At 44.3% G+C, this 121896-nt stretch overlaps 1 protein-coding gene across 3 annotated transcripts; it reads right to left on the reverse strand.

The window, feature by feature from the left end:
* Positions 1-39443: 39443 nt before the first annotated feature.
* On the reverse strand, positions 39444-121679 carry SF3B1 (splicing factor 3b subunit 1). 3 transcript variants are annotated; one of them, XM_073633153.1, is made up of 25 exons: positions 121521-121679; positions 107592-107758; positions 86562-86660; positions 84747-84861; positions 82298-82377; positions 82032-82214; positions 81109-81349; positions 80626-80838; positions 78889-79010; positions 74317-74514; positions 72883-72984; positions 71705-71884; positions 67812-67898; positions 65303-65573; positions 58490-58635; positions 55749-55895; positions 55155-55280; positions 54817-55038; positions 52644-52826; positions 52443-52554; positions 52229-52349; positions 50483-50614; positions 48415-48687; positions 45743-45959; positions 39444-41025 (listed from the first exon to the last, which is right to left on the reverse strand). In XM_073633153.1, the coding sequence occupies exons 1-25, from the start codon at positions 121546-121548 to the stop codon at positions 40867-40869; spliced, it is 3924 nt and encodes a 1307-aa protein (XP_073489254.1). In that variant the 5' UTR covers positions 121549-121679; the 3' UTR covers positions 39444-40866. The 3 variants fall into 3 exon arrangements, with proteins under 3 accessions (XP_073489254.1, XP_073489255.1, XP_073489256.1); XM_073633154.1 differs by lacking the exons at positions 86562-86660; positions 107592-107758; positions 121521-121679 and adding an exon at positions 82667-82722 and having other exon boundaries at positions 84747-84761; XM_073633155.1 differs by lacking the exons at positions 39444-41025; positions 45743-45959; positions 48415-48687; ... (15 more) ...; positions 81109-81349; positions 82032-82214 and adding an exon at positions 82667-82722.
* Between the last annotated feature and the right edge of the window lie 217 nt (positions 121680-121896).

Genomic DNA, 121896 nt, shown 5'->3' on the forward strand with positions numbered 1-121896 from the left:
TAAGGGCGTACATTTTTGATTTTACTCCTCACTACCTATCACAGTTTCGGAGGCCATGGAATGCCCAGGTGGCACAAACCCCCCCCAAATGACCCCATTTTGGAAAGTAGACACCCCAAGCTATTTGCTGAGAGGCATGGTGAGTATTTTGCAGCTCTCATTTGTTTTTGAAAATAAAGAAAGACGAGAAAAAAAATTTTTTTTTTCTTTTTTCAATTTTCAAAACTTTGTGACAAAAAGTGAGGTCTGCAAAATACTCACTATACCTCTCATCAAATAGCTTGGGGTGTCTACTTTCCAAAATGGGGTCATTTGGGGGGGTTTTTTGCCACCTGGGCATTCCATGGCCTCCGAGACTGTGATAGGCAGTGAAGAGTGAAATCAAAAATTTACGGCCTTAGAAAGCCTGAAGGCGGTGCTTGGTTTTCGGGGTCCCGTACGCGGCTAGGCTCCCAAAAAGTCTCACACATGTGGTATCCCCGTACTCAGGAGAAGCAACAGAATGTATTTTGGGGTGTAATTTCACATATTCCCATGGCATGTTTGAGCAATATATCATTTAGTGACAACTTTGCGCAAAAAAAAATAAAAAAAATAAAAAATTGTCTCTTTCCCGCAACTTGTGTCACAATATAAAATATTCCATGGACTCGACATGCCTCTCAGCAAATAGCTTGGGGTGTCTACTTTCCAAAATGGGGTCATTTGGGGGGGTTTTGAACTGTCCTGGCATTTTATGCACAACATCTAGAAGCTTATGTCACACATCACACACTCTTCTAACCACTTGAAGACAAAGCCCTTTCTGACACTTTTTGATTACATAAAAAAATAATTTTTTTTTGCAAGAAAATTACTTTGAACCCCCAAACATTATATATTTTTTTTAAAGCAAATGCCCTACAGATTAAAATGGTGGGTGTTTCATTTTTTTTTTTCACACAGTATTTGCGCAGCGATTTTTCAAACGCATTTTTTGGGGAAAAAACACACTTTTTTAAATTTTAATGCACTAAAACACACTATATTGCCCAAATGTTTGATGAAATAAAAAAGATGATCTTAGGCCGAGTACATGGATACCAAACATGACATGCTTTAAAATTGCGCACAAACGTGCAGTGGCGACAAACTAAATACATTTTTAAAAGCCTTTAAAAGCCTTTACAGGTTACCACTTTAGATTTACAGAGGAGGTCTACTGCTAAAATTATTGCCCTCGATCTGACGTTCGCGGTGATACCTCACATGCATGGTGCAATTGCTGTTTACATTCGACGCCAGACCGACGCTTGCGTTCGCCTTAGCGCGAGAGCAGGGGGGACAGGGGTGCTTTTTTTTTTTTTTTTTTTTTTTCTTTATTATTATTATTTTTTTATCTTATTTTTAAACTGTTCCTTTCATTTTTTTTTTTTTTAAATCATTTTTATTGTTATCTCAGGGAATGTAAATATCCCCTATCATAGCAATAGGTAGTGACAGGTACTCTTTTTTGCAAAAATTGGGGTCTATTAGACCCTAGATTTCTCCTCTGCCCTCAAAGCATCTGACCACACCAAGATCGGTGTGATAAAATGCTTTCCCAATTTCCCAATGGCGCTGTTTACATCCGGCGAAATCTAAGTCATAAAATGCTCGTAGCTTCCGGTTTCTTAGGCCATAGAGATGTTTGGAGCCACTCTGGTCTCTGATCAGCTCTATGGTCAGCTGGCTGAATCACCGGCTGCATTCTCAGGTTCCCTGTTGAGACAGGAGAGCCAGAGAAAAACACGGAAGACGTTGGGGGGGGGGGCATTCCTTCCCACTGCTTGTAAAAGCAGTCTAGAGGCTAATTAGCTGCTAGGATTGCTTTTACATGAAAGCCAATCGCTGGCTGAAAAGAATGATACCAAGATGATACCTAAACCTGCAGGCATCATTCTGGTATAACCACTCAAAGTCGTGAATGGCGTACCTGAAGACAAAAAAATGGTTAACAATAAAGCACAGTAAACGGTAAGGTATAAAAAATTGCATATCTGAAAAGCAAACATGATAAAACATAACAACAATAAAACATTGCAGAATAGAATACAGTAAAAAAGAGCAGAACAATAGAGAGAGAAAACAATAAAACAACAACTATTTTTTTTTTATTTTATATTTTTGTTTGTGTTTTTTTTTTTTTACACTTTTTTTTGTAACTAACTTTTATAACTGTAACCGGTTCCAGGTTCGGGTCTCTCAAAATGCGATGGCATCTTGGGAGACCCTGTGAAAGTGTGCCTAGTCTGTGCAATGCTGTACCCTACGCTAATACTCAACTAGTGAATGGTAGTGTTCAAAACATTCACCAATGCAAAGACCAGGATTGTCAGGACAGGAGGGACAATAATAGAGGGTGTCACGCCTATATCCGCGCTTGCTGCAGACACGACATCTTTTTTGGGGGGGTTCGTTGGGTAGGGGTACTCGGGAGGACATAAAGAAAATGCCTCTCATGCAGCCGACTGCATTTGGTTGGGGATGTGAATGGGGGAAGTACGGGCGCTGCAGAAGTGGTGGGTTCCCAATTAGGATTGGCGAATGCAGCAGGAAGGGCACTATGGGCACGACGGGCCTGTGTTTGTCTTCTTGGTGGCAGCGGGACACTACTTGTGCTTGCCACCTCACCAGCTTGAACTGCATTTATGGGACTCGCCATGTCACCAAGTGTTACTGCAGTGCTGGTTTGACTACGACCGGGGTGTACTAGGCTGCTGGTGCTTGCCAGTTCACCAAAACGCTACCAAAAAAACTGTTAGCGATCGCAGGGATCAGGCCTGACTCTGCGAACGCTGCAGTTATGCGTTTAGTGTTTTGTAAGTGACAGTGATCGATCGATACTGCACTTGGGTGGGCTGGGCTGGGCTGGGCCGGGCGGAGGGGCAAAACGCAGGTGCTAGCAGGTATCTGGGCTGATCCCGCTAACACTGCGTTTGTGGGAACCCTAAACTGCTGGGGACGCTAGTATAGATCTGATCAGATCAGATATTGATCCGATCAGATACTATACCACTAAGGGAGGTGTACGGTGTGTGCGTGGGTGTTAGCGGTACTGGCGCTAACCTGATGCTGCCTGGGGCTGGTGCTTGCCAGTTCACCAAAACGCTACCAAAAAAACTGTTAGCGATCGCAGGGATCAGGCCTGACTCTGCGAACGCTGCAGTTATGCGTTTAGTGTTTTGTAAGTGTCAGTGATCGATCGATACTGCACTTGGGTGGGCTGGGCCGGGCGGAGGGGCAAAACGCAGGTGCTAGCAGGTATCTGGGCTGATCCCGCTAACACTGCGTTTGTGGGAACCCTAAACTGCTGGGGACGCTAGTATAGATCTGATCGGATCAGATATTGATGCGTTCAGATACTATACCACTAAGGGAGGTGTACGGTGCGTGCGTGGGTGTTAGCGGTACTGGCGCTAACCTGACGCTGCCTGGGGCTGGTGCTTGCCAGTTCACCAAAACGCTACCAAGAAAACTGTTAGCGATCGCAGGGATCAGGCCTGACTCTGTGAACGCTGCAGTTATGCGTTTAGTGTTTTGTAAGTGACAGTGATCGATCGATACTGCACTTGGGCTGGGCCGGGCGGAGGGGAAGAACGCAGGTGCTAGCGGGTATCTAGGCTGATCCCGCTAACACTGCGTTTTTGGGAACCCTAAACTGCTGGGGACACTAGTATAGATCTGATCGGATCAGATATTGATCCGTACAGATACTATACCACTAAGGGAGGCGTATGCTGCGTGCGTGGGTGTTAGCGGTACTGGCGCTAATCTGATGCTGCCTGGGGCGACGCATATCACCGCCGGGCGATCAGGGGGCTAAACCTTTATTAGGTAATAAACGGCGGGTCCCCTGACACTATAAAAAATAAACGAACTAACCAGCGTCACCCGTAACGGTTATACGGTGATCAGTGGTGAAAGGGTTAACTAGGGGGCAATCAAGGGGTTAAAACATTTATTAGGTAGTATATGGGGGTCCCTGTCACTATAAAACGCTGACGGCGAACCTAAATATTTACGTTCCTAACTAGCGTCACCAGCGACACTAATACAGCGATCAGAAAAATGATCGCTTAGTGACACTGGTGACAGGGGGTGATCAAGGGGTTAAAACTTTATTAGGGGGGGTTAGGGGGGTATCCTAGACCTAAAGGGGGGTAATATTCACTGCCCTAACACTGTAACTGTCACAAACTGACACCATGCAGTAATCAGAAAAAAAAAAAAAAAATACTGCTTGCTGTCAGTTTGTGACGGGGGGGGGGGTGATTGGGGGGGGATCGGGGGGCGATCGGGGGGGGATCGGGGGTGTAAAGTATGCCTGGCATGTTCTACTGTGTGTGTTTGTGTGTGTTGTGCACTTACATGTCTTCTCTCCTCGGCGCTGGACGGAAACTGCCAAGCCGAGGAGAGATGACATCACATCCTCTGCCTGTGTGAAACTACACACAGGCAGGGGAGGATTCCGATTGGCTGGGAGCGATCGCGAGGGGGGGGCCACGATCGGATGGTCTCCCCCTCGCCTCCCGACGCTCCCAGTCAAATGCCGACCGCCGCTGGCACCGGGGGGGTCCGATCGGACCCCCCGCCCGCGGGAGGCAGATCACGTACAGGTACGTGATTCTGCCTGCCCGTGCCATTCTGCCGACGTATATATACGTTAGGCGGTCGGCAAGTGGTTAAGAAACAAAAATGGCCCGATTATCCCTCAAACCTTGATCCCAGTCAGATTCGAGCTCTTCGATCCTTGCAGCAACGTTCTGATGTTGTGATTAAACAATCAGACAAGGGCGGTAATATTGTCCTGATGACCAATCACCAATATGAATCCATGTGCCTTGCTATCCTCAATAACAAACATTGGTATAGACCCATCCCTCTCACATATATATCTTCCTTTGTACAGGAACTCCGGGCTCTTTGCACTGAGGCCTATATCATAGGCCTCATTGACAAAGACACCTTGGAGTTCCTGGTCCCCAAATTTCCCTGCACCCCCACCTTTTATTCCCTACCCAAGACCCACAAAGCGGCGCATTTCCCACCGGGAAGACCCATAGTGTCTGGGATAGGCTCTCTAACGGATAACGCGAGCAAATTTGTTGACGCTTTCCTAATGCCTCATGTTCGCAGCCTCCCGTCCTATATTAGGGACACTACCGACCTATTGCAGCGCCTTGAGGGAATCCAGATCCCTCCGGACGCCCTGCTCGTGGCTGTTGATATTGAGGCGTTGTACTCCAGTATCCCCCACGAGCAGGGTGTACGGATGGCTGGTTCCTTCTTGGCTGAACAAGACACTACTACTTGGCCTTTGAACCAGTTTATACTGACACTCTTGTATTTCATATTGACCAAAAACTATTTTACTTTCAATGATCAGTTATTTTTACAAATACAAGGTGTCGCAATGGGGACGTCATGTGCCCCAGCCTATGCAAACCTATATCTAGGCGGCTGGGAGCGACATATTCATGCCCATGATCAATACACAGAATTCCTGGACAATATTCTTCTATGGTACCGTTTTATTGATGATCTGTTTATGGTATGGACTGGTTCCAGAGTCAAACTCTTACAATTTTTACATCTTTTGGATAATAATGACCTGAATCTTAAATTCACTTTTAAAATCGAGCCAGAACAAATCTCCTTCCTTGACCTACTTATCATTAAACAACCCGATGGAACGTTGGGCACCGACCTTTATAGGAAACCCACAGCTGGAAACACCCTGTTGTTTGCCACTAGTGCTCACCCAAACTCCTTGGTACGGAGCATTCCTTATGCCCAATACTTGTGGTTACGCAGGAATTGCACACACCATAGCGACTTTATTCGTCAAGCCAAAGCACTACGCGAACGCCTTTTACAACGAGGCTATTCCTCTACCCACCTGCGCAAAGCATTTAACAAGTCCCTATCACGCCCACGGACTTCTTTACTATTTAAAAACAATAAACCTTCTCCCCCCTTAGAAACTGTAAAACTTATTACGACCTATTCTGCACACCACAGTATACTCCGTAACATCCTAACGAAACATTGGCACCTATTAACTGACCACCATGTATTAACCAAATACGTTAGACATACACCGGAAGTGGTCTTCCGTAGAGCACGGTCACTACGTGACCAATTAACCGCCAGCCATTACAGCCCTACTAGACCTACTAGGAGTGGTCCTAATGGCACCTTCCAATGTGGAGAATGTCCCAGGTGCCCCTGGATCCTTGAAAGCAGAACTGTGGTTTTACCCAACGGCGAGACTCTGGTCCCACGGACCTTTGCCGATTGCAGTACAAAAGGGGTAGTCTATCTTATGAACTGTGTATGCCAAGCCTTCTACGTGGGCAAAACAATTAGGGAACTTAGGCAGAGAATTGGGGACCACTTGTATGACTCAGAAAATGGCAAACTAACAACTATTGGCCGACATATCGGCCTACATCATAGATTCGACAACTCCGTGGTTAAATTCCTAGTATTGGAGGTCGTTAAACCCAACCCCAGGGGTGGCGATTGGGATCGCTTAATACTCCAGAGAGAATCCCTGTGGATTGAGCGACTCAACGCCACTATTCCCCCTGGTCTAAATGAATCAGTGTCCTATAGGGCCTTCTTATGAGGTCCCCATGTGGTCTTGATGTGCACACTCTTTCTTTTTTTTTTTTTTTTTTTCCCCCCCTTCCCCTTTCCTCCTTCCTTCCCCCCCCCTCCCCCTCCCCTATTCCTTCCCTCCCCCCTTTCTCCTCCCCTCCCCCCCCGTCCCCGCATTATTGGGTCTTAACATTCTATGATACCTTTCCACTTTAGACTAATTCCTCTAGAGTGTTGTTACTGACTGTTTGTCGCTTGAATATAATGTTACAGACTTTTTCTTTTGTATATATTCATTTCTTTGTATATTATCTTTTTTTATTTCTTTGCTGTACAAGGATGACCTTCCCCGTTGGTTCCCTGTGGTTTTGCTCTGCCTTGAGTCTTCTCTGGGCGGCGGACACATGCTCGCCCTGGCAGCCTTACAGCTGCTTGCGTCTCCTTGTCCGGGAACTTGATTCCCGTGGACTGGAGCTCGCGCTTGCGCAGTAGCATGTTGCATTGCACCTGCGCAGTGCGGACGAGCAGACCCGGTGACGTCAGGGACCGCCTCTCGTGCCGTCCCTGACTTCCGGGTTGGGGTGCTCTTATAGCGGCCATTCATGGCCGCTATGTGAGCCTACAGCCCCTGGACGCTGGTGAACATAGGACCACTGTTGCTGGTAAGTGCTGCCGCCCTCCACCTTTCTTGCTCTCAGGCAGATTTCTTCTCCTGTGGGCACTGTTCGCTGATGTCTTTATCCTGCATACCCCGTTTGTAACCTCATGACTACTATTGTTACAGCTGGCATTGTAATCGCTTCCAGTGTATACTAATATCGTAGCCAACCTGGGGGCTCCCTTACTATCATCCAACAGCAGCTGGCCTCATTACGTTCACCTTACAATCTGCATCTGGTTTTCATTCAGCTCAACCTATGTGGTTTAACACATCAGTACCCTAGGGGTGAGTGCCAGTCCTTCACCTTGTGTGCAATCTTTCTCAATCTTTTCTCTCTAGCATATTCATCTGCAGGGATCCTTTAACTTACCCCACTGTTTCTCCCCCCCCCTTCCCTTATTCCTTCCCCCCCCCTTTTTCCCCCCTCCCCCCCCTCCCCCCTTTTACCAATAGGCATGTCCTTCATTTTTTTTTGTAATCCCCATGTTTAGGGCAAGGCCCATAAACATTTTGAACTCCTCCAAATTCAGATCTCTCCACTCAAAAGGACGGGCATAGGATGATTGGGGGTTGTTGGCAATATATTGCTGGGCATACAAATTTGTCTGGTCCACAATAAATTGCAGCATAGTGTCTGGCAAAAACATATGAAAGAAATCAATCTCTGAGAAATTTTGGGTGTTGGTCTGCACACCTGGCAGTGCTGTGAACGGGGGGAATAATTGGCGATGCCGAGTTGGAAGGCAGCCATATTGGGTTGGCAAGACCATCTGGCATGTATGTAGAGGCCCTGGCTCTTGGGGGGTGTGACACTCCAGTAGTTGGATTGGGATTTCCTGTGCTGGTCCTCAGGCGTGATGTGGCAGGACTGGTACTGGGTCTGGGCATTTGTTCCTGGGGCCTATCGCCGGCGGCAGCGCTGGTACTGGGCAATTGTTCCTGGGGCCTAATGCTGGCGGCAGCGCTGGTACTGGGCCTGGGAATTTGTTCCTGGGGCCTATTGGTGGTGGCAGCGCTGGTACTGGGCATTTGTTCCCGGGGCCTAACGCTGGCGGCAGCGCTGGTACTGGGCCTGGGAATTTGTTCCTGGGGCCTATTGGTGGTGGCAGAGCTGGTACTGGGCCTGGGAATATAATCCTGGTTTCCAGAGTGCCGTGCCCTTTTGGGAGGGACCCATTCTTCCTCCAAATCATTTGTCGATTCACTATTTGGTTCAAATGCCGAACTTGAATCAGAATCCAAATTGGAATCTGATGAGAACTCCCCGTTGCTCTCATAGGTCATGGAGAGGATCTGGAACGCCTCCTCACTGCTGAATACTCTTTTGGACATGACGCGGTGTGACAGGTGGCAGGTGACGGTCACTGATGGGCTGTGCGATAGGTGGCAGCTGACGTTCACTGATCGGTGATGACGGTGTGACAGGCGATGGTCACTGATGGGTGACAGGCCACGGACAGTTACTGGTGATGGGTGACGGTCACTAAAAGGTGACAGGTGATCGTGATGGCTGATGGTCACTGATGGGTGACAGGTGATGGGTAACGGGTGATGGCTGGCGGTCACTGATGGGTGACGGGTGGCGGTCACTGATGGGTGACGGGTAATGGGTGGCAGTCACTGATGGGTGACGGGTGATGGCTGACGGGTGACAGGTGCACCGCTGATGGTCACTGATTTGTGACGGGTGATAGGTGCACCGCTGATGGTCACTGATTTGTGACGGGTGACAGGTGCACCGCTGATGGTCACTGATTTGTGACGGGTGACAGGAGCACCACTGGCGGTCACTGATGGGTGACGGGTGACGGCTGGCGGTCACTGATGGGTGACGGCTGGCGGTCACTGATGGGTGACGGGTGACGGCTGGCGGTCACTGATAGGTGACAGGTGACGGCTGGCGGTCACTGATGGGTGACGGGTGATGGCTGGCGGTCACTGATGGGTGACGGGTGACAGGTGCACCGCTGATGGTCACTGATTTGTGACTGGTGACAGGTGCACCGCTGATGGCCACTGATTTGTGACGGGTGACAGGTGCACCGCTGACGGTCACTGATGGCAGTCCCTTATGTGACAGGTGCACTTTATTGGGTGACACTGGTGACTGTTGGGTGACAGATGACAATTGGGGGGGGCGATGGGACAGGTGTGGTGTTGGTGCAGACACTACAGAACACAGATCGGTAACTCACTACTTCTGGCTCTTCTCTCCTCACACTGGAAACGGTGTGTGAGGAGAGAAGAGCTGGTAACAGCTAGTTACCGCTCTCTGTTTACATTTATGATCGGCTGTGAATGGATCACAGCCGATCACGTGGGTAAACAGCCAGCCAATGGCTGTTTACCGGCGTCGGTGACGAGTAGTGTTCCCGGGAACACTCCGTCACCGACGTGATCGCGCGCATGCGCCGTGCACAATGGGGTGGACCTATCTGTGATCGGCCGTGACTTCATCACGGCCGATCACGTGGTAAACAGCCATGTCCAATGGCTGTTCACCCCCCTCGGTGGCGAGCGGTGTGTCCGTGACACGCCGCCACCGAAGGAACAGGGATGCGCGCGCACGATCGTGCGCATTCCCTGTTTAAATGGGAGGACGTCATATGACGCCCTCCCGCAACGAGAGCCGCGCCGCCTGGCCGTCAATTGACGGCCGGCGGTCGGCAAGCGGTTAATCAGACTTGATACATGGGACATAACATTACACAATAGTGGTTGGTCATAGAGATATTGTCAGTTTTTGGCTTGAGTAGATTTCTCAAACAAATTCTGTTTTATACAATGGGGGTAGATATCATTGTTGTATTCAATTGAGTGTTCAATTAACAGGCTATTGACTCTATATCTACAGTAAACAAGTAAGACATTACTTGTTTGGGATTCTTTCAGCTTTCAAACTGAAAGAATGGCTGTTAAATTACTGTCTTGGTTTGAGTAGACAATGGTACGTAGATACCATTTTTGTACGTAGATACAGTTTTAAACAGTCCATTGTTTCTACAGCTACAGTAAACAGGCATGTTTTCTGTTGTTTGATAACTATGGCAAACAGCCTGACACATAAAAGGGGTGAGTAGGGACACACACACACCATCATCATGCTGTAACATCTGACGCCACTCATGATAGAAGAAGCTTGCCTGATGCTCCAGGAGAATCGTTGCCAATGGAGATCACGAACATACAGTCAGAGAAGATAAGTAACCTTTAAGTGTATTTGTACTATTATAGACCATAGGCTGTTCAGTTTGCTAGGCATTTTGCTTGTTATAGATATCTGTCAGTCTTGTATTGTATTCCTAAGATTGTAATAGTTTTGTATGTACAGCATCTTTGTATAGTAAAAGCACATTTACACACTGCAGAAATCTCAGCTTTCTTGCTTATACCACAGCGTAACCTTGCTAGACGCAAGCAAAAGAGGGGGTCTTGCAGGGACCCTGTGCGCCCTCTCCAAAGCAAACATAGGCGAAAAAGCATCACGGCCGAAGGTGTCTGTAAGCCATGCTTCAATAAAGGCCACTGTGTTTTCGCCCTCTGCCCTCTCTGGGATGCCTACTACGCGGATGTTATTTCTTTTTTTTTTTTTTTTCAAAAGATTTTATTGAAATTTTTACAGAATAACAGGTAGAGATTGACATACAGTTCAGTGAAGCAGGTCACATTCTTTCAATAGGCATTGATAGGTAAAAACAGGGAATACAAGAGCAGTTGACAGAGAGTGAATACGGGCGTATGGCCCTGGTAGTTAATAAAGTAAATATTGATATATGTACGAACTATGGGTGTTGGCTCGATGAGATCGGATGTAGTGTGCGGGGGGAGGTTCAGACCGTTTTGTGAACACCTCCGATTACGTTCACCCCTAAATGGGACCTTCGCTGTGAACGAAAAGGGAGGAACAGGGAGAGACATGAGATATGTTTAATTATAACGGTCTGGTGAGTGACGGATGGATATGCAGAAAGAGGTTAAATACATCCGAAGCTCAAGCCAAGCCTAAGGAGTGTCAGTTGTGTGGGGGAGATCTGTTAGTGACGAAAAAGGAAGGGTAGTGAGTGTGTAAGAAAATGTTATGATCAGATCTGGTGCGCCTGAGTATGTCAGGTCAATGTCGTTCGAGGGGGGGAGAACGGGGTAATAGGGGATAGAGGGGGTGTTGGGGGGGGGTCGGTAGGAGACAGGCCGCAGAGAGCTCTCAGGGGTGAGGAGGGGATGAAGATGATGAGGTCGAGCGTGTTTGGGGCTGTCTGTAGTGGAGCCAACATGCCCAGGTGGTCTGGAATTTAGTGGGTGTGTCTTTGGCTTGGGCAATGAGTTGTTCCATATTTGCTATCCTGTCCACCCTGCGGATCCATTCCTCTAACGTGGGAGGGGCGGGATGTCTCCAATGTGCAGGGATACACAGGTTGGCTGCGTTGATCAGATGTAAAGTTAGAGATTTTTTGTAGGAGCCGGGGGATCCTGGGGTGTGGTGCAATAAGTAGCGGGCAGGGGAGAAGTCTGGGGTGTAAGTAGTGATTTGAGAGATTAGCTGATGGATTTCTGACCAGAATGGTTGTATGAGGGGGCATTCCCACCATATGTGGAGCAGGGTACCACGAGAGGCATTACACCTCCAGCATGTCGGAGGGACTGAAGGGTGGAAGTGGTGTATCTTGTCGGGGGTCCGATACCATTTTGAGAACAATTTGTATCTATTTTCCTGTGTCGTGACGTTGATGGAGCCTTTATGCATGAGGGTGAATATGTGCTCCCATTCCGTGGGGGTGAGGTCTAGTGTCAGTTCTTTTTCCCACTGTTGTATAATTTTGTCCTCTTTGACCTTATGACCTGAGAATAGAAGGGAGTAGTTTACAGAAATTAGGTGACCCTGAGGTTCTGTAGAGGTGCAGAGAGATTCAAACTGGGTGAGATCCCTGTGCCAGAGGGAGGATTGCCTGGATGATTGAAGGAAATGTCTCACTTGTAAATATTTGTAGAAGGGTATGTCATGGTTGGGCATTTTGGCAGAAAGGGTGTGGAAAGGGAAAGGGATAGAAATTCTGCGCCCTAGCTTGCGAGATGAGAGAGTCCAATGTTGGGTCTTTTAAGGTGAGTCCAGGGGGGAAGTCTGGGTTATTGTCCAAAGGGGTCATGGGGCCTGGCGAGGTCGAAAGGGCGAGCAATTTGCAAGTTCTTTTGAAAAGAGAGAGTGTGGTACCGATGAGAGGGTGTGAGGTGAGTTCTCTGGGAACATTTGTGTGGTTTATCCAAGGTGCGTTGGCGATGGGGAGGTCTGCGAACGAAGCTTTCAGGGTGATCCAGTCCTTTGAGGGACGGTGGACATGCCAATCCACCAGTCTGGTCAGGTGGCAGGCCCAATAGTATTTTTGGAGATCTGGGAGACCTAGACCCCCCCTTTGTTTGGGAAGAATTAACCTATCCCAGCTAAGGCGTGGATGTTTGAAGGCCCACACAAAGGTCCTGCAGAGAAGTCTGTAGGAGGCAAAGAAGGAAGGTGGTAGTGCGATCGGGATGGCTTGGAGGAGATATAGAAGTCTGGGAAGAATATTCATCTTTAATATTGCGATTCTGCCCATCCAAGAAAATGAGCCTAGATTCCATTTCTTTAGGTCATCTTGGATGGATCTAATCAGCGGAGGGAAATTTTTGGTGTACAGGTCTGCTAGATGGGTGGTAATTTTTATCCCCAGGTATGTGATTTCAGATCTTTCCCAGATGAAAGGAAAGTTACTCCGGCAAAGGTCTAGCGTTTCCTTCGGTAAGGTGATATTTAAGGCTTTGGATTTTTCAAAATTTATTTGAAGATTGGATAAGTTTTTGAAAAGAGCAAAGTCCGCCAGGAGGTTAGGGATAGTCGTTATAGGGTCCGTCAGAAAGAGTAAGATATCATCGGCGTAAGCCGCTAGTTTATATTGCTTTTGTCGGATGTCAATTCCTCTGATAGCAGGGTTATTTCTCAGTTTGCGGAGTAAGGGTTCCATCGTCATGATGAAAATTAGGGGTGATAGGGGGCATCCCTGGCGGGTCCCATTGGATACAGAGAAGGCGTCCGACAAGCCACCATTAATCCGTATTCTAGCGGTCGGCGAGGCGTATAGTGCTAGGATCATTTGTAACATACGTGGGGGAAGGCCAGCTGCCCGTAGGGTGGCTTCCATGTAGTCCCAAGCGACCCGGTCGAACGCCTTCTCTGCATCCAGGGAGAGAAAGAATCCTTTTGTAGTTGTTTTAGTAAGCCAATGGTGAATGTTGAGTGCCTTTGTGGTGTTGTCTCTGGCCTCTCGGCCAGGGACAAAACCTACTTGGTCAAGAGAGATAAGGGATGGAATAAAGGGGAGAATGCGGTTGGCAAGAACTTTAGCGTATAGCTTTAAATCCACGTTGAGAAGGGATATGGAGCGGTAACTGGGGACTAATGTGGGGTCTTTGCCCAGTTTTGGAATAAGTGTGATATGGGCTTCCAGTAAATCTTTGTGAGCGGTGGAAGGTGTTGTAAGGTCATTAAGTGCTTTTGTTAAATGTGGTACAAGAATAGTCGGGAATGTTCTGTAGTAGGCTGTCGTGAGGCCATCCGGTCCTGGGCTTTTGCCTGTCTTCATTTGTTTTAAGGCCTCGAGGATTTCGTTTGTTGATATTGGGAGATCCAGTGTATGTGAGTCCTCAGGGGAGAGCGGGGTAGGGCCAAATTGTGTTAAGAAGTCAGTAAGTGTTTTCGTGCGATCTTCCGCTGTGCCTGTCATCTGAGTAGGAGAAAGGTTATACAATTTCGTGAAATATTGGACGAATTGCGCCGAAATACCTTCATTAGTGACCACTGCCTCTCCATTGGGGTTGATGAGCTTGTGGACTGTACGAGAGGCTTTCTTGGTTTGAAGAGCCCTCGCCAGAAGTTTACCGGCTTTATTGCCGAATTCGTAGTAAAGTTTTTGAGACAGTGCGAACTTGCGTTTAACCGTTGCCGTCAGTGTTTCTAAGAGTTCTTCTCTAGCCTGGGAGAGGTCATCCATTGACGCGATAGATAGGGAGGCCTTATGTGTCTGTTCTAGGGCGCGGATACGGGCCGTTAGCTCCTCAATGCGGGTGTTTGTAAGTTTGTTTCGGTGCGCAGCTATGGCCATCAGTTCTCCGCGGATGACACATTTGTGAGCCGCCCATGTGATTGTAGGTGTTATGGCAGGAGTAGCGTTTTCTTGAAAGAAGTTGGAGAGGCAGGTGGTCAGTCTTTGAATGTACATCTCGTCCGTCAGTAAAGAGCTGTCTAGTCGCCAAATGCGTGTCTTTATGTTGGGTGAGCCCCAACGCAAGGTCATGGAGATGGGGTTGTGGTCTGAGAGTATGGCCGGGTCTATGGTGGCTGTAGAGAGGTATGAGAGGTCAGTTTGTGAGAGAAAGAAGTGGTCAAGTCTAGAGTACTTATTGTGTGGAATGGAGAAGAAGGTAAAGTCTTTTTCTTTGGGATGTAATGTACGCCAGGTGTCATGAAGAAGTAGATTATGTAACTGTTGCTTGATCGACTTTAGTGCCCGGCAGGATAGAGAGGAGGCCCCATTGGACGTGTCTAGGGAGGGGGTTAAGGGTATGTTGAAGTCGCCGCCCAAAATGAGGGTCCCCGATTGGAAGCTAGAAAGTTGTTGGAGGGTGTTTCGGAAGAAGGTGACTTGGCCAGTGTTGGGAGCATAGATGTTGGCGATTGTGATACGTAATTGGTGTAAGGTGCCTTTGATGAAGAGAAATCGACCTAGCGGGTCAGTTTGTACGTCAGAAATTTGGATTGGACAATGTTTAGAAATGGGTATGGAAACGCCTTTTGATTTTGCCTCCGGGTTGGAGGAGTGAAAGGCTGTGGGGAAGAAGTGGTTTTTCAGTTTGGGGATAGAATCTGTCCTGAAATGGGTCTCCTGTATAAGAGCAATATGTGTTTTGGCTCGTTGTAGAGAGTAAAGGAGTTGGGACCGTTTTTCGGGCACGTTGAGTCCTCGTATGTTTATGGAAAGCAGTTTGAGGGAGTGTAGCTGTGTCTGGGACAAATCCATGGGGACACTGGAATTCTGCGGGCCTGTCATTGGCATATGGGGGGAAAGGCCAAGGGGGGACACGGGGCAGAGGGGAGGTGGGGTCCGGTAAGCCGGAGAAGGGTGAGGTTTAAGGGTGTATGTATCTGGGGAAAGGCCGACGAGGTGTGGGACTATGTGTCTGACGACCTCGGGTGTCTTTAGTCGGCGTGGGACGGGACGCGAGCAGTGAGGGAGCCCCAATAGGGGTGACTACACCACTGCTCGATCCCGCGTGGGGGTTAACCAAAAGCCCTGGCTGAGAGGGAAGAACTAGGGGTGATGAGCAGCGGACGGGAAGTGAGCCGCGACCACAGGGAGGCGCGTCGAGGTTAAGTAGGAGGTGTTAGTTATGTATTGTCCGGAGGGGACCAAAAACTGTCCTAACAGGGGAACATCTTGGTGGAGCAATGAGTTAGGATTAGGGCGGGGCATGCGGAAGCCTATGGTCATGAGAGCTGCATGGGCCTGTAGAGAAGAAAATCAAGTAAAGAGTATCCATCTAAGCCTGTGGGAGGAGGCACTCTAGAGATTCAGGCCCCTGTCCCGGGACATTCGTCATTCGTTATTCCCGGGGGAGGGTAGATGTGGACAGAGGAGGTAAAGACCTGTTGCACTCGAAACATATAGCAGGGTACGCTATCATGTCTAGGAGGTGTGTAAACAATTGTCTTAACAAAACAGGTCTAACTGCTCGGACTAAGCAATAAGAGATTGGTAATCAAGAAGAAACAATGAACACTTGAGATAAACAATTAATTCGTATATAGATGTTCAGAGTACATAAAACATAGGTGCAATAATGCCCTCGTGCTGGTATATTCAATTATGGAGCTGGGACTGACACTCCATCCTCTAGCTAAGTCAATATGATGACGGCCAGCTTAACCGGTCCCAACTATGCATGGAGAGGCGGCCGATCAGCAGAGTAGAGTGGGAGTCCCAGGTCAAAAGGGTACGTAACAACAAAAAAAAAGGGTACGTAAAAAAAAAAAAAACCCCCCCCAACAAAAACAGACTTTAGTTAAGAGATAAGGTTGTGTCATTGGATGCAGCCCCCTAGGGTAAGAGTTGCAGTACAAAAATACTTGCGGATTGCGAAGGTTGTAGGCGTAAGAGTGAAGGGTCCAGGATCCTTCTCTGCTGATCTGCGGTAAGAGGAAAGAGGGAGTGGCGACCTTCGGATCACAGTGAGGATGGATGGTTGCGTCCGTTCAGAGATCAGTGACAGGTGAGTAATGGTCTTGCCTGGAACCAGATTCAGGGATCGAAGCAGACTGGCGGAGATGTGCTGCAATCGGGGAGCCTGTCTGTGTCAGTCCTGATTCAAGACTCTTGATGGTTCCATCTCATCTGGCGGTGGGAGCGGAGAAAGCGATCCGCGGGCGGAAGTCCGTGTCACTTGCAGGCTGAGACACCCGGAAGTCCGCGGTGTGCGAGTCGCACTGGAGTGTATCCGTTGTATGGGGTGCGACAGGGAGGAGCTGGTAGTGCGTCCCGAAGAGGGCGGTCATCCTGTCGAGGTGCGTTGTGGGAGTTGTAGTATCTGATGTAGATGTTGCTGGGCAGAGGAGGGAGTGGGCGGTAAGGCGGGCTGCCATAAACGGTGGATATGACTCGTGTCCGAAATAACACAGGCTAGACGGCCAAAACAATGAAAATAAAGTAAAAACAGATTCAGAAACAAAATCCAGTAACTGGCAGGCAAAAAGACTGATCAATGTCAGAAAACGTCAACGAAAACCAGTATAACAAGTTCTGAAAGGCCCTGGAGCTGATTAACGGTCCCTGTGAGCCCTCCTAGACCGCGGTGACTCAGTGGGACTGCCAGCAGGGTACCCCGAACGAGGGCCGGTAGGATGCCTGATGGCGGAAGGGGATCGCCTCCTGCGGTACCTCGTTCCTTGTGCCTCCATCGGTTCCTCCAAAGGGGCAGCCTTTCTAGCAACCTTGTGGCGGAATTCGGCGTACCAGTTCGGTACATCTATGAGCGGTATTCCCATGGCACCGCAGAAGTGCGGCAGATCTTCAGGCACTTTCAAGAGGGCTGTGCGGCCCATCGTGGTGGCTGATAGGCAGAATGGATATTTCCATTTGTACGGGATGCCTTTTGAGCGGAGGGTATCCAGGAGAGGTTTCAGGTCCCGACGGTGTTGCAGGGTGATTCCTGACAGATCTTGAAATATCTGTATTGTATGCCCTTCATGAAGAATCTGCGTTCTACCCCTTGCCTGTCGGAGAATCTCTTCCTTGATTGCATAATTGACAATACAGCATACGATGTCGCGCGGCGGGTCTGTATCTCTCCCCTTGGGTCTCAAGGCCCTATGGATTCTCTCCATAGCGACCGCTGTTTGCGGCGGTCTGCCTAGCAGATTGTTGAAGAGGCTGGTCACTGCAGCGGGCATGTTGTCTCCCTCGAACGATTCTGGCAGACCCCGTATCCGGAGATTGTGTCTTCGGCCTCTGTTATCGAGGTCTTCTAAATGACGCTGCATGTCCCTCATCTGTAGTGTATGAGAGTCAATCCGAGTGGCAGCTTTGCATAGTATTGTCTCGTGGCGATCTACTGTTTTTTCAGTGATGTGGACTCGGTCATTCAGAGCGTATGTCCAGTCTGAGTTCTGAGATGGCGGCAGAAAGGGTGTTGTCTGCAATCGCCTGTAAATCTTGCATATTGAGAGGAGGGTGTGGGGTGAGCTCGATGTCTGCTCCGGTTGTTCGGGACTGTGACTGAGGGGACCTCGTTTGCTCCGTAGGTGATGAAGGCAGAGGCTGTGTGTGGGTCGGTCCGTGGCGGGAAGCCGCCATGTTCCCTCTCTGGGAGCGGAACATCTCCGGGATATTGCGGTTTAACCACCCGTGTAGTTCCCGGGGAGAGCGGGATCTGGAGGCAGAGGAGTTTCGGGAGGCAGTCCCCATCGTTTGTGAGAGGAACGGGGTTAGCAATCCTCCAAAGTTAGTCAGGATATCCCTGTGGTGGCAGGAGCACGGGGATTAGGCTTCCATCTCCATGCCAGGTCAGGCCACGCCCCCCCGTTTTTTCTATATAAACTGTTCTCCATGTCCTCTAAACGGGCCGCACTAGCCATGGATTGTATGTGGCCAACATCTCTTTGCAGGGGCTGACATTCATCCTCTAATGTGCCAATGCGGCTGTCACGTACCTGAAGGGAGACTGAAATGACGAGGTCGGCCTCTTGTATCTCCATTCCAGGTCCCACTGAGAGTGGAACAGAAGGAGCCAAGGAACAGGAGGCACACGAGCGCCTGCAAATGGTGACCTGGAATCCTGTAGCAGGAAGTCGCAGTGGATCGCAGGACTGTGGTTGCAGAGCAAGAAGTCGCAGCTGGTCGCAGGACTGTGGTTGCAGAGCAGGAAGTCGCAGCTGGTCGCAGGACTGTGGTTGCAGAGCAGGAAGTCGCAGCTGGTCGCAGGACTGTGGTTGCAAGCACTCGGTTAGTTGTGCTGGGCCGAGCTGGGCACCAGGGCAGGGTCACAGGAATAGCCAGGCTCATCAACAGGCGGGCAGCAGGGTACAGGAACATCAGGCAGAGGCAGGTCAGATGGGGAGCCGGGTTTGTTAACAGGCGGGCAGCAAGGCACCGGAACATCAGGCAGAGATGGGAAGCCGGGATCAAGAACCAGAGATCAGGTTAAGCGGAGTTCAGAGCCGGGTAAACAGGAGCCAAGGTCAGCAACGGGAATCAGGCAGAATAACAGGTTTCAGAGTAACAGGACACAGCTGAAGACCAGTCAGCACCGATCAGTTGCTGAGGCCTCCTTTAAATAGGCTGACTGGCGCCAACTGGCGCTAAGGCGCGCTCCTGCGCGTGCACACTGGGCGCCGCGCACGGGCATCTGTGGTCTCCCGTGTGCGCATGCGCACCAGGCGATTTCTGCTGGTTTCCTTACATTGCCCCCCCTTAAGGGCAGCCTCCGTATGCCCACCAAGGATCTTTTCTCAGGATGGAGGCAAAGGTAAGCTTGAACCAATCGTGGGGCATGCACATCAGAGCAGGGTTCCCACGAATTGTCTTAAGGGCCATAGCCCTTCCACTTAATAAGGAACTGGGTTTGGCCCCTTCTCTTCCTGCAATCCAGGACAGCCTCCACTTCGAACTCCTCATTCCTTTCCACCAACAGAGGAGCAGGAGTCTCGGATTCTCGGTCAGGAAAGGGATTAGCCACGGATCGTTTCAAGAGGGACACGTGGAACACTGGATGAACCTTTAGATTTTCTGGTAGGCTTAACTCGAAAACAACAGCGTTAATCCTTTTTATAGGAAATGGGCCAATGTATCTTGGTCCTAGCTTCCTTGAAGGGCAGGCCAGCTTAAGATTTGTGGTAGATAGCCATACCTTATCTCTAGGTTTCAGATCCAGGTTACCTCTTCTACTTCTGTCATAGAATCTCTTGTCATCTACTTGGGACTTTGAGATAACAACCTATTCCTGAAAGAAGCTAACTTTCCAGAACTCCAGATGATCCTGTACTGCCGGTACTGAGGATTCCTGGGGGACATCTGGCAAGAAAGATAGATGAAACCCATAATTAGCAAAAAACAGGGTTTTCTTGATAGAGGAGTGTATTGAATTATTGTAGGCGAACTCTGCTAACGGCAAAAGAGACGTCCAGTCGTCCTGTGCAAAAGAAGAGAAACATCGGAGATATTGCTCCAGAGTCTGGTTCGTTCTCTCCGTTTGGCCGTTCGTCTGGGGATGGTAAGCAGATGATAAGCAGAGTTTAATACCTAAGACTTCACACAGGGATTTCCAAAATCTACAAGTAAACTGTACGCCACGATCCGACGTGATGTTAATAGGGATACCATGTAGGCGTACCACTTCTTTGACAAAGGATGAGGCAGTCTCTGCAGCGGAAGGAGTACCTTTTAGGGGCACAAAGTGGGCCATCTTGGATAGGCGATCCACTATGACAAAGATGATGGTAAATCCCTCGGATGGGGGTAACTCGACAATGAAGTCCATGGAGAGCATGCTCCATAATTTATCTGGTACAGGGAGAGGTTCCAGCAGGCCCCAATTCCTGGATCTGTCCGTCTTGTTCCGTAAGCACGTAGTGCAAGATCTCACATAGTCTTTACAGAATTGTATTAAGTCTGGCCACCAGAAGGAGCGAAGGACCAGTTTCAAAGTTTTGTGTACCCCGAAATGTCCTGCCAGAGGATGATCATGGCACATGTAGAGGACTGCTGTTCGTAGCTGTTCTGGAACAAAGATCTGTGTGCCATGGAAGTAGAGACCCTCTGTAAGCTGGAGATAAAGTTCTTGGGAGGGAGGATGATTCAGGACTGTGGTCTTGATTTGAGAAATGAGATCAGTTTGTAGTAACAGGAAGTTTTTCGCGGGTAGGATGGTATCAGGTTCGGGAGATACTTCAGTATCTTGAAACATACGTGAAAGAGCGTTGGGCTTCCTGTTCTTGGATCCGGGCCGGTAAGTGATGTGAAAACAGAATCTTGTAAAAAAAAAAGAGCCCACCTGGCCTGGCGAGGTCTTAATCTTTTCGCCGTTCTTAAGTATTCCAGGTTTTTATGATCCATGAATACAAGAATAGGGTGTGCAGCTCCCTCTAGCAAATAATGGCATTATTCAAGGGCAGATTTAATAGCGAGTAATTCCCGATCACCGACATCGTAGTTCCTTTCCGGATTACTCAGTTTTCTGGAGAAGAAAGCGACAGGATGAAGTAGGGATTTTGTCCCTTGTCGTTGGGACAATATGGTTCCCATGGCTATTTCAGAGGGATCCACTTCAAGGACATAGGGCAGAGCAGGATCTGGCTGTTTCTGGATGGGTGCGGATGTAAAAAGGGCCTTTCAGTTTTTCGAATGCTGTCTGAGCTTCTGAGGTCCATGTGAAGGTCATACGTAGCTTGGTTAACTGAGTGATAGGGGATACGATACTGGAAAAGTCTTTAATAAATTTTCTGTAAAAATTAGCGAACCCCACAAACCGTAGTACAGATTTCTTATCAGTAGGGGCAGGTCAGTCGAGCACTGCAGATACCTTCTGTGGGTCAATGGCAATTCCGTCTGCGGAGATAATAAGCCCCAGAAACTAGATGGTAAGCTTTTCGAACTCACATTTCTCCACCTTGGCATAGAGATGATGTTCCCTTAGTCTGTTTAACACTTTTTTCACGTTAATTCGATGGGACTCCAAAGAGGTGGAAAAAATTAAAACATCTTCCAAGTAAACAATAGTAAATAAATCAAGAAAGTCCCGAAACACGTTTACAAAATGTTGGAAGGTGGCTGGAGCATTACAGAGTCCAAAGGGCATCACCAGGTACTCAAAATGTCCGAAACGAGACCTGAAGGCCGTCTTCCATTCATCCCCTTCTCTTATTCTAGTCAGGTTGTATGCTCGCCTCAAGTCTAATTTTGTAAATATACAAGCCTCTCGTAACCTCTGAAATAGTTCCGGAATAAGAGGTAAGGGGTATCGATTCTTGATGGTTACTTTAAGTCCCGGTAGTCAATACAGGGCCGGAGGGAGTGATCCTTTTTTTCCACAACTCCTGCAGGGGAAGAGGATGGCCGGATAAACCCCTTGTCGAGGTTCTCATCTATGTACTTCCGCAATTCCTCCAGTTCTGGTTCTGAGAGTGGGTAGATCCTGCCAAAGGGAATTTCTGCACCAGGTAAGAGATCGATAGGGCAGTCATATGGTCTATGAGGGAGAGTGTCAGCGTTTTTTTTATTGAAAACGTCCAGAAAATCATAGTAAACAGAAGGCACAAGTTTAGTAGTTTCAGGGTCCATGTTAATGCAGAAGAGCGGTTCTACAGACTTGGATGGAGGCGGAATGCAGAATTCATTACAGTACTTAGAAGGAAAAGTCACTTCCCCTGTGATCCAGTTGATGAGGGGGTTATGTGCCTTCAACCAGGGCTGCCCAAGGATGACAGAAAAAAAAACAGGACACAGCTGAAGACCAGTCAGCACCGATCAGTTGCTGGGGCCTCCTTTAAATAGGCTGACTGGCTCCAACTGGCTCTAAGGCCCCGACCAGGCGATTTCTGCTGGTTTCTTTACATGGTCTCTCGTGCGCACACGCATGGGCACCAGGCGATTTCTGCTGGTTTCCTTACAGCGGCCCTCCAGAGCAGATGTGCGCTCCCTTAATTTCTGCATGTCATGCCTGACCAGGGATATCTACTTTCATTCCTTTTACTTCTCCTGTCAGATCAGCTATAGATGCGTTACATGTAGTCACAGCAGTGAAAATGTCTTAATGTGGGCTCTGGGTCAGCTTCACCCTGTGGAGATGCTGCCGCCATTTTAGAGGCCTGTTACTCACATGTGCTGAGGCCCGGTTTTCGTCCAAGAGCTTGGGGACGCCATCCATGGATCCCATCTCCGGTTCGCTATGCTCATCCCCGGAGTCCAGCTGCTGAGATGCCAGGTCTTTTAGGGACAGGTTCTTTCCGAACAGCTGCTGTGCTGCCTCCTTTGCCGATCGGGGCGAGAGGCCACCATCATGGCCGGGAGTGTCATGCATGGCTTTGGCTCCAGCTCCTCTCCTGGACATAGTCGCTTCAAAATATACCCAGCCAAGTACTGCAGATCCACCTCTGTATCTAATACAAGTGATCCCTGACTTGTACGGTGAAGTATGGCGGTGCTTAGAGCAGGATTACACAGAATCCACAGCGGATCTGGCTCAGACACGTCCTACTGCATGCCGTGCGTAGCCACGCCCCTGGGTAATAAATTTAAAAGAACGAACAAAAGTCCTGGATGGCTTAACTCCAATGTAAAAATGCATATAAAAGCAAAGGAGAAGGCCTTCAAAAAATACAAGGTTGAGGGATCATCATCAGCATTCAGACTTTATAAAGAATGCAACAAGAAATGTAAGGGTGCAATAAGGACGGCTAAGATAGAACATGAAAGACACATAGCGTACTGGTGACCCCACAATAGGAATAAAACTTTTTTTTGCAGAAGAGTTTAACAAGACTTGTGGCCACTCGTTAAAATTAGAAGAAAAGAGGTTTAACCTTAAACTACAGAGAGGGTTCTTTACTGTAAGAGCGGCAAGGATGTGGAATTCTCTTCCACAGGTGGTGGTCTCAGCGGTGGTCATTGATAGTTTCAAGATACTATTAGATAAGCACCTGAATGACCGCAACATACAGGGATATACAATGTAATACTGACATATAATCACACACATAGGTTGGACTTGATGGACTTGTCTCTTTTTTCAACCTCACCTACTATGTAATAAGGCTGCAAACTGTTGGCTGAAGTGGTTTACGAGGGGCCAAAATTTGTGGCGCCGATCATATTCAGTGTCACCCCGCGGACAACAGAGTTCATTGTTATTAAAATGCATGAACCGCAAGATCTGCTCGTATCTAGACATGGTCATGGGTGCAGAGAACACGGCATATGGTGAATTGGGTCAGTCGACCAATATGACTGCAACTCACTTTTTTTTAGTTATGCCCATGAGGAGAGTTAGGCCCAGAAAGGTTGTAGCCTCCCTGGCAGTATGATTATGTCAGATTTTTGCATCTCAAAGCGGTACAATTATTTTGCATAGAAATTTGGCATTTTATATTGTAGGCCTGTAATTCTTAGCAATAACACACTTAAATCTGTCCAAACAAAAGACTAGTAGATATCCCGGGTATGATGAAGTTTGAAACACAAAATCATAAATTATATAATATAAAAAGTAATAATAATAAAATGAATTTCCCCACGATTCACTATCGCTCAATTCTGCCAGTGTTCTAATTTACTATCGCTGTTTTCTAGCTGGTCTAAAGCCACTTTTGACGTAAAAGGGACACTTTTTGATTGCTATGGACAATCTCCAGTTTCCAGGCAGAAAGAACAGTATATAATATCATAAAACTGCATGCAGGGCACTGGACAAACCACTAGAGACAAAAGGGATGTGATATAATTTCATACAGTAATCTGTAAGATTACAGTGTACTGTGTGTATTATGATTTTTCACTTTTGAATTTGGCGCCGGGATCCGTCCCCCTGCTTCGCGACACTCGCAGGGAACGGACCCCGGCACACAGAGGCTTCGGGCAGAGGACAGAGCCCGCAGACACAGTGGGGGGACATCGCAGGATCCTGGGGACAAGGTAAGTACACTGCACCAGAATCCTGCAATGCAATCCTGAGTGTGGCTCGGGGTTACCGCTAATGGTGCTGAAATTTAACCCCGAGCCACACTTGGGAAAACCGCCAGGGAGGTTAAATTCGGAAACCGTAATAGGTTTCCAATCTCTGGCAAGGGTCAACTGGGGATTAGCGGAGATGAATTGACCATCATACAAATTGCTTTGGTCCACAATAGATCTATAGAGATCTTCCATGAAAAACAGTGAATAAAAATCAAGTGACGTAAAATCGTCTGTTTCCACCTGAATTCCGGGTTGGCCAGTGAATGGGGGAAATACGGGTGCTGCAGAAGTGGTGGGCTCTCAATTAGAAGTGGCATATTCTGCAGGAAGGGCACTATGGACTCGATGGGCCGGTGTTTGTCTTCTTGGTGGCTGCGGGACACTACTTGTGATAGCCACCGCACCAGCTTGAACTGCACTTACGGGACTCGCCACCTCACCACGCGATACTGCAGTGCTGGATGTATGACCAGGGTGTCCTAGGCCGCTGGTGCTTGCCAGTTCACCAGAAGGATGAGCGGCAATAGTACTGGCTCTCTGCCCCATACGAGAGCCCTGCGGTTCTTGCACCTCAACAGTACAGGGTTGGGTACTCCTGGTCTTAGCAGGGACCACTACACTACTCCATCATCATAGTTGTCAGGGTGCCACTGCTGTCTACTGGTTCATATTCTGAGCCTGAATCTGACAGATGGGTGACTTCCTCTTCAGCTGTCATGCTCAGAAACGTGTAGGCCTCTTTACTAGTGTACCTCTGCTTGGACATTTTGGCCTCTAAATTTACAGGTACAACTAGTGTGACTCACAGGCAAAAAGTGCAACTGGTTGTCAGCGACTGCTTCAATCGCTACCAAAAAACCCCCAAAAACTTAGCGTTCGCAGGGATCAGGCCTGACTCTGCGGACACTGCAGTTATGTGTTGTGTTTTTGTAAGTGACAGTGATCAATACTGCACTCGGGTGGGCTGGGCAGAGGAGCTAAACACAGGTGCTAGCAGGTATCTGGGCTGATCCCGCTAACGCTGCGTTTTTGGGAACGCTAGTATAGATCTGACCAGATCAAAGATATTGATCCGTTCATACACTATACTACTGAGGGAGGTATATGGTGCATGCGTGGGTGTTAGCACTACTGGCACTTATCTGACGCTGCCTGAGGCTGATGCTACCTGCCGGGTGATCAGGTGGTTAAACCAGCATCATCCGTGACACCAATGCGGTGATCACTGGTAACAGGGTTAACTGGGGGGCGATCAAGGGAGTAAACCTTTATTAGAGGGGTACCCTAGACCTACCTCTAGCTACTACCAATGCTGACTAGTGTCACAAGTGACACCAATGCAGTGATTAGTGAAAAATCTGAAAACTGCAATTGGTGACAGTGACAGGGAGTGAAGGGGTTAACGGGGGGGGAGGGGGCCAAATGTGTGCCTATGTGTACTGTGTCAGTGAAATGTTGGTGCAACTCACTTTTAGATGTCCTCCACGCTCTGGAACCAAAAAGAATTCCAGGATGGGAGGTGACATCACTTCCTCTGCCTGTGTTTACATTACACAGGCAGGAGGCATTTCATTGGACAACGATCAGCAGGCCAGCATTTCTGGCCTGGACCTATCGGTTCTGCAACATTTCCGATCGCCGGTCATGCAAGCGATGTACCGGTACATGGTTTTGCGCACTGGTGCCATTCTGCCGAATTATATCGGTGTGAGCCGGTCAGGAACCGGTTAATCAGAGGCACTTTAAAATGATGGCAGGTGTGTACTGACTCCTATTTAGGCCACTTTCACACTTGTACGACTTGTCCTACGACTTGGGACTGCAAAGTCTTATGACAAGTCGTTCCCCATGATTTCCAATGACTACCATTCATATTAGTACGACTTCAAAAGTAGTCCCTGCACTACTTTGATGCGAGTTGCAAAGGCATTCCCTGAAATCGTGGCAAAAATCGCACGAATTTGCAGTTGCGGTAGTGTGAAAGGGGCCTTAACATGAGTTGAACACAGCTACATCCCCAGTTATAAGAAGGTGTGCACACTTGTGCAACAAAATTATTTTAGTTGTTTGTTTTTCAATTGCATTGTACAGTTTATAGGTCACATTAAAAGGTGGAACAACGTTTTGAAATTATGTTTCACTTTTTTTTTTTTTTTTTTTTTTTTTTTTACATCACAGAAAACTGACATTTTAAAACAGGGGTGTTTAGACTTTTTATATCCACTGCATACATACACATAAGGTGAGGGGAAAAAAAAAAGTATTTGATCGCCTGCTGATTTTGTACATTTGCCCACTGACAAAGAAATAATCAGTCTATAAGTTTAATGGTAGGTTTATTTTAACAGTGAGACAGAAGAACAAAAAATTCCAGAAAATTGCATTTCAAAAAGGTTATAAAATGATTTGCATTTTAACCACTTGACGACCGCCTCACGCCGATTTACGTCGGCAAGGTGGCACGGACAGGCAAAATCACGTACATATACGTGATTTGCCTTCCGCGGGTGGGGGGTCCGATCGGACCCCCCCCCGGTGCCCGAGGCGGTCGTCTTTTGTCCAGCGGCGATCAGAGGTGAGGGGGAGGCCATCCGTTCGTGGCCCCCCCCCTCGCGATCGCCGCCGGCCAATCACATCATTCCTTTGCTGCTGTATGCTAAACAGCAGCAAAGGAAATGATGTCATCTCTCCTCGGCTCGGTAATTTCCGTTCCGGCCCGAGGAGAGAAGACAGGTATGTGAGTGCACAACACTACACACACACACACACACACAGTAGAACATGCCAGGCACACTAAACACCCCGATCCCCCCCCAATCACCCCCCCCCCCCCCGTCACAAACTGACACCAGCAGTTTTTTTTTTTTTTTCTGATTACTGCTTTGGTGTCAGTTTGTGACAGTTACAGTGTTGGGACAGTTAGTATTACCCCCCTGTAGGTCTAGGATACCCCCCTAACCAAGTTTTAACCCCTTGATCACCCCCTGTCACCAGTGTCGCTAAGCGATCATTTTTCTGATCGCTGTATTAGTGTCGCTGGTGACGCTAGTTAGGGACCTAAATATTTAGGTTCGCCGTCAGCGTTTTATAGTGACAGGGACCCCCATATACTACCGAATAAATGTTTTAACCCCTTGATTGCCCCCTAGTTAACCCTTTCACCACTGATCACGTATAACTGTTATGGGTGACGCTGGTTAGTTTGTTTATTTTTTATATAGTGTCAGGGCACCCGCCGTTTATTACCGAATAAAGGTTTAGCCCCCTGATCGCCCGGCGGTGATATGCGTCGCCCCAGGCAGCGTCAGATTAGCGCCAGTACCGCTAACACCCACGCACGCAGCATACACCTCCCTTAGTGGTATAGTATCTGTACGGATCAATATCTGATCCGATCAGATCTATACTAGCGTCCCCAGCAGTTTAGGGTTCCCAAAAACGCAGTGTTAGCGGGATCAGCCCAGATACCTGCTAGCATCTGCGTTTTGCCCCTCCGCCCAGCCCACCCAAGTGCAGTATCGATCGATCACGGTCACTTACAAAACACTAAACGCATAACTGCAGCGTTCGCAGAGTCAGGCCTGATCCCTGCGATCGCTAACAGTTTTTTTGGTAGCTTTTTATTGAACTGGCAAGCGCCAGCGGCCTAGTACACCCCGGTCGTATTCAAACCAGCACTGCAGTAACACTTGGTGACGTGGCGAGTCCCATAAGTGCAGTTCAAGCTGGTGAGGTGGCAAGCACAAGTAGTGTCCCGCTGCCACCAAGAAGACAAACACAGGCCCGTTGTGCCCATAGTGCCCTTCCTGCTGCATTCGCCAATCCTAATTGGGAACCCACCGCTTCTGCAGCGCCCGTACTTCCCCCATTCACATCCCCAACCAAATGCAGTCGGCTGCATGAGAGGCATTTTCTTTATGTCCTCCCGAGTACCCCTACCCAACGAACCCCCAAAAAAGATGTTGTGTCTGCAGCAAGCGCGGATATAGGCGTGACACCCGCTATTATTGTCCCTCCTGTCCTGACAATCCTGGTGTTTGCATTGGTGAATGTTTTGAACGCTACCATTCATTAGTTGAGTATTAGCGTAGGGTACAGCATTGCACAGACTAGGCACACTTTCACAGGGTCTCCCAAGATGCCATCGCATTTTGAGAGACCCGAACCTGGAACCAGTTACAGTTATAAAAGTTAGTTACAAAAAAAGTGTAAAAAAAAAAAAAAAATATATATAAAATAAAAAAAAATAGTTGTCGTTTTATTGTTCTCTCTCTCTATTCTCTCTCTCTTGTTCTGCTCTTTTTTACTGTATTCTATTCTGTAATGTTTTATTGTTATTATGTTTTATCATGTTTGCTTTTCAGGTATGCAATTTTTTATACTTTACCGTTTACTGTGCTTTATTGTTAACCATTTTTTTGTCTTCAGGTACGCCATTCACGACTTTGAATGGTTATACCAGAATGATGCCTGCAGGTTTAGGTATCATCTTGGTATCATTCTTTTCAGCCAGCGGTCCGCTTTCATGTAAAAGCAATCCTAGTGGCTAATTAGCCTCTAGACTGCTTTTACAAGCCGTGGGAGGGAAAGCCCCCCCCACCGTCTTCCGTGTTTTTCTCTGGCTCTCCTGTCTCAACAGGGAACCTGAGAATGCAGCCGGTGATTCAGCCAGCTGACCATAGAGCTGATCAGAGACCAGAGTGGCTCCAAACATCTCTATGGCCTAAGAAACCGGAAGCTACGAGCATTTTATGACTTTTTATGATTTCGCCGGATGTAAATAGCGCCATTGGGAAATTGGGGAAGCATTTTATCACACCGATCTTGGTGTCATCAGATGCTTTGAGGGCAGAGGAGAGATCTAGGGTCTAATAGACACCAATTTTTTCAAAAAAGAGTACCTGTCACTACCTATTGCTATCATAGGGGATATTTACATTCCCCGAGATAACAATAAAAATGATTTAAAAAAAAAAAAAAAAAAAAATGAAAGGAACAGTTTAAAAATAAGATAAAAAAACCAAAAAAAATAATAAAGAAAAAAAAAAAAAAAGCACCCCTGTCGCCCCCTGCTCTCGCGCTAAGGCGAACGCAAGCGGCGGTCTGTCGTCAAACGTAAACAGCAATTGCACCATGCATGTGAGGTATCGCCGCGAAGGTCAGATCGAGGGCAGTAATTTTTGCAGTAGACCTCCTCTGTAAATCTAAAGTGGTAACCTGTAAAGGCTTTTAAAGGCTTTTAAAAATGTATTTATTTTGTTGCCACTGCACGTTTGTGCGCAATTTTAAAGCATGTCATGTTTGGTATCCATGTACTCGGCCTAAGATCATCTTTTTTATTTCATCAAACATTTGGGCTATATAGTGTGTTTTAGTGCATTAAAATTTAAAAAAAGTGTGTTTTTTCCCCAAAAAATGCGTTTGAAAAATCGCTGCGCAAATACTGTGTGAAAAAAAAAATGAAACACCCACCATTTTAATCTGTAGGGCATTTGCTTTAAAAAAATATATAATGTTTGGGGGTTCAAAGTAATTTTTTTGCAAAAAAAAATAACTTTTTCATGTAAACAATGAGTGTCAGAAAGGGCTTTGTCTTCAAGTGGTTAGAAGAGTGGGTGATGTGTGACATAAGCTTCTAAATGTTGTGCATAAAATGCCAGGACAGTTCAAACCCCCCCCAAATGACCCCATTTTGGAAAGTAGACACCCCAAGCTATTTGCTGAGAGGCATGTCGAGTCCATGGAATATTTTATATTGCGACACAAGTTGCGGGAAAGAGACAAATTTTTTTTTTTTTTGCACAAAGTTGTCACTAAATGATATATTGCTCAAACATGCCATGGGAATATGTGAAATTACACCCCAAAATACATTCTGCTGCTTCTCCTGAGTACGGGGATACCACATGTGTGAGACTTTTTGGGAGCCTAGCCGCGTACGGGACCCCGAAAACCAAGCACCGCCTTCAGGCTTTCTAAGGGCGTGAATTTTTGATTTCACTCTTCACTGCCTATCACAGTTTCGGAGGCCATGGAATGCCCAGGTGGCACAAAACCCCCCCAAATGACCCCATTTTGGAAAGTAGACACCCAAAGCTATTTGCTGAGAGGTATAGTGAGTATTTTGCAGACCTCACTTTTTGTCACAAAGTTTTGAAAATTGAAAAAAGAAAAAAAAAAAAATGTTTTTTCTGGTCTTTCTTCATTTTCAAAAACAAATGAGAGCTGCAAAATACTCACCATGCCTCTCAGCAAATAGCTTGAGGTGTCTACTTTCCAAAATGGGGTCATTTGGGGGGGTTTTGTGCCACCTGGGCATTCCATGGCCTCCGAAACTGTGATAGGCAGTGAAGAGTGAAATCAAAAATGTACACCCTTAGAAATCCTGAAGGCGGTGCTTGGTTTTCGGGGCCCCGTACGCGGCTAAGCTCCCAAAAAGTCCCACACGTGTGGTATCCCCATACTCAGGAGAAGCAGCTGAATGTATTTTGGGGTGCAATTCCACATAGGCCCATGGCCTGTGTGAGCAATATATCATTTAGTGACAACTTTTTGTAAATATTTTTTTTTTTTTTTTTTTTGTCATTATTCAATCACTTGGGACAAAAAAATAAATATTCAATGGGTTCAACATGCCTCTCAGCAATTTCCTTGGGGTGTCTACTTTCCAAAATGGGGTCATTTGGGGGGGTTTTTTACTGCCCTGCCATTTTAGCACCTCAAGAAATGACATAGGCAGTCATAAACTAAAAGCTGTGTAAATTACAGAAAATGTACCCTAGTTTGTAGACGCTATAACTTTTGCGCAAACCAATAAGTATACGCTTATTGACATTTTTTTTACCAAAGACATGTGGCCGAATACATTTTGGCCTAAATGTATGACTAAAATTTAGTTTATTGGATTTTATTTATAACAAAAAGTAGAAAATATCATTTTTTTTCAAAATTTTCGGTCTTTTTCCGTTTATAGTGCAAAAAATAAAAACTGCAGAGGTGATCAAATACCATCAAAAGAAAGCTCTATTTGTGGGAAGAAAAGGACGCAAATTTCGTTTGGGTACAGCATTGCATGACCGCGCAATTAGCAGTTAAAGCGACGCAGTGCCAAATTGGAAAAAGACCTCTGGTCCTTAGGCAGCATAATGGTCCGGGGCTCAAGTGGTTAATGAGTGAAATAAGTATTTGACCTCTTCACAAAACATGACTTTGTGATTACCAACAAGGGTCAGACATTTATTGTAGTTGGCCACCAGCTTTGCACACATCTCAGGAGCGATTGTCCCACTCCTTTCCAAGTTTTTAAAAAGTGGATGTAAACCCCCATTTTTTTTTTTTTTAAATTTAGGCTTGTAACTTGTACAGTATAGGATTTCTTATCATCTGTGCCCAGTCTTGCCACGAAGAGTTAATCCAGCTCTGAGCAGTCCTCTTCTCTTTTTTCAGGGAGATAAAAATGGACAGAGAAATACCAGTCAGTTCCCCCACCCTGCTGTGAGTGACAGGTGATTCACATTTCTCATGGATATTCCAGAGGGTAGTATTGGGGGCATTAGTGGTAGGTTAACCAAAGCACAAAAACATAAGGTGAGTATAGTAGCAAGTCCTAGTTGCAATCTCGAAACACCCGATACGAGGACAATATGCGACCGGTCTAAACTATGTGGCATGTTCACCAATGCCAGGAGCATGGCGGACAAGATGGGTGAACTAGAGATACTGTTGTACAAGGAGGATTTGGATTTTGTGGGAATTTCAGAGACCTGGTTCAACAGCTCTCAAGATTGGCTGGCAAACATTCAAGGGTATACCCTATACCGCAAGGATAGAGAGGGTAAAAAAAGGGGAGGGGTATGCCTATATATCAAGAATAATGTACAAGCGAATGTGAGAGATGACATCACTGAGGGAGCTAGAGAGGAGGTGGAATCCTTATGGGTAGAGCTCCAAAGGGATGAAGCTAAGGGGAAAATAATACTGGGAGTATGCTATAGGCCCCCTAACCTGAGGGAGGAAGTGGAGACGGATCTCCTATCACAAATTGGATTAGCAGCAAGGATGGGAAGTGTTATCATAATGGGGGATTTTAATTATCCAGACATAGACTGGGCGGAGGGAACCGCGCATTCGTTTAAGGCTCGCCAGTTCCTTAATGTCTTGCAGGACAATTTTATGGGTCAGATGGTAGACGCACCAACTAGAAATAAAACATTACTGGATCTACTGAATACCAACAATACAGACCTGATCACGGATGTGGATATACGGGGCAATTTAGGTAACAGCGATCACAGGTCAATTAGTTTCAGTATAAATCACACAAATAGGAAACATGAAGGGAACACAAAGACACTGAATTTCAAAAGAGCCAACGTCCCTAAACTACAAACCTTGCTAAAAGGCATAAATTGGGATAAAATATTAGGAACAAAGAATACGGAGGAGAGATGGGTTTGCTTTAAGAGCATATTAAATAAGGGCATTAGCCAATGTATCCCATTGGGTAATAAATTTAAAAGAGCGAACAAAAATCCTGGATGGCTTAACTCCAATGTAAAAATGCATATAAAAGCAAAGGAGAAGGCCTTCAAAAAATACGAGGTTAAGGGATCATCCTCAGCATTCAGACTTTATAAAGAATGCAACAAGAAATGTAAGGGTGCAATTAGGACGGCTAAGATAGAACATGAAAGACACAACGGAGGAGAGCAAAAAAAATCCCAAGAAATTCTTTAAGTATGTAAACAGTAAAAAAGGAGGACAGACCATATTGGCCCCATAAAGAATGAGGAAGGACATCTGGTTACAAAGGATGGGGAGATGCCGAAGGTATTGAATTTATTCTTCTCCTCAGTCTTCACGAGTGAATCGGGGGGCATCAGTAACCAAAACTGCAGCGTTTATCCTCATGACACAACACAGGAAGCACCTCCATGGTTAACAGAGGACAGAATTAAAATTAGACTTGAGAAACTTAACATTAATAAATCACCGGGACCAGATGGCTTGCATCCGAGGGTACTTAGGGAACTCAGTCAAGTGATTGCCAGACCGTTGTTCCCAATTTTTACAGACAGTCTACTGACTGGAATGGTACCAGCTGATTGGAGAAAGGCAATGTAGCACCAATATTTAAAAAGGGCCCAAAATACATCTCTGGGAATTACAGACCAGTTAGCCTAACATCAATAGTATGTAAACTCTTCGAGGGGATGATAAGGGACTATATACAAGATTTTAGTAATAAGAACGATATCGTTAGCAGTAATCAGCATGGATTCATGAAGAATCGTTCTTGCCAAACCAATCTATTAACCTTCTATGAGGAGGTGAGTTGCCATCTAGATAAAGGAAGGCCCGTAGACGTGGTGTATCTGGATTTTGCAAAAGCATTTGACACAGTTCCCCATAAACGTTTACTGTACAAAATAAGGTCCGTTGGCATGGACCATAGGGTGAGTACATGGATTGAAAACTGGCTACAAGGGCGAGTTCAGAGGGTGGTGATAAATGGGGAGTACTCAGAATGGTCAGGGGTGAGTAGTGGGGTTCCCCAGGGTTCTGTGCTGGGACCAATCCTATTTAATTTGTTTGTAAACGACCTGGAGGATGGGATAAACAGTTCAATCTCTGTATTTGCAGACGATGCTAAGCAGGGCAATAACTTCTCCGCAGGATGGGGAAACCTTGCAAAAAGACCTGAACAAATTAATGGGGTAGGCGACTACATGGCAAATGAGGTTCAATGTAGAAAAATGTAAAATAATGCATTTGGGTGGCAAAAATATGAATGCAATCTATACACTGGGGGGAGAACCTCTGGGGGGAATCTAGGATGGAAAAGGACCTGGGGGTCCTAGTAGATAGGCTCAGCAATGGCATGCAAGCTGCTGCTAATAAAGCAAACAGAATATTGGCATGCATTAAAAGAGGGATCAACGCAAGAGATAAAACGATAATTCTCCCACTCTACAAGGCTCTGGTCTGGCCGCACCTGGAGTATGCTGTCCAGTTCTGGGCACCAGTCCTCAGGAAGGATGTACTGGAAATGGAGCGAGTACAAAGAAGGGCAACAAAGCCAATAAAGGGTCTGGAGGATCTTAGTTATGAGGAAAGGTTGCAAGCACTGAACTTATTCTCTCCGGAGAAGAGACACTTGAGAGGGGATATGATTTCAATTTACAAATACTGTACTGGTGACCCCACAATAGGGATAAAACTTTTTCGCAGAAGAGAGTTTAATGAGACTCGTGGCCACTCATTACAATTAGAAGAAAAGAGGTTTAACCTTAAACTACATAGAGGGTTCTTTACTGTAAGAACAGCAAGGATGTGGAATTCCCTTCCACAGGCGGTGGTCTCAGCGGGGGGCATTGATAGCTTCAAGAAACTATTAGATAATCACCTGAATGACCGCAACATACAGGGATATATAATGTAATAATCACACACATAGGTTGGACTTGATGGACTTGTGTCTTTTTTCAACCTCACCTACTACGTAAAAAAAAAAAAAAAATATATATATATATATATATATATATATATATATATATATATATATACACACATATACACACACACACACACACATACATACACAAGCCTTTAAGAGGCATTATGTGCAATTCTCATCCCCCTCCTTTCTTCTCTAGCTCTCCCAGGATTGGCTGCTCCACACCTCAGCATGATTGGGCATGCTGAAGTCATGTGACGACTTTTCTGGGTTTTGACTCGATGTAAGTGATCATAGCAGAAGTCCAGTGTAAGAAATACACAGGAGAAAATTCATGTTGACTAGGGAGTCTACTGACATGACTCCACCCAAGCTCCAGCCAACAGACCTACCCACAGAATCTGCAGTTTGTCGGTTCTCATAACAGAGGAGAGACATTTGACAGGTAAGGATACATGCAGGAGGCATGTATATCCTTATAGATAACCACAATGGTAGTAGTTTAGACAGGATGAGAGTGGGTTTACATTCACTTAGGTTTCAGCTCCCCCCACATTTTCTATGGAATGGACTTTTCTATGGACCGGCTAGGCCACTCCAGGACCTTAATGTGCTTCTTCTTGAGCCACTGCTTTGTTGACTTGGCCGTATGTTATGGGTCATTGTCGTGCTGGATTACCCATCCATGACCCATTTTCAATGCCCTGGCTGAGGGAGAGAAGTTCTCAGCCAAGATTTGATGGTACATGGCCCCAACCATCATTCCTTTGATGCGCTGAAGTTGTCCTGACCCCTTAGCAGAACCACCCCCCCCCCCCTCCAAAGCATAATCTTTCCACCTCCATGTCTGACAGTGGGGATGGTGTTTTTGGGGTCATAGGCAGCATTCCTCCTCCAAACACAGCGAGTTGAGTTGATTCCAAAGAGCTTGATTTTGGTCTCATCTGACCACAACACTTTCACCCAGTTCTCCTCTCAATCATTCAGATGTTCATTAGCAAACTTCAGACTGGCCTGTACATGTGCTTTGAGCAGGGGGACCTTGCGGTCACTGCGGGATTTCAGTTCTTCATGGCGTAGTGTGTTACCAATTGTTTTCTTTGTGACTATGGTCCCAGCTGCCTTGAGAACATTGATCAGATTCTCCCGTGTAGTTCTGGGCTGATTCCTCACTGTTCTCATGATCATTGAAACTCCAAAAGGTGAGATCTTGCATGAAGCCCCAGATCGAGGGAGATTGACAGTAATTTTGTGTTTCTTCCATTTGGGAATAATTGCACCAACTGTTGTCACCCTCTCACGAAGCTGCTTGGCGATGGTCTTGTAGTCTATTACAGCCTTGTGTAGGTCTACAATCTTGTCCCTGACATCCTTGGACAATTCTTGGCCATGGTGGAGAGATTGGAATCTGATTAATTGCTTCTATGGACAGGTGTCTTTTACACAGGTAACAAACAGATTAGGAGCACTCCCTTTGGCTGGGTTCACACTGGTACAACACAACAGTCGCACGACTGTAGTTCTGACTTTGCCCTGCGACTTGAAGTCTGAAAACCATCCAACTTCAAAGAACTGGGATGTGACTTTGATCCCGACAATGCTAGGCACTGTGTCTGGTATGAATCTTTAGGGGTTAACTCCACGCCAAATAAAAATAAAAAGGCATGGATCCCCCCTCCAAGACCATACCAGGCCCAGGACTAGGTCTGGTATGAATTTTAAGGGGAACCCCCACGCCAAAAAAACAAGCATGGGGTCCCCCCAAAAATCCATATGAGACTTATCCGAGCACACGTCCCGGCAGGTCAGGAAAGGGGGTGGGGACAAGTGAGCGCGCCCCCCCCTTGAACCGTACCAGGCCGTATGCCCTCAAAATGGGAACAAGGGCCTCTTCCCGACAACCCTGGCCATTGGTTGTCGGGGTCTGCGGTTGTCTACCCCTACGCATTCACCAAAAAAAAAAAAAAAAAAAAAGTGTCAAAAATAACAGTACACAGGTTTTTAAAGTAAATTTATTAAAGGCAGCACCGGCGTCTCTTCAGATTTCTTCTCCCCTCTTTGGCTCTTCTGCCTCTGCTGGCTCTTCTCCCATCTCCACTGATGTCTTCTACCCTTCTCCGGTTCCTCTCGCTCTTTTGCCAGGTCTTCTCCGCTGTTTTCTCCCTCTGTTCTTCCGATGTTGACTGGACGCTCTCTCGTTTTAATGTTAGGTGCGCGGTGAGCAACTACTTATATTGGCATGGGGCTGGGGTCACCAGGTGACATCATCCGGAGGCCTCCGACACCGGCCAGGGCATGATGAGGAGGTGGCAAAAGGGATGTGGCATAAGGGATGGGGCCTCCAGATGACGCGTTCCGCCCCATTTTATTTTTAGATGAATGAGTAGGGGTACAATGTACCTGACACTCATTTACATAGGGTGGGGGCCCCCTTGCTAAAGGGGCTTTCCAGATTCCAATAAGCCCTGCAGACCCCGACAACCAATGGCCAGGGTTGTTGGGAAGAGGTCCTTGTCCCCAATAAAGTATCCCATGTTGAGGGCATGCAGCCTGGTACAATTTGGGGGGGGGGGGGGTGCTCGCTCGTCCCCATACCCTTTCCTGACCTGCGTGCTCGGATAACGGTCTGGTGTGGATTTTGGGGGACCCCATAAAATCCAAGCCAGACTAAAGGGTCTGGTATGGCCTTGGAGGGGGAACCCAAGCAGTTTTTTGTTTTTTTTATTTTGGCGTGGGGCTTCCCTTCAAGATCAGAGCACAAGTCGCTTGCCAAAGTCGGATCAGTTAAGACAGCGATCAGACTTCAATGACATTCAATGGGCTGAAGTAGGATCAAAGTCGGACCAAAGTAGTGCAGGGAGCATTTTCATAGTCGGACAGACTTGTGTCGGACCAGTTAAGCAAGCTCTCATAGGGAAACGTTGATTTCCACACATGCGACATGAGCTCCCAATGTCAGAGCGCTTGTCGTACAAGTGTGAACCCGGCCTTTAAGAGTGCTCTCAGCTCGTTACCTGTATAGAATACACCTGAGAGCTATAAATCTTACTGATTAATAGGGGATCAAATACTTATTTCACTCATTAAAATGTGAATCAATTTATAACTTTTATGAAATGCGGTTTTCTGTATTTTTGTTGTTATTCTGACTCTCACAGTTAATATAAACCCACCATTAAAATTATAGACTGATTATTTGCCAGTGGGCAAACGTACAAAATCAGCAGGGGATCAAGTACCCACCCCCGATAGATAGTATTACTTTATTTACAATTCTATTTTCACTTTTTTTTTTTTTTTTTAACATAAGTGCATAACCATAGTGACACTGTACTACTCTGGGGAGAGGATTGCATACTTGTTTCAGGTCAGTGAAATTAGAAATTTTAATCAGCATGACAGCCAGGCAACTAGTAAAAGTGATAAGTTAGCAAATTGAAGTCTGTTTTTCAAGATACAAATTTCACTTAGCTACCGTCTTTCCCTCAGCACCTTGCTTTAACTTTTTTTTGCAGTTTTGCAGAATAAACAAATCCTTATACATAAGGTGTACTATTTATCTGCAGCCATATCTTTCCTGTACAGCCTTCTACAACAGGCAGAATTTATACATCAGTCAACACCTCTCAGTAGCACAAAGCAGGGGTGTGGATCTGAATTCAGTGTGCAGAAAAGGGAGAAGAGCTCTGAGAATGATTGAAGGAAAGCCACCCCCCCCCCAAAAAAAAAAACTACAGAACAAGCACAGCTGTGGCTGACAATCACAGGCTGTGTGCTGGAGCTCTCCTCCTCGCCACCTTTTTTTCTCTTGGTGTTGGGGAAAAGTGGTCAGAAGGGGCTCAGACAAATAACAGAGGAAAGAGGCAGCAAAGCAAAATCACACTCCGTGTTTTGCATAGGAATAGGTACACAGTATAGAAGAGCATCAAAGAGGTTCTACAAGTGTATGCAAAAATCTACAGATGTTGAAATTTGCATAAAAATGTTTTTGCACAGGGACTTGCTAGTTATAGGCACTATTCTTCTCAAAAGGTTTAGACTAGCCAGTTCAACTTTACCCTTTACACAGTTGACCCCCACACACAGAAAAAAAAAAAAAAAAAAACCTTCACTAGAAGAAAAAAAAAACCTTTGTCACCAGTGCAAACATTTCTATATTTTCCTACCACTGCATAGTAATATTTATTGCCAACTTCTTTCTGAACTACTCTCTATACCAGGGGTCTCAAATTGGTGGCCCTCCAGCTGTTGCAACACTACAATTCCCATGAGGCATTGCAAGGCTGAGGGTTACAAGCATGACTCCCATAGACAGAGGCATGATGGGACTTGTAGTTCCGCAACAGCTGGAGGGCTGCCAGTTTGAGACCCCTGCTCTATACCAATACCTTATATTTATTAGGTACTCTCCCCTCCTGTAACACTCCTAATAATTCCAGACTGTAAAGACATCAAAATGTTTGGTTCTTGTGGTTTTATTATTTAATTTGCATTTTATTCTTCTGCAACCTACAATATCAAAACGCATACAGAAAAGACATTTTATATTCACAATTGTATGTTATGTGTTGCAACCTTGCGTTTAACTTGCAAATTCTCTAAACCGTCAAAGCAACGATTACAAACGCGCCATTTCATTTAGATCGCTACTGATTGATAAAGAATATTTATGGAACAATTTTGCCACACACTTTTTTTTTCTTAAATAAAAAAGTTCTTCTGCTCTGTTAGAATCAACAATGGATATTTAAAATGATAAATCAAAGCTATAAAAGAGAAGACTGGAAAACCCTGCTTTGGGGTTGGACACAAAAATGCTTAAGCTCAGTACCCAAAAATTACAGGAAAAAAAAGTGCAAAAAAAAAAAAAAAAAAATCTTGTGTGGTACACCATGGAACAGAAATAAAACCTGGCTTGTCATAGCTGGAATACCATCTATACAAAATGTGTAACTGTCCTTCATCTGATGTGCTATGGAGCAGTCACTAAAAGTAGTTTGGCAAAGATCCATACCAAGAAATGTATATGCATTTATGACATCTCAATTATTGGGGCTGGGCATTTTTGAACAAGCTGTCTTATAAATATAAACGTGTTTCAGGCATCGCAATTGACATCCAGTAACGCTTTTACCCTAAACAGATTTGTTTCAGTTCCAGATTAATGCAAGTGCCTACTAGGAATTTTAGTTAACAAAATATATTACTTATCCTGATTCTGTTGCAGAAACTGAAAACCTTAAATATCAAGGAAATCCTTACAACACTTCCAAGTTAATATACTTTATTGTTGGCACATCCCAGCAGCTCTGATATATGTGATGTAAATTCAGCCCTAGCTGCTTTTCATTCCCTCCTGAGTTTTGTAATGATAAAAATGGGTTTATTTTACACCTGGGTGACTAAACATTCTGTCAGTGCAAATGGGCCAATTACTAAATAGCTCGACATATGGTCATGTACTCCAAAGGCATCAGAATGCTTTCATCTTTAATATTTCTCCAACTCTGAGCCTTCCAGGACCCAAAATGGTGTCAGAATAAGCAAACTGACCACTTTGCAGCTTAAAATGCACTACAGAAATATATAGGTCATTTAAAGTGTAAATAAAAAGGAGTAGCAGGTAATTTACACATAAAATGTTTATTTCCTCAGGTTCGCATCGTAAAACTAGGAATGATGTCTAAAACAGACCTGGCTTATATAAAGAAATTTCAGATTTTGTTGGCCACATCTACTTGCGATAGCCTTAAGCAGACTTGCATAAATACATGCTATAGAACATTTTCATAGGTGAGCACTAACACCAGCCAGCAAGAATGACACAAAAGACAACAGAAATAAAACAAAACAAAAAACAAAAAAAAAAATTAAGGAGCATTTTACAAGATGTAGTCAAGCTCGTAACGAATATAAGTGTTCTTCTCATCATTGTAGATACGGGGATAATGGGCAATCAAAGCATCTTGTGACCCAATGTATATGGAGTTGTAGATTTTCCAGTAAACATCCCTGACTTTTCTTGCAGGATGGAAAAGGCCCTTAAAAGAAATAGAAAATACGTTAACTTAAGGCCTATGTAAAACCACCAGCCCCAACCAAAATATATAATGGCAATTCAACTACTTAACTCCAACCTGTAAGCAAAGTTAACAGTTTAGGCCCAATGATGGGTTTACCAAGATGACGGTAGATTTGTCAGTAATTTCTAATGGATCATTCATTTATATGGGTTCAAGCCCTAGTGACCAGTGCTTACTCTAAATTGGTAATTGTCGAGGCCAATTGCCTCAGCATTTCACAAAGGTAAGCTTGAGCACAGAGTGTTAAAAATCATGCTCACTAGTTAAAGTCGACCGTGGAAAACAATCACACAATTTTATTACATAGCATTAACACAAATATCAAAATTTGATAGGGTCACAAGCAACTATGCTTATATGTACATTTTACCTAAACAAAAGATGATATCCATCAAAAACCATTAAGACATATGAGCAGAATTTATATACATAACTGTAAGCGGTTTCATCACATATTATTCTTTAGTTAAATATAAACAACCCCCCCCCCCTTTTTTTTAATACTTACTTGCTATGTGTAATGGTTTTGCACAGAGCAGTCCTGAGCTTCTTCTTCTAGGATACCCCGTCGGCCCTCAAGGTCCCCTTCCTCTTTTGGCAAATACCCCCAGAGGAAGATGCTTTCCATGGGAGGGGGGATGGGAAGAGACAACCAGTGTGTGCTCGCTCCCCAGTCGCTCAGTCTGAATCTATTGATCCTGGTAATTTCTTTTGACTAAAGGATGTACTTTTTGGTAGCAATTACCTCTGCTCACAGGGTTTTAGAATTGGCTGTGCTTTCCTGCTTCAACACTCCCTTTCACCCAAGGTGGTTCCTTTGCTCTGCCTAAATCAGGACATTTGTCCTAACACAAAACATCCTAAGAAGGTGCTTCATTCTATAAATGTTGTCTGAGCTGTTCAAGTTTATGTGAAGTGCAAAGCTTCATTTAGATGGCGATTCCCACTTTGTTCCACTTACAGGTGTCCGCAAGTGTCGGGCTGCTTGCTGATACACTTTCTAGGTAAATTTGTACTATCAAGAGCAAGTTTCTACTTTGTATGTTCCTCAACAACCTCGGAACCAGAGCCAACATCTTAGTACACACCCTGGGGACTGTGGACAGGCTGAAAGGCAGTGCCATAAACTGATCGTGGCGATCCTCCATTGTGAAAATTATGAAGTGTAGGTAGACATCCTTGATAATCACCAATGCCTGGAAGTCCCCTTGATGGACTGAAGCAATCACTGACCAGGTTGGACTCCATCTTGAATTTTTGCATACACAGGGACTTGAGACCTTTGAGGCTTGGTAACTATAAGTGGGTTGGAATAGAAGCTGTGAGACTTCTCATTTGGTATAAGTGCGTTAACCTCCTAGGACAGCAGTCCAATTTATGGCAGAGGAACTAATTTTTGGATTTTGAAGGTGTCACTGGTTTGAGTGGTCACCTTCACCTTAAGGGGGTAAGAGTGTGCTTTCCCCCCAGCCACCTTCTGGGATGTGGGCATTCAAGGTTTGTTCAAACAATTGTTTGTCCTCATAGGGCAGCCTCTTAATATTTCTTGCAGAGAAGATCTGCCACCTTTCACTTGAGCAACAGGATCCTTCTCACGTGGACAGACATGGTTCCCATGCTTGAAATCTGCCTTATGTAATCTTCCAAGGCATCCACTGTGAAACTCTGGGCTCTCAGAAAATTTTCTAGGAGCTTCCAAATAGCAGGATCTTCTGGATCGGAATCTCTGGAATGGACTATGGATAGCTTGAAGAGGGCCTCAAATCTCTGATGCATGTTGCTTAAGACCAGGACCTCATCCACAGAGACCCTCAGGGTCTTATTTAAATAGTACATAGCCTGGTCAACAGCCAGAGAGTCCTATTTCTTGAAGAACACCTCCTCCATGGGGTACTGGTGAGCAAAATTCTTTAGTGGTGAAAGCAGGTTCTCTAGGTGAGCCCAATTTGCATACAATAACTTCTTGTAAGTGAGGGTGTACTGGAAAAATACTTGGGAACAATTGGCAGCCACCATGACTCAAAGCCAGTAACTTTAGAAAAAGGAATGCCAGTAACTTAAGGTTGGTGTGTACCACATCAACCAAGTCTACCTTGGTTTTTTGCCTTTGAAAGACCCAGACCTGGATATTGGGTCCCTGGAGGATTTATACAGAAGATTTGTGATCCTTGACAGCTTCTACCTCCTCCAGAAGAATTCCCGCCAATGTTTCACCCGCCCAGATATGGCTGCAGAAATTCCACCCTTGACACAAAAGTAGTAAAAAAGATGGTGACCCTGAAGCAGTGGAAGCATCAGAGAAGGGCAGGGATTCAGAAATAATCTGACCCTAAGAGGGAGCCATTGCAAAGTGAACTTTGCAGGTGTTCCTCCCTACCTGTTCAGGTGCTTCAAGGATAGGTACTGTGTTCAGGGGATGGGTTAAAGTGCCAAACATGCAATGATGTCATTGCACACACATGCCAGTCCCCCCTTTGTACTGGGGCATCAAAAGCAGTGGCGGTGTGCCAAACTCCCCAAAAACAGATCCACTATACAGGGAAATACTGTCAGGAGGAACTGCCACTTGCTCCACTATATCGGAGAAGGCCCAATCTTGACCAATCACATTGGTCACGCCCCACAGAGCCTATAGGGACTACATTCCCTTCTATGGGGGAGAGATCACTGTCCTGGACCTGTAATGCTCCTAGCCAGCAAGGTTACCAATTACACTAGAGACCGCTGCCTGCAATATTCCACACAGACCATTAGACATTACAGACTGTGCCTGGTATTAAGTTCAGATACTATTAGCTGTAGCGACCAATCTGGATAAATCTACCTCTGCCCTGACAAGGGTGTAAAGAACAGGCTAGGAGTAATGTGCCCATTAGTAATGTCCCCATGAGTCCAGCAAAATTATCTTCAGAGACCCAAGGACGCACATCAAACAACTTCAGACACTAGCACAAAACTGAGGTTTAGCTAAGCTTGGAAGGACTATATACCCGAGCAAGGATTCTTGGCCAGTGTACATTAATTTGCCCAGACAAGTGATCCCCAGTGCATGTGCAGGAGCACCATTGACTCGGCCCAGCCAAATCAAAACCGCAAAAGATTGTGAACCTGAAGACAGCCAGCTGAAGAGGTCAGCGGCCGGTGAGGGGAGCTCTGAGACACAGCATCGCTGTAGTGAAGGCAAGAAAAAGTTCTGCTTTAACAAATATAAATTTTAAAATCACATCTTCCCCCTTGAGTCAGCCTAAACTGCTCAAAGCTCTTAAGCTACAAACCTTCCTCTATATGCGAAAGACTGTCGGTCTTAAAATATCCTTTTCCCTATAGGCAAAAAGGTTTATATAAGCCACAACACAATCAGCAAACACTCTGCAGCAATTAACAAAACAATTGGATGCAGCGCTAATACCACAGGCACCTCATCCCTACTTATCCAGTAATCACACATTTCCCAAACATCAAATGCAGACTGCTGAAAGAACTGTTCCGTTCATCTACCCATGTATATCTGGCAAGAAAGGGTTACTTGAAGTCCATGTGCCCAAGCTTTACTCATACATCAATGATACCCTTTGCTTCCTGTCAGAATACAATACTTTAGTGGGGAAGATTCCCCCCATCCACATAAACAGTGCGTGTATGAATGGGAGGGGGGGCGGGGAGATAGTAGTTTTTTTACGTTCAACCTTCAGGTTTTGAAGCACTAGTACTTTCATACCACTAAGGCCCCTTTCACACTGGGGCGGTGGGGGCGTCGGCGGTACAACAGCGCTATTTTTAGCGCTGCTGTACCGTCGTTCTTGCAGCGGTAATCGGCCGCTAGCGGGGCGGTTTTAACCCCCGCTGGCGGCCGAAAAAGGGTTAAAATCCCTCGTACAGCGCGGCTATAGCCGCGGTATTGCCGCGGTATAGCCACGCTGTCCCATTGATTTCAATGGGCAGGAGCGGTGAAGGAGCGGTGAATACACCGCTCCTTCACCGCTCCAAAAAAAAGCAGTTTGCAGGACTTTTTTCACCGCCCTGCCTGCGAGGGCTTTCACACTGAACAAACAATGGAGGCTGTTTAGGGGAGGTTTTTAGGCGGTATTTTTAGCGCAATACCGCCTGAAAACCGCTCCAGTGTGAAAGGGGCCTAAGAGTGGAGACCTGCACATTTGCACACTTTATCACGTGAACACTTAATGGACTTATAATTGTGGTGTATTGATTTATATGAAATTGCATTATACTTTTAATTCATTTCACTATATGATCTTATAACATTTTTTTTATATTAACTTGTTTAATAATAATAATAATTCGCACTGAGGGGTTTATGTAATTTATTTCAATGATCCAGGCAAGAGCTGTATTCTTGCGATATAGCCATTAATGTACAGTTAGGATATTTAAACAGCTGCTATTGGGAAGGGGGATTACAAAAATGAGCCAAGAGTTTTCATCTGTGTTAATATTACTATTAACACTGGCTTTGAAAAGGGGACTACCACAACAGTTATCTTACAGGTTCAAGAGATATAATATATATATTTTTTTTCAAATATGCATCTTTTTCTCTATCCTTGTGAACAAGTGGGGTTGTAAGTCCCATGGAATTTGCATTTCGTGCATCAGTAAAGTTATTTTATTTTACCCCCAAAATCCAAAGAACAGAAAAAAAATACTCTGGACATACCTGTAGGCAATACTGCAGCATTCGGCACGGCCCAATAGCAACCCTAAGGCCTTCAAGCGCTCCCATGACAGCCTGGATTACATGAGGAGATGTCTCAAACACATTGGGCCATACATAATTTAACAGATGATTTAAAGAATCTTCACAACCAAAACCATAAACTCCAAGGGACATGTGCTGAACAACGGCACTGGCTGTTTGCCTGTGAACAAGATCCCTAAAGGAAAAAAATAAAAAAAATCATGTTTCACATATTTTAGTCTCGTCAACTAAATAGAATCATGTACAATTTAACCAATTTAAGATCAGGCCTATTCTCACATATGTAAAAATCAACATTTAACCAAAATTCGCTTTGCACTCCTGTGACCCGTTTTCAGCGGAGAGCGGGCTGAAGTCCGCTCTCTGCTGACATCATAGAAATTGGTCCAGGCACCGCGTCATCATGACAAAGTCTCGATCCGCCAGGTGCCTGGACGGATACCCGTGTACAGCCTCTCAGCTCCCTGCCCCTCCACAGATCTCAGCACTCCAGTGAGCACGGGAGGTAGAACGGAGAGCTGCTGACTGACAGTCTACAGCTCTCTGCTCGGGGATCTGAGATAACCGAGCCATCGGCGATGTTCGATCGCCAAGTTCTAAGTGTAGAGGTGTCGGGGGACAGATGCAGCGTCAGACCGATGCTGCATCCACCTAGGCAAGTATGATTCTGGGAAAAAAAAAAAAAATCCACAACATACCTCTTAAATGAATTTTAGTGCACAGACACATACACCACAAATTATCCAATTTTTCGGTAAAATATAAAAATATAAGTAAATAGATACCGAACGTTTCACGCTTCAAAAATGTGCACACTAGTGAAACGATGACAGACTAAAGTAAATGAAATTATCCATATAGGTGAAGCTTTAAAAACCTTTACAGGTTATCACTTAAGATTTATACCGGAGGTATTGTGCTAGAATTACTGCTCTTGATCTGACATCTGCAGTGATATCTCATATGTGTTGCAATCACTGTTTACTTATACGTGCAGAACTGATGTGTGCATTAGCCTTTGCATGCGAGCACAGGGGTACTTTAGAAAAAAAAATGTTTTTTTCTTCTTTTTAAAAGTGGAGTTCCACCCAAAAATGGAACTTCCACTTTTTGGATTCCTCCCCCCCTCCGGTGTCACATTTGGCACCTTTCAGGGGAGGAGGGAGCAGATACCTGTCTAATACAGGTATTTGCTCCCACTTCCTGGCATAGATCACAGCGGCGCCGCTGACCTACGCCACTTCGACGCCTACACTGTCCTCCACCGCTGTATTCTGTGAGACACAGAACACAGCAGGGACCAGAGAGGGCGGGCAGCGTGACTCACGCATGCGCAGTAGGGAACCAGGAAGTGAAGCCGCACGGCTTCACTTCCTTATTCCCTTACAGAGGATGGCGGCGGCAGCTGCCGAGAGCCGACAGACAGATCGGCTTCGGCTGCCGACATCGCGGGCTCCCTGGACAGGTAGGTGTCCATATATTAAAAGTCAGCAGCTGCAGTATTTGTAGCTGCTGGCTTTTAATATTTTTTTTTGTCAGCGGACCTCCGCTTTAAATCAAACTTTATTACTATCACAGGGGGTGAACAACATCCCTTGTGAGGGTATGGGCAGTGACAGGTACTCTTTATTCTCTGCACTCTGATCTCTCCTCTGCCCTTAAAAAGCATCTGATCAAACCAAGATGGGAAAGCATCAGATCAAACTTAAGCCAGTAATGGCTTGTTTAGATCCTGGCGAAACCGGAAGTGACAAAAGTAATTGCTTTTGGTTTCTTAGACCATAGAAATGACCAGGGATGTTCTTGTCCTCAGTCATCTCTATGGTCAGTCGGCGGGGGCAGGAGAGCACGAGGGGGGAACCCCTTGTGCCACCTGTAAAAGCAATCCAGGCGGCTAACTGCTAGGATTGTTTTTACAAAAAAGGAGCATCCCTGGCTAAAAATAAATAAGATACTGGGATGATGCCTGTAGCTGCTGGAATTATCCTGGTATAACCACTTCAGCCCCAGCAATCTACCAGTACATCACAAGGTTGAAGAGGTCAACTTGGCCATATATTGGAAGATCTTCTCTGGGATTCAAAAATTTGTAGTTATTTTACAAACCTTGTTCTTCTGAAAAATGTACAACTCAGTAATGCATTTGTTTAAAGTTTAGTGAGCTACTGGATTTAGTAGGTGCAAACTTTTTTCTTGGTCCACTATTTGCCATTGGTGGAAAGGCCAACTTGCTGTAAATACCAGCATATGCAAAGCATTAGTGATCACTTAGATACATGGCATTAATTGCTTCAAAAATGTTGTTATATGAACCCATAAGACAGTGTTGACTTTACTGATGGAAAAAAAAAAAAAAAAAAAATTTTGATAAAAAAAACTGTTCTCCACTTGGAGAATAGCCCAGAGTCATCACAACACATACTTATTTTTGTATAAAATGACAACATTTAAAAAGTAAATTTTACAATATTAAAAGACAACATAATTAAGCAAACCTTGCATATGGGAGGTGTCCATTCCAAGAATAATACATCAAGCAATGACGTTTAAAAAGTTTTATGAGAAAAAAAAAAAAAAGACAAAAATACAGTGAAGCATACAAAAATTTACTTAAAACAATAAAATATTACCTATCCATCAAAGCATCTTCGAGCAGAGGTGTTACTGCATAGATATAGTCCTTTCCCATTTCTCCAATATACTCGAAAAGGAAAGACAAGGATTTTAATACACCATTCTGAACATTAAGTTCTGGGACTCTATATTCATTCATTAGCGCTGGTAGAACTGTAAAAGGTGAACATGTTTCTGCAACAATAGCGATTGCAACAGTGGTACACACTCTGTTTTGCCTTTCTTGCACTTTTAGGTTATTAAGCAGTGTAGCAAGCACATCATGAGGTCTAAAAGAAAAAAAAAAAAAAAAAAGATACACAAAAGCCATAAGAACATATACATAATATGTAAATATTTACATTTATGGACTGTGCTACATCCATACCGAATGTGCTATTTTAGAGTATATTTTACATTCATCGTACAATTAGACCCCTTTCACACCGGGGCGCTTTGCAGGTGCTACAGCGCTAAAAATAGCGCCTGCAAAGCGCCCTGAAGGAGCCGCTCCTATCTCTCCAATGTGAAAGCCCGAAGGCTTTCACACTGGAGTGGTGTGCTGGCAGGACGCTAAAAAAAGTCCTGCTAGCAATATCTTTGGAGCGGTGAAGGATCGGTGTTGTATACCGCTCCTGCCCATACCGCCAGCTATACTATACCATACCGCCAGCAAAGCGCTGCTGCAGCAGCGCTTTGCGGGTGGGTTTTAACCCTTTCGCAGCTGCTAGCGTGGGGTAAAAGCTCCCCGCTAGCGGCCGAATAGAGCCGCGAAATTGACGGTAAAGCGCCGCTAAAAGTAGCGAAGCTTTACTGCCAACACACCCACCGCCCCAGTGTGAAAGGGGCCTTATAGTGACCCACTGGTAAAGCAACCAAAATGCATCTCATTAGTTTAGTGTCTGTGTGCGGTGCTTGAGGTTTCACCGTCAAGCCGCAAAGAGTGCGTTTAAAGCAAATCTAAACCCTCCTACCCGTTACAGCCAAGGAAGCCGCCTCTGACCTGCAGTTGCCATGGTGCTGTATATGTGATTCATTAGGATACCGGCCTTGATGGCTTGACAGGTTGGTTGAAAGCTCAAGCAATTGTGACAGCAAATATTCACAGTATGTCTTTAAAAGGTAACAGTTTTGGGATACTATTAAATTAATTGGTTTAGTTCTACTTTGAAACAAAAAATAACACTTTTGTTTTCATATACATTATACATAAATCTACAGAAAATCAACAATCTTTGTAGTCTTTTTTCCAAAGCAGGTGTGAACCACACAGCAGCTGTGCCAGACATGTCAGATGTACTTGACATAATACTGCTAGAAATTTACTTCGCCATTTGAAATCTTTTAACCAGTTACCTTGTACAACTAGTTAACAGTATCGAACAGCAGAAATATGCCCCCCCCCCCCCCCCCCCATAGTTAACTAGTTACAAAGTTATCAAGTTTCAGAAACAATGTGCACAAAAGTAGGTTTATTTGCCTTAATACTTAGAGCAACTGATGAGTCACAGGACTTGTTTCACATGAACAGTTAAACTTTCATTCATGCATAGTGCTGCACAAACTGCTCATGTATGGCATTAAGATATGATAATAAAAAAAAAAAAAAATTATATTATAATACACACACAAAATAAGTATTGAACACGTCACCATTTTTTGTAGGTAAATACATTTCTAAAGGTGCCGTTGACAATTTTCACCACATATATCGGTAACAACCCATACATACGAAGAAGCCAAAACAATTAATTTCACAAAATTAAGTTATGTGTAATATCCATGCTTTTTTGCAACTCCCTTTCTTCGTGGGTTCAATACGTTATCCCTGCGTCATTCCATTTCATTACACATAACTTATTTTCCTGAACTTATTTGCTTTGGTTTCCTTGTATGTATGGATTACATGGTTGTTACCAACATGTGGTGAAAATTTCATGTCAATAGCACCTTTGAAAATATATTTACCTAGAAAAATGACGACCTGTTCAAAAATTAATATTCACATACACACACATACACATATTATATATATATATATATATATATATTTTTCAAAACTTAAAATTAATGAGGAAACATTACCCAATAGCTTTAGCAATATAGCCAAATGTGTTCACAGTGGCTCTCCTGATGGCTTTTTTATGAGCCTTCAGCAGTTCTAAAAGCTCAAAACAAATTCTCATCCACTCTCTTGCTGAAACATATTCTGCGCCCCTAAAAGAAATAAAAAGAAAGGACAAACAAAAAAGGACTTTAAGCATGTATTTTAACTAAGAAATGACACAAAGACATGCCCCATCTGGTATACTGTATCTACATTTCTACTATATCTTTGTCAAAGATAGTTAGCTGGAAAGAATTGCCTTGCAATGCCAGCATTACACTCTATTCTAGTCCCATCTTCCATCATGGCAGACGGCTTGTAGTTCTCAATGAACTACCAGCGTGCTGATCAGCGCTCTTGTAGTTCATGGACTCTTCTTGCAGCTCAACTGTCAACCTGTACCTTCATACAGGTTCTTGCTGGGGATAGCCCACTTTTGTACAAAATCTTTCCCAAAATGGGAATCAGGCTAATAGACACTTGGGAGGAGCAAAGGAATTGTCAAGTTATTTTAAACTTTTCCACAGAGTAAGGGCTCTTTCACAGGGGACGGATCCATGATGAACCGCCCCGTGAACATCCGCTTGCTCAGCGGGGATCACTCCGCCGATCCCCGCTGAGCAGGAAGATGACAGGTCTGTCTCTGCACACTGTGCAGCGATGGACCTGTCAGAGCGCCGCTCTCCCCTATGGGGGTCGGAGGATGACGGACCACAGAGTCCGTCGTCACCCGATCTGATAACGGATGGAAAAGTAGGTTTTTCCTCCGTTACACTTTTTCGGATCGGATGTCAGCGGACATGTCACCACTGACATTCGACGCTCCATAGAGGGTCCGTTCAGGATCGCCTAAAAAACTGACAGGTGGACCTGAACTGATCGTTCATGTGAAAGAGGCCAAAGAGTTGTAAATGTGGGTGCTATGGAAAAGGTTTTGCAGTCTTAGAAGCTTTAAAAAAGGACCCAAGACTGGAAATTGCACTGGTAGAAGCAACAGGCTGATTCCTCTAGGTCAGGCATCACTTAATGGCAGACCAGGTCCAGACCCAATTGCTGTCCCACCCGGACTGCAGCAGTTGTGCCATTTAGGATCCAGTTTTTCTCTCAGCCGTCACCGCTGACATCTTCGCAGAGTCAACAGCAGGAGGCAGGACAGTACTGGAGGGAGGGCGGGAGTTGCCCGAAGTAAACAAGCAGGCAATTGGTTGCCAAGATGCAGGGCAGTCCAAGCAACCAATCACCAGCTTGCAGCTTCTGCCCATCATTCAGACCTGCTGTGCCTCCAGTCCTCATCTGCGTAAGGTAGGATAGAGGTAAAAGAGGGATAAAGGACATTAGTGTGAAGGGGGTTATGTGGGAGAGTGAGTTGAGAACAGTAATGTGGGAAGGGGGAGGGGTGCACTGAGTATTGTAATGAGGGAGGCTGAGAGTACTGCAATGTGGGGAGGTGCTAAGTATAATATAATGGGGGTGCTCCAGCAGTGATGTAGAGAAGAGAGAGTGAAGTGAAAAAAAAATAAAAGGACAGTAGTAAAAAACTGAGGCATGCTGGCCTACAGTTAATTTTGTTTGCCAGGGTCTAAACCTCCTGTAGGTAGCAGTAAAACCCAAAAAGATTAAAGCTGCCGCCCCCCCCTCAAATGAATGAGAAAACATTTTTGACAACTGCCCGACACATTACTAATACACGATTTGAAAAGAAAAAATATAAGTAAACAAATTACCTATCGGCTATACGTCCAACCAAGTCAATGCAGTTCTCCTGTACTTTCTCATGCCTATTTTTCAAAATAGGTGTAAGCCTTGGTAACAAATCCTTGATAGGAGGAGTCATCTTATGCATACCTAGTAAAAAAAAAAAAAAAAAAAAAAAACACACACAATAAAACCACAGCTTCTAGAAAATAAAGAAACATTTTAAATAATAAAAATATTTACCAATAACATTGACTATTGCCTTCAGAGCCCCTAAAATGCTTCCCAATACTTCAGGATACTCCTCTCCAAGATATTCATACAATACAACACCCAAATGTCCCATTAGTTTTTCCTAAAAATCATAAAATTTGAGAGTTAGAAAATAACACATCAAATTTAATTAAAGTAGGTGTAAATCTATTAAAAGGAAAAGTTACTTACCTCTTGACACGTTTTCATAACAACCGCAGTGCGAGATATTAAATCAGCAGCCTGTTGTCGAACTTTAGCAGATTTGTTGTTTAAACGCCACAACACAGTACCACAGATCTGTGGAAGGTATGGTTTCACTCTCTTTCCAAGAGCATTGACAACTGTACCAAAACCATTCAACATAACTGAATCCTAAAGAAGAAAAAGTTAATAGTTACAGGACCTGCAAATTATAGCCTCAGCCACATACATACCATCATTACTGAACTCAGACGTACAAGCGATTCAGCACACACTTTACCAATATAAGCACAATACTGTATTCAAATAAAGCAAATGCAGCCAGCAGTGTGTGTGCTCTCTCAACTCATTTTTATTCTATAACATTGCCGTTTTTCCAGGCGCAACATGCTTTCCAAAGTCAAGTTATAAAACGCTGCGCTATCAAAATGAAAAATATAAATATATAATTAATAAAAATGGCATTGTGCTCACTCGTGACATGTATACAATGTCCAAAATACTATACATTAATGTGCAATAAACTTCGATAAATGAATTAAGAGTGCTTCAAAAAGCCTGTGCAAAATATATATAAATATTCCAAAATATTTGTGCAATATTCAAACAAATAATAAGAATTTCAAGAAAAAAAATCATCCATGCGATTCAGTGTTGCATCCATGCAATGCAGTGCTGTATCTCTGTAATACAGTGATAGTGCAATGTTCAAACAATATTAGATAAAAAATCCCAAAGAAATATTATCCATGCGATTAAGTGCTACATCCATGCTTTCCAAAATCTTCCCAGGTCAACTCATCCTTCGCATTTGTGCAACCCAAGTCCAACACACTTCAATGGGAAAGCATTTACTGGCTTGATGAGGCATAGATATGCATACAGAATTCCGGGCCAGACAGCAAAAACTGCGGCATAGCCACATTTAAGGTGGCTTTAATAAGGGAGGAGAGAACTATTTGAACATGATACAGACACTAAAATGTAAAGTGAACTTAAACCCTTATTTAACAAAAAATAAAATGTTTATACTTACCTGCTCTGTGCAATGATATTGCACAGAGCAGCCGCTTACCTCCTGTACTGGGATGTCCCACCAGAGCTGTCCACTCCCCTTTTGTGTGCGGCCCCCATTACAAGTCACTTGAGGACACACATGGCGGTTCGCTCCCAAGACACGCTATGTCCATAGACACAACGTGGCTCGGCCCCATCTCCCCTTCCCACCTCACAGGGTTTGACTGACATTTAGTGCTGCACTATAAAGATCAAATATCAACATACAAATCTAACAAAATGTATATGGCTTTACAAAACAAATAAAAAAACAAAAAAAAAAAAACAAAAAAAAAACAAAAAAAAAACAAAACACACACCATACCTGCAAATCCAAAAAAAAAGTGAAAGAAAATACTGTATATTAACTATATTACTATTACTTTCACAACAAAACATTCATACAATGACAGTCCCACTGCGCAGAAAGTCCAAACAATTCCTATTAAAAAAGTGTAATTAAAATCTCCTGTGAAGTACCACCACCTGGAAACCCCCAAGGGTGTGAGCTCATCTCACTATGGTTCACATTAGGAGACGTTTTTTTCCCTTTTTTTGAACTGAATGTTACTGAAGCTATGCCGACTATGTAATCCTTTGAAGCATCTATCTGCAGCTATTGATTTGACATCATAATATAAAGCTTCACTACAGGGGCCAGTCAGTGAGGAGAGCTCAAACCCTTGGGGGTTTCCAGATGGTGGTACTTCAGATCATTTTAAAAATCACACTTTTATTGGATTTTTTGGATTTGTTTGGACTTTCTGCACAGTGGGACTGTCCTTTATGAATTTTTTTGTTGTGGAATATATTTTCCATTTACATTTTATTTGGCTTTTTCTTCTTTTTGTAAAGCCATATAAAAGTTTGGTTATATTTGTATACTGATATTTATCTTTATAGTGATGCACTAAATAATATACACATTAGATCACCTATTTACACTGGATATGCCTTCAGGTGGTTTAATTGTAGCGCAAACTAATTTTTTACACTATAACAGAACACATACCCTTCAGTCTCTTCCTGAACATGTATATTCTGAAGTTACATATTCAAATCATCACACACACACACAGTGGAAAAATGCACTTTTGCAACATACCTCTGTGGTCTGCTCCTGAAAAGCATAAAGGATGCCATCAATCAGCTGTTCCTCAAGCTTGTGGTCAATGTCAGCAGCTCCAAGGTTGCCCATTATTTTTTCAATGGTTTCCATTACCATTTTTCTGTATTGTTCAGCTTCATCCTTTAAGTCATCAACAATTCTAGATATTATCTCCGCAGCTCCAACCTTATTTGCAAGCTCAACTGTGGTGTCCACCAGCTGCACACAAGAAGAAAATCAATTTAAATATTAAAATTTAAAAAAAAATTTAAAAAAAATGGGAGGATGACTGAAACCATATTATAGACAGGAATTAAAAAGTAGACTGTGTGTACCTGTCTATAGTTTCTTCTGTCCAAAGCCATTCTGTGCTGCCAGAAGTGTTTAAAAAATGGAGGAAGAATTTCTGTTTTTATGTAATTTGCTTCCACACCATCAGTGCCACAACACTGTTTCACCACCTGCAAAAAAAAAAAAAAAAAAAATTATACACACATATACGTTATTGTTGTAAACCTTTTCTAAATCACAGTAAGCAGTTTACAGAGGGATATGCAGAGGCCAAACACCATTCAATGCCAACGGATATAGTTACCATTAAAACAGATACAGATTGCCAGGGTAAAGAAAACTGATACATCTTTTATATGTCCCTTCCCCATGCACTCACAAACCAAGAACCTCAGCTTCATTAAATCCAGATCAGCGGGGAGTCCTCATCTCCCACCCTTCCATCCCAATTGTAGCCTCCAGCTATCAATACCTCAGCAAAGCATGTATTCTAGGAGCCTTTCATTACTCATGGGTAATTTTTCCATAAGCAACAAGCTTAAAAAGCATGAAAGATCAAGTGCAAGCAAACAACCAAAGCTCAAGCTACATAATGATACCCATATAATAATGCTACATAAGTAGAACAAGGAAAATACCTTTAAAACAATCTTTTTCATTTCTTCATCAGGAGACTGAAACTCTCGGATTAAAATCAACATCACTTCTCTGGTATAGTAGTTTGCATATTCAGCATCCATGAGAGGTATAAGGTAGCCAATGGCTTTTAAGAACGCAGCCAGACCCTGGTAAAATATAACAGAAATAATTTACCACTTAGTAAAAAGGACAAAAAAGTATGATTCATACAGAAAATTGTATATCTGCAGGCATAATGCAACCCTTTTCTGTACATAAGTAGCAATTTTACATATTCATCCTGTGTTGAATAAATCCCAAGATAAGATGCAATATTTCTGAACAGAAATGAATTTAATAGAATTAAAGTATATGTAAACCCTTGTAAAACAACGTGTGCGTACGTTTGTGTGTGCGCGCATGAAAACATCCAAAATCCTTTTTTTTTTTGCAAGTAACCCCATAGCCTCTGTTCTCAGCTGCATAAAGGAGCTTAGAAAGCTGGAGGAAAGCTGGACTTAATGTATTTATCAAAAATACATTCGCTATACTACGTAACTTAATAGTGTGAATCCTGTTGTACTTTTAATAACTTTATTTGTTATTTTAATGTTCTGATAACTAAATAAAAAAAATTGAATGTAAAAAAAAAAAAAAGGAAAGCTGGGGAAATAAAAATAAAAAAGTAATAATAATAATAATAATAATAATAATAATAATAAAAAACAGCACACTGATCTTCCCATCGAATGGCTGTGCAGGAAAGAAGTGGCAAGACAAGTCTAATCATTGGAGAGCAGGCCAAGTTCTCAGCACAGCTAGAGAACTGACCACAATGTGTTCGCCTACTTAGGCCCCTTTCACACTGGGGCGGTAGGGGGCGTCGGTGGTAAAACAGCGCCATTTTACCGCGGTATTCGGCCGCTAGCGGTGCGGTTTTAACCCCCGCTGGCGGCTGAAAAAAGGGTTAAAACCACTCGTATAGCGCGGCTATAGCCGCGGTATTGCCGTGCTGTCCCATTGATTTCAATGGGCAGGAGCGGTGAATACCCCGCTCCTTCACCGCTCCAAAGATGCGGCTGACAGGAGATTTTTTCTTTTCCTGCCAGCACACCGCTTCAGTGTGCTTCGGGCTTTCACACTGAACAAACAGCGGAGGCTGTTTTCGGGCGGTTTGCAGGCGGTATTTTTAGTGCAATAACGCCTGCAAACCACCCCAGCGTGAAAGGGCCCTTAGTCTGGTCAGTTTTTCATAGGAAAGCAGGACTGCGAGGAACACCAGGTATTTTACACAAAGGCTACTTTCACACTGTTCCATTGAAAAAGGCATCAAAAACACATTTGTTTTTGCTGCGTTGCGTTAAATTTTCCCCATATCACGTATGCAATGTTAATGGGATTTCCAGTGAGACTAAGTAATGTCAACATTAGATAAGAAGCAGTCCTAATAAAAAAAAAAAAAAAAAAAGAAAAAAACCACTTCAAGACCACCTCACATCTCCTCCCAGGTCACCCTTGCTGCCTAAAAACATTTAAAAGCACATTTAATGCACACCCAAGCAGAAACGCATGTTCCCGATTACTATTTTGTGCGTTTTTCACGTGTAAAATACACGTCACGCACAGGGCAGCCCATTCATTGGAATGGGCTGCCCTAGGTGTGACAAACTCCCCAAAGCAGCTCAAGAACATTTTCAATCATGGAGAGCCGTGCGATTTCTTTAGTGTGCTTTTTGGCACATTTGTAGCATTAATAGTCTATGGGGCTGAAATAACTGCAGTTGCAAAGCAGCGCAGGAACCTTTTCCAAAATCAGACCGAGTCGCATTGATTAGGACTGGCATTACTATGGGATTCTCCTTGTCATGCAATTCAGAAGTCGCACAATTTCCACAGGTGTGTTACTTTTTTTTTTTTTTAATATGTATTTTTGCCGTAGTTTCCATTCAATAGAGAAGTGCATTTGGTGTGGTTTTTTGTCGTGAACTGCCTGCACTCCACACAGAGTTCTGCCTCGGGCGTTCTGTACCAGGGTGGCCTGCCCTTCTCTTCATGCATCGCAACTCCAGGCTTGCGGACCTCTGGCGTTCCACACCTCAGATGGTGACCAGTCCATATGAGCCTTATACATTTGTAATACATGTGAGTTGTCCCTCAGTGTACTAATAAATAGTCTCATTACAATACACTTAGGAGGCACTTTTTTCTAGTTTTTATCTCCTTGTTGATACACAGCTGGTTTCTACTCTTGGAAGAGCTTGCCCTAAGTGAACCCCCCTTATTAAAAGGCCTAAGGACTATCAATATATCATTTTTATGGACCATTAATTGACTTTTATGCCGATTACTGACTCTCTATACGCGTGCAGCATCCCAATTGCACAATCTGCTGCCTGCAATCTGGCACTAATCTAAGGAGCGATTCATTCATCACTTTATCCCCAAGGTAAATAGTGCTGTTTATATTTGTAATCTGATGTGTGTTCATTTCAGTGATCACAAGGTACAGAGCCACTTGGTTTGGCTCTGTGCACAGATCTAAATGCTAAAAATCGCAGTCATTAACAGCACACTAGCTGCCCAAGGACAATTTCTGAAGTGTGGTTTATAAATGTTATAGTAGAAATAAATGCACACCACTCCACGGTTCCTGAACCTACATTGGTAATGACATGGTTAAACAAAAAAAAAAAAAAAAAAAAAAAAAAAAAACACACACACACACACAACCCTAAGTTGACAGATAAAACGTTCAACATACCTTTCCTCTGTGCTGTCGAATACCTTTCCACAATGGTTTTAGCACAGAATCAAAAGACTCAATACCATATGGAGTGGCTGCTTCAGCCAAAGCAGCTATAGCCAGGGCACTGATGGTACGAACTTTCTGCTGTTCATCAACCAGCCCTAAAAGCATGAAGACACCATTAGTTCATAAACTATCAAACCAAAAAAAAAAAAAAAAAAAACAAAAAAAAACCCCTCATCTGAAATGTTCAGGAAATTTGTCAAACCATAGTATATTTTGGGAACCTGCAAAATGTGTCTGACCAGAATTTAATAGTGTTTAAATTGGATCTAGGAATAATGAAAATTCCCTATACGTAGTAACAATGATTAACTACCACATTTCCCCTAGTAAATGGTGGTATTTTTACCTACTGCTGGTTACATTACCAGCTAGAACTTGATCAGTGAAATAAGGGTACACCAAAGCAATGTATTTTATGGTCACTTTGCAATATGAGATTTCACTGACATTTCTCGGTCATTTAAAAACCATACGAGTTATTATAAGGCTTTCAGGAAAAACACATGAACAGCTTCAAATCAGAAAACAGTGACAATAATGGTATTAGGGCAGTCTTTACATGTACCTTGTAGGGCAGGGATATGCAATTAGCGGACCTCCAGCTGTTGCAGAACTACAAGTCCCATGAGGCATAGCAAGACTTTGACAGCCACAAGCATGACACCCAGAGGCAGAGGCATGATGGGAATTGTAGTTTTGCAACAGCTGGGGGTCCGCTAATTGCATATCCCTGTTGTAGGGTCTAATAAATACACATACCAAAAAGGCTTAAAAAAAACAAACAAAAAAACAACATTTCTATATACAAATGGTTAGATTTAAAAGAGTTGAATACAACTGGTTAAAACCACAGTTACTGTAAGTCTATATTGGATGTGCTGGTCCTGGCTGAATCAAGTAAACTGGCCTACACGTTTTGCGGGGAGTACCGCTTCATCAGGGCCTTAGATTGGAGCACAAAATTTGTACATATACTGCAAAAGGTATACAAACATTATTGACAAATAACATATATAACTAGCTTGTTACATACACCACAGCATGTCATGGGCAAAGAGTGGGCAGGGAGGACAAATTATCTCAAGTAAAACAGAAGTAAAAAAACAAACTGTACTCTACCATCTACATTCATACCTAGAAAACTACCAAGAAAACTGCCGATTCAACTTCTCAGCAGTCTTCTTGGTAGCTTTCTAGGTATGAATGTAGATGTTAGAGTACAGTTTGTTTGTCCTCCCTGCCCACTCTTTGCCCATGACATGCTCTATTAGGATACCATTACAAAAATTTAAAGCAACATGACTCAGTATACTGAAAGTTTTTATTGTTTAAGATTTCTTGGTAATATAATTGTTAATGTTTATATATATCTTTACAGTATATGTACAAATTTGTGGTCCAATCTAAGGCCCTAATGAAACGGGACTCCCCACGAAATGCGTAGGCCAGTTTTCTTGATTCTTCAGCCAGGACCAGCACATCCGGGATAGACTTACAGTAACTGTGGATTTAACCAGTTGTATTTAACTTTTTAAAATCTAACCATTTGTATATGAAAATAAAGATTTGTTTTTTAAGCCTTTTTAAAATAAGTGTATTTATTAGACCATGCAAGGTACATGTAAAGTCCCACCTCATTTTTGTTCTCATTTGGTAACAGTTTTAAATGGGATGCTACCTTGGTATGGTCATAATTGTCTCACATTCTTCACTCATACTTCAACATGTAGTAGTATGCATTCACTTAACATGGTTTGTAAAAAACGCAGGCAGACCTAGATGACTAAAATGCAATACAACCTGAATCACACAGACTTTGCAAATCCATTTATAGAAACTATAAATAACTCAGAGACATGGTTTTAACAGTAAAGCAGTTAAGACACAGCAGTTCATATTTTTGACCATAGGGTTATAGTGCCACTTTCAGAAGTGGGACACCAGGCAGGAAGTAAAAAGCACAGCACTGTTTATGGGCAGTCCTAGTTAGTAGTAAATCCCCTCAGCTCAGTTCATCTCAAAGCAGTACGAGGTGGAAAAAAAAAATAGCCATGGGTATCGTTTCTGGTAACTCAGAGAAAGGGGGTTTTATGGTAACAAAAAAAAAAAAAATCCAGTTTTCCCTGTCGTTCATTGACGGACCCAGCACTTTATATGCTTGATCATAGTGACCTTCTAAAACAGTGCCACAATGAAGGGTGAATAGCCAAAGAAAAACCACACAACACCCAAAAACACCCTGGAAGAAAAACCAGAAAGCTCAGTCACTTGCAAAACTTTGCGGCCAAAACACAGCCTTGCAACCACCTTGCAAACACACAGAAGCCTGAAGTCAGAATGCCCAGGGAGGTCCCAATTGCCCTGGTAGAGTGTCGTAATGGGCAAGCAAGGAGCACAACCCATAATAAGACAACTGTCTGCCTGATCCAACGAGAAACAGTGGCAGAGGAGGCCACCTTTTTGTGAGCCGTCCACTATCTAAACTAAAAAAAAAAAACTTTCTGATCTGATGGAGGACGTAGTAGACAGGTACACACGAAACGCCTGGACCACATCCAAAGATTGCAGGGCAACCTCCTAAGGATGTTAAGGGCGCGGACACAGGGAAGGCAAGACAAATGTCTTCAGTCATTCATTTAAAAGTCTGACATCACCTTCGGAAGGAAAGAGGGATGCAGATGGAGAACCATCCTAGACCTGTGTAAAACCAAATAGGGAGACTTAGGAAATGGCCCACAATGTCAACATGCTACATGCAGAAGTGATAGCAACGAAAAAAGAAAACCTTCTGGGGAAAGAGTAAAGGAAGATCCCCAACACTGTCAAATGGGGGCTTTTGAAGAACTGAAAGAATCAGGTGTAGGTGCCAAAACGGCAACAGAGAGCACACAGAAGGAGCTACCTTCTGAATGAGAGTACGAACTAAGCAGTGTGAGGCCAATGGGTATTGAAAGCAAATCGAAAGGGCAAAGAAGTGGCCCCTAATGGTACTTAAAGCGGAGTTCCACGCAAAAAATGTCGTGGGGGTGGGGTGGGCGCCTACAGCAACAATGCCGGCGCCGCAGACAGGAGGGGAAGACAAGCGTGGCTTCGCTCCCCTGCATCACTGGACCCTGGGACATGTAAGTGTCCGATTATTAAAAGTCAGCAGCTGCAGTATTTGTAGCTGCTGACTTTTACTTTATTTTTTTTATTTTGTCAGAACTCCGCTTTAAGGCCAGTTTCTGATCAACATCCTGTTGGAGAAAGGCCAAAATCTGAGACCCCAAGAAGGCGTGCAAGTGCAAATCCGCAACCTCACACAACTAAATGTAAGCCTTCCAAGTATGCGGACAGATCTTCTGAGAAGTGGATTTACATACCTTCAACATAGAGGAAATCACAGAAGCAGACAACCCCCTGTCCCTCAGAACCTGGCTTATAATAGCCAAGCCGTCAAAGACAGTAAAGCAGGGTGGAAGATCGATCCTCGGGACAGAAAACCTTGGGCGCAGTGAAAACAGCCAGGGAATGTCTGACCAGCCTCACCACAGCCAATCTGGAGCTACCAGAATGACTAAATCCCTTCAGCCTCTACCCTGTGCAGTTAACTTAGTAGAAGCCAGCAGATCTATGTCCAGCATCCCCCATCGCGGCCAGATTTGATGAAACGTGTCCTGGTGCAGAGACTACTCTCCTTGATCGAGCATCTGATGACTGATGCCAGTTTTATTATGACCGGAATGTAGATGGCAGATCGAGCCAGCACAAGAATTGCTGCTCGCTGAAGCATATGCAAGACCACCGCAGTGGTGTTGTCCGACTGGATCCTGATCAGGCTCCCCTGCAGAAGCTCCGCACAATGAGAAAGACAGTCTAAATAAATCACTCGTGGCTCCGGGATAGTGATGGGTAATAAAAACACCTTCAGAATCCAATGGCCTTGGGTAGACCTCAGACCCAAAACTTTCCTCTCCCTCCCAACCCACCTGGATAGGCTGGCATCCATCAATGGAGAGAGAGAAAAATGTCCCTGGTCAAACATCCCATGCAGATTGAGTTGTCTAAGGACACAGGAGAATTGTCCCACTTGGAGTGCAGAGAAGACCACATGTGGGACTGCAGCAACCGAACCGCAGGAACACCTTGGCTGTACAGAGTCGTGGATCAGCCCTAAATATTCCAGACACCTGGTCAGGGTCAAAGCAGACTTTCTGCAGAGTGTGGATGGTGATCGCCATGTCACTCAATGCAGAAGGAGACTCTGCTTCCAGAAGAATATCCTTCAGCTAGCCTATCAAGGCAATCCCTGTTGCAGCGCCAGAACCAGAGTTAGCATTCACTTTGGTGAACACCTGGGGGGGGGTATGGTTGCCAAAGGGGAGCGTCACAAAACTGATACTGTGCTCCCAACCGCAAAAGCACAGGAAGCGCTAGTGCACAGCACAGATGAGAACGTGTAAGTAAGTGTCCTTGATGTTTATGGAGCCAGGAAATCCCCCCCCAATGAAGGGAGACCACCACAGAATGGATGCATTTCATCTTGAACCTCTGTACTTTCACAAAGCAATTCATGGCCTTGAGGACCAGTATCGGACAGATACCTTCCTTCTTCAGAGCCATACACAGGTTGGAGTAGAACCCTTGAAACCTTTCTGAATCTAGAACAGGGACTATCACACCCTGGAAATGCAAATCTAGTACCGCCCATAAAGTGCATGCAGATGATGTGGAAGAGATGAAGATTGGAAGGAAAGAACTTTTGGAAAGAGCAATTCTATTTTGTAGTCTGACAAAATTTGTTTCCGGACCCATTTGTTAGAAAGGAGCTGCCTTATAGCAGAGGGGGTGGGGGGTGTTTACTACCAACTAGGTGGCACTATAACCCTACAGCCAAGAATATGATAAGCTGTGTCAGTTAATGTACAAAAAAAGAAAAGGAAAAGCTGTACTTATTGTAAAATCTTTCTTGAAGTCTATTGAGGGATACAGAAATTGAAGTTCTGAAAGAGTGATATACTTCCACCTGTAGCAAGATGACACTGGCAAACCAAAAAAAAAAAGCATAGCAAGGCTAAGTATAACCTTGCCTCTAGTTATACTTCAGTTTTGTGAGCAAGCTGTATATACAGTCAATAACAGAATCAATAGACTTCAAAAAAATATTGTACGCCAAGTCCAAAAAGACATTTTTGTTATCCATCGAGGGATAGAGATATTCTGAGATAGTAAAGACACCAAAAAAAAAATTTTTTTTTAAATGGAAGAAGTTACTAGACCAAGTCCCAAAGAAAAAACAGATCCAAGGGGACAAGACAACATCAAAAATGGGGGACCAAGTGGGCCTAGGATTCCTAACTCGACTACAGGGTGATCAGATATTCAATTTGCAATGAGATACCTATAGGCGACTCACAAGGTTGGTAGGGACTGAAGGGAACTAAATCTGGATGCTTGTAAAGGCCTCACGCATACAAGGCTTTTAAAAAAAAAAAAAAAAAAAAAAAAATGTATATATTATACATACACACACCCCTCAAGACCACAGTAAGTGAACTCCTTTAGCAAGAATTTTTGAACTTCCCTGCTTGATGGTGACCCTAAGCTACCAGTGTTAGACACTGAACAAGTCACATCTTAACAAGGTTTGCAAATAACAGAATGCTCAGCATTGCTTGAACTGCAACGAATCAGGAAACCGACCGTTTAACCATTTGCTGGCCAACATATGTATATAAACATCCTGTCAGCAAGTGATTACAACATAATGACTGCAACCATGATCTTGGTACTGTTTTTTTTTTTTTTTTCATCCAGTGGATTGGCTGTTTTGTAAAAGTGATCAACTTTAAAGCACTGTTAGGGAATCCCTAAAACGGTTTCTACGGATAGGCTGATCCGGATAGCTGCTATGTAGTGACTAGCTCAAGCAGCAGTGTGAAATGCAGCGAGTAGACATACAAAGAAATATCATAAGGCCCCTTTCACACTGGGGCGGTGGGGGCGTCAGCGGTAAAACAGCGCTATTTTTAGCGCTGTTTTACCGTCGTTTTTGTGGCTGTATTCGGCCGCTAGCGGTGCGGTTTTAACCCCCGCTGGCGGCAGAAAAAGGGTTAAAACCGCTCGTACAGCGTGGCTATAGCCGCGGTATAGCCGCGCTGTCCCATTGATTTCAATGGGCAGGAGCGGTTTAAAAGCGGTGAACACACCGCTCCTTCACCGCTCCAAAGATGCGGCTCGCAGGACTTTTTCTACCGTCCTGCCAGCGCACCGCTTCAGTGTGAAAGCCCTCGGGCTTTCACACTGAACAAACAGTGGAGGCCGTTTAGGGGCGGTTTGCAGGCGGTATTTTTAGCGCAATAACGCCTGCAAACCACCCCAGTGTGAAAGGGGCCTAAGACTAGCAAAAAATCAAGTTAGAGATAAGGAATAGCAACCTTCTAGGACAAGGGGGCAGGCTTACAATTTTATTTCTATTTGCCAGTGTTCCAACCTCCTGTAGGCAGTAGTATAACCTATAACTAACAATTTTTTACCAGTTTTTATATTAACATATAAACAATTCTAATTTTACAAAAGTCCCAAGAGTTATTGGTTATCTAAAGAGATGATCCCACTTAATCCACACAATGAGAGTGGAGAAGCAGAAGTTAAACGCTCTATGGCTTAATTCTAGGTAGAACAGGCGTAGAAACCGGTTTAACATGGAACATTAAAAACAACTTTGTGTCTCTGTAGAACATGTTGGTCAATGTAGTAATCAAAATATGAACTAAAGCTTACCATGTTCAATGATTTCAACCAAGCTTCTCAAGTGTGGCAAGATAGCACATCCCATCAGTATAGCAATCTGCTGCACGATTTTAATACCAGTGTGCCTGGCCTGCCATGACTTTTTGCTCTTACAAACTGCTTTCAGAAAGGGAAGAAGGGAAGGGATGCCAAGGGCAGACGCAACAACTGCAAAAGCTCTGGCTGTTGTGTTACGGACATATTCATCCATGTTGTCAATATCTGGCCTCATTGTGGAAATCATTGTGGCTAAACCAGCAGCCTAGAGGGGGGGGGAAAAAAAAAAAAAGGTGGGATGTTTAAAACTCAATTTGAAACATTTTCCATTTGTTATCCAATTAAATGCATACAAAAATACACATTTTGCACTACATTTAGAAAAGCAAATCTATAGTTTGTGGGTCAAATGTTCACATGGGTGACAACATGCATTTGTTAGACCACATGCACACTTGAGCTCCAAAATTATACATTTTAACTGTTTATCATCAACATACAAAATACAAAGTCAGTGAACAGAAGAAAAAACTAAGTCAAATCAACATTTGCTAGGACTGCCCTTTGGCTTCAAAACCGCATCAATTGTTCAAGGTACACTTGTACACAGGTTTGCCTAATCAATGGTGTCCTCAAAGCTGAGAAATACAGGCAGATACTTATTCATCATGCCATACCATAACACCACGTTGATTCCAGACACCATTTTAGGGACACTCGACTATAGTTGGATAAGCTCTCAAACACTAGGATACAGCTGCTTGTACCAATGATGTTTATTTTACATTTCACGTATTAATTTATTTTATAGACTGTTTTTTATTCTGCACAATAAAAATATGGTTTGTTTTATATATGTATTTGTTTTCTCTGTAAGGCAAAGTAAAGTCCATTTTCTCCCCCCATCCTATTGCTTTAGGGATGGAGGTTGCTTTGGTTTGACAGCTCCCTCTCCACTATACTGCCAGCTTTCACTCTGGACCACTTTTACAAATACACAGAATCGGTGTAGGGGGTGTTCTAGTTTCTAGGGCCTGTGTTCTAGTTTATGGGCCTAGTGTCCATATTTCCTGTAGGTGGTAGTGTATCCCTAGAATGCTTATAAACCACTTAAAGTAATTGTAAAGCTTCATGTTTTTGTTTTGTTTTTTTAAATAACAAACATGTTATACTTACCTCCACTGTGCACGTCGTTTTGCACAGTGTGGCCCTGATCTACCTCTTCTGGGGTCCCTCGGCAGCTCTCGCAGCTCCTCCTCACATCAGCTAACCCCCTGGGAGAAGCGTTCTCCTGGGGGCTGTTACCTTGCGGGTGCGCTCCCAAGTCCAGCATTTGCGTCCATAGACAAAAATGCTGGACTCGGTCCCGCCCCCCAGTCATTGGATTTGATTGACAGCAGCGGGAGCCAATGGCTGCGCTGCTATCAATCTATACAATCAAGAGCCGGGACCCCGTGCAGAGGGACAGCACGTCTCCGCCAAGGGGATAAAAGGGGCTCAAGTAAAAACGGGGGGGGGGGGGGGGGGGGGGGGCGCTAGTCACTGCCAGAAGTTCTCACCTTAATGCATAATCCCCTTAAGGACTGGGCCTATTGTGTGTGAAAATTATTATTTTTTTTTTTTTTGCTAGAAAATTACTTAAAACCCCCAAATGTTTTTTCTTACACCCTAGAGCAGGGATATGCAATTAGCGGACCTCCAGCTGTTGCAAAACTACAAGTCACATCATGCCTCTGCCTCTGGGTGTCATGCTTGTGGCTGTCAGAGTCTTTCTATGCCTCATGGGACTTGTAGTCCTGCAACAGCTGGAGGTCCACTAATGGCATATCCCTGCCCTAGAGAATAAAATGGCGGTTGTTGCAATACTTTCTCACACCTTATTTGCGCAACGGTCTTACAAGTGCACTTTTGGGAAAAACACTTTCTTGAATTTAAAAAAAAAAAACAAAAAAAACAAAACTAAGACAACCATAAAGTTAGCCCAATTTTTTTTATACTGTGAAAGATAATATTACGCCAAGTAAATTGATACCCAACATGCACGCTTCAAAATTGCGCTTGCTCGTGGAATGGCGACAAACATTTACCCTTAAAAATCTAAATAGGCGACATTTAAAAATTTCTACAGGTTACCAGTTTTGAGTTACACAGAGGAGGTCTAGGGCTAGAATTATTGTTCTCGCTCGAACAATGACGGCGATAGCTGGCATGTGTGGTTTGAACACAGTTTTCATATGCAGATACCCTAAACCCTAAACTGATACAGTACTTGCTTAGGCTATTGGACATATTTTTCCCTTTAAATGTACCTATATCTGTAAATTTACAGATTCATATGCTCAGGAAAATCTCTATATGCTTCTCGATTGCGGTTTGTATTATGATTTAAATCTGTTTTTGTGACATATATCCTTTTTTCTATATTGTCATGATATTCTGTATTTTTTATACTTTGTAAACAAAAAAAAATGTATATTAAAATTTCTACTAAAGAAGCACTTACCTTAGCCAAGTTGGATATAATTTCTCTGCCTTCTACTCTAGCATAATAGTCTTCATCAATCAGCAAGGGTTCAATAACCACAAGAATCTGAAAACCAAAATCAAGAAATACAAAAGAAAAAAAAGGTTTAGATTAAGAATATTACACATCAAACTACATCCAGGAAATGGAGGAAGATCTGCTTATGAAGAATTGGACATTGAAGAATTATTTCCTGGTTGAAACGAAAAGCTGAAACTACCATAAAGAAGGTTTACGCACACATTTTAACTCCTGAGGGGACCACGTCGTGCATATCTCACTTGCTCCCATTCTGATCAATGGACCTCTGTTACCAAAAAACACCTAAATATGATGGAACCCGTTTGATCACGCTACTTAGAAACAGATTTGAATTGGAGCAAGTGCTATATGAACTAAACATTTCTGGGTCTTAAACATCCACCAGCTCATCTACTCATCTCACCTAGGTGATGGAATCAATGAACACAATCTTGTGCGTGAAAGTGGAAAGAAAAATCATCCTGATAAGTTCATAGGGTGTCAGCATACATCCTGATAGATTGTAGTCAATCAGCTTCTAAATTTAGCTAGCTCAATTAAGCTTTGACAATAAAACCTGGAAGCCGATTGGTTTCTATGCAGAGCTGTACCAGATTCTCAGTGCTCCAGTTTTGATAAATCTCCCTACTATATGTCTAAAGCTGTGTGTCTGTCTGTATCTGTCTGTCTGTATCTGTCTGTGTCTGTCTGTCTGTGTCTGTATCTGTCTGTCTGTGTCTGTATCTGTCTGTCTGTGTCTGTATCTGTCTGTGTCTGTATCTGTCTGTCTGTATCTGTCTGTGTCTGTCTGTCTGTGTCTGTATCTGTCTGTGTCTGTCTGTCTGTGTCTGTATCTGTCTGTGTCTGTATCTGTCTGTCTGTATCTGTCTGTGTCTGTCTGTGTCTGTCTGTATCTGTCTGTGTCTGTCTGTCTGTGTCTGTATCTGTCTGTATCTGTCTGTATCTGTCTGTGTCTGTCTGTATCTGTCTGTGTCTGTCTGTATCTGTCTGTATCTGTCTGTATCTGTCTGTATCTGTCTGTGTCTGTATCTGTCTGTGTCTGTCTGTGTCTGTCTGTATCTGTCTGTGTCTGTCTGTGTCTGTCTGTATCTGTCTGTCTCTGTCTGTCTCTGTCTGTCTGTATCTGTCTGTCTGTGTCTGTCTGTATCTGTCTGTCTGTGTGTGTCTGTCTGTGTCTGTCTGTCTGTATCTGTCTGTCTGTGTCTGTCTGTCTGTGTCTGTCTGTCTGTCTGTATCTGTCTGTATCTGTCTGTCTGTGTCTGTCTGTCTGTGTCTGTCTGTCTGTCTGTGTCTGTCTGTCTGTCTGTGTCTGTCTGTCTGTGTCTGTCTGTCTGTCTGTGTCTGTCTGTGTCTGTCTGTGTCTGTCTGTGTCTGTCTGTGTCTGTCTGTGTCTGTCTGTGTCTGTCTGTCTGTGTCCGTCTGTCTGTGTCTGTGTGTCTGTGTCTGTGTGTCTGTCTGTGTGTCTGTCTGTGTGTCTGTCTGTGTGTCTGTCTGTCTGTGTGTCTGTCTGTCTGTGTGTCTGTCTGTCTGTGTGTCTGTCTGTGTGTCTGTCTGTCTGTGTCTGTCTGTCTGTGTGTGCCTGTGTGTGCGCCTGTGTGTGTGCGCCTGTGTGTGTGCGCCTGTGTGTGTGCGCCTGTGTGTGTGCGCCTGTGTGTGTGCGCCTGTGTGTGTGCGCCTGTGTGTGTGCGCCTGTGTGTGTGTGTCTAACTCTCAAAAAAAAGTTAGGAGGCATGTAGGTTCATAAGGCACAATGTTTGGCTTTCATGTAATTGTTGCCATGTCATTATTATAGCCGACGGTTATTGTCTACCATTTGGGCTTAAATGCTTCTCACCAGAGGTGGGGGACTCGAGTCATATGACTTGACTCGAGTCGGACTCGAGTCACTTGTTTGAGGACTTGCGACTTGCTTGACAAAATTAAATAAATGACTCGACTTGACTTTGACTTGCCACTAATGACTTGCGACTTGACTTTGACTTGCAATGACTTGGCACCACCAGTGCTGTGTCTTGGCCTAGGCAAAAGCCGCCCCCCCCACAAAAGAAAGCTCCCCCGAGTCCCGGCTTCTGCCCGCACAAATACAGCTTGCTAACATTGTGGGCGGGGATCGGATAGGTGTCCGCGAGCGGCGCTTGCAGTGTTCGCGGCCGCCGCAGACATTTTTTTATTTGATGATGACTGCACTGCAGTTTCTCCTCCTAGGCTGTACAGGTCTCTGTATTCCGTCCGGCCAGGCCGCGGCGCCGCCCCCCTCCTGCTGCGGAGTGATCTCTGAGGGAGGGGCTGGGCTTCTGTGCAAGTGTGGAGAGCCAGCAGCGTGAGTCGCGGGCCTCACGGTGGGGGAGGAAGAAGGAACTGGAAGTTGCCCAAGGAGCCAGCCAAGCCTAGCCGACTGACCGAATCTGAGTGGAGTCCAGTCCAGCAGCCATAGAGTAAGTCATGGCAGACTATTATTCTTCTACTGAGGGGGTACTGGAGCAGGGACAGTCACACGACTCAGGGAGGAACTGGTCTGAGAATGGGGGTCAGTGCAGTGGTCGTCGCAGCGCAGAAGAAAAAGCACAGAGCCGAGGAGGAGGAAACAGATTTGCAGAAGCTGCAGGTTTGTTTGATGCAGTGCCAAGCAAATGAAAACTTCCCTGCAAACTTTGCAGGGAAGCATTAGCTTGCTTGGCACTGCATCAAACAGACCTGCAGCTTCTGCAAATCTGCACTAGTGATGTAGCAGCTAGCAGGACCCTGGCCAGTGGCCTGTACTGATGATTGCAGGATACAGATATGATTGCAGATGCAATCAATCATCAATATCATTGCACATGCTAAAACTATGAAACCTAGGTAGGTACAAACCTTCTTTCCTTGTTTTCTCCTCCTCCTCGGCTCTGTGCTTTTTTCTCCTGCGCTGCGACGGCCACTGCACTGACCCCCAGTCCCAGACCAGTTCCTCCCTGAGTCCTTCACTAATTAACTATTACTTGTGCGAAGTACAAAGTGCTCAATGTGAATATTACATAAAAATCATATTGCAATTAAGTGCTCCATGCGTACTACAAACTCATTAAACAGTCCACATCCAGTGAAAGTTCATGTACTGCAGTGCTCCATGCATGCTGAAATCAATGCAAACTTTAGCACTGGTCACTGTATTGGTGTCACTGGTGCCCAAAAAGTGTCACTATGAGTCACTAATGTAAAATTCTAATCTGGAATGATAAACGTGTCACTGTTTTAAACAAGGTTAGGTTAGGACCGTATATATATAATACATTAAAAATAGTTCTGTAAGTACTAGTGTACTAAGCAACACCTTATTTTCAGGCTTGTTGGCCATTTAATTGCTGAGTGTTCTGCTCCTTGTCTGCTATTTGGGCATTCAAAGTGTTTCTTTAATATGCCAAGAAAAAAGCACTAAGCAGTTTTGTTAATGTTGAAAATAAAACAAAACCTTTCCTGAAAACTGACTTTTAACTCATTTAAAGGATGGAAATGGGGTAGGTCGGTATTTTGACTTAATTTGTGACTTGACCAAAATAAATGACTTGACTTGACTTGCTTGACTTCTAGCAAGGACTCGACTTGACTTGCTTGCTTTTTGCCACAGTAACTTGGGACTTGCTTATGACTTGAAGGTTAAGACTTGAGACTTGCTTGTGACTTGCACATGTGTGACTTACCCCCATGTCTGCTTCTCACATTGTTGAATCATTGTTCTCGTCAAATGACATAACTTATCAGAGATTGTATCTTACAGCTTTCAATAAACGCATTTGAATAAAAATATTGCTTAGATTTACGTTACAAATAGATCAATTAAACATTTTACGTACCTTGTGTACATATGGTCTAACCAAATCATCAAGTTTGTACAAGATTCTATCAATGACTTTAACAAGCAAATGCCGTTCCTGGTCTTCAAGTGTTGGAGACATCAGCAATGGTAATATTTGATTGAACAATGGTCCAGCTCCAAATTCGCGAGCTTTGTCTGTAATCTGCCGCAGTGCTGCCTAACAAATGGGGGGGGGGAAAGCTTAGCTTTAGAAAATTGAAGGTCACAACATTCAATACTCACTTTGTGAATAAATTTTCATAAGGGAGGGATAGGAGAAGTACAGCCAAAGCGCGTTTGGCTGTACTTCTCCTGTGAATCACAGAAGCGCAGTTTATTCTATGACCTGTTTTCAGCTGACAATCACCAGCTCTCTGCTCACAAAGCACTGAGAACTGAGCGATCAGTGGCGTTTGATCGCTCGGTTCTCAGTCTAAAGCCTCGTACACACACATACTATTTTTTTTGCTCAACCCAGGTCGGAGACGTGTACTAACAATCCGATCTTAGTACATCGATCTCACCTGCGGTGAAATTGTGTCCTGACAGAGGGACGCCCCTCCTCCAGAATGCTCCGGTCAGTAGACCTTTTTTGGTCATGACCCTTTGAGAGGAACGGCCAGCTTCTGTCGGGAGGGCTGCCGTACACAGGGGTTAAATGTCTGCTGGTTTCTATTGAACCGGCCGATGCCGCCAGACATTCGGCCTGTGTGTACTAGGCTTTAGAGCCGGCGGGGCGCAGATGCAGCATCAGAACAAGGCTGCATCCACCTACATATGATTCAAAAAAAAAAAAAAAAAAACACACCACACACACCCCAAAACCATACTTCTCTTTTAATAAAACGACATTACATACAAACTGAAAACACCCAAAACAAATTTACGTACATAAATCTCAACACTAGAATGAGCCCTAAAAATATTAATTAAAAAACTTACAAAATGTTTGTGCCTCAAAGAAAAATTAATCCAGAGACTATGTCATCTGTACATCAATGCTTTCAATTTTCTATTTTACAATGTGTCCAAACTTCAATTGTCCAAATGATAACTGACCCAATAGTCTAAATAATAAACTGAGTAACTTGCTCACAGAAACATTCATACTATGTTCCCTTTTCTGGTTACATTTTGCATGAAAGGGAAAGACAACATGACAGTAGCAGCATATACCTTCCTCATTGGAGGCGTGCCATTCTTTATCTTCAGGAGTAGCTTCATTATTTTTCTTTCCTTCTGCTCTTCTGGACTAAGGGTGGATTCATCAACATCAACCTAAAAATTAGAAGAAAAAAAAATGTAATATTATTATGAATAATAATAATAATAATAATAATAATAATAAATATGAAAACCAGATACTAAATAAGTAAAAAATAAAAAACACCTCTCAGCCTATATGCATTACATATTCATACAATTACACAGATATAATCCTAATCATAAAAATTAAAGTTATCTGATCATTTACTATTAAGACAACACTCAATCTATATCTTAGCACAGGTAAAACAAACTCTTGTGAGATAATGCAAGTGCATTACAGATCATACAGCAGTTTAGTCTATGATACTAGACTTGAAAAACTGGTCTCCATACAATTGCACAATTAAATAAGCAGCTACTTAAACCCCCCCTAAAAAGGGTGTAAACAGAAAGTCATCTCAATTTATGGGGATTTGAAGAGGGAAATAGGAGGCAGAGGGAGGTCAACATTGGACCAGAGGGAGTAAGATAGAGAGGACAGAGCTGGAGCTTTTTTTTTGATGGGATGAAAGGGGAGAACTCTAAACAAGAGCTGCTCATAGTTGAGGGAGGGCAGAGAAGAAGAATGCATGGTTGGTGGACAGGAACTAAAGCTGCAACTAAGGTGGGAAGCATCTGATTATGTACCATTAAAAGAGGACATACAGCAAAAAAACATTCACCGACGATGGTGAGAAAGTATGGAAGCTTATCATGGAATGCGTGAGACGGGTTAGAAGCTGATCATGGACCAGGAATAGAGAAAGGCACAGCAGGAGCGAATCATGATTGGGGAAGGAACATGCAAGGTCATCATGGCAAGGAGCGGATGAGCTATGATGGATATTCATAACAAAAAGGTGAAAATGCAAGCACAGCAAAAATGGTAGCAAAGGTGGGGAAATGAATACACAGAGTGCGTGCAAACTGAAGTAGGGGCAAGAAACAAAACAGGAGCACACTTGTGAAAAAGTAATTAAACAGGAGGGACATAGCAGCATAAATAGATGCCAAACGATACACAGTATTGTTACATTTAGTAGACTGCAATTCAAATAAGCTGAAGGGTTTAGCATTGCTAGGGACTCTGTTAAATTTCCCAAATTTAGTTAACATTTCAAATATTCCTGGGAATATATTTCCACTAAAGCATCTAGGGAACAGTGTTCAGAAATGATATACTTCAAGAAGTGGATACAGAAACATTCAGTGAAAGATAGCTGCAGCTTTGTGTTATAATACATAGGATGAAAACTCCAATTTTACAGTTAAAAGATGGAAACAGTCAATGTTACAAAAAAAAAAAAAAAAAAAATTGTACAAAAAAACCCCCCAAAAAAACAAACAATGACCATCACTTACCAGCAGTTTATCAAAGTACTGAATATCGTCTGGTTTAAGGAATGGAAGATTTCCTGATGGCTGATCACTGACATTTTTCATTGTTTTGTCTTCAGCAGGCATATGAAAGCCAGTTAAGCCACCCAAAGGTGTTGGAGTCGCAGTGAGTTTACGTGCTGGGGTGCGTATTGGGACATATCCAGCTGGTGGGGGAAGAACCTGCAAAAAATAACATACAAAAATGAGGGTCCTTAAATCAAGTCTGATTCCTAAGTAAATGTATAATTTGTTTTTGCCATGTACACTACCATGATAAAAACAGCCCAGAACAACACTTTAGAATCAGACCTTAACCACTTCCATACCTGCCCTATCTTGGCACTCCTCTCCTACATGTAAAAAAAAAATTATTTTTTTTTTTTGCTAGAAAAGCCTACACGGTAGTTGCGCAACAATTTTTCAAACACCTTTTTTTTTTGTGGGGGGGGGGGGGGTTGGCTGTTTCATGAATTAAAAAACAGTAAAGTTAGCCCAATTTTTCTGTATAAAAGTGAAAGATAAATGTTATCCTGAGTAAATAGATACCCAACAAGTCACGATTTAAAATGTATTTTTTGATCACTTTTATTTCTATTACAAGGAATGTAAACATTCCTTGTAATAGGAATGGTGTGAGACAGGTCCTCTTTATGGAGAGATGTGGGGTCTATAGGACCCCACATCTCGCCTCCAGGCTGGAAAGCATCAGATCGGGAAAGAGGGATCTGATGCTTTCCACCAGAAAATCGCTGCTTTGTTGACATCCGTGGCCCGGGCCGGAAATCTCTAGGCTCTTCATCTGGCGGCGGATTCTTTCTCCAGGTCCCCGATGGCACGGGAGAACGCGGAGAAGCAGTGGGGGGCGGCGGGAGTGGGGCTGTCCCCTCCATTCACCTGTAAGAGCGATCAAGCGGCGGAACTGCAACTATGATCGTTCTTACGGTGCGCAGAATCGCTGGCAGAAAAGAATGATATCTGAATGATGCTTGCAGCTGCAGGTATCATTCAGATATCCCCACTGAAAGTCAAAGACTTCATAACGTACTGCAGGCGGAAAGTGGTTCTAAAGACAAGTGTTTTTTTTGGGTTTTTTTTGTACCTTAATGCATTCTCTGTATTAAGTTAAAAAACCTCCTGCATGCAGCGCCCCCCAAACGCCCCACCCCAAATACCCAAAACCCATCTCAATCCAGTGATGTGCATGAAATCAGAGGCTCACGCTCTCCTCATTGGCTCAGACACAGCAGCCAGTCTTAACTACTTCAATACAGGGCACTTTCCCTCCCTCCCTCCTTCCTTCCTGCCTAGGCCAATTTTCAGCGCTGTCGCATTTTAAATGACAGTTGCGCTATCATGCAATGCTGTACCCAAACATATCTGCTATATGGCGGGCAGTGGTTAAGGAAGCACAATGCCGGCTTGGGAACAAGCATGCACGAGTGCCCCCCATAGAAAGTGGCTTGCTATGGGGTACTTGGCAAGGGGGAGGAGCCAGTAGCACTGGCAGGGGACCCGATAAAAGGATTGGTGCAAAACCATTGCACAGAGAAGGTAAGTATACCGTTTGTTATTTAAAAAAAATAAATAAATAACTAAGCCTTTACAATAACTAATGCACCATTGCATAAAAATTGTCTGGGCCTACCACTCTACAATAAAATTCCAGACTGGACAGCTCCAGACTGATAGACTTGTAAAGATATTTAGTCATACAGAAAACACTACCAGCTTAGTTTGGTTAGAGGGGACTTGTAATCCAACATAGGTATTAAAAAAACAAAACAAAAAAACAGAGGGTCCAACTCCCCCCCAAAAAAACAGACAAGAAAATGAGCATATGAAGGAAGCGGACTAGTTTTTACCCTTCAATGGGCCTTGACCAGCAAAGAGGGAGTTTTGCCTATGCAATGGGAAGGAATGGCATCACCAGATTATAAAAGTTTTGGAATGGCTCAGCCAGAGCCCAAACCTGAATCAAACAAACTCTGTTGGGTGACCTGAAAAGGGCTGTGCACAGGAGATGCCCTCGTAATGGGACAGATTTGGAGCCCTTTTGCAAGGAAGAGTGGGCAAAGTGTCACAAGGCAATATGTGCCATGCTGATAACACACCTACCACAAAAGACGGAACGCTATCACAAAAACAAAAGCAGCTACAAAAAAGTATAAGGGTGTTGTATATTTATGTATCCACATTGATAGTTTTTATTTTTTCCCCTCTTTAAAGATTTGTTTTCTTTTCTATTAAATTGCATAGAATATGTCACAATAAAAAAAGGTGAAAAAATTTAGGAGTGATTTATCTTGCTAGGATTGATTATTTTACATCTAAAAAACCTGACACTTATACACGGGTCGGTGTAGACTTTTTATATTCACTGTACCAGCCAAATCATGACTTATTACAAGGACTGCAGTTCACCTAAAGTGTAACTTTAGTCAGAAAATGAAGTCCTGATAGACCACTTCATGCTGGCCCTTTTTACAGGCCCAGCTATGTAAAAAAACATTAATAAGCGCCTATACTGTTTAACCACTTCAGCTCTGGAAGGTTTAACCCCCCCCCCTCTCCCACCACTTCATGACCATGCCATTTTTTTGCGATACGGCACTGCGTTACTTTAATTGACCATTTTAATTTTTGACAGTTTTTATTTTTTTTGATTGGGAGAGAGAAAAGAAACAGGAGAGATGACAGGACAAACTACCAGGAAGACACAAAAAGTAAAAAAAAAAAAAAAAAAAAAATTAACTAGCCCATAGATTAGTCATTGCAGCACTGTGATCCTGAGCACTATTCAGCTACTGCAGACTTCCCCTCTAGCTGAACCAAGACATACAATCAAGGCTGGAACTGCAAACATTTTAATTACAGAAACTGGCAGTTTTTGACTCTAAGACCCCTTTCACACTGGAGCATTTTGCAGGCGCTATAGCGTTAAAATAGCGACTGCAAAACGCCCCAAAACAGCTGCTACATTCACTCCAGTGTGAAAGCCTGAGGGCTTTCACAGTGGAGCTGTGCGCTGGCAGGGCGTCAGAAAAAGTCTTGTCAGCAGCTTCTTTTGTAGTGGTGAAGGAACGGTGAACTCACCGCTCCTCCACTGCTGCTCCCCATTGAAATCAATGGGGCAGCGCTGCACTGCGATACTGCTGGCAAAATGCCGCTCCAGCTGCGTTTTGCGGGCAGATTTAACCCCTTTTCGGCCGCTAGCAGGGGTTAAAACCGCCCCGCTAGCGGACGAATAAAGCTGCTAAAACGATGGTAAATACCGCTGACGCCCGGGCGTCGGCAGTGTGAAAGGGGTCTAAGGCCTCATGTACACTGCTGCTGGTAAACCATCGTTTAGGAGCAGTTCGGCATTTTTTTCAGCTGCCCCTGAACTCTCCTCTGTGTTATCTTATCAGAACATGTGCACAGGGTAATTTATTAGTAGTTTCCAGGCAGTTGAGGTTAGAACCATTTTTTGGAAAGCAAAAAAAAAAAAAAAAAAATGTTCAGAGGCATTTGAAACGTCAAATGCCTGTAAGGCTTCATGTACACGGGACGTTATTCATCCTCTCCTGAACTATTTAACTTGACAGCTAAAAACCAGCATCTAAAAATGGCTGTTTAGCCGCGTTTACATGCCACGTTTGAAAAAAAAAAAAAAAAAAAAAAAAAAAAATTTTTTTTTTTCAAAATAGCCAAAAATGAAAAACGCCTGTAAACAAAAACACAGCTAAACGCATTTGGTTTTAGTTACCGCATTTGGCATTTGAAATGCCTCTAAACACAGCTTCTGAATGTATTTTTTTTGGGTTTAAAAAAAAAAAAAAAGCCTCTAAAAACACAACTCCCTAGAAACGACTATAAAACAAACCCGTTCATGTACTGATAAGATAACAGAGGAGGGTTCAGGAGTTGAAAAAAATGCCCAACTGCTCCTAAACATCCGTTTACCAGCAGCAGTGTACATGAGGCCTAACAGCTTGTAACAGCGGTAACTCACATTTAGCTAATAGACGTTTTTAATGGAGAAACTTTTCTGACCATTTACAATGTAAAGAACGCTTCTAAACGCAAACGCGGTACAACAGATGTTTTTAAGCGCCAGTTACTAGCTGTCAAGTTCCATCGTTCAGAAGAGGTTAAAAACATCCTGTGTACATGAAGTCTAAGGAGAGGGGGAAAGTTCTCAGTAAGAAAGTCACTGCTCTATGCTTCAGCAAAATAGCGCCCTTGGGCATGTAGAAACAGAAGCAATGCTGGAGGCAATTAACACCACACACTAGTTTTGGTAGCAAAATTATTGATGAATGTGTGTTAAAGAACATTAATTGTTATTAAACTTATGGGTAAAAGTTCTGGTTTAAGGTCATTGATTCCCACAGTAATGGATTTCTACAGTGTGCCATTTTGATCCCCCCAAAAGAATCCCAACTTAATTGGAAAAGTGTGCCCAAATTTTAGGAAATATAATCTACTGGTCTTCAACTTTGAAAATTGTAATTCTCTTCTACTTGGAAACATGCAAAAATAAAAATTCAGCACCAAAATGATATAAAACATTACCTTATAACCCTCTGGAAACATGGCATCCAACTCATCATCTGAAAGTGGGCGATTTCTTTCGTCAATTTCCCGCTCCCAACGCCATGCTTGAAGTTGTTCAGGAGTCATACTCATAATGTGCCCTAAAACACGCAACATATAGGATTATAATAACCTTTAAAAACATGAAGAAAGGCTCTTGGAGAAAATAAAATAAAAAAAAAAAAATCTAACCGTCAGAAGTACATGCACATCATCTGTGCAATAAATTCAATGTTTCTTGCGCATATAAGGATGACGTCTTTATTTGGGCAATATCTCAAAACAGTAAAAAAAAGGATTTGTATTTTGGCCTTTCTAAAGATCTATTAGTGCTCCCCTTTACCCTCTGTAGTATACCAAAATGTTCACTCTCTTGCGCTGTGTGGCAAGTCCCAACATGTTATCAGACTCTTATCTTGACATTAGTATATGTGGATAATGCACACCTCACTGCCTTCCAAAGACTGGGGGAGTCCAAATGAACTGAAAGCATAGAAGAACACAGAGGGCGCATAGGCCTAGCGCATTATCCTCAATACACTCAAACGAGTACTTGTAACCAGTAGCATTATAAAATCATCCGCTTAAATGCGAAAATCCACAACACTTGTAATCATATCGGCTAACACATTTCAAGGTTTCGCTCTTCTTCAGAGCCTTGTTTAGATGTCTGTTAGTGTTAAGGAACTTTTCAGTCAGAATCGGTGCTCTGTTTAGTGCTGCTGTATGTAGGAACAGGGAAGCTATATACAGCAGCACTAAACAGTGAAAGCACTGATCCTGACTGAAAAGTTCCTTGTCAACAGACATCTAAACAAGGCTATGAAGAAGAGGGAAGCCTTGAAAATGCGTTAGCCGTCTACAAGTGTTGTGGATTGTCACATATGGATTTAAGCGGATGATTTTATGATAATGCTATAACACAATTACTGGTTTGTGAGTATATTCACCTACATTTTTATTAAAACAAACATGTATTGAGGATAATGCACTAGGCCTATGCGCCCTCAGTGTTCTTCTATGCTTTACCCTTTGTAGCTGAGGTTAAGGCAGCCATTTTTGGATCAGAGAAAAACAAAAAAACAAAAACACATTTGTATGTAAAGAATACTAAAACTCATTACAGGCATTGGTATAGTACAGGCACTTTACTGTAGATTCACATCAGCCTTTGCCCTCAATGAGCCTACAGTCTATGGTTCCTAACTGACATACTGTATGTAATCACACATACTATAGCCAATTTATATGGGGCAAGTCTTTCGAATGGGGGGATTGACGCTATTTACGCTATTTGGACTTTTGACCAATGGTCTACTTTAGCCAGAAACTTGCCTGGGCATACCAGCAAGCACCATTTCCACTGACGTACCAGATATAACTCAAGCATTTTTCTAGTACTGGATGTTGTGAAAGTTTTGGTGTTCCACTTTCTATTTAACTTCCAGGCAGACCAGCCTGATTTTAAGGGCATTAACAGCTGCAGTAGTAATTTAGTCTTGGTGGCCAGCTTACAGAATTTCAAGATTGGTGCCTTCCACATCTGTTATGCTAGATATTTTAAAATGCTTCTGAAAAGTTAAATTTGAAAACTTTCAATGGCACTTTAGGATCTCAGTTGCATTCTTCACTCCCAATACGTACCGTGGAAAATTCCAATATAAATTTCTATGCAATGAAAAAACAAAGAGGAGACATCAAATTAAGGCTACTTACCTGGTGTAGGAGTAGCCATATTCATAGCAGGGGTACCAATTGGCGTTTTCCCCGGTGTCAGTACTGGAGTGCTGCCACCCATTTGACTAGCTGGAGTTTCATCCCAGCGAGACTTTCTTTTACTTGCTCCAGGAGTTGGGGTTTCACCAATCGATTCTCCTCCACGATCTGTGCGTGGTGTCTCAGCCCATCCACTTCCATGACCAGGAGTATCTGCAGAGAGAAGAATAGATTAAATTGAATCAAGGGACACTGGCTAGCATTTTACAACAGGCACAAACTTGCTAGTTCCCATCAGACCCTTCACAGCATATTATCTGCATGATTTTAAGCAATGTGATCATGAAAACTTGACAGTTTATAAGCAATGCCCAACTAAAACCCCATATGACTAAATTCAACATGCAGAGTTACAGAACCCATGGACCATGGATATCAACAGCAAGCAAAAAATATAGCAGTATTTTGTATTGCCAAACTTACCACGTTCTGTTTTAGGTGTTTCATCCCATCTGTTTTTACGTGCACTGGAAGTTGCACCGCCATGCCCTGGAGTTGCATGGCCTGGTGTATCGCCACGACCTGGTGTTGCTGCTCCAGCAGGAGTATGGCTGGGAGTAGGATCCCAGATCTTTGAGCCGGGAGTAGCTCCAGGGGTTTCATTTCCCTTTGCACGACCAGGGGTCTCATCCCATCTTATTGATGAAGGCGTGTGTCCAGGTGTCTTAAAAATACAAAAACCGTTTGTTAAAAAAAAAAAAAGCTCACTAACCAACAAAGAAGACAAATTAAAAGAAAGGTGTGTGTGCGTGCATTTGTGTCAGTGAAAAAAAAAAAAAAAAAAAAATTGTGGTGAGCCAATTTATAGAACATACTGCTACGGTTAGGTTATCTGACTAAACTGTACCCATAAAGAGTCAGTGTTGAAATGATCAGTCTAATGCCCTGTACACACGGTCGGACATTGATCGGACATTCCGACAACAAAATCCATGGATTTTTTCCGACGGATGTTGGCTCAAACTTGTCTTGCATACACACGGTCACACAAAGTTGTCGGAAAATCCGATCGTTCTAAACGCGGTGACGTAAAGCACGTACGTCAGGACTATAAACGGGGCAGCAGCCAATAGCTTTTTTCTCTTAATTTATTCTGAGCATGCGTGGCACTTTGTGCGTCGGATTTGTGTACACACGATCGGAATTTCCGACAACGGATTTTGTTGTCGGAAAATTTTATAGCAAGCTCTCAAACTTTGTGTGTCGGAAATTCCGATGGAAAATGTGTGATGGAGCCCACACACGGTCGGAATTTCCGACAACAAGGTCCTATCACACATTTTCCGTCGGAAAATCTGACCGTGTGTACAGGGCATAAAAGAAATAAAACTAGATAAAAGTACAACGACCTCCGCTTGATCCCAGCTTGAGGACTTCTTGGGCGTGGACCCTGGAGTCTGGTCAGCTGTTTGATCCCATCTTCTTTTACGCTTTGAAGATGGTTGTGATGCTGCTGAAGCAGATGATCCATTGACCACTTTTAAATCACCAGACTTTGCCTTTTCTGCTATCTGCTGATGAATTTCATACTAAGAAAAAAACAAAAAAAGGTTAGTTTCATTGTGCTAGTATTTGATAAATGCTACCCTGAATTCTCCATTTGTCAACTAACCTGTTCCTTTCTTAACTGCTTTTCTTTCATAACATCTGTGTATGTTCGTGCATTTGTTTTAGGATCTGGAGTCTTGCCTCCTACAGAAATAAACAACAAGAAAAGTAACTTGCAAATGTCTATTTAAAATTAATACGGTCAATCCCTCTCTAGGAAAATACTAGGGATATTTGATTTATTATAAATCAACTAAAATTAAAGGTTACATTTCTTACATTAATGAATTTTATTGTCATATGTAACCTATATAAAAATACAAGCTACAGTTTTATAGCAAACATCAAATGCAGATTAAAAAGAAAAAATGGCAAAGCACTGAAGTGTCTTCAGAAGTGTTGAGTTCCGTTGGCACTGTTCCATAATACGTACACTTTCATTCCTTTGTCTCCATCAGCAGTTCTGACTTCAAGCAGCAGAATAGAAGCCTAGAAAATCATCTCTTTACCATTAGTAACACTTTGGAAAATGTATACTCAAAACATTACCTGGGTAAAGTTGTTAAAAGCACCAGTATATACTATACCCAATAATGGCTTCACAATATTTTAGGCTTCAGTTTCTAACAAAATACTAAGAAAATCTAAGAGAATGAGAATGAGTTAATCTGTCTAGAGAAATTGGGTAGCATCATAAAGAAAAGCAATCTTAAAAACACATTTTAAAAAGCTAACCAAAGTCCGAACCACAGGTCAACTTTTTGGATACAAGAAAAATGTATCAAAAATTTGAAGAATCGAAAAAGAAAATAATGCCAAGCTTATAATGCTCTAGACAAAAACCCAATTGTCTCAAACACAGTTGCTTAAAAAAAAAAAAAATAATTATATAGTATTTTTTGCTAAGCATCAATCAGTCCACCCAAAATTGATTTTTTCAGTGAGCAGAGGTGACCAACTGCAACATTCTGGCAATAAAATCCAATCTTTAGTCAAACATCCACTGAAAACATTGTGTTTGAAAGATGAAAAGCAAATCTGCCCAAATCCCTTTATATGTTCAACATCCTTTGGCAAAATAATGTTTATTAGGATTTTAGCTAAACTCGGAAAAGCCTCGATTTCACTCATACTACATATGTTCCTGCACGGACCACATTCTTCTCCCCACAAAACACTACATTCAACTCAAGTCTTTACTGAGCAATGGCATCGAGTCACCTTCTAAATTATCTATAGTAATTGCATACAGAATGCAGAAAATACCTGGTGACACTGCAGTTCATCATGGCCATATTAGATGTGGGGAGGCTTAGGAGGAGGGGACATCTCTAAGGTTCCAAGACCCTATACGAGCCTATGGGGTGGTCAAACCCTGCCAGAACCAACACAAAAGGTAGTTTTTGGTTGGATTTTCCCTTTAAGCAAAGACTAGCCTTGAAGTTAACAGCACCTTTAAGTGCATGCATCTCCACGCTGAATAGGTCTTTATTTAGCAAATACACCAAACTGTAAATGATTATTTCATTATAGAGCTACAGTTATTGGCATAACTATATGAACCACATAACTCCATTTCTCAACAATTTTTCCCTTTTCTTTAAAACCAAAATGCACAGGCTCTTTTTTTTGGGGGGGATGAAGGGTGCCTCTGACAATCTCCATACCGTGACCATGCACACACCAATAGAAAAAACGTAAAAAAAAAAAACAAAACAGAAAGATGTTGGAGACCACGCCCAATCTGCAGTGTCAAGCGGACACTAGAAAAAAGATAGGACTTCCTTTGGATTACTTTTTTTCACCATTAGCTACACAGGATGTGTTGCACTGCACCCTTAAGAATGCAGACAGGACTTGTATTTAGCAGTACTGCTGTAGGAAAGAAATTAAGGACAGTTAGTATGGGCCTGTGAAGTCTGACAAGCATTGTTTATCATTTACATTATACAATACACCAAACCCATCACTGACACATGCAGGTTTTAAAGCAAATGACCTGCAGTTAAAATTGTGTAGACACAGACTCAGGCAACTAACTTGTGGCTCACCAGCTAAGGCTTAAGTAAAAAGCAATAATATGAAGCTGCAAATGATTAGTGGGGGATCAAGTCACTAGATGCCTGCCTTAAAAAGGTATGCACCAAGATAAAATTCTCTCCAGCAGTATGTTTGTATGAATATATAAAATAAAAAATAAATTAAAAAAAGGGGGGGGGGGGCTTTTTGTATTTAAGAATCCTATTGTCAAATACATACTGGAAATGCATTATGCATTTCATTTTGAAGGCGTCATAAAATTATATGTTGTGAAAGTATTTGGATATAGTGTGCTGTAATGCTATTCAGACTATAAATGTTCTGTGAAGGGATTAGAAAGGTGTCTCAGCAATGATAAAGTACAGGGAGAAAAACCAAAAAGGTATAAGCGTGGCAATGAAAGCACAAAGGGGTTAAATTCAGGATAAAATAAAAAAACTAAAATGTTAAATCAAAACACATAAGCCAATTACCGTCTGCAAAAGGGTCAAGACGCTCTGGAGAAATGATCATTGTCCGCCTATGCTTTTTATATTCATCCTCCCGATCTGCAATTTTCTGAGGTCTATGTTCGGCAAAAGGATCATACTAGAGGAAACATACAAAAATCATACATCAGAAGTTACTTGAAGCCTTGAAAAAGCACAAACTTAAAATATGTAAACCCAATATTTCATCTTCCTGATATGTGCCTGCTCTACCAGGTACCTGTATGAAAAAGTATCTGGTACTGTTTCCTTTGTGTAAAATCCCTTGTGTTCCTGCCAGTCCCTCTGCTTTCCTATTAAAAAAACTGACCACACCATGGTCAGTTCTCTAGCTATGCTGAGAACTCAGCCTGCTCTCCTCCAATGATCAGAATTGTCCAGACACCCCCCTTCTTGCAGTGTTTCACCAGGAAAATCAGAGTGCTGCTGCTTCTCCTCCCCTAGCTGTTATGAATCGGAGAACAGAGCATACAGTGCTGTGAAAGTGTTGCCCCCTTCTTTTTTGCTAAAAAATTACTCAGCACCCCCAAGCATCATATACAGTGCCTTGAAAAAAGTATTAATGCCTTAAAATTTTACACATTTTGTCATGATGCAACCAAAAACGTAAATGTATTTTATTGGGATTTCATGTGATAGACCAACACAAAGTGGCACATAATTGTGAAGTGGAAGGAACAAAATAAATGGTTTTCAAATCTTTATAAATAAATATGTGAAAAGTGTGGCGTGCATTTGTATTCCGCCACCCCAAGTCAATACTTGTCAGAACCACCTTTCGCTGCAATTATAGTTGCAAATCTTTTTGCAGATGCCTCTACCAGCTTTGCACATCTCGAGAGTGACATTTTTGCCCATTCTTCTTTGCAAAATAGCTCAAGCTCTGTCAGATTAGATTGAGAGCGTCTGAACAGCAATTTTCAAGTCTCGCCACAGATTCTCAATTAGAGTTAGGTCTGGACTTTGACTGGGCCATTCTAACACATGAATGTGCTTTGATCTAAACCATTCCATTGTAGCTCTGGCTGTATGTTTAAGGTCGCTGTCCTGCTGGAAGATGAACCTCCACCCCAGTCTCAAGTCTTTTGCAGACTCTAACAGGATTTCTTCTAAGATTGCCCTGTATTTGGCTCCATCCATCAATTCTAAGCAGCTTCCCTGTCCCTTCTGACGAAAAGCATCCCCACAATGATGCTGTCACCACCATGTTTCATGGTGGGGAGGGTGTGTTCAGGGTGATGTGCAGTGTTCGTTTTCTGCCACACATTGCGTTTTGCTTTTAGGTCAAAAAGTTACATTTTCGTCTCCTCTGACCACAGCACTTTCATCCACGTTTGTTGCGTCCCCACATGGCTTTTCACAAACAGGACTTCTTATGGCTTGCTTCTTGCCATTCTTCCATAAAGGCCAGATTTGTGGAGTGCACAATAGTTGTCTTGTGGACAGATTCTCCAACTTGACCTGTGGATCTCTGCAGCTCCTCCAGAGTTACCATGGGCCACTTGGCTGCTTCTCTGATTAATGCTCTCCTTGCCTGGCCTGTCAGTTTAGGTGGACGGCCATGTCTTGGTAGGTTTTCAGTTGTGCCATACTTTTCGGATAATGGATTCAACAGGTGAGATGTTAAAAGCTTGGGATAGAAAATAATAGATATAGATAGATATAGATATATCTATCTATATCTCTATCAGTGACAGCTCAATGCTGAGAAGGGCTCCCTTTCAAAACGGTAATGAAAGTTTACCACCACTTTAAATGAGTAAGCTACTTAATCAACCACTATGTATCTATAATACTTACTTGTTCAGACGACTGAGGGATATCATTAAGCAAAGCAACAGGTGCATGATATCCTTGTTTTTTCTCAAATGTTGCTGCTGAAGATTCCTCATCATCATCCTGCATAACAAAAACAGAATTGTTAGAAAACAGGATGTTCACACACCACACATGAAATCAAAGAGTACCTACACGGAATATGAAACAATCACTGTAAAACATTAAAATGTGAAAAACAAGTATAGGACATGGATCTTTGATAGCTAAAGGCTTTAGAGTATTTTGGAAGCATTTCTGCTCACTGTGGCAACTCAGCAAAGATCGGTAGCTGCAACAAAATTATATATACTTTAACAGGAGCATCAGACAACAGTACAGTAGGTACCACCAAAATTATCCATAATGTGGCCTCTTCACATCAAGTACAAAATAAGGCCAAAAAAAAAAAGAGAAGTGTAGCATAGGCAACCCCCCCCACCCCACCATGGTGCGTTTCCCTACCATCCAAATCACCCCAGTAAACCTTTTCCCTTATTCTGCTCACCACTACCATCAATTCATAGGAAGTATTGACGTTGCTAGTCCACGATAGACGAGACATCTACTCTATTGTCCCATAGGCTATAAGACCATGAAGTCCTCAATATCGTGTCTAGGGCATAGTTGGAAGCCCTACCCTATTAGATCCTTGATACAGGCATGTACTCCGATATGTTAGCAGGCATCGGACCACGAGGGGGGGCGCCCATGTTCCCCTCTGCCTACGCGTTTTGCCTCTCCCACTGACCAGGGCTTTGTCTGGGTGTAATAGAGGGTTGGTTACTGGCACCTATACATGTACAGAGCTTTCAATCACAAGTCTCACCTCTTAAAACCACTGGACTGCAGATGCACTGCAAGAGGGGACTCCTCGTCTTTTCCTGTTATACTACTCAAATGTTCCCCTATGCTTTTCTAAACTTTCTGTAGGTTTTACCGATATACAAGTCTATATACCATAACATACAAGTCCATTCACAACATCGCCCCCATCTACATCACCAACCTCATCTGCAGATATCGCCCAAATCGCCCCCTCCGCTCCTCCCAGGACCTCCTGCTCTCTAGCTCCCTTGTTACTTCCTCCCATGCTCGCCTTCGGGACTTCTCCAGAGCCTCTTCCATCCTCTGGAATTCCCTGCCCCAGTATGTCCGATCAGCCCCTACCCTGTCCACCTTTAGGAGATCCATGAAAACTCATTTATTCAGGGAAGCCTATCCCACACCCACATAACTGTCCCTGAGCCACCCCCATCAAATCATTCTTTGCAGCTATTACATTTTGTACCACCATCCCCTCCCTTTAGAATGTAAGCTCTATGAGCAGGGCCCTCCTATACCTTTTGTATTGAACTGTACTGTAATTGTGTTGTCCCCCTTATACATTGCAAAGCGCTGCGTAAACTGTTGGCGCTATATAAATCTCGTATAATAATAATAATAATAATAATAATAATAATAATAATAAACCACACAGGTGGACTAACAATTAAAGAAAGAATTTATCTGATATGTACTTCTACTTTAAGAGTCTTGAAAATCCTTAAAGTGATTTTAAAGTTTCGTTTTTTTTTTTTTAAATTGAAAACAATGTTATACTTACCTGCTCTGTGCAGTGGATTTGCACAGAGCAGCCCCGATCCTCCTCTTCTCAGGTCCCTACTCTGTGCTCCTGGCCCCTCCCTACTATTGAGTGGCCTCCACAGCAAGTAGCTTGCTAAGGGGGCACCTGAGCCGAGTCCAGCTCCCTGTGTCCATTCAAACACGGATCCGAAGCCCCGCCCCCCCTCTTTGTCTGACAACAGAGGGAGCCAATGGTGAGGCGCTGCTTTCTCAGCCAATGAGCAGGGGAGTCCCGGGCAGCTGAAAGAATCCTACGACATTGCTGGATCTAATTGAGGCTCAGGTAAGTATTAGGAGGGGCTGCTGCACACAGAAAACCTTCTGCCTTTACAATCACTTTAATTTTGTCCACATGTTTGCATATAGCGCAATGCCCACATAAAAACATGCTTTGAGAAAGAGGCAGTAAACATGGAGGAGTCGACTGACTCCTCCAAAATTCATTGCAGAGTGGATAATAAAAACAGGATCCAGGGGCGTGGCCGAACAGAGGGCTGAGCAGACGTACCTGGGAAGAGCTCCTGCCGAAATGGAGTATACCCTGGGCTTTTCTCCCATAACGGTCCTGCCCCGTTTCCTCCAAGGACCTTGGGGTTCCCCCGACTATCAGAGAACCTCCAAAGACCGTTGGCGCGGTGATCCACGTGCCCCAGCCGCCTGAGCGACGGACCACCGCCTCGGCCTTAACAAGGGGAGCTGCGGCCATCTTGCTCCACCCAGCCGCGGTGCCCACGCTGCCTCCAGGACTGCCCTGTACCTGGCTATATTGCCGCACGGACACCGGAGGGATCCAGTCCGCGGCCCACAGTCCTTCCTGTGTAGATCCCGTGGACCAGCCTGAGGGACACAGAGAAAGACGGCGGCCATCCTGATGCACCCTGGCCAGCCTGAAGAATATAACAAGTGACAGCGGCCATCTTGCTACACCCTGGCCAGCCTGAAAGACACAGTAAGTAAAGGTGGACATCTTGCAACACCCTGGCGGCCTCCCCGACTCCCCTGGGCCCGATCCAAGTCCCATCTACCCCCAGGAGTGCCCCGACCTGACAGATTGTGACCCCCGAGGGGGATAGTAACAGGCATCAATCCCTATCTACAGCGTGTGTTGCAGCCGCGGACCTATCTCCGGAGGCCACAAGTGGCGGCCATCTTACTTCACCAGGCTGCAGTATCTACATAAGCGCCTGATCTCCCTATCCCCTCTGAGCCTGGATCCCAAACACAGATACAAGAGCTGCTCAATGGGCTCAGCTGACACCTGTGGTCCTCAACGGGGGGGGGGGGGATCCTCAGGGGGCGTGGCCAACCATGGAGGGCTAAAGTCATGCACTGCTGAGCCCTGTGATCACTCATAGCTAACAGGCTATCTTCCAGCCATAACACATCTCGGAACAGCATGTCTACACACCGCTTTCGATCCGCTGAATCCACAGAGCTGCAACAGGGCACAATCCAGCGATACCTGCTCCGCACATCTCAGTCGGATCCCCGTACTCCCAAAGACAAGATGGCGCCCACTCGAAACACAGGGAAGAGCAAGCATCCTCCCCCCGCTCAGCCAGCAGCAAGGAATCAGATGACCCCCCCGGCCCTGCATTTGGTCCCACAGGCTGCGGTAACCAGGTCAGTGACCCCTGTTGCACCACTCCCTGACAGACCCTGCGAATGCAACCCCTCAGGCTTCAGGGGGATCATCCAGATCTGAGGCGTCGGCCCTTCTGTCGGCCTTCCGGGCAGAGTTTGAGACCTGGGCGGTCAAAATGGAGACCTCACTTCACAAAGACCTCCAAGCCCTCCATCAGCGGGTCTCCACTACTGAGACCGCAGTATTGGCCTTAACTGACACTCAAACTGACCACGCAACCCGCATCACATCCCTCAAATGGGCCTCCAGGGAGCACTTGCACCACATATGGCAACATTAATTGCGCATAGAAGACGGAGAAAATAGGAGCCGCAGGAACAATATACGGCTACAAGGAATACCAGAGGCCACGACTGGAACAGACTTGAAATCTTCTGTCATTGCCATCCTCAACATAGTCCTGGGAAGAGAAGCTTCATCCCCCATTGAAATAGACCAGGTGCACAGAGTAGGTGGGCCGAGGAGGGATCATAGTGACCGCCCACGCGATGTCCTTTGCAGGGTACATTATTACACCCTTAAGGAAGAACTTATTCACAAGGCATGGCAGATGGGCCCCGTGGACTTTGACCGTTCTGCAATTCATCTCTACCTTGACCTCTCTCGCGCAACTCTCACCACATGAGTCGCATGGTCCACCCACTGCTAGACCAGATACAACAAGCCGGAGCAACTTACACATGAGGTCATCGCTTCAGTGTTAGGGTGACCATGGCTGAACATAAATTCATCCTTTCAGACCCAGATCAACTCCCAGCCTTCTTCTTCTTTCTGGATCAAGACCCAATTGATGTACCGAACTGGTTAGATCCACCAGACGACCGCACCAGGGTGCAAGCACGTGACCCCCTACCACGACAACGCAGGCAACCGCGGTCCAGATGACATTCTCTGGGCCCTAGAATGAGTCAGCCTACCACACCAGAAGCTTAAGGCAACTCTAAGATGTTGCATAAAGCCATAAACACTCCTCATGTAATGAGCACCAATCCAATGATTACTTTTAGTCTCCTGGACAGGTCGTTGCTGGGAACCCCCCCCCCCCCTCTGTTTTTGTGTTTTCTCGTTTTACAATTTCCTTTATTGTTCCAACTGTTTTCAGCCAGACATGTTACTGTGGGCAACAGAATGACCTGCTCCATACTTTAATGCTTCACAATAATCGGTGCAACAAATTATCAAGCCTCTTCCCTGCCCTTTGCTGGTGTGTTGTTCCTAGCTGGGGTTTGGGAGATTATGGAATTGAAAATTTCTGATATCCATTTTGGCTATGCAACTATTGAGCTTCTAATATACTTTGCTAAACTGGTCCAATCTTTGTGTGTTCAGAGCAAATGTCCCACCTGGATACAGGCGGAGGGGCCGACAGATGGACCTGCTGGGTACATGGTTCCTTGCCACTATCCTAGTGGGCACCTCTAGCTCTCCATGTACGATTTCTCCTACACCGCCTAGTCTCACCCTAAAATGTTAACTCACACTGTTACTGATTTTAGTATTGTTACTCAGATTTATGTTTCCAGGGTCCCTGTTGGAGTTTATGGGTAACGTATGTTGAAAATGATTACCTTCCCCATTTGATGTTATTTCATGGATTGATCATTTCTCTGTGAAGGAGAGGGGGCGATCTTGATCAGGACTATTCGCCCACACAGACCGCCACCCTCCTTCACAAACGATCCTATGTGTGTTCTACTGTTTAAATACCTTATTACACTGATGTGCCTCAATTAAGCTATATATGCCTGTTATGCTACTGGGCTCACGGCTCAGACTCTCCTTCTCGATCTCCCACCCTCAATAGGCTTGGCACGAACTGTGCCTAATTATGTGATTTTTCACGTGGTGTCCTGCCCTTGCGGACCCCTTAGAGTTTGTTAGACTCCTATTTAGGTGTCCCCCCTAATTTTTGTCCTGGTATATTTCTGCCATAGTGCAGTTTTCCCCTCCCCATCCCTCTTCCTCTCTCTGTTATCTATAATCTGATTTTCTTTTTCTCATTCCACTATGGCCCATACAGTACTATCTCATCCTCGCCTGAAACTTTGCTCCTACAATGTAAATGGCCTCAATATTGCATCCAAAAGGAGGCAAATCCTCTACCATATGCATAAACAGGTCAATGTGATGCTGTTACAGGAAACTCATTTCCACACAAACTTCACCCCTTCCTGCTCCAACAGATACTTTAACAGATGGTTCCACAGTACAAACCCTTCTCTGAAAACTAAAGGCGTTTGTTGCCTTCCACTCCTGATTGAGCTGATAGACCAGCTCTCGAACCCTCAGGGAAGTTATGTGTTCGTGAAGTGCTCTATATGGGTATGAAATTCACTATTGCCAACCTTTACCTACCAAACACTAATCAAATATCGTCTGCTCTGCGGTACATGAGGATCTTGTCGGACTTTGCAGAAGGTAAACTAATCTTTCTCTGGGATTTTAAGGCCCCCTTAGATCCGCTTCTAGACAACCTCTCACTCATCCATCTCCTTTACTAAGCTGAGGGCATTCAAAATGGGCTATTTACGACCTTCGACTAATCAACATTTGGCGGGTTCTGTTCCCGAAAACTCGCATCTATACTCATTTCTCACAGGTTCATCCCTCCTATAGTCATATAGACTATTTCCTTATTGATCATAGCTGTTTGGATTGGTCACCCGATTGCGAGATAAATGCTATGGTCTGGTCTGACCACTCGCCTATCTGACGCCATCACTCCCCTCCACTCCGGTGAGGGAATGGACGTGAAGGCTGAATGACTCACTTCTTGCGAACCCTGACTGTTCACGCAGGGTTTCAGAAACCATCTCTAACTTCTTAGTAGACCATGCCTCGGATGCTACCCCGCTACCCTTACAGTGGGAGGCGCTTAAAGCCCGCTTGAAAAAGGCACAATCAGCCGCAATAGCGTCAGCAATGCAAAAGCTTTGCGACCTTGAAACCCAACATAAACTAGCCCCAACGGTGGTGACCCTTACAGAAGTATGAACAGCTCGATCCCAACTCAAAGAATTATATGAAGCTTCAGCTCATACCTTTGCGGACAGACTTGCCCTTCAACAGTACCGATTTCAAAATAAATGCGGTAGACCTTTGGCTCGCTCCCTCCACCCAAGCACGTCTTCCACATTTATACCTCACATTCGGGCTCCATCTGGGGAAATGATTAGTGAGCCCTCTAAGATAATCACAAACATTCCAAGATTTTTACCAATCACTGTACAATCTACCACCTGGCGTCTCTTCTAGTTCCCCCCCACTCCTGAGACTGATAGACAGTCATATATTGAGGAAACAGCACTCCCTACATTGGATGGCGATACTGTAGATGAGATGGAGCGGGTAGTTACAGCAGACGAGGTTGCAGGAGCGATTGCGGCCACCCCATCCAGTAAAAGCCCGGGTCCCGATTGGTTCACTCCTAAAAATTCTACAAAATATTTGCTCCCCTACTGACCCCCTTCGTAGCTAAGGTGTTCAACTCCCCCGCCTCATACACTTGGATCAGGTGGGTTTTGTAAGTGGCCGTGAGGCAAGGGACATCACCCTGAAAACACTACTTCTTACTGACTATGCTCGCACCCTTGATGTCCCTCTATGCTTTTTGACGGTCGATGCGGAAAAAGCATTCAACCGGGTCGACTGGCAATTGCTCCAGATGTCTCTAGTGCAGATAGATCTGGGCCCCAATATGCTATCCCGAATTATGTCCCTATACTCCTCTCCTTCCGCTAGAATTTGGGTGAATGGGTCACTGTCCCCCTCATTTTCTATCAACAATGGGACACGACAAGGCTGTCCTCTATCTCCCCTAATCTATGTCCTGGTCATGGAACACCTGGCAATTCTCAGGTGTGTCAGTAGAACCCACTCATTCTAAACTGGCTCTCTTTGCAGATGACCTGTTAATGTTTGTGAACCAACCCCATCTATCCTTACCACATATAATGGAGGAATTTACGAGATTTGGGAAGCTGAGCAACTTTAAAGTGAATCATACTAAGTCAGAAATCCTGAATATCTCACCTCTCTCAGAAGGTCCTCCGCCAAGTCTCCACTAAGTTTCCCTTTAAAACAGGTTCCACTTCCATCCGTTACCTCAGAATCCAAATACCCACAGAAGGGTCCCAATTGTTCTCCATGAACTTCGCTCCCCTCCTGCTTAGAACCAAGACGGATCTCTCAAACTACACAAAGAAACGACTATCACGGCTAGGCAGGGTGAATGCTCTAAAAATGGACGTTCACCCTCGGTTTCTTTATTTGTTCCAGACAATTCCTATTTCCATACCCTCCTTGTTCTTTAAGAAGCTCCACCAACCGTTTTCGTCTTTTATCTGGAGGGGGACTCGGCCTCGGATACGCTATGAAACTCTATCGCTCCCCAAGATTCGGGGGGGGGGGGGGGGGGGGGGGAGCTGGAGCTCCAGATGCCTCTCTATACTATAGAGCAGCGGGGGGAGCTGGAGCTCCAGATGCCTCTCTATACTATAGAGCAGCAGTACTCACGCACATACTTGACTGGTTCCACCATTCCTCCACCAAATTATGGGTACAAATAGAAAGCCATCCATGGACGCCTACTAAATTTCTGAAAGGGGGGGGTTACCCCTTGGCGACCTCACCCATTAAACTATACAAATATGGACCCGAATTAATTCCTCCAAGACCTTATCCCCACTTAAGGGACCCATGACGCCTCTGTTTGGGACTCCGGCTTTTCCACCAGCCCTACAGGGGGGAAAGTTTTGGACCTTGGAGAAAGGAGGACTACAGACAACTTGCCCAAGTCCTTCGTTCGTTCTCTGATGAAAGATGCTCCCTCCGGCCCATCTCCCCATACCTCGACACATTGGCTGCAGAGGCAACAAGTGATATCCTACATTCGTACCTTCCCTTCCTTGCCTGATATACTTAAAGATTTAATGGACTTGGAGAACATGCCGCTTCAGGCCGACCCCCCCACACATGTGGTCTCTAAACTCTACTCTCTCATACATATGGTTTCTAATCCCGACCTCCCCCCATACACACAGGCCTGGAAGGTAGACTTGGGCCACTCCATTTCACCTATTGACAGGCAAAAAAGCTTCATTCTGACTCACAAAATATCCTTAGCCCCCAAAGCTCAAGAAAAAGGGTTCAAGTTGTTGACCCGTTGGTACAGATGCCCCTCGGCTTTACACTGGATAAACCAGGCACTCCCGGATACCTGCTGGCGTTGCCTGTCAGCCAAAGGAACTTTAATCCACATTTGGTGGGAATGCCCCCCTGTGCAGAGGTTCTGGCAAAAGATTCTCGACCTGTACTACAGACTTATGGCGACCTCGCTTACACCCTCTCCTGAGGTAGTTCTGCTAGCTATGCTCCCTAGACCGCTTAAAATCGGTCAAAAAAAAGACGTTCTAGCTGCTGCCAGAAAGTGACGCAGAGCGGTTCTGCCCAGATACTGGAGGTTGGCGCACATGCCTTCCCTGGGGGAATGGGCAACTGAGGAGGACCAAATCAATAGCTTGGAACAAATGTCGCAGGAATCGGGTAGAGGAACAATTCTCCAAGACCTGGACCTCATGGTCTATGTTTTGATACCCCTTGGAATTTATTACATGGGCAACAGACTAACATCACATCTGTGTGACCTAAGTGCAATGCCTCCTTCTCAATATCTACCTTCCTTACTGCTTTGACCCCTCTATTTTCACTATCATTCCCCCTCCTCTCTGTACATGAAGCAACGATACATGAACACCCGAACCATAATCTCTAGATTTGACAGACGGGAACTATGTGGCCCACATAGAGTTCCCCCCTACGAGAAATGGTGTTTAGCACAGTAACAAAAGCCCTAGCATATTTGGATACAATGGATGGGCACCGCTCGTTGAGCGGATAGTGGTACTCACAGACCCTCAATATGTCTTGATAGATGCTATGGCTACACAGGCTTATATACTAAATTAACTCTGTTGAAGCTAACAGATTCTTTATACAATGTGATATGCTACCAATATTGAAATGTATATTTCTACCTTTATGTCAATGTACGATATACATATGTAATGTACATCTCTCTTTTCTTAACAAAATAAGATTGAACTAAAACAGGATCCCAGGATCTAGGTTTCTGCTGTCATTACCTTCTGGGGATACTGAGAAAATCACCCCTAGAAACAGTAGCGGAGTATGGACTAAGGTCACCAGTTGCAGGAGTAGAAAGGGGGGGAAAAAATTGGGACTTTAATTGAGGCACATATGCGGTGTGCCTCCATCTATGTTATGTACCTTTGAATTGCTTTGACTATACCATACTCATGCAAAACTTTTTTCCATGCCACACTTGTATGTTATGTGTGGGTGGAGTCTATACTAATTACTGTATTGAATGTATATGTGGTTACTTTATTGCCATATTCTTTACAACGTTTGTCATTAATAAAACAATTTTGCATTTATTTCAATTTTGCCTCCACAAAGTCATCTATCTCAATCAAAGTCCCACTTTCCCTTCTCTTTTTTGCACCAGTTGCAGGAGTGTCCTCTGTGCATCTCTGAAAAGGAAATGTTGCACCAGGTAGCAGAAACCAGACCCAAAGTGGAGCAAGATCTTGCATACTCAAAAACCCAAGCAGCTCATGCTGAGGGCTGCGGGTGGACAGAAAAAAAATCAAGTCACTGTAGATATGCAGAGGAACAAGACTGGAAACCAGGCAATCCAAATGTTATTTTAAAAGCAGATGGCTGAACTGCAGAAAATTTTTTAAAAAAAGCACAGAGTACAGCATTCTAGAGCATTTATATATTTTTCTTTCCTCCTGGGAGACTGTAGAGCACTGTACTGGGTGATCAGCAGATCAAAGGTGCAATGCCAGGCAGACACTCAGTACAGCTGTCTTTCCATAAATCCCTTTACAGTCAGTTACTGAAGTGCAAGAAATGTCAATGAACTAAGAACGCGCTCATCAGCACCCTCACAGTTCAATGAGAACTACAAGTCGTCTGCCATGGTGGCAGAATGGACTTGCTTGTAGTTCATTCACAGATCTGTGTGAACGAATGGAATGACGTGGCTGAGCCATACTGTTTTTATTTGCGACAGCAGGTGCGGGGAGAGGATCTCCCACCCGCTGTCACAATGGGGGACCAGGAGCTGAGCAGAGCTGCTGCATTAGTAACATGTTACAACCTAAATACGGGTGTAATCCATTACTAAAAGGTGAACTTATCCTTTTAAGGTTTTCCAACCTCATGTAGGCAGCAGTATAAATCTCACCAAGAATTCTAAAATCCTGTGTTCCTCAGTGGCACTGAGGAATTTATAACATCTGTATCATGTTTTTTCTGGATTTTTGGTTGATATTCTGTCTCGATCATTTCAATTACACCTATGATAATTATAGATCCTTCATTTCTTTGTAAGTGATCAAACTTACAAAATCTGCAGGGGATCAAATAATTATTTCCCCCTCTGTATGACTGGGCTCAGGCGATACACAGATGAAACATATCCGCCTAAATAAGCTTAACCTGTTTATCTGTAGTCTTCTCTTCATTGATTCAAAGTGCAGAATTTATACATCTTGTCTGAGCATTCAGAAAGCAGGCTGCTGAAGTTACTCAGTGAGAGCCGATTGGAAGGAAGGGACACACCACACAGCAACAGAGCAGGGGCTGTAGATTACAGACTGTGTGCTGGAGCTCCCTCCCATCACCTTTTTATCTCGGTGTCAGGAAAGTTTGCCAGCAGTGAGACTCATGCAGATAGAGAATAAAGGCAGCAGAAATACAACCAAGTGCTCTGGACTGAGACAGGTACATACTATAGAGGGATATGCTTTGTTTATATTTCATGTCAAACGTTTACAACCACTTTAAAGTGGAAGAAAAGCCTAACACTGGCTATTATTAAACATTTCCCCTCCTTGGGATACCACTGCTCATTGAAGTCTCTCTTTCTGGAAGCCAACTACAAAGTATCCAGGGTTGTGGTTTGGCCGGCACTTTGATGAGGCTAATTCAGCAGTGACCAGACACATTTGGATCCATGTATGGGCAGGCTGGGTGTACACTAGTCGATCGACTTGTGTGGAATCAGCTTGTCAAGTTTTTCCCCTAAGGGGGCAAGTAGCAAGCTGTAAAATGATGTCAAGTTTTTGCCATTTATAGCCTCCATTATGAGAGGTGTGGTTATAGGGTATGTGATGGAGAATTGGGTTTGTAGGATATGACACAACTGGAGGTAGCAAAATGGCATAAAATTTGTCTTTCAGCACTTGAAAGGTCTTAAAAAGATAAGCTCACCTTTGGGAACATGTTACATGTGCTACCTTTAAGGGTAGCACATGTAACATTTTCCCACTACCACTTATTGTAAAAGGTTGAAGGGGTGGGGGGGTTGGTCAGCCTGTCAGTGATCAGACCACACACTGCATCAAATTGGTCTACATGGCCAGAAGGAAGCCTCTTCTAAAAGATGCACAAGAAAGTCCACAGTTTTGCCGAAGACAAGCAGACTAAGAACATGGATTACTGGAACCAAGTCCTGTGGTCTGAGACCAAGATAAACTTATTTGGTTCAGATGGTGTCAAGCATGTGTGGCGGCAACCAGGTGAGGAGTACAAAAGACAAGAGTGTCTTGCCTACAGTCAAGCATGGTGGTGGGAGTGTCATGGTCTGGGGCTGCATGAGTGCTGCCGGCACTGGGGAGCTACAATTCATTAAGGGGTCCATGAATGCCAACATGTACTTTGACATACTGATGCAGAGCATGATCCCCTTCGTTCAGGGACTGCGCCACAGGGCATTATTCCAACATAACGACTCCAAAACACACCAAGACGACCACTGCCTTGCTAAAGAAGCTGAGAGTAAAGGTGATGGACTGGCCAAGCATGTCTCCAGAACTAAACCCTATTGAGCATCTGTTAGGCATCCTTGAAGGTGGAAAAGCACAAGGTCTCCAACATCCACCAGCTCTGTGATGTCATCATGGAGGAGTGGAAGAGGACTCCAGGGTCAACCTGTAAAGCTCTTGTGAACTCCATGCCCAAGAGGGTTAAGGCAGTGCTGGAAAATAATGGTGGCCACACAAAATAGACACATTGGGCCCAATTGGGACATTTTCTCTTAGGGGTGTACTCACTTTTGTTGCCAGCGGTTTAGACATCAATGGCTGTGTGTTGAGTTATTTTGAGGGGACAGCAAATTTACACCGTTATACAAGCTGTACACTCACTACTTTACATTGTAGCAAAGTGTCATTTCTTCAGTGTCACATGAAAAGATATAAAAATATTTACAAAAATGTCAGGGGTGTACTCACTTTTGTGAGATACTGTATAAACATACCCAAGAGTTAGAAGAAAACATAGAAATCTATCATGGAATCTCATGGCTTTGACTGAGGTCTTCTTGATATATGCTGTAACTCTTTCCCTGCCAGAGCTGTTTTTGCACACGTTTAAAAAAATCATTTTAGGCCAGAAGGTTGCATAAACCCCCCAAAAATAGGATTTTTGACTTACCGTAAAATCCATTTCTCCGAGTTAATCAATAGTGCTCCAATATTCAGTACCATAGGGTTATACCACCCCCAGGAGTAGGACACTAGGCAGAAAAAGGACTTGGATAAGCCTATGGGCAGTCCTAGGTGGTATACACCACCCTCCTGCTATAGGCCTTCAGTTTAGTAACAAGCAGCGTCAGAAGCATTTAAACTCCTTAGAGGGGTGGGTGCTGTGTTGGTCAATGAACTCAGAGAAATGGATTTTACGGTAAGTCAAAAACCAAAAATCCCAATGCTAACACAAGAGCCAACCAGGCAACAGGAGCTCAACACAGAACAAACTGGAGCCCAACCTGAACAATACCCCTTCAAGATGAAATAGACCCTCTAAACATCAGCCTGCAAAACCTTGCGGCCAAAAGAGGTATCCGCGAATGCCAACACATCCACTTTGTTGAACGTTGTGAAAGTGTACACCGACGACCAAGCGGCCGCCTTGCAAAATTGCGCAACGGACGCCCGATGACAGAAGGCCCAAGAAGAATGTGCCGTAACAGGGAAAAAAAAAAAAAAAAAAAAAATGAGGAATCCGATCCATCAGACTAGGCCAGAGTCATCTGCCTGATCCATCCACAAATGGTAACAGGAGAAGCAGACAGCCCCTTTCTTGGCCCGTCCGTGATCACAGCGAGTCTGACCTCCAAAAAGACTCAGTGGCTGCCAAATACACTGGTATCCCCAAACCACATCCAGGGTAGAAAAAGCAAATTCCTTAGGATGTGTTGACCAGGGACACAAGCAAGGCAACACAATGTCACCTGGCCCTCGATGGTACTCGAGGTCCATTCCTGCTCAACACCCCGTGAAGGGAGGTCGGAATCGGAGCCACCGAGAAAGAACGAGGGTGAATGCCCGGTGACTCACACCAGGCTATATGCGCTTTCCACATTCGGAGCTAAAATCATTTAAGTTCATTTTTTTCCTCATTAATGTATACACAGCAATCCATATTGACAGAAAAACACAGAATTGTTGACATTTTTGCAGATTTATTAAAAAAAAAAAAAAAAAAAACTGAAATATCACATGGTCCTAAGTATTCAGACCCTTTGCTCAGTATTTAGTAGAAGCACCCTTTTGATCTAATACAGCCATGAGCCTTTTTGGGAAAGATGCAACAAGTTTTTCACACCTGGATTTGGGGATCCTCTGCCATTCCTCCTTGCAGATCCTCTCCAGTTCTGTCAGGTTGGATAGTAAACGTTGGTGGACAGCCATTTTTAGGTCTCTCCAGAGATGCTCAATTGGGTTTAAGTCAGAGCTCTGGCTGGGCCATTCAAGAACAGTCACGGGGTTGTTGTGAAGCCGCTCCTTCGTTATTTTAGCTGTGTGATTAGGGTCATTGTCTTGTTGGAAGGTAAACCTGCGGCCCAGTCTGGAGGTCCTGAGCACTCTGGAGAAGGTTTTCGTCCAGGATATCCCTGTACATGGCCGAATTCATCTTTCCCTCGATTGCAACCAGTCGTTCTGTCCCTGAAGCTGAAAAACATCCCACAGCATGATGCTGCCACCACCATGCCTCACTGTTGGGACTATATTGGACAGGTGATGAGCAGTGCCTGGTTTTCTCCACACAATTAAGGCCAAAAAGTTCTATCTTGGTCTCATCACACCAGAGAATCTTATTTCTCACCATCTTGGAGTCCTTCAGGTGTTTTTTTTTTTTTTTTTTTTTAGCAAACTCCATGCGGGCTTTCATGTGTCTTGGACTGAGGAGAGGCTTCCGTCGGGCCACTCTGCCATAAAGCCCCGACTGGTGGAGGGCTGCAGTGATGGTTGACTTTCTACAACTTTCTCCCATCTCCCGACTGCATCTCTGGAGCTCAGCCACAGTGATCTTTGGGTTCTTCTTTACCTCTCTCACCAACGCTCTTCTCCACCGATCGCTCAGTTTGGCCGGACGGCCAGCTCTAGGAAGGGTTCTGGTTGTCCCAAACGTCTTCCATTTAAGGATTATGGAGTCCACTGTGCTCTTAGGAACCTTAAGCGCAGCAGAAATTTTTGTTGTAACCTTGGCCAGATCTGTGCCTTGCCACAGTTCTGTCTCTGAGCCCTTCAGGCAGTTCCTTTGACCTCAGAACAAAACATGAAAAAAATTTAAAAAAAACTTGAAAAAAAAATTCCAAAATGTGACTTCCAGTGACTTCTGCGTGTAGCAATTATCGTGACTGTGTGCTCCCCCAATGTGTCCCCACTCACCGGAGTGGATAACCCCTGCAGGGGTAGTAGACAGTGAGTGGCTCTGATATGGTCTTCCTCTTTAGGTAGCCATAGTGATTGTCTGCACCGCCGTCACTTGTAAATCAAGATTCCCCAGCTCGAATTCTGACCAGGATGCCTCGGGGTACTCCTCCATACACCGTCCCATTCGTTACCGAAAAACACAAAGGGCTCCCATAGTGTAGTAAAAAGATTTATTTGTAAACAGCATACCTAAAACCCGTCCGGCACAAATTGCAAGTAAGCAGGAGTGTCTGGGCGCTATGGGTAAAAAGCTGTCCGTAGCGTGCGCACCAGCCTGCTTTCCAAAGCCGAGAGTTCCGGGTGTGACGTGAAAGCATGGCTCTGCCTTACGCGTTTCGTCATAGGACGTTATCAAAGGCGTAGCCATCGCTCCACATCTCTTATAGGCAGGCGGCCTCCGTAGTACCTCCTCCCTGATGGAGCGATACCATACACAGCCGGCCATACAATAGCATCTCCGTGGGGCAGAGCGGAGCCGCCAGTCTATGTGTATGACAGACATCAGTATTAAACACGGCAAGATAGAACATGGCAAGATAAAATTAATCCGCACGTAAATCACATGCTGCCTCATGATTCCACAACATATGGGTGCACCAGTAGACAGTAAATCTAAAAGGTACACAAAAAAAATTAAAAAATAGTAAAAAGGAAAGAATAAAAAAAAATTATTTAATGAAAGGTTAAAAACTAAAACCAAAGGGATAGGACGGGTGATTCCCTCAGGTAAAACTAAAATGGTAATGATATCTAAAGATGTGTACCCGTGGGGACCCCTCCGGATAAATGACAAACCAAAATTAATCGGACCCCTATATACCGGGCTCTGACCACAACATAGGCACAATGCCATCCTTAAGGGACCCCCCCCAGGGGGATGTCACCCACCCCATATAACAACTAGAGGGGCCGTGACCCATATGATGTGGTACCATAAGGGTGTCAGACCAAAAAAATGTAATAATCATAAAACAGAGAGAGTCCATATTGACTATACACCCAGTACATAGGAACTAGTTACTGATGACCCTCCTTCAGTAGAACCTATCCAAAGGAATTCAGTTCTCCCTATTGTTCACCATTAATCGTAATCATAATGCCTAATGCTGAGAGAAACATAGTATAGTACCTCCCCTCTATGGTACCTCCATACTCTCCCCTCCCATGCTATCCACTAATATAAGCGGATAGGGGTCCTTATATGTCCCTTCACTATAGGGGTAAAATGGGTGTACCCTAGATTAACTTAAGTGTAGTGGGTGACCATAACTCGTTAACTCAGTACCTTACAGCCTCTATGGATTTGCTATAAAGCAGTTCAAATCGATATCCAAGTTAAGTCCCTTGGGGGCAAGGGATCCCAGCTGGTATATCCAGCTGGTTTCATTCCTGGAAATTAAAGTTTCCCTATTACCCCCCCCCTCCAATGTTCTGGTACCATATCAATTCCATAGAAAATGAGGCCACTCGGGTCTCGGTGGTGAACCTCAAAGTGTTTGGAAAGGCTGTGATTAGGGAAACCCTTTCTTATGTTCTTAATATGTTCCCTTACACGAACAAAAAGGGGTCGGGTGGTTCTGCCCACATATTGGAGGTGGCACAGGCATTCGATAATATATGTGACGTGTGTACTTCGGCATGTAATCAACTGTTTGATATGATATTCTCTATGGTCTGTAAATTATTTAAATGTAGTCTTTTTTCTGGGTTGTTTTTTGCTGACTTTACAGGGTAAACATCTTTGACATCTAAAGAACCCTTTCAGATCGGGGAGGATTTTAATTGGTCTAGGTGGATCTATGGCATTGCGTACCAAATGGTTTCTTAAACTGGGTGCCCTTCTATACAAGAATTTAGGTTGTGTGGGCAAAATTTTTGATAGAATCCGGTCCTCTTTTAGTATCGGCCAGTATTTTTTCACTATTCGTTCAAAGTTCTTTAAACTGGCTGTTAAACCCGGTTACAAAGGCAATATCAGTTTGTTCATTCTTACTTGTCTTTTTGTTCTGGAGCAGTGTGTCTATCCATTCCCATAATTTCCCAATACATGTCTAAGCACCACTGCGGAAACAGAGCTCAGCAACCAGGGGAACTGCGGCCAAGAGGCATAGCAAATTGCAGCGCCTAGACCAACAGATCCACCAATGCAGCAAAGGCAGGGGGATTCTGCTCCCCCTCCAGGTATGTCAGCTGTATCTTTAGAAGCCAGAGATTCCTCTATTGGAATCATGGTTGCCTTGAGCAGCCTAGAGACAGGGGGGTCCACTACTTGTGGAACAGTCTCAGGGACTCCTTAAAAGGGGTACCTCACGGCAAGCGTTTTTGGAAGCACAAAGGGGCACCTTGGACAATCCCAGTCTTCATGGAGAAATTTGGCAAAATAAGAGGGAGAAGGGAACGCTTTCGCCACGCAAGATGTAATAAGATGTACAACCAGCGCCTTCTCATGCACCACTGCAGTTGGAGGAATCATCCTCACTTCCTGACAGGAGAGGGGGCGTGGCCACCAACCCCTGCAAAGGTTTGAGACGGGAGGGCGCTCTTTACTAGGCTTTATGCCTAAGCGCCACCACAAAAAAACTCAGAAGGGGCCATCAACTGAGCCCTCTGAGCCCCCACAGTGCTGCCTCGAAGCCTAGTAGGCCATGGCCTCGGCCTAAATGTTCGTCTGCCTGCTGCGAGTGCGCGGCCCGCACGCGCGGGGGGTTGTGCGCCCTCCTTTCCTTTTTTTTTTTTTGTCTCCTCTAGCCCCTGATACATTTTGTCATGTATTGACAGCTGGGCTTTCTCTTCTTGAATTTCCAAAGTGGTATAGACCACTTTTAGCAAGTCACCCACCACTTCTAGCGTTAGTTTATATCTGCATGTTCTCGTTTCCCCTTCCCCTCCATCTTCCTCAGTCAATTGTTGAGAGGGAAATACTCTCTCTCTTCCTCTCACTTTCAATTAGTCTTTAAGTGGTAGGGGGAAGACTGGACTGAGAGCTCTGTTCCTGGCTGGAACTCTGGCCCCGTTTCCTCATAAGGGAACGCACTGTCCCTAGGGTCTCTGCTAATTCCTTTCTCACTGAGGGAAAGAGCTCCTTACACTCCTGCATGGACACTTCCCTTACTAAACCAGCGATGCAAGATCTGCAAAGCGGTTTGGCCCACGAGTCCCTTAATGGGTTTTTGCATGAAGGGCATTTTCTTCCTGCAGTTCTCTGTTTTGGCGGTGGCTTTCTGTAAGACAGGAAAAAAAAAACCCCATACCTCTATTAGGGCAAGATACCACTGCAACAGAGAGACAAGAAACACAGTGCCCAAAGCATACCCCCCACCGTGCCCCAGAGTCTCTCTCCATGCTGAACTGCTAACGGAACGTGTCATCCTAGCAGACAGCTGCAGGCTCCAACCATCACACCAAACAACCAACCACCTAGTGAAGAAAGGAAAAAGGAAGTGCCTCTGCAAATCTCCTATCTGGGTCTGGCCGGGAACCTGGGAACCTGGGCACCTGGGCACCTGCATCCGTCAACGCTGCCGACGGCTGACTCCTCAATACAAACGCTGCAGCAGCCTGTGTGCTCTTTAAATGAAGCTCCTGGCGTCCATCGCTCAGGAGCAGAAGGAAGTCCTGGCCAGATGACCCACCCCTTCCTCCTGCTTTCCAGCAGCCGGAACCACATGCTGCTATGCCCCGCTGGAAGTCTCCGCCCCCGCCATCCAGGACTCCGCGCCGACATGCGGAGACCTTGCATGGACACTCCATCTGAGCACACCCACGGCACCCCCCTTACTCCTGTGAACCGGCAAAGGAACGGGCACCAGAGCAACCCCCCTCTCATGCAGGAGGGAGCTGGGCTGATGACAGAAAAAGAAAAGGGTACTGCCAAAATCCCCTCCTTGGAGTGAGTGCAGCCCCTCTGGTTCCCCAGCAGCGCTTCCACCATGGTGGAGGAAACACTAAAACTGATGGCATGGTGGAAGCAGCCGATTTTAAAGGGCCGTTGTCATGCAGTGTTTGCTGTTAAGGAGGTAGATCTACGCTCTCTCCAAGGTGCTGTCCTGAAAAGGCAAAGGGAGAAAAATGCTTTTGGGAGGGAAAAAAAAAAAAATAAATAATACGTATCTAAAGATATAGTTTTCCATTTAAAATACAGTAAACATTTAGTTTATTCAGCATGAAATGGAGCTTAGTTATGTAGCATGAGGCTGTACATTCTGCAATATATGCATTTTTGGTAAACTCATTCAATGAATCCAAGCTGAGAACATGCACTGCATTGATGCATTCACACAATTTCATAGTAACTATGAGATAAAACATTGTTTTACAAATATATGTACACTACAAACTGTACGATTGTTTGAAGAGAAATGCACCTGTACCATGCTCTAAGTGTGAGGAGGAAGGGCAAGCAGTAAAAATGAAAAAGTGAAACCCAAGCAGCTTATAAACCTTGTGATATTTCTGCACATAGCTTGAAGTGCTTTATACATCCTTTAAAAGAGCAATATGGCAGCAGGCCACAAAAAGAGGAGACAGAGTTTGGGAATATTTTAATGAAGTTCCTCTACCTATGGGTAAAGCAGGTATACATGCAAAATGCAACAAAGATGCAAGGCCTGGTGGCCCAGATGAAAGGACCATGTTTGAAGTTTTTTTCATGTGGCCCCAGCTGTTATATTCAGTTTAGGGTCTTTTGTTTGTTTGTTTTTTCCAAAGAGATTTTGTTTATGCACTTCAGCTACTAAACATTGATGTTTAAGCAAATACAAGAATATGTAATAGAATGTTATTGTTTTAATTAAATAAAAGAATTTGAGTAGTTCAACTATGTGCGATTAACCTATTAACCTAAAATCGGTTCTGATGTCACTGTTTTACTAACCTGACCGCTTATTATCCTTCATTTTGTTTGCAAATATTAAAAATTCTATCAGCAAGAAAAAGAGTCCTTACATTTAAAGAGCACCTGTCATTTCAGACGCTTAATGGCAGCGCCTGTTAGTGGGTATCCACTCACCTGCTGCCGCCACGTCTCTCACCTTGTTGTGTTACTGCCACATCACCAGCCGTCCCACCAAAGTGAATGGGACTGTCGGTGAGTCAACAGAGGGTAGAGCAGGAGCCGCTGTGGGACAGAGATGGCAGTTGCTCTTTAAAAATTATGATTTAAATCAAGCCTTTTTACTAGCGATTCAAATCAGGATTTAAATTGAGTTGATTTAATTCAAATCCACCCTGCACATGGGGAGGGAAAAAAAAAAATTAAAATTGAGGAATCCACCTACTTCCTGCAGGAGACTGTGCAGGCAAGACATTGGGTAGAACCAGAACTGTATAAATCAATGTTCTGGGTAGATGCACATTTGATAATTTAGATGAGGGTTTTAACAGTTTGTCTTATTTTGGTTCACGTTAAGAAAGAGCCAATCATCTCTCAGGTTGCTATCCTGACTGCTAAAAAAAAAATAAAATAAAGTTACTATAACATTTTCTCATGAATGCAAATGAAATTGTCAGTCACTCTTTGCATTGGGAGTGATGCCTATGTGTCTAAAGAAGTACACTGAGAATTTTTTTTTTTTTTTTAACAAACGATAAATGTGGTTTGAGGCTGGATTCACACCATCACAGGTTCCCCGCATCCAATTCGCAATAGAACGAGATTTTGACCGGATCTCTATGGAGCCGGTTCACATATCTCCACAGCAGGTCCGGTCCGTTTTGCACAAAAATGATGTGCGTCTTTTGGTCTGTTTCCGGTCCAAATTCAGCCCAAAAGTCTGGCTGAAATCAGACCTGAAACGGTGGACCAGGACGCACTGCTGTGACCCCTGAGGTGAGACGGATGCGGTGATGGTGTGAACCCAGCAGTAAGCTCCCTCAAAGCTCAGATTACAGGATGTCAATTTTACAAAGGAAAAAAAAAAAAACACCACTTACATCTTCTTGCTCATTTGTTGCTATAGATGTCAGATATCCTGAAAATCTACTGTCACTTCCACCATATATATCCCGGTCAAAGTAACCTGTTGAATCAAGTCCAACTCCTTGGGTTTCATCGAGTGCTGCCTTCTTTCCTTGAATTTCAATGATCTGTGCTTCAATATCTGAAGATAAGAATGTAATAGCATATAAAAGCATTAAATAAAGTTAACATTTAACAATTCAAATTACAGTGCATGCAACAGCAATCACAGGCAATCACTGGCTTGTGTAAACCACGAATACAAATAGTTGCGGCCGCCAACAACCTGTCATTGTAGTGTACGGGCTCGGCAGCCACAGCTAACCACTCACAGATCTCAAACACAGTGGCAGGAATTATTATTATTATACAGGATTTATATAGCGCCGACAGTTTACGCAGCGCTTTACAACATTAGGGCAGACAATACAAGTACAATACAATTCAATACAGGAGGAATCAGAGGGCCCTGCTAGTTAGAGCTTACAATCTAGGAGGGAGGGTCAAGTTATACAAAAGGGTAATAGCTGTGGGGGATGAGCTAATGGAGAAAATAGTGCAGTTATTAGATGGAGGCAGGATAGGCTTCTCTGAAGAGGAAAGTTTTCAGGGATCGCCTAAAAGTGGATAAATTTGGAGACAGTCTGACAGATTGGGGTAGGGAATTCCAGAGGATGGGCGAGGCTCGGGAGAAGTCCCGGAGGCGGATATGGGAGGAGGTGATGAGGGAGCTAGAGAGCAGGAGGTCTTGGGAGGAACGGAGATGGCGATTAGGTTGGTATTTTGAGACTAGGTTAGTGATGTAGCTGGGGGCAGAGTTGTGGATGGCTTTTTAACTTATTGTTAGTATTTTTAATTTAATTCGTTGGGCGAGTGGCAGCCAATGGAGGGATTGGCAGAGAGGGGTAGCAGACACTGAGCGGTTTGTAAGGTGGATAAGTCTGGCAGCAGCATTCATGATGGACTGCAGGGGGGATAGTCTGTTTAAAGGTAAGCCAATGAGGAGTGAGTTGCAGTAGTCAAGGCGAGAGATAACCAGGGAGTGAATCAGGAGCTTTGTGGTTTCATTGGTTAGAAAGGGACGAAGTTTAGAGATGTTGCGTAGGTTGAGGCGGCAAGCTTTGGAAAGTGATTGGATGTGGGGCTGAAAGGAGAGTTCAGAATCCAGGATAACACCTAGCACCCTGACATGTGGGGACGGGTGGATGGTTGTGCCATTGCTCTTGACAGAGAAGTCAAGGGAAGAGGCACGTGGGGGAGGAAATATTATAAGCTCAGTTTTGGACAAGTTGAGTTTGAGGAAGTGGTGTGACATCCATACAGATATGTCGGTTAGTAAGTTAGTGATGCGTGAAGAGACTGATGGAGTGAGTTGAGGGGTGGAGAGATAGATTTGCGTGTCATCAGCATAGAAATGATATTGACAGCCGTGAGAGGCTATCAGCTGACCCAGGGAAGAGGTGTAGATTGAAAATAAAAGAGGTCCAAGAACAGAACCTTGGGGGACCCCGACAGAGAAGGGAAGAGGAGTGGAGGAAGTAGAATTGTAAGTGACACTGAAGGTGCGTTGGGATAGGTAGGATGAGAGCCACTGAAGAGCACAGTCACGGAGACCGAGGGAGTAAAGTTTTTTGAGGAGGAGGGGGTGGTCAACCGTGTCAAAGGCAGCTGAAAGATCCAGAAGTAGGAGTACAGAATAGTGTCCATTGGTTTTTGCAGTTAGTAGGTCATTTGTGAGTTTTAAAAGAGCAGTTTCTGTGGAGTGTTGAGGGCGGAATCCAGATTGAAGGGGATCAAGAAGGTTGTTTTTAATGAGGTGGTCACTTAGTTGGTTGTAAACCAGGCGTTCAAGGAGTTTAGAGGAAAAGGGGAGCAAGGAGATAGGGCGTAGGTTGTTAAGATTGGTAGGGTCAAAGAACGGCTTTTTGAGTATGGGGGTGACCAGTGCATGTTGTAGAGCGTCGGGGAAGATGCCAGAGGTGAGGGAGAGATTGAAGATGTGGGTTAGAGAGTGTAGGATGGGGTCAGAGGGTGACCGTAGCATTTGAGAGGGAATAGGGTCCAGGGGACCCTATTCCCTCTCAAATAGATTCCTGCCGTTGCAATACACAGCAGGGCAAAACACCTATGGGGGGGAACTGAAGGATGGAAGAAGAATTAGGGTGTTAAAATAGTTATCAGAGTCCTGCAGGTGAGAAATATCAGGAAGTAGAGGATCCCCTGTGCCGTGTACATGGCAGGGTTAGGGGTGCGATGGTCTCCTCCTCGAGTCCAGGGTTGGGGATGTGAAAGGGCTTTCTGTATAAACATTTTATTAAAGTGGCGTTCCACCCAAAAGTGAAACTTCCACTGAGTCCTGGCCCCCCTTACATGCCACAACTGGCATGTCTTTTTTTTTGGGGGGGAGGGGGGGGGGTAAAAATAGTTGACAGGTAAAAATAATCTCACTTAAAAAGTGCACTAAAGGGTACAGGCATTCACACACACTGCTGCTGGGAGGTCAGGAGGGATTACAATCCACAGCTTATAAACAGCCCTGTGAAGTTCACTGTACTGTCTCTGCTGACAGTTCCCCTGGGCTTCCCCATTTGCACCTTCCAGCACACTAGGAGTTAACACAGTGGAATGTGGCACAGAGCGTGTACAAGCTCATATGTACTTTTACTGCTGTTAAAATAACTGTTTTAATAAATCCTGTGTTACAATCCATTAAGTGCCCCACTGTATGTACTTTTTAAAAAATATGGAGCATTTCTCAGTGTGTGTACATGCCGCTTATGTGACTGCCCGGCCCGCCTCTCAGACGTCAGCGGGGAATTCTCAGCCCGCCCACCTCTCATCTGATAGCTACAGTCAGCAGGCAGGGCTGAAAATTCTCCGCTGACATCAGGAGAGAGGCGGGCCAGGCAGTCACATGAGCGGCATGTACACACACTGAGATATGCTTTATGTAGCTCCATTTTTTTTAAAAGCACATACAGTGGGGCACTTAATGGATTGTAACACAGGATTTATTAAAACAGTTATTTTAACAGCAGTAAGTAGAGTACATATGAGTTTGTACTCTACATACACCAGGAGAAAGGTGCGAGAGGAGAGAGGCAGGCCGGGCAGTCACATGAGTGGTGTGTACACACACTGAGAAATGTGGTATGTAGCTCCATATATTTTTAAAAACATACAGTGGGGCACTTAATGCATTGTAACATGGGAACAAAACAGTTATTTTAAACAACTATACGCTCGAAGGGAGTGGTGGGGCAAGTCGGGATGACGTCACCCGCCAATCCATTTTACCAGGTGTATGCATCAATGCCGCATCGGGGACACTCGAATCGCTATGCATCGATGCTGTGATTTGAGCACTTCTAGTACACACCTGCCATTTTTTAAAGTGCCTCTGATTAACCCCAAATAAAGTTCAGCTGTTCTAGTAGATCTTTCCTGAATTTTCTTAGTCGGAAGAGAGGAAGCTCCGCACTTGGAGGGGCAAAACTTGCGTTCCAAACTGGCCCACAGGAAGTACCCGGCGGGATCACTTGCGGGGCGTGCGACATCAGCGGGCGCTGGAAAACGCTAGTACCAGTCTCTAAATGGCGCGAACAGGGATACTGCTGGTTTTTAAAACAGTGAAACCCAGCAGAGGCAGCAGACCACTACAGGGGCGGGATGGATACCTGCACAGGCAGCGGAAGCAGGCCCTAACACCAGCACCTCACAGGTAAACCTGAAGTGTATTTTACTTGCACATCCTGCGAGTGTTCTCCCCCTTTTAACCAATAGGGACTAGGTGAAGGGGGGCACATTTTCCTTTTCTCCTGCATGGGGTTTTATGGAGTGTATGTGGCGTAAAATTTATTGGGGTAATTTGTTCTCTTGCAGGCCAAGACTCGGGACAAGGCCTGAGCGCAGCCACCAAAAAAGGAAATGTGCGCTTTGCGGAAACAAACTGAGCTACTCATTGAGCAAAGCAGTTTGCCACACCTGTATAGACAGCCTAGTTAAGGATGACCCGGTTGTCTGTCAGAAAATGCTGACTTCTGTTAAAGATGAGCTTACGTCTAGTTCATTTAAAAAAATTTGACAAGATTCAAGTCCCCCCCCAGAGGGTCCATCTCCAGTTAGGACTTCAGCCGGTCCTAGCGCTCCACAGCGGAGTGCGGAGAGTGAAGACTCTGAGGCTGAAGCCAGATCTGCCCATTCTTCTTTGGAAGAATCAGGGTCAGATACAGGGCCCAGGCATAGAGAATCCGCAAGGGTCTCGAGGTAGAAGTCATCACTGGAAGATGTAGATGACCTAAAGGCTATCTATGCGACACTTGATATAGAAAAGGAGAAGGTACAATTGTCTAAACATGATTTTATGTACAAGAATTTGCATAGGGAAAAAAAAGCTAGAGTTTTTTTCGTGCATCGTTCCCTTCTTGATACTATCAAGCTGCAGTGGGAAAATCCAGAGCGAAAACCTCTTTTCCGGTAACCTAAAAAGAAGGTTTCCATTTGAAGAGGACACAGCGCAGAACAAAAATCCTAAGTTAGACGCATCTCTTTCAAAAGTTTCAAAAAATCTCGGACCTAGAGTTTAAGCGTGCCCATGTCATCAGAGATCCGATGGATAAAAGAGGAGATATACTTCTTCACAGAGCCTGGGACTCAGCCATTGGGAATCCTAAACAGCTCTGGCCGCCACTAGTGTAGCCAGAAATTTAGAAGTATGGTTGACACAAATACAAACACATTTGTTGGTAGGTATCTCTAGAGAGCAGATTGTGAAATCTTTCCCTCTCCTCTTTCGTGCAGTGGGGTTCTTGGCCGATTATTCTGCAGAGGACCTCAGCCTTAGTGAATTCAACTTAATATGGCTTAAAACCTGGTCAGGCGACGCTGCCTCAAAGTTGCGTCTATGTGGTCTTCCCTTAACAGGCAAGCATCTTCTTGGCCCAGGAACACACGGCAGATAGAAAAAAGGCCTTTCCAGAGAATTGGAAAAAAAAAAAACGGACAGCCAGGAAAAAAAAAAAAAAAAAAAAAAAAAATTTAGTGACCAAAGTAGGCAGCAAGGTCCTAGAGAAAGGGACAATAGGCCCAAAAAACACATTGGACAGGGCACAAGGGCAGAGGTAGCAGTCTTGTTTAACCCTCCTCAACAACCTGCCAAGCCACAGTTACTCATGTCTCCCAGTAGGAGGAAGATTGAGGGCCTTTCTCCCACAGTGGGCAGCAGTTACCTCAAGTCCATTCATCCTGGACCTAGTGACCAATGGGTACAGGCTGGAATTTTGCTAGCCACCAGATCGATTATTGGTCACATTCCATCCCCAAGATCAGGTAAAAGCAAGGGCCCTGGGTCTCCAAATTGGAGACTTGTTAGATCAAAAAGGCCCTGATCCCGGTTCCCCGGACGGATCAGGGCAAGGGATTTTATACCCATATATTTGTCAGAAAGCCATCAGGAAAATATCGGCTTATCCTGATCCTCTGGACTCTAAATCGTTCAATCGGGTACAAGCACTTTCGTATGGAGACGGTGTTCTCAATCAAAAGCCTGCTTTACGGCCACTCTGGATTTGAGGGATGCTTATCTGCACATCCCTATTCATCCAGGCCTCCAAACATTCTTGAGACTAGCGGTCAAGATGGGAACAGAGATTCGGGACTTTCAATTTCAAGCCCTCCCCTTCGGTCTGTCCTCAGCCCCCACGCATTTTTACAAAAGGTGTTGGGGGAGGCACTGGCTTCGCTAAGGTTACAGGCGATAACTATTACCCCTTACCTGCACAACCTCCTAGTGGTGGCGGGGTCATACCAAAAGTATATACAGGACTTTCTTCGGTCTCTAGGTTGGTTAATAAACAAAGAGAAGTCTTTCTTAATTCCAGCCCAGAAAGTGTTATATATGGGGTACAAATTTTACTCAGTAGACCAAAAAGTTTTTCTCCTGCAGAAGGTCTCAAGAATGATGCAAACAATGTCAGCCTTACAGACCAATCGGTCTCTCTGAGAGGGGTTTCAAGAACAGTGGGTCTAATGACCTCTTGCTTTCCCGCAGTGCCATGGACAAGATTTCATCAACGCCCATTACAGCTGTTTCTACTAAGGGACAGGGACGCAAGTTCCCTGGAATCAAGGGACTTGTTACACCCCCCCAGGGTAAAAAGAAGCTTGTGGAGGATGCACCAAACAAGAGGTCTACCATGGTCCATTCCTATATCCCAGAGGATCACAACAGATGCAAGTTCCTGGAGATAGGGAGCCCACCTCAGCAACACAATGGCACAGGAAGAATGGTCCTCAAGGGAAGCATGAGCTTCATCGAATCAGAGAGAGCTTCTAGCGGTTCCGAGAGCCTTGCAGGCATTTCAGACGGAAATCTCCAAATTCTTTCCGACAATATCGCTACGGTTGCGTACCTCAAACAGGGAGGTACGAGGAGTTGGGTACTTCAATCTATCGCCCAGGAGATTTTATCATGGGCAGAAGGGAATCTAGCCTCAATTACAGCAGTGCACCTGAAGGGGACACAAAACTGTCCGGCAGATTATCTCAGCTGCTACCGGGTATGTCAAGACTATTGGTCCCTTCATCCCAAAATCTTTGCGGGTCTCACCGACAGATGGGGATGTCCCGAAGCGGACCTGTTCGCAGATCAGAACAATCGCAAGACAGAGAAGTACTTTTCTCTGAATCCAGCGGATCGATCATTGGGGGGGGGGGGGGAAATCGATGCTCTGGCGAATCCATAGCCATTCGACCTCTGTTACGCCTTCCCGATCAGGCTAATTCCAGAAGTTTCTTCTAGAAGAAACAGATCTCATCCCAATAGCCCCTTTCTGGCCCAAGAGGCCATGGTTTTCCCTGTTACAGACTCTGGTCTCAGAGCCTCCACTGAGTCTTCCGAAGAAAGAAGACTTATCGCAGGGTCCAGTGTCACACCCACAGGTTGTTTCCTTAAGCTTGACGGCCTGGTATCTGAAAAGCTAAGCGCCCAGGGGGTTCTCTGACAAAAGTAGTAAAAGGTAAATTGCAGAAAACCAGTCACTAGAGCCATTATATTATATATAAGTACAGACGGCAGCTATCAATGTTTTGCTCCATTTTTTTTTCTCTTGGAAAATCCCACTACAGCTAGATTCTTCAAATCAATTTCTAGGTCCAGGCCAGTAGTGGTTAGAAGTTGTCCAACCTGGGACCTGTCCTTGGTGCTTCAAACTCTGGTAGAAATCCCTTTTTGAGCCCCTAGAGGATATTTCAGATAAGTTACTTACCTTAAAATCTATTTTTCTTATGGCAATTACCTCCGCTCGTAGCAGGCCCCATCAGTGAGGGAGCCTCTCCTCACAATTTGAGGATTGGGTTGTTTGAAAACTGATCCAGGATTTCTGCCTAAAGTGGCCAGTACATTCAACAGATCCCAGGACATTGTACTGCCAACCTTTTGTAGCTCACCAAAGGGTGACCAAGAAAGAAAATAGTTTTTTTTAGACGTGAGAAGAATTCTTCTCGTCTACCTTAAGTTCACCAAGACCTTTAGAAAAACAGACGCCTTGTTTGTCCTCTTTTCAGGAACACACAAGGGAAAGAGTGCACCTAAAGCCACCTTGGCTAAATGGATAAAGCAAACTATTTCTGAAACTTACAAAATGAGGGAAGTTCCTCGCCTTTTGTCACTCTGCACTCAACAAGAGCCTTATCTGCGTCTTGGGCTGAGAGGGCTGGAGCCTCACCGGAACAAATTTGCAGGGCTGCCACATGGTTCACTTTTCTGACCCTCATTAAACATTATAGCCTGGATCTCCTATCTGCTCAGGAGCAGCTGTTTGGTCGTAAGGTCCTTCAGGCAGTTGTCCCTCCCTAGACTGGTAAGTTCTGGCTCATCATCTCATGGGCTGTCCTGGAAGATGCTTAGAGAAAAGCTAAGTTAGACTTACCGGTAACTCCTTTCCTGACAGTCTTCCAGGCCATATTCCCACCCGGTTTTGTCTTGAAGTTATGTGTATTATGCATATGTTTTACAGGGATGTCCTACGGTTCTTGAGAATACTGACATGGGGCCTGGAGGACCGCCCTTTAATCTGATGGGGGTTAACACGTTTCCTGTCCTGGTATGGTAGGACGAGCCCCAGGTCTCATGGGCTGCCCTGGAAAACTCTCAGAAAAAGCGTTACCCGCAAGTCTAACTCAGCTTTTCATTCAGAAATGACATTCATTTTAAAACTGAATGTTTAAAAGGTAGTGACTTTTCAAATTCCATTCTTTCATTCAGTGAATGTACAATACTATATCATATGAATATTCTCGTCTGAAAATTGATGCGTGTATGGCCAGCATAAAGCTTAGTTCACACCTATGCAGTTTTCTTTTGATCCGTTTCTACAGTGCTTTTTGCACACGTGATTTTGCTGTGATACGAGTTTTGCATTTTTTATGCTTTTTTTTGGCCAAATATTGTTGGGCAGATTAAAAAAATTGCTGCAAAAACCCACAACATGCTTTTCTGCAGCTTCTCCATTGAAGTACATTTGTGCTCATAAGTTTACATACCCTGGCAGAATTTATGATTTCTTGGCCATTTTTCAGAGAATATGAACAAAAAAATTTTTCACTCATGGTTAGTGCTTGGCTGAAGCCATTTATCAACTGTGTTTACCCTTTAAATCATAATGGCAACAGAAACTGCCCAAATGACCCTGATCAAAAGTTTACACACCTCAGTTCTTAATATCGTGTATTGCCCCCTTTAACATCAATGACAGCTTGAAGTCTTTTGTGGTATTTGTGGATGAGGCTCTTTATCTTCTCGGATGGTAAAGCTGCCCATTTCCCTTGGTAAAAAGCATCCAGTTCCTGTAAATTATTGGACTGTCTTGCATGAACTGCATGTTTGAGATCTCCCCAGAGTGGCTCAATGATATTAAAGGTCAGGAGACAGAACCTTCATTTTATTCTGCTGTAGCCAATGACATGTCAACTCAGTCTTGTGTTCTGGATCATTGTCATGTTGCTATGTCCAAGTACGTCCCATGCGCAGCTTCCTGGCTGATGAATGCAAATGTTCCTCCAGTATTGATAACATACTGCATTCATCTTGCCATCAATTTTGACCAAATTTCCTGTGCTTTTGTGGCATTGCTTAGTAATGGTTTTCTTCTGACGACTCGACCATGCAGTCCATCTTTCTTCAAGTGCCTCCTTATTGTGCATCATGAAACAGCCACATCACATTTTTCAGAGAGTCCTGTATTTTACCTGAAGTTATTTGTGGGTTTTTCTTTGCATCGCAAACAATTTTCCAGGCAGTTGTGGCCGAAATTTTAGTTTGTCTACCTGACCATGGTTTGGTTTCAACAGAACCCCCCATTTTCCACTTCTTGATTAGAGTTTGAACACTGCTGATTGGCATTCTCAATTCCTTGGATATCTTTTTATATCCATTCCCTGCTTTATACAGTTCAAATACCTTTTCCCGCAGGTCCTCTGACAATTATTTTGCTTTCCCCATGACTCAGAATCCAGAAATGTCAGTGCAGCACTGGATGAAAGATGCAAGGGTCTGTCAGAAGTCCAGGAACTCACCGACCTTCTATACACACACACTAATTACAAGCAAACAGATCACAGGTGAGGATGGTTACCTTTAATACCCATTCAAACCCCTTTGTGTCAACTCGTGTGCATGTTATCAGGCTAAAATCACCAGGGTATGTAAACTTTTGATCAGAATAATTTGGTTAGTTTCTGTTGCCATTATGATTGAAAAGGAGTAAATAAATGGCTTCAGCCAAATACTAAGAACACAACAATAATGGTTTTGCACAGAGCAGCCCCGATGCTCCTCTTCTGTGGTCCCCCACCGACGCTTCTGACTCCTCCTGCCTTCAGAGTGCCCCAAAAGCAAGCTATAGAGCAGTGGTTCTCAACCTTGTCCTCAACTACCCAAACAGGCCATGTTTTGGGAATTTCTCTTAGATAAAATAGCTGTCGTCAAAAATATCAATCCATTGACCCTGATTTAGAGCACCTGTGCAAGATAAAGGAAACCTTGCAAACATGGCCCGTTGGGGGTACTTGAGGACAGGATTGAGAACCACTGGTATAGAGTACCCCTATAGCAAGGTAAAAACACTTGACTTTAAAACCACTCACTTCCTGCCCAGGACTACATGTTGTCCCATGAGGCATTGCTCCTCATTCACAAGTTCTAAGGCACTTGCTGACATGTATGGATAGTGTACTGAGCTGTATGTGTGCTGCACTGTATTTCCTGATATGTAAACAAATAATGCATTCTGTATGCAGGCCGATTAATCGATTATGAAAATTGTGGACAACTATGTGTTGTTTCAGCCCTATATTATTTAGTCTGTGTGAAAGTTATAGAGACCACAAACTACTGTATATGCAGTATATTTGAAAATTGATCAATCCTGACAGCCTATCTCATTTCTTGAGGCCCTAAAATGCCAGGACAGTACAAATACCCCCCAAAAATAACCATTTTTTTGGCAAGTAGACACCCCGAAGAATTTAGTAAGAGGCATTGTAAGTTTTTTTTAGTTGTAATTGGAATGCATAAAAGGTTCTCCTAAGATTGAGCCAATCTATGTATCTAAACTGCGAAAAAGTCTCACATATGTGGTATCCCCATACACAGGAGGCATAGCAAAACGTATAATGGGGTTTAAAGTGGTTGTAAAAGTTCGGCTTAAAAAAAATTAAATAAAATAAACATGTCAAACTTGCCTCCGTGTGCAGTTGGTTTTGCACAAAGTGGCCCCTCCGAAGCGCTCCTGGCTCCTCCTCTTCTCAAGTGCCCCATCGGAGAATCGCTCTCCTTCGTGGACACCCATGCAGGCACGCTTCCGTGCCCTGCTGCTGCGTCCACAGACAGACAGCAGGACTCGGCTAAGTGTCATTGGATTTGATTGACAGCAGCGGGAGCCAATGGCTGCGCTGCCATCAATCTATTCAAACAAGAGCCGAGACACCGGCCAGAGAGGGTGTGCGCGTCTCCAGCGTGAGTACAACGGGGGAGCTGGGGGGGGCGGGTGCACTACAATAGGTTTTTCACCTCAATGCATAGAATGCATTGAGGTGAAAAACGGCGAGGGTTTATAACCCCTTTAATCGCTTCACGACCACCCACCATAGATATACTGCGGTAGGGCGGCTGTTCTGCACCATAGCACGCACCTAGTACATGATCTGACACTTCTGGGGCGCGTACCGGCCACGACCCGCTGTGATCCCATACAGTGGGAGCCCTGCGGCAGGTACCGCAGACTTGATTTCCGTCAGCACCAGTGTTGCCAACCGTCAATATTTTTACTGACAGCCAGTAAAAAAAAAACTGCCACTGTTCTCCTGTCAGTTAATGACAGTGACAGGAAGAGGTTTCCAGTAAAATATATGGCTGCGACGCCTGGCTAATACCATCCAAGTGCCTGTTAGTGTGTTTGGGTGCCAGCAGGAGCGGGTTTGGCAGAGGCGGTGCCTGAACGTATCCTGTGATGTCATAGTGCAGAGGAGCAGATTGGCCAGGCCTCGTCTACGGGGACAGGAGCAAGGCAAGCCTAGAGCCGGACTGTTAACACTGTTTGGACTGGAGTGGACGTGTTGTGTCGGTGAGGTATCAACTGTACTGCTGCAAACTGCTGTCAGTGTCACTGAGAGAGTCAATTTCATGTCTGTGAGCCTGCCCGTTCTAGTTTCTTGCCCTCCTGAGTCCTGTTCCTGAGCTACTTACTATATTGAAAATAATAAGAAATGTTTTCCTTAACATCTACTTAAATCACATTGCTAATTACATATTGTACTTGTTTGTTGCTTAAATTTGCACTTAAAACTGTAATTTTGTAACTTTTGAAAATGCCAGTAAAAACGTGGCTGTGCCAGTAAATTTTGGGTGCCATGTCAGTAAATTTCAGGCAGGTTGGCAACACTGGTGGACACCTGCTGGTTACAAAGGCAAAATGACAATCTGCCTATGTACACAAAGCAGAGTGCCGATCTGTCAGAAGGGAAGGTATTGATCCTGTGTTCCCGCAAAGCAGGAATATGGATCTTTGCCTTCCCCTAGTCAACGTACCTCCCCCACAGTGAGTGGGCACAGACTAGGCACACTGGTAATCCTTTGATCGCCCCTGATGCTAACCCTGTAGGCTGACATCACAGATCTGGTCCAGGCTCAGGACAGACCGTGACCATATGGTCAAGATTCGCCCCATGCCTGGACCAGCACTTGGCTCCCAACCCCTGCACAACCAAGCGTTCCAGTGAGTGCTGGAGGGGCAGAGCAGACAGCAATGAATGACAGTCACCAACTCTCCGCTAAGGGAGCTGTGAGAACTGAGCGGAAGTTCCACTTTTGGGTCAAACTCTGCTTTAAGTCACCATTCACACCTGTGTGTTTTGTTGCATGCATTTATATTTCTATGCTGAGTCAGTTACATGAGAGTATTATTTTTTTGATTTGGGGGGGGGTTCATTTTTGGCTTCACAGACTTCAATGGAAGCGGCTGTAAACTTGCCATACAAGTTATGCATCGGTTTGCACCTGAACAACTTTCTTCCCCAAAACAAAAACGCCTGACAGTCCATACATGTACAAAAACACACGTCGGGGGGGGGTGACAAAAACACACAAAGAAGCTTCCAAGTTACCTGAAAAAGCCTTACATTTACACCTGAGCTAAGCCCAACCACCATTGTCCCCAAACAAGCTTTCCATTGGTTAACACAAAACACTCAAACATGGAAAACCTCAAGCCAGGACAAAACATACACACACAAAAAAAAAAACAAAAAACAACAAACACCATTGGGGTGGATTTCCTTAGGCCTGGTTTACACCCATGCAGATTGCAGTCGATGCATTTTTTCCGGTGCATTTGACATTTTTCACACGCACCTCTGATGTGTTTTTGGGAGGGGTCTGTTATGCAGTACAAATGCATCAAAAATGCAAACGCCGCGTTTTTGATACGTTTTTATTGAAGTCTATGGAACCAAAGATGCAACTGCTGTAGGATGTAACTATGATATATAGAAAAACATGATAAATGGACTGTAGAATGTTCTTGCAAGACTGAAAAACGCATAGTTGTGAACCAGGCCTAAAAAAGGTAAATACATGGAGCACTTTGCAAATACAATCACACTAATTTTCCCTAGTTTAGCGACTGTGGCGACGCTCCGCTGACTTCCATCATCCAATCACATGCAAGCAAAAATACTGTTTTTTTCCCTTGTATTGGATGGGGTATTCATTACAAAGTGAAGCTTCATCACATTCAATAAGCTCTGGGGAACTTCCAAGGTGCACAGACCCCTTTATTAAATCCAGACTAAGTTTTATTGGATATTCTCTGTGCAGTAAGTTTTCTCCCTGACAGGAAGTGAGAATCAATCTACCCAGTGGGGTCACAGACACCTGAGAGAAGCTGAACTCTCTCCCACACTAATAGAAGACGATTTCTCTGGTTGTAGGAGCTGTTGATAATAATGGGGGAGATCTCGGCGTATAGTCTGGTTGATTAGCAGTTGGCTGTGATCTGAGAAAACACTTGTGAGGTGAGCACTACATTGGGGACATGGTGTGTGCTCGGCCTCTGGAGGAAGAGGGATGGACACACACCGACTAGTGGCCGATGTGGAGACAAAGGCCTTAGGACACAGCTCTCCTCACCCACACACAGACAGACACGTCCACGCTACACACAGACACGACCACTACACCAGCCTCCAATACGTCCTCCACCCCCCTTCAATACACAGCTGCGGCGCCATTGTAGGAGCGCGACGGGCCCGCTCATAGGAAACCTTCGCAGTAAGCCCGCCAGATTACACACAAAGCACAGAACTCTATATTCCAGTCACGGAATCCTCCCCGCGTCCATTCCACATACCTTCGTGTGTTTTTGCGATCTTCGCCATGTTGTCTGCGGCCTGTACTACGACAAGGCTTTGCTGCTTCCGTTGGTAAATACCGAACTGACTGCGCCTGCGCCTCTTCTCCGTAGGGTCGTGGACTGTATGGCAATGCCCCGCCCTCTGTGTATGGTGGTCACGTGGTCCTCGCCGAGCCACAAGGACTGGAAATTTGTGCACATGCGCTGTGTGGCCTTAATCTGTGTGAAAACATCTGTATCAGACGCGTTGTGGAGTGCTGCACAGTGAAATACATACATAGCACAACAATGTATGAAGTTATGGTAAAATAAAATGAAATTTGGTATTATTGAGTGTAGCAAGGTCTCTGACATGGTCTAGTCTGATGAGAAA

This window comes from Aquarana catesbeiana, linkage group LG06, assembly GCF_042186555.1.
Source record: "Aquarana catesbeiana isolate 2022-GZ linkage group LG06, ASM4218655v1, whole genome shotgun sequence".
Lineage (NCBI taxonomy): Eukaryota > Metazoa > Chordata > Amphibia > Anura > Ranidae > Aquarana > Aquarana catesbeiana.

Excerpts from the sequence above, each read along its gene's own strand:
- SF3B1 (XM_073633153.1), bottom strand. The coding sequence starts at position 121,548 with ATGGCGAAGATCGCAAAAACACACGAAG. Across the intron at positions 107,759-121,520 it reads GATCGCAAAAACACACGAAG|ATATTGAAGCACAGATCATT; the intron begins GTATGTGGAATG and ends TCTTATCTTCAG. Across the intron at positions 55,896-58,489 it reads TTCGACAGCACAGAGGAAAG|GGTCTGGCTGCGTTCTTAAA; the intron begins GTATGTTGAACG and ends ATATTTTACCAG.